The sequence below is a fragment of the Stenella coeruleoalba genome, assembly GCF_951394435.1.
Source record: "Stenella coeruleoalba genome assembly, chromosome: 6".
In the NCBI taxonomy this organism is placed as follows: Eukaryota; Metazoa; Chordata; class Mammalia; order Artiodactyla; family Delphinidae; genus Stenella; species Stenella coeruleoalba.
The window spans coordinates 48,752,983-48,874,878 of record NC_137151.1 but is presented as its reverse complement, the minus strand read 5'-3'; the positions used below and the strand labels follow the sequence as shown (position 1 = coordinate 48,874,878).

Below are 121,896 nucleotides of genomic sequence, written 5' to 3'. Positions count from 1 at the left end.
GAAAGAAGGAAGATAAAGGAAAATAAAGTAAGATAAAATATAATAAAGTTATTAAAATAAAAAAATAATTATTAAAAAAAAATTTAAACGGACGGATAGAACCCTAGGACAAATGGTGGAAGCAAAGCTATACAGACAAAATCTCACACAGAAGCATACACATACACACTCACAAAAAGAGGAAAGGGGGAAAAAATCATAAATCTTGCTCTCAAAGTCCACCTCCTCAATTTGGGATGATTGGTTGTCTATTCAGGTATTCCACAGTTGCAGGGTACATCAAGTTGATTGTGGAGCTTTAATCCGCTGCTTCTGAGGCTGCTGGGAGAGATTTCCCTTTCTCTTCTTTGTTCTCACAGCTCTCAGGGGCTCAGCTTTGGATTTGGCCCTGCCTCTGCGTGTAGGTCGCTGGAGGGTGTCTGTTTTTTGCTCAGACCGGACGGGGTTAAAGGAGCCGCTGATTCGGGGGCTCTGGCGCACTCAGGCCAGCGGGGAGGGAGGGGCACGGAGTGCGAGGCGGGCCTGCGGCAGTAGAGGCCGGTGTGACGTTGCACCAGCCTGAGGCGCGCCGTGCATTCTCCCGGGGGAGTTGTCCCTGGATTCCGGGACCCTGGCAGTGTCGGGCTGCACAGGCTCCCCGGAAGCGGGGTGTGGAGAGTGACCTGTGCTCACACACCGGCTTCTTGGTGGCGGCAGCAGCAGCCTTAGCGTCTCCTGCCCGTCTCTGGGGTCCGCGCTTTTAGCCGCGGCTCGCGCCTGTCTCTGGAGCTCCTTTAAGCAGCGCTCTTCATCCCCTCTCCTCGCGCACCAGGAAACAAAGAGGGAAGAAAAAGTCTCTTGCCTCTTCGGCAGGTACAAACTTTTCCCCGGACTCCCTCCCGGCCAGCAGTGTTGCACTAACCCCCTGCAGGCTGTGTTCACGCCGCCAACCCCAGTCCTCTCCCGGCGCTCCGACCGAAGCCCAAGCCTCAACTCCCTGCCGCGCCCGCCCCGGCGGGGGAGCAGACAAGCCTCTTGAGCTGGTGAGTGCCGGTCGGCCCTGATGCTCTTTGCGGGAATCTCTCCGCTGTGCCCTCCGCACCCCTGTTGCTGTGCTCTCCTCCGTGGCCCCGAAGCTTCCCCCCTCCGCCACCCGCAGTCTCCGCCCGCGAAGGGGCTCCTAGTGTGTGAAAACCTTTCCTCCTTCACAGCTCCCTCCCACTGGTGCAGGTCCCGTCCCTATTCTTTTGTCTCTGTTTATTCTTTTTTCTTTTTCCCTACCGAGGTACGTGGGGGGGTTCTTGCCTTTTGGGAGGTCTGAGGTCTTCCGCCAGCGTTCAGTAGGTGTTCTGTAGTTGTTCCACGTGTAGTTGTATTTCTGGTGTATCTGTGGGGAGCAGGGTGATGTCCGCATCTCACTCTTCCGCCATCTTCCCGGAAGCCTCCCATATAGAGGTTTTTGAAAGGAAATTCCTGGCTACTTTTTCAAACAAGTAGTGTGGAAATTCTCACTAGTGCAGAGTAAATTCTGTGTGCTGCTAGTGTTGGAGGGTCGCCTGCAGAAGAAGGGGGTGGCTGTGGCTCACCACAGGGACAAGGACACTGGCAGCAGAAGTTCTGGGAAGTATTCCTTGGCATGAGCCCTCCCAGAGCCCGCCATTAGGTTTACCAAAAAGGCTGCAGACACCAGTGCTCCCTTTTATCTATTTTCAATATTGCCCACTAGTTATGCCCATCGAGTAGCATGGAGCCCAGCAGCGAGCTCATGAGGGTCACCTGAGGCAAGGAAGTGGCAAGTTAAGAAGGCTGGCTGGAAAAATCTGATGGACTCATGAGAGGAGAGGCAGACAGTACCTTCAAACCTCCAATAAATAGCTGGGAAAAAAATTCAAAGGGAGCTAATTTCAGGCATAAATACAAGAAGACTTGAGGCCTATAATTTGGATTATACTTGCAAATACAAAAACTCAAGGACTACCAAAATGTACCACTGGCACTCAAAACACTATCACAGTGGATTCTGCCTTGTGAGTTGTTACTTGGATGGGTTGACTTAGGAGACGGGCCAGTCTGCATTTAACCCTTGCTGGTGTTTCACTTTTGCTGTCATTTTCCTTTTTCTAAAGTATTATAATTTTAAAAATATACGATTCATTGTTTGCTCTCTGTCCCTATTTATCAAATTAAGGAGTTTTAGAGAGAAAAGAAACACAAAATAATTTAATTGTTTCTAACCAGTTATTTCCTTTCCCTTCCTTTCTTCCTCCCTTCTTCCTCCCTTCCTTTTATCTCTTGTTCTCTCTCTCTCTTTCTTCCTCAGCAAAAACCTTACATTTATTAAACACCTACCACATGCCTAGCACTGTCACACACATTCAGTAAGTGCTGACAACAGGTTACTATAACATTGCATAGCGCTTAAGGGCCTGAACTAAACAGTCAGCTTGATTGGGTTGAAATCCAGGCGCCACCCATATTAACCAGTGTTAAGTACGGTACAGACAATACTACATGTAAGTTTCATTTTGGGCCAACAGAGAGACTGCATGACTCCTTACAAGTAGATGGTATCCTGTGAATAATTTTAGCCAATAGAATATTAGCAGGAATCATATGTATCACTTCTGAGTTGGGGTAGTTGTATATCTCCTGTGCCTTACCCATGTTCTATACCCCTCAACCATCTCTACCTGCTGGCTGGATGACACTAGTGTGAAATAGAAGGTACAGAAAAGCAGAGCCCCAGTAAGGTGGGAGCCTGGATCCCTGCAAACCACTTAGGAGAATGCTGCCCGGGAGAGCTGCTTTAACTTTGTATTAAAACTAGACTTTCTATTAGCACTAGACTTTGTATAAAGCCACTGAAGTTTTGAGATTATTTTTACATCAATTAATGCTGATTACCCTAATACATTACTTCTGGCAAATTCCCTAACATCTAGGCATCAATTTCCTCATCAGTAAAATGGAGATAAAATTAACACCTACTTCACAGAGAGGCATTACAGATACTAAATGGAGTCAAACAACAATTGTCAGAGTTAAAATAATTTTATAAAACAGTAACTTTTATGTTCAGTTTTACAAATTAGGGCACCAAGGCATAGAAATATTAGGTAGGTTGTGTTGGTCAGAATCCTTTCATTGCTTATTTAAGCAAACAGAATATTTTTATTTTATCGCTAGACATTTCAATGGGTGAATCTGGCTTTCAGGCATAGTTAGATTCAGAGACTTAAACAGTATTATAAGAGCTCTCTATATTTCTCTCAATATACACCCTCAGCTCTCCTTTCTTTTAGTGGCTTAATTCTCATTGCATTCTGGCTCAATAGCAAAAGATGGCCACCATTGACTTAGCAACTACATCAACCATGAAGAGTCCTTTTCTTGACCTTGCCTGGCTCACATTCCCATCCATGGATCTGTCACTACCTTGCAGAGGATGGCTTACAGGTACTGACTATTCTAGCTTTGAACCCAGTGTCTGGCAGAGAAGATTGGAATATGTATTTTACAGACCCACCAAGCTTGCATGCTATCAGGGTGAGAGGGCTTTTCAAAGGAAAATGAAGGCACTGTGACCCAGTAAAAGGTGGAGAGGCAAAAGCCACTGATGCCCACCATCAAAGCTGGCAAAGGTCTATGTATCATAGCAAGTATATCAAGCCAGGCTTATGTGATTTTGAGACCAAGCTGCCACAAATAGACATTTTGGTTGGTGACAGACTAACTTGTAAATATCCTGAGCTTGTCTCCAATACTCACCACAAAGTTACATTGAAAGGACAGTTAGTACAAGTCAGAGATTTGATTGGGTTTTAGGTACTCAAACTGATGTTCTTCCTGAAAGGATAGCTGCTTTGTCCTAACTGTGCTCTAAAACTATAATTATAATTAGTATTGATTTATTCATTGCCTCCTACCGTTTATGAAGTGAGGAATATAGCTTATACATGTTAGTTTCCTAAGATTTAGCCATCCTCTTTAAGTACATAAGAGTAGTTTAACACCTTTGGCATGTAATCCAAGTAATAGAATATACTCTAATTAGATCTGCAAAAGCTGTTACCTTGATTACGAGACATACTAGTTATCTTGTCAGTCATTGATCTCATAATTATAAGGGAGGATGCTATTATTTTCAAATGATCTGGGCTAAATTCTGCCTTTGAGTTCAGGGGCTCTAACTGAGTCCCAGCCCAGTAGATGTTTACGCTATTCTTGTGCACACAGCAATTAGCTGCATTTCTTTATCCTCAAGGCTTTACAATTAACATACTTTACAATCATACCAAATAGGCTCAAATCACCTAATCCTACCACCCTAAAGTAACAGTTTACATTTAAATCCATAAATGGTAAGAAAAAGAATTACATTCCGTCTCTAATTAAATTAGCTTAATTTTAATCAGTAGATATTATTTGTAGATTTTTCTTAATGTGTATCACAATTTGCACAAAGTGTTTTACCTTTTTGCTTGAGAAGATAATAATCTTTATTTTACCTTATGTGGGATTTCTAAAGAAGTATATTTAACTCTGTTATGTTGTGTATTTGCTTTTAGAACATATCACATATGTAATCCCTTCCTGTAGGAATAGACTAATATTTTACCATATGAATCTTCAGGTTAGCAGTTATATGTTTTTCTCTTTTTAACACTCACAAGCCTTAGGACTTACTTCACGTTATTAGATGCAACTCAGGTCTTTACAGAGCAGGAGTGATGACTGGACATTTAGAAGCCAGCAACTGCAATAGCACACTTTTCTTTAAATTCCTCAAACACCTCCTGTGCTCTGCTTTCCTGGCCTTTTGGCTTTTACCTGGACTCTAAAAACAAGGAACCCATTTTCAGGAAGGCCTCATTGTTCAAGTAGGTTTTTTTTTTATGTTGAACTAAAAATCTGATTTGCAGTAACTTTTACCTATTGGCCTAATGGACCTAATATGACCCCTTGGAATGACACAATACAAATCTAAGTCCTCTTTATGTTACATTGTTGATGAGAAAAAGTCATAAAACTGCTTGTGTTAGGTAAAAAAAAATTAATATCATGGACAAGCTTGAAATGCGGGTTCAGTGGATTCAAGCCCTGCCTTTGCCACTTTCCCCCTCGGTGGTTTTTAGCACACCATTTAAACGTTTTTAGCCTCGGTTTACTTATCTAGAAATTAAAGACAGTAGTAATATTAGCTCTGTCTTCTAAAAGTTTATTTTTATCTCAAGTTTATGGTTGTATAATTTTCATACCAAGAATTTCATCCTCCATAAGTATAGTTTATTGAGTTTTGAAAAATATAAAGCCATGTACTTAAGATATATCTCAAAAAATTCTCTTGTGCTTTGAAATCAGTTCCCTCTACCAACCTGCAGCCCCTGGCAACTACTTGTCTGATCTCTGTCTTTATAATTTTGTCTTCTTCAGATCGTCATATAAATGTCACCATAGAGCATGTAGCCTTTTGTATCTGGCTTCTGTCAGTGCAGTACTTTTGAGATTCTTCCTGCTGTTGCATGCATGTATACATTATTCCTTTTTATTACCAAGTAGTATTCCATTATATCTGTGTACTACAATTTGTGTACTGATTCACCAGCTGATGGACTTTTGGGGTTGTTTACAGTTTGGGGTGATAAACATTTGCATGCGGGTTTTTGTAGCTATATGTTATCATTTCTCTTGGGTAAATATCTAGGAGTGGAACGGCTGGGTTGTATGGCAAGTATAATAAAGTGTCTAACTCCATTTTTGATGTTTGACCACAGATGGGGCTTTGAAGCCCCATCCTTCTCCCTTTCTACCTTTTCCACATCTGGGCAAGCCATAAAAAAGCCTGTGTGCTTCCTCCCTTAGTGCCAATGGAGAAGTTCAAACTATTCTGTAACCCTCACCTTGGTCCTAACCACAATAAAAAACAAAGTCATCACTCCTTCCTTTGTTCAAGTCATTTTTGAACTGGCTTGGGTGCTTCCCTTGCTGTCCCCAGAAAGCCTCATTATGTGAGTAATAAACTTTTTCATATTCTCCTGATGCATATGTGGCATCAATTGTCTTGATATCTGAACCAGTTTTGGGAAGGGGGGATTGATCCTGCCTTCAGCAAGACTACCACAAAATAATGAGCATGGGTTTAACTTTATACGAAAATGTCAGCTCTCTTCTAAAATAGCTGTACCATTTGTATTTCTACCAGCAACATATGAGGGTTCTAGTTGCTCTGCAGCTCTGTATCGTCACTAACACTTAGCATTTTTAGCCTTTATCATTTTAATCATTCTAGTAGATACGGGTTTTTAATTTGCATTTTCCTAATAAATAATGATGTTGAATAATTACCCCCATGTACTTATTTGTAATCATTTGCAATTAGTATATCTTCTTTGGTGCAATGTCTATTCAAACCATTTGGCTATTTTCAACTGGATTGTTTCTTATCTTATTGAATTTTAAGAGATTTTGCATATATATTCTAAGTCCTTTATAAGATATATTTTGCAAATATTTATTCCCATCTGTGTTTTTTTCCATTTTCTTACTGTCTTGCAAAGAACAGAAATTGTTAATTTTGTCAGTTTACCAATATTTTGCTTTATAGTTTATGCTTTTAGTGTCATATCCAAGAAATATTTACCTAATCCAGACTTACAAAGATTTCTTCCTTTGATTTTTCACAGAACTTTTAGAATTTTTAGCTACTTTTATATGGTTCAAGATAATTGAATAAAGGTTCAGATTCTGTTTTGATATTGTTTCAGTTTTACATATGGATATCCAATTGTCCAGTATTTGTTGAAAAAAGTGTCCATTGCTTCTGAATTACCTTGACAACTTTGTTGAAAATCAACTGGGCACAAACGTGTGGGTCTATTTCTGGACTCTCTGTTCTTCTCCATTGATACTATCCTTATGTCAATACTGTACTGTCTTGATATTGCAGTTTTATATAAATCTTGAAATCAGACAGAATGAATTCTCTATATTTAGATTTCTTTTTTTTTTTTTTTTTGTGGTTCTCAGGCCTCTTACTGTTGTGGCCTCCCCCAGTTGCGGAGCACAGGCTCTGGACACGCAGGCTCAGCGGCCACGGCTCACAGGCCTAGCTGCTCCGCGGCATGTGGGATCTTCCCGGACTGGGGCACGAACCCCTCCAGGATACCTCATTCCGATGAATATTCCCTGGGGCCTGAGGTTCTCTGTTTGTCCAGTGGTTCGGACTTGGAGATCCCACTGCAGGAGCTCTGGCCCAACCCCCGGCTTGTGAACCAAGATCCTGCAAGCCATGTGGGGCAGCAAGAAAAAAGGAGCTGAACAATAACACAGAGTAAAAAATAAAATTAGATTAGAAAAGTAACAGATATGTTAGAAAGAATTAAAAAAATCAAAACATAGATGAAACAACAACTGGAAGGTAAAACAGAATCACAATAGTAAAATAGAGGAGAACAAGAAAAAAAAAAGCCAGAAAAGACCTTGGCTGTGGGAGGTGGGGGTTAGGCAGGGGTGGGGTTTAGGTGGTGGGTGGGGCCTATTCTTAGGACCCACAGTGTGGGAAAAGGTCCTGGGGGTGGTGGCGGGCCAGAGGGGGTCCTTAGGCTCAACGCAGCAGGAGGGGCCCAGGTGTGCCTCTGCTCTTGGAGGTTGGAGGATCAGGTCCAGGACCCCAGCAGACTCACTGGGCCCATGTGCGTGGGGGAAATGCTAAGCGTATTCCCCCCGATCCTCCAATCCCGGAGGGCCCCTCCCCTTTGGCCTCTCTTCTTCTTCTCTCCCTTCCCTCCCTCTTAAGCCCCTAGGACCCCTGCTGCTGGAGGGGGCCTCTGGAGGGCAGAGGACCAGGCCCAGGACCCCAGCAGGCTTCTTGGGGCCGAGTGGGTGGGGGAAATGCCCACCACGCTTCCCCTGATCCTCTGGTCCTGGAGGATTCCCCCGACCATCTGCCTCTCCTTGTCTTCCCCCCTTCTCCTTCCCTCCCAGCCCCTAAGATCCAGGATGGTGGTAGGGGCCCCAGAGAATGGAGGAACAGGCCTGGGAGCCCAGCAGGCTTCCTAGGCCCGACTGGGTAGGGGAGACACTAGGCACACTCCTGCATGATCCCCCGATCCCCCGAGGGTCCCTCCAGGTGTGGGGACCCCTCCCCACTCCCAGCCATCCCTCAGGTGTGCCGGTTATGTCCAGCCTCCACTTCTCCTCCCGCTTACTCCCTGCCTCGTCCTACCGGTCACTCGGGGATTCCTTCCATCTCCTTGGGAGTCGAGGTCCCCCACCAGCATCTGGCAGGCACCCTAGTTGTGGGGAGATGCGAACTCTGCATCCTCCTCCACTGCCATCTTCAATGTTAATTTCCTGGTATTAGTGACTGTACTGTGATTATGTATGACAACTGTTTTAAGATATGCACATTGAAATATTTAGACATGAATACAATACCATCTTCAGTTTACCCTTAAGTAGTTTTAATATATATATATATTAAGAGTTGGAGTGATAAAGCAAATATGGTAAAATATTACCATTTAGAAAATCTGGATGAAGGGTACATGAAAATTCTAATTCTAGGAACTATTCTTACAACCTTTCCGTAAGCTTGAATTTATATCAAAAATGAACAAACATAGAAATCTTGTTTTTCTGTCTAAAAGAATCTAGAAAATGCCTTTCTATGTGTGTAAGTAGATAACAAACAAAATACTCATGTTTTCTAATGCATACTTATAAAATGATAAAATTAATATATTGTCAATATCCAATTAATACAAAGTAGCAACTTAAAAAGTAAACTCATTATAAAAGAATATTCATGTTATGTCTTTGCCACTTTTAATGGCATCATTAAGGCAGGACTTTATTTATTGCTTAATATATTTTCTGTCCTCTTGACTCCACATTTATTGTTTCATTTTATTCCACACTTCTCAGTGATAGGTATTGACATTGGGTCAAAATCTATGGGTTTTTCTTTGAAAACGCTGGACTGTATTTTGAAAAATATATCAATTTTAGCACCAAGGAGGCAAATAGATTGCTTAGTTGTTAAATAATCTTAATGAGATGTCAACAGCAGAAAAATATTCTCAATCCTCAGCAAGGTCTTCAGGTAATGAAACATTGATTTTTCTTTAAACCTCTAAAGCCATTTTGCTTACTGTACAGGAAATAAATGAAAAATAGTTATTTGTTTCCACGGGCAAAATCCATTTTCAGATAATTTAATAATTAAAATTATTTATAATTTCTCTACCTTCATTAGCTATTTGTTTCATTTACACTGTTGCTTTTTTGAGTAAACATCCTGAATTCACTTTTGAAGCAAGTCTCAGGCCAAAACTGACCTGAATTAAATCATTAGAGCGATTATACTTGTGGGGAAGCATCCGTATTTTAGTTAGAAAATGCTTTATGAAATCAGTAAACATGATGTAAGAATCTATTGTCCTAACTTATTTATTTCTATTCTTTCATTTATTTAAATATTAGTACAATTGAAAGTACTTTGCCATTTGGGTCAAAGGTTTATAATATTCATGAGAATTATGCAGAATCCTAGTTCTCTGTATATCCAACTTGAATTCTTTAGTTCTAAGCATTAAAACAAAACACAAATTTAAAAATCTGTTATTTAATAAGTTGGAAAAAGAGTAGTTGTCCATTGACTACAAAATCATGTTAATTAAGAATTAAACACTCTATTCTGGGGAAGTAGCAATGTGATTCTAAGTGAGAGGTGCAGATTATCTAAAGTGGGGTATTTTCAGAATGGCAAGGAAGCTTTAGTTTCCAGATATGGAAACATTTCCAGAGTATCCGAACTTTGGAAACTACTTCTTCAGAAAAGTTGGGGAGCCATGTTTTTCTCAGCAAACACCACAACTGTGGACCATTTTCATCTATTATGGTTTCCAAATGGAAGCATTTTCCTCTGTGTTTGAGGATGATAAGCATGATAACTTAAGACAGAGTGCTTTTTGGCCTTGTTTTGGACTCCAGGAGAAGTCCAAATATGGTATTTTCAGCTAGTTTTGTTCCTGGTTTTGACACTGAAAACCCAACGGATCAGTTAACTATTGAATAAGAAGCTACTTCAAAATTCAGTGGCTTGTAAACAAGAATAATTTATTAGCAAGCCCTTTTCATAGGAATGGAAAAGGTACAAAAGCGCAACAGTAATTCTGCATTTCTACTCAGGTCATGTTGAGCAATATAAGTCACATGGCCAAGTCCAAGGCCAAGGGACAGAATTGCAAAATCACAAGACTGGAAGTATGAATACTGGGAGGGGTGAAGAATTGGGGCCAATAATGCAACCTATACTAACATGCAAAAATATCTGATATATTGTTTTAGAAACAGCTCCTATTCCACATATTATTTCATGTCAGTGTTTTTGGATGATGAAAATAGTGTAGGCTCACCAAGTTACAAACATATCACCTTAGGAGGAGGGCTAGCCTTTATAGCAATTACGAATGTCTTTTTTAGAACAATGGGGCATCAGACTATTAATATTTGGCCAAATTTTAGGAGAGATTCAGTTTTAATACTCTTCAGAAGAAAAAATCTTAAAATCCCTTTGGGGCAAAGAATATCTAGAAGTAATGAATCGGCAGGAAAACAATCAGTTCTGTATCACAGAAGTGGTAGGCAACATGAGCTTCTAAGGAAGAACTCACACAGCCTGGTTCTGATGATAAAAATTGTCCTCCCTCTGTTATGGTGAGAGAAAGGAACAGTCACTCCAAGTAAAACAGAAAGACAATGACAAAGTGACATAACTTCGGAGGGCAATAATTCTGATGGTTTGCTGTAAGTGGAGAAATAATAAAATGTGTCTTTCACGATTTAAAGATGATTTTCAGATTTAAACATATTGCAAAATATTTGTTTAAGAGTTGTGAGCATTCCCTTTTCTGTTTGATAAAATGTTGTAAGTGCCTGAGACGGTTTTGCATTTTTAACAAATACTTCTAAATTATTTTTATTGCAGATAGTTTTATGTTTCAGATGTCTGAATATGCACTGAATGCTTATGAGCTTGTTATAAACACCTGAAGAGAGGGTTTACAGTGACAACACATAAAGAATCTTAACCAAGGTGCTAATATAATGCAATGACAAACAGCATCCATTTCCAGCAGTTGTGCCATCGTGATAGTGTGAGTTCACAGCACCTGACTGGTAACCGCTAACACGTTGTCTGTCAAATCTGAGTCACGGTTACAATTATTCAGAAGACATTGATTTTTCTCATGCTGACAGAAGTATTTATCACTTTTCACTCAGGATAAGTCTGATTTAAGCACATATATTATACTCTGATGGTACTGGAAATCAAGATCCCCGGAATCTGGGATCTAGTCTTTACTCTTCCAACTTCTACATATGTGACCTGTGGCAAGTGCAGTTTTCAGTTCCTCATCCATTTAAGGAGAAGGTGGGAAAAGATAGATTCTTAGATTACTTCCAGCTTGAATATTCACTAACGCTCTGTGCTGGCTCAGTGTTCACGGGGCATTTCCCTCTGACCAACCCAGGAGGTCTTTCATAGATCCCACTGCTGCCTCAAGTAATAGGTAAACCATGATAAAACTATGATCCATAAATGGGTTATACTGTCATGGAAATCCCATAAAACCAATGCTTCAAATATTTGAAAGGCATGAAATATATTTCTGTTTATGAGAAAAATACAAGGGAATTTTCTTATGATCTTTGAACTAGAGTTTAATAAATGTGAAACACCCTCTTCAGTGACTGATCACAAAGGTAGAAGAGTAACTGAATTTGAAGATTAACTGCATCATTTCTCTTTTTATTTTGGTGGATGAGAAAGGTATCAGCTGCGTATTAGGACTCTGCTAAAACAGAGAAGAGTATCGTTTGTGTAACTGGTGTTTAGGGCAGGCGCATGTGAGTATGCACGTTGTATGCCAGACAATCCAGAGGATGCAGTTCCCTCAGCCCCTGACATGAATGCCCTTACAGAGTTGTGCAGTGCAGAGCCTGTTTGAACTGACTGTGGAGCCCTGCAGCATAATAGCTTAAAATGGCGTTTCTGTGTTTGTGACCTCACAAGCATCTATTGGGGTAGGACGGAAGCAGAGCTGGCTTCATGGGCCTGTGAAGTGCAGTTGCAGAGGGTCCCGGGCTTACAAAGGCCCATGTCTGGTCTACTGTTCTGCTATCACCATGTCATTATCTTGAAATTCTTAATAATTTTTAAACAAGAGGCCCCATTTTTCACTCGGTACCAAAAGTTATGTAGCTGGTCCTGGATGGATGGTCCTGGGAGTGGTTTAAGACCGTAATAGCAGGAATGTAAAGAGGAAGAAATAGTTGCTTGTCAACTTCTGACATCCAAAAGAGAATTTTTACAGCAAGGCAATTGGCTTGAAAGCCAGGATTTGTGAAGACAGTAAACCAATTTTCTACTTTCTTTATTATATCAAAGGATTCAGATTATACAGTTTCTCCATAAATATAGAGGAAATGATCTTTTCACATATGAGCAAATGTGTATTGTCAACATTTGCAACTATTTTATTTGGCAGTGTAATCAGTAAGCTACCTGGACTAGAGAATACCTTGTGTTTGCCTTTGGCATAAATCTACACAGACTGATGTTCTGCCACCTGGCTTAGTTAAATCAATCCATAGATGTCGAGCCAAGTAGAAAATTTTCCTGTATGATTATTCTTCATATTCAAAAAACATGAGTAACTGTGTGTGTTTTACATGAGTGTACAAAGAAACTAAAATCCATTTCCATGGTTGGCTTGAACATTTTCCTTGAATATTGTTATTTTTTTGACCTGAAATAACCTAAAAGTGAGGCCACTTAAGTTGATCATATTGAGTTGTATATTGTATATTAACATGGCCAGTTCAAATAGTCATAATCCAAAATGGATTTTAAAGCTGGAATTATTCACTTTACTTACATTAATCATTAAACTCACAAGAAATGTGAATACTAAGAAATTTAAGAAATGACCAATAGTAGTCTTATTTCTTAAAAGGATTTAGCTGTGATTACAACATTTGAATCTTTCTGGTTGGTAACTGAGTAGTCTGTCTCCCATATTTGGAGCTAGGGAGAGAGCAAAGGAGGAAGGGAGGGAGGGAGGGAAGGAGGGAGAGAGAGAGAGAATGGTGATTAAAAGCTCAAGCAAGTTATTGGCCCTAAACCTGTTGGTGACATGCCAGCCCTTGTGAGCTAGTTGAAAATTCTCAGCCTCTGCAGTATTGACATACTGACATTTGGACTGGATAGTTATTTGGTGGTGGGGGGGGGAAGTGTCCTCTGCATTGTAGGATGTTTGGCAGCATCCTTGTCTCTACCCACTAGATGCCAGTGGTGTACCTCCTCTTCAGTTGTGATAGCCAGAAATGTCTCCAGATATTGCCAAATCACCTTCAGTTAAGAACCACTGGCGTAGATTGAACTAAGGATATCCTGAGGCGGCCGCTTCTCCTTAACTTACATCCAAAAGCAGGACAAGTGGTCCTCTTGGTTCCTTTTTCATAGGCTGATACCTTGATATTGTATTTGAATGTTGAAGAGATAACCCAAAGAAAAGTGAATATATTCCCATACAACTTAGAACAGCTAAACTAGACTGCCTGTTCCCGGGCCTTCCCTGAATATGTGTGTGTGTGTGTGTGGTTGTTGCGGGGAGGGCGGGCAATAAGAAATTATTCCAAGCTGGAGGTAGCCCCAGTCCACCCATTCCTACCTTACTGACATGGGAACAAGTAATACAGTAAATGACCGTGATCTCAAAGAGGACTGGTCCACAGATGCACTGAGTTAACACCACAGCAACATGTTTTCAGCTCCCTTAGTGATTTTAAAAAAGGTCCATCCCCTAGTGTGTTGGTCCTGCCTACATACCGTCCTTTTTTTTTTTTTTAACATCTTTATTGGAGAATAATTGCTTTACAATGGTGTGTTAGTCTGTGCTTTATAACAAAGTGAATCAGTGATACATATACATATGTTCCCATGTCTCTTCCCTCTTGCGTCTCCCTCCCTCCCACCCTCCCTATCCCACCCCTCTAGGTGGTCACAAACCACTGAGCTGATCTCCCTGTGCTATGCGGCTGCTTCCCACTAGCTATCTACCTTACATTTGGTAGTGTATATATGTCCATGCCACTCTCTCGCTTTGTCACAGCTTACCCTTCCCCCTCCCCATATCCTCAAGTCCATTCTCTAGTAGGCCTGTGTCTTTATTCCTGTCTTACCCCTAGGTTCTTCATGACATTTTTTTTTCTTAAATTCCATATATATGTGTTAGCATATGGTATTTGTCTTTCTCTTTCTGACTTACTTCACTCTGTATGACAGTCTCGTCCTTTTTTTGTAGAGAGCTTGGTTCAGAATGTTTGGAAGGATTTGAGTACTCCCTAGACTTCAGGGTACCTGAGAACTTGAAGATACAGTCCCCCCAAAAGTGATTTTTTTTCCCCTAAGATTAAGAACAGCCACAATCAACACTAACTGTGCCTAGTTACCTGGAAATTTTGATTTACTTGCCCCACTTTCATTCATTCCAGGCCTTCAGTAATTAGTTCGCCTTTAGATGAGTAGCAGATCATCAAGTTTTAGGGCTTATCATTATTTACTGTTGGTTCTATGCTTCTCTGACATTTGGAAAATATACTGACCAGCTCATTTAAAAAAATCTTTCTGGCCCATAAAGAGAAGAAAGGAGGTGTAGTAGAGATCCTTTGAAGCTTTAGCATAAGGAGTTGTTCCATAAAAATAACATTTTTCTGTGATTTAATCTGTGAGTGGGAAACAGTTGTATACTATTTCTGTTATGGGGGCAGAGTATGTATCTTAAATTGCCTAAGTATTTGCTGTGAAGTATTTGAATAGCTGCTTCCATCCTACAGAGAAAAATACTTTCAAAATAGATAATGCAGGGGAATACAACACAATTACTCAAATACTCCAGAGTCAGACAAAGGCATGCTATATAATGTGTCTTGTTCCTAAGTTTTTGTTCCTTCTCATTTTACTTATTTTCTTTGTAGGATAGATTATATTAAAATAAGGTTTTACTACATATCTAGAGACTAGGCTAACATTTTTGTTTCAAAACATAGAATAAGTTTCCTTGTGTGTGAAAAGTACCTCTTTACATATAAGGAAAATGCAAACAGGGAAGTGGAAAGATTTGCCTAAGTTTGCAAAGTGAGCTTGGGCGCTCTATGGCAGGCTGACTCTGCACATTAATGCCCATTCTCTGTGTTCAGTGTCACCACTTTGGCCCATGCCTTTCTGGGAGCAGCGTGAGAGGAGGCTGTGTCACACTTCTGTCACTCCCTGATTGGTACATTGAAGTATCCCTTATATTTTACACTCTGTATTTGACCACTGCCTACAGTTAGGGTCACAGAACTGAAATATCAGGAAGCTGAGAGACTAAAAGTAACTAAACTTGATGGAAAGATAACAACATTTTCATTTTGATAAGAAATGAAAACTATCACCCATAAATGCTTTTACTTAGTATCTTTAGGCTATGTTCAAAAAAAGAAAGAAAGGATCATTGTAAATTAGAAGTCCACAGTTCCTTTCCCTATTCTGGCATTAGTAACCTATGTGGTCTTAGTAAATCATTTGTTCTGGACTTAATCTCCATTCTGCAGTCTTGTTTCCTCTGGAAAAAATCCTAAAACATCATGATCACCATCAGAATGCCCATGACTAATAATCTGTAGTGCTTGTGAGACTGTGGGAAAAGAGAGATTCTCATTCACTCTTGGTTGGACTATAAACAACCTTCTTAGAAAGTTATCTGGCAGAGCTAATTAAAATGTAAAATATATATGCCTCCCTAACCAGCAATTCCACTTCCATCTACTCATTTACTAGATATAAAAATATTTAAGTATTTAAAGACATATGCATGAGAAATTTATCACATGATTTTTGGCAACAAAGAACCGGAGACAATCTGAAGAGTCATCGGTAACAGGATAATTGAACAAATTGGGTAATTCATATTCTGATATACTACACACCTTTTAAAAAGGACAGAGACCTATATGAATTGACTTGGAAAGCTATCCGTGACGCATTTATAAAGTAAAAAAGCAATTTACAAAATGCAGTATACTGTTATCCCATTTGATATTAAATCCTTATATTTACATATGTATATTTTACGCTTGTGATAAGCAAAGGAAAATATGGATGAATACGTCCAAATTGGCAGTAGATAAATCAAAGAAAGATAGAGAACTACTGCCTTCCTCAAGATGTATCTCTGTCCTGTTTGCATATGTACAAGAAGCATATTACTTTTAGTGAACAATATTTTTCCAACATTTTATTGTGAAAAGTCTCAAACATACAGCAAAGCTGAAATAATTTTACAGTATGAAGCCATATATATGCCACTTGGATTCTACCCCATTAACATTTTACTTTACTTGCTTTATCATGTATCTATCCATCTGTCTATTTTTCTATCCATTCCTCATTCCACTGTATTCTTTTTGATGCATTTCAAAGTAAATTTCACACCTCAGTCCAGTTTCTCCTAAATACTCCACCTTTCATAATAAATGACATTTTGATTGAAATTTAAATATAATACATTTTAAAGAAAGAGCTCTGGTTGTGGCTTCACTCACTAGGCATCTTGTACTACTTCTCCCTGCCCCCAACATAACGGATCTTCCGAGGTCTATAAAATGTAGGGCAGTTGGGTATTAAGGTTTGAGGGTCGGATCTTAGAAATATTAGTGAAATTAATACTCTTTCCTACACTCTTTGGGGATCCATAGACTGACATATCTCTTAGTAAATGCTTTTTGGAATTCAGTGTAAATTGTCTGTACCTTCATGAAAATGTGAGCCAGAGATCTCTAAGGAGATTTCAGGCTTTTGGAGACATAAAAGGTATATTGCTCAGAGCTCAGTTGTCAAGAATAGAATCCACTCTACCTAAGCATGCAGGGAGTTATTACATGGTATTATGTGACTTACAGAATCACTGGGAGGGCTGAAGAAAAACCATGTTGAGATTCAGGAAACACTTCCAAATCCACACAGTGGAATTGGGCCAGGGGAGGTGCTGCCTCCACCATAATCAGAAGAATTATTACAGAATCAGAAATATGTCATCATGGCTGCCTGTTCCAGAATGATACCTCAGCCTTTGCCAAGAATCTGCCAAAGGAGGAAACTACCTGTAGAATCAGGAAGTGACTGCTGTAGTTGTCCATTCCAGAACCAGGGCGCCTTTGCCATGATCTACACAAGCAACACGGAAGCTCCTCACTTTGCTTCTCTCCTGAAACGAATCAGTATCCAAACTCTAAGATAATACCTGGAATCTCAGCATAAGGGAATCTAGGAAATGTTTCATGAAAAGCACTGTTAGTTGACTGAAATAATCAATTTTCTCCTTCTTGAGTACATGGCTACATTGTGTTTTCCAATCTCCCCTGAAGTTATATGTGGTTGTATGTCAAAGTTCTTGCCTAGAAGATGCAAGTAGAAGTAATATATGCCTTAAGACAATAGTCATACCTTATCCACATTTTTTTCTCCTTATTGTTGGCTGGAATCTGACCCAGGATCAACCATGTGGATAACAATAAAGCCAGAGGGTGTAGAGCTGTATTGCTACCCTGGATTTTGGGATGACTTTGTGGAGCAAAGTCCATTTAACCATTTTGGATGACTCCATGAGTGAGGGGGAAAAAAAGAAACTTGAATCTTCTTTAAGTTACTGGATTATTGCTTGATCTTTTGGTTATAACAGGCTCGCCCTACCCTAAGTAATGCATGTGGATTTTAGCTTTTCAGCCTCTGTACCTAGAAATGTTGTTTGGGTTTAGAAGAGCAAGCCAATCCATTGTACCCTCCGAAACAGGGGTCCTCTCCTCTCCCTTCAAAACACACTCTTTCTCTCCTTTTCTCTCCCTCATGTCTCTCATCTCACACAACCAAACACGCACACACACACAGAGTCTGTCTTATTCATTGTTGAATTGTCAGTGCCTAACATAAGACCTAGTGTGTCATAGACGTTTAACAAATATTTGGTTAATGAATAAATAAATGAAGACATCTTCACATTTGAGGAGTATTATGAGGACAGCTTATAATTTTGTCTTTGACATATTTCATTGGAAGGTGTGGTTTGAAACCTTGGAAAGGATTTCAACATCTTGTGATGGGGTTAAGGGCATTCTGTTAGCAGAGAAGTATGCTTAAAGTACGGCAGCATAATAGGGGTGAACATAGTGAGCTTACTGTTATATATGGTGAGAAGGCTGAAGAGAAGGGCTTTGGTTTGAGATTGGATTCAGATTGGGCAAATTCTTAAATGCTATACTAGGGCATTAGCAATTCTGTAAGCCAAGAAAACATCAAAGGTTTTTTTGTTTCTGGTTTTGATTTTTGCTCTCGCGTTGTACTGACATGCTTGGATCTGCCTTTTAGAGAATGAAGTGCTGGCAGTGTGGAGGAGAAGACTGGAGGTGAGAGAGCCTGGGAGCAGAGAGGTCAGGTAAGGGGCTATTTGAATTGCCCAGGAAAGAACCATGGATATTTAAATTTGGCAGAGCTAAGGGATACATTTGAGAGATATTTTGGAGATAAAATTAATAGAACTGGGTGACTTATTGGATGATAAGTAGAGAGAATTTCTAGTTTGTAGATTGAGTTGATAGTGCTATTAACTTAAGACAAGAAGTGCAAACAAGGAAGTAAATTGTGTTTGGGGGGGGATGAAGTAATAAAATTTGTCTTTCAGACTATTGCATTACCTTTTAGGAAATGGAAATATTAAGTAGCTAGATGGAAACATGGGTCTGGAATTCAAGAAACAGATTAAGACACTGGTGACTTGGAAGTCATGAGCAATCTATTAGTATGTCTCAGGAGGTGATCTATGAATATTTGCATCCAAGATACTTGCTTCGAGATGCTTGTAAAAATGAAGATTCTTGGGCCTCATCGCAGATATAGTCAATCAGATTGCCTGGAGGATGCGGCCCAGGAATCTGATTTTCTAAAAATTTTCTTGGGTTATTTTAATGCATTAAAATTTTTGAGAACCAAGGATAAAGGTGATAACCAAAGCCTAATGGTAGATAAGATTATCTGGGAGAAAGTATCAAGTAAGGAGAGATTATGGACAAATGCACAAGGATATGGACAAGAATGGTATTGGACTGCAGAAACTGCAGAGTTTAAAAACTGTTTAAAGAGGAGAAAAAAGAAGAGATTCTTAAGAGTAGAGAAGTAGCAGTAGGAAGAGAAAAGTTTTAGGGAGGCGATGTGGTGAGGGCTCCAGAGAGAGAAACATCATGTTCTGTAAAGCGATCACCTAGAATGAGACAGAGAAAAGGATACTGGCTTCCTCAGTTTGTTGGCCATCACTGACCCCTGAGGTAGCAGTTTCAGTGAACTGAAGGGAGTGAAATAACATGATGTCACTAAAGCATTAAAGGAACTCAGGATTCAGAGATAGACTATTTTGAGACTATTTTCCTTTTATAAGGGAACAATATATATTTGTTTATACCTCAATGTAATTTCTATTTCAAACTCTCATTCTTCTTTGGAAGAGAAAATATGGTGTTAGTTGGGGACTTTCCCCTGTACCTGTTTCTCGTAGAATGTGCAGCTTACCACTCTGTGCTCAGGTGGGTCCAGGCAGATCATTGCTGAGATGTCTCTTGGCCCATCTTCAAGGCTCCTTCCAACCTGACAGCTTTCTCTCTCCTCATGAGTCATATTCGACTGGGGGTGCCTGTGGGACAGGTGTGGCCTGGTGTGTAGAATTTCACCAAGCGGACACTTCGTCTTGGAGTACACCCTCTTTCCGGGGTTTACTGTTGAACATTACATACCCATCCTGGAGATCTGTTGTGCACCAAGGCTATCGTGTGACCCCTCTCAGACACCAGTCCCAGGGTGCCTGCTTCTCCCCTTGAAACCCTGTTCCTCCTCCCCAGATGCCATTCTTTTTTTAATTTATTTTTGGCTGGTTGGGTCTTTGTTACTGCACGTGGGCTTTCTCTAGTGGCGGCGAGCAGGGGCTACTCTTCATTGCGGTGTATGGGATTCTCATCGCGGTAGCTTCTCTCGTTGCAGAGCAGGGGCTCTAGACGCGCAGGCTTCAGTGGTTGTGGCTCGCAGGCTCTAGAGCGCAGACTCAGTAGTTGTGGCGCATGGGCTTAGTTGCATCACTGCATGTGGGATCTTCCTGGACCAGGTATTGAACCCGTGTCCCCTGCATTGGCAGGCGGATTCTTAACCACTGCGCCACCAGGGAAACCCCCAGATGCCATTCTAAATGTGTTGCACATACTATACACACACTCTTCACTTAATCCTCAAAGTAATATCACAAGATCGTTACTATTATTGGTAACTTACCTTTAGCAAGAGTCACAGCTTGAGCCTAACCTCGATTTGGGGATTGTGTGTGTGAGTGCACCTGGAAAATGAGGAGGTGAGAGAGGCCTACGTAGCTGGGGAAGGCCCAGTGTGAGGAGGGAAGCTCTTTCAAAGAGGAGAAAGTCCAAACATGATGTGTGGAGAGTATACAGGAATGATTCCAAGGGTGACTAGGTGTCTGTCAGATGCTCCTTGGCTTAACTCCCGTGCAGTCCTGCCAAGTCCTAGGGTGAGGGGTGTAACAACAGAGCTTATGTAAATTAAAAGAGTCATTTCTCTAAACTCCCCCATGGGACATTGACATGCAAACTGTCAATTACATTGGGAACTGCTGGTGCCTGTAGGAGAAGCAGTAGTACAGGCGGTAGCAGATTGTCTATGGTGATGGCAATGATGTTAAAGACAGAGGCATCTTTTTTGTTAGTATATTCTGTCTGGCTTTGATAATCAGCAACCTTGCTACAGATACGGATACTCTTAAGCCTTGGGCAATCGCAACCTTACAGCCTCTGGAAGGCAACAGTGGACAACATTGGCATAGATGCCACTTTCAGCATCCACAGAAGACATGGGTACCCCTCTAGTGGGCAAGAGGAGGAAGGGAGAAACGTGGTTGTATGCTATGTGACAGACAGGAGGACTAGGTCTTGGAGCACTGAGCAAATAGAAGGAGGATTTGGGAGGTATTCGACAGGGGGTAAATCTCCCACCAGGCAGGTCAGGATGTAGTCATAAGACTACTACTTCTATCAGTTATTAATTAGTCTTTTTTTTCTTTCTTTTTTTTTTTTTTTTTTTTACTTATCTGGGGTATAGTGAAGAAAATAGATGAAATTGATGAGAAAACCAAGGTTCAGCGAATTAAGAAAACGTGTGCAAAACTCTATACACAGCTAATGAGTTGTGGGATCATTTGTCCACTCATGCTGCCATCTTCCTATCTGGGGCAAAAGAGAAGATGCCAGGGGAGAAAAAAAAGATTGTAATTATCTAACAGTAATCGATGGCAGGGTCTTGGATAAATTGGGAGAGGATAAGATTAAGAGGGTAGCTGGAGGAATTAATTAAAGACATTTAGAAAATGGAATATAAGAAACTCAAGCAGAAGTATTTCAGACAAAAGATTATAAACATATGGAATTAGATAAGAAAGCTAGCTGAATTTTCAGCATACAAAGTAATTAAAGAAAGACATCTGGAACAGGAGAGAAATAAGAGAAGTATAGGAAATAAAAGGTAGGTTTGTGATAAACTAGAGTATGCTGGTAAGGCCAGATGTGGTTTTTTTTTCTCCTTTGCTTGACATATATTATGTCTTTCTTAACCACAGTCCCAAATATTGCACATTTCAACATGTTATATTTGTTTCTGGAAATATCTAGGAACTATATAAATATATCTGCCAAAGCAAATGATTCAAAGATCCACATGATCTGTTTCTCACGGCTAACTTAGCCTGTATCTAGCTTCCCACAAAAGTCTAGAACGTACGTTTGTGATTACATATTTTGGCCACAAAAATAACAAAAATGGCTATGTAATATGGTTTTCTATAGCAATAGGAAGCAATATCCACTAAAGTACCCCTACAAATGTCTTTCCTCATGGTCTTCTCCTCGTGTTAAGACATGAAGCAAGGCAATTTTGATGATGAGGGGTAGAGGTGCATTATCCTTTTATTTCTGAGTGCACTGGAGGTTAATCACATCTGTGTGAATGACGAGAATATCTCATTATACATGGATTCTTCTCATTTGTGTTTGAAGTGTAACTTCAGCTTATGGAATATCTTTGGTCATTGCCTAAACTATGTGGAGGTGTAGATGGCTGCTGATGTGATGTGACGGGGGGAGCCACCGAAGAAAGGCCTGCTCACCCCCAGATATTTTTTGCTCTGACTGGCTGGCTATGGGAATCACTGAGTGCTGTCATTTTCTGAAAGGACAAGAGACTCAGTGACTGAATAGACTTTATGATGAAATATATCCGTTTTGCCTTGTTTAAGAATGTATTGTTTACGCACAGGGAATTGGGGATACCAAATCCTTAGATGGGAACGTGGTGCAGCTAAATTGTCTCTGGCACAAAAAAGAGAGCAATGATGCAGAATCATTCTGGCCAGAGAAACAGCCTCACAACAAAAGGATCTGTGGGGCTGGGCTCTGTCATTTTCAAGGTTTACTGGTAAAGTATGTGTGGTACAGCTGCTATGACTCTGAGCAAGCTGTTGTCCTTGGATCGGTTTTTCAGGAAAAAAAGATTTACTCAAAGCATCCTTTAATGTGGAGAGATACATTGTTTACTCTTTAACCTCTGAAAGGTTAGATATCTTGACAGATCTGAGAGGATTTCGCATTCACATTATTATAGTCATTGATTTATTCAATAAGTATTTATTGAACAATTACTAAGTACCAGACTCTATACTAGGTAGTGGAAACGTAAGAACAAATAAGGGAACATTCCAGTCTTTGAACATCTCAGAGTTTAATGAGAAAAGGAGGACAGTGCAAAAACCCCAAAAATATTAAAAGAAAATGAAATAATAAAGTCTTATCAGCAATTGCATAGACCAGCTATACAAAGTATTGGGATAAAAGGTAACTAATCATTCCTAGAAGGAATCAGGAAAGATTCAAAGAAATTATATTTGAGTTGAGTGAGTTTAATTTTTCAAAGGAGCAGAGAAGTTAAGAGTATTCTAGCATAGGGAGAAATTGCTCATTAAGATAGTAGTACTGCTATGGAGTGAATGTTTGTATCACCCCCAAATTCATATGTTGAAACCTAATCCCCAGGGTGATGCTATTTGAAGGGAAAGTCTTTGGGAGGTAATTAGGCCATCAAGGTGGAGCCTTCATGTTGAGATTATTGCCTTTATGAGAAAAGATGCAAGGGAGCTTTCTCTCTCTCTCTTTCTCCCCTCTCTGCCATGTGAAGACACAACAAGATGACCAACTACAAAGCAGGAAGTGCCCTCACCATACACCAGATCTGCGAGGACCTTGATCTTACACTTCCTAGCCTCCAGAGCCATGAGAAATAAATGTCTGTTGTTTAAGCCACCTAGTCTATGATATCTTATTATAGCAACCCAAGCAGACTAAGTACTCACTAACTCATCAGAATAGATGTTGTAAATCATAGTGGTTAGTTGTCACTAAGCAAAGACTGAGAGATGGTAACACTCAACAGATAAATTTCACTGGGCTGGAACATGAAGAATTTTCTAGGGAAAATGGTCCAGAATTAATGGAAGTCCCACACTTTATGAAAGCACTGGGAAGCCTGATGGGTGAGCAGCTGTCATGGAAGAAAGGATGCCAATAGAAAGGCAAAGACCAATAAAAATAAATTTTGCCTACTTAATAATTTTTCTTAGGCTTAATCCTAATCAATTTCATCCCACCAGAGCCCACGTATCCAAATCAAGATGACATTAAAAATATGGAAAAATCAAAATCAATACCCATGGCTCTAATAAAGAGCTGAACTCAGCATGTACCATAGAGGCATCAAGATCTAACTCCAAGCCTTTTAAATTCTGTAAAGTGATGAGCTTTGAAAGCATGCTGTGCCTGCTCCAGAATGTCACTTAACTGTTGTGAAAGTCACAGCATATTCCTGTCACTCCCAGTTTGCATAGTTTAGGAAACCAAATACATACATATATATATATATTAACATCTTTATTGGAGTATAATTGCTTTACAATGTTGTATTAGTTTCTGCTGTATAACAAAGTGAATCAGCTATATGTATACATATATCCCCATATCCCCTCTGTCTTGCATCTCCCTCCCACCATCCCTATCCCACCCCTCTAGGTGGTCACAAAGCACCGAGCTGATCTCCCTCTGCTATGTGGCTTCTTCCCACTAGCTATCTATTTTACATTCGGTAGTGTATATATGTACATGTTACTCTCTCACTTCATCCCAGCTTACCCTTCTCCCTCCCCATGACCTGAAGTCCATTCTCTACCTCTGTGTCTTTATTCCTGTCCTGCCACTAGGTCCATCAGAACCTTTTTTTTTTTTTTTTTTTTTAGATTCCATATATATGTGTTAGCATACAGGATTTGTTTTTCTCTTTCTGACTTACTTCACTCTGTATGACAGACTCTAGGTCCATCCACCTCACTACAAATAACTCAATTTCGTTTCTTTTTATGGCTCAGTAGTATTCCTTGTATATATGTGCCACATCTTCTTTATCCATTCATCTGTTGATGGACACTTAGGTTGCTTCCTTGTCCTGGCTATTGTAAATAGAGCTACAATGTACATTGTGGTACATGACTCTTTCTGAATTATGGTTTTCTCAGTGTATATGCCCAGTAGTGGGATTGCTGGGTCATATTATTTTTAGTTTCTTAAGACCCTCCATATGGTTCTCCATAGCGGCTGTATCAGTTTACATTCCCACCAACAGTGCAAGAGGGTTCCCTTTTCTCCACACCCTCTCCAGCATTTACTGTTTGTAGATTTTTTGATGATGGCCAATCTGACCGGTGTGAGGTGATACCTCATTGTGGTTTTGATTTGCATTCCTCTAATGATTAGTGATGTTGAGCATCCTTTATGTGTTTGTTGGAAATCTGTATATCTTCTTTGGAGAAATGCCTATTTAGATCTTCTGCCCATTTTTGGATTGGGTTTTTTGCTTTTTTGTTATTGAGTTGCATTCACTGCTACTCTAATTTGGAGATTAATCCTTTGTCATTGCTTTGTTTGCAAATATTTTCTCCCATTCTGAGTGTTGTCTTTTCATCTTGTTTATGCTTTCCTTTGTTGTACAAAAGCTTTTAAGTTTCATTAGGTCCCATTTGTTTATTTTTATTTCCATTTCTCTAGGAGGTGGGTCAAAAAGGATCTTGCTGTGATTTATGTCATAGAGTATTCTGCCTGTGTTTTTCTCTAAGAGTTTACAGTGTCTGGCCATATATTTAGGTCTTTAATCTATTTTGAGTTTATTTTTGTGTATGGTGTTAGGGAGTGTTCTAATTTCATTCATTTACATGTAGCTGTCCAGTTTTTCCAGCACCACTTATTGAAGAGGCCGTCTTTTCTCCATTGTATATTCTTGCCTCCTTTATCAAAGATAAGGTGACCATATGTGTGTGGGTTTATCTCTGGGCTTTCTGTCCTGTTCCATTGATCCATATTTCTGTTTTTGTGCCAGTACCATACTGTCTTGATTGCTGTAGCTTTGTAGTATAGCCTGAAGTCAGGGAGGCTGATTTCTCCAGTTTCGTTTTTCTTCCTCAAGATTGCTTTGATATTCAGGGTCTTTTGTGTTTCCATACAGATTGTAAAATATTTTGTTCTAGTTCTGTAAAAAATACCATGGGTAGTTTGATAGGGATTGCATTGAATCTGTAGATTGCTTTGGGTAGTATAATCATTTTCACAATGTTGATTCTTCCAGTCCAAAAACATGGTATATCTCTCCATCTGTTTATATCATCTTTGATTTCTTTCATCAGTGCTTTATAGTTTTTTAAGTACAGGTTTTTTGCCAACTTAGGTACGTTTATTCCTAGGTATTTTATTCTTTTTCTTGCAGTGGTAAATGGGAGTTTTTCCTTAATTTCTCTTTCAGATATTTTTGTTATTAGTGTATAGGCAAGCAAGGGATATCTGTGCGTTAATTTTGTACCCTGCTACTTTACCAAATTCATTGATTAGCTCTAGTAGTTTTCTGGTAGCATCTTTAGGATTCTCTATGTATAGTATCATGTCATCTGCAAACAGTGACAAGTTTTACTTCTTTTCCAATTTGTGTTCCTTTTATTTCTTTTTCTTCTCTGATTGCTGTGGCTAAAACTTCCAAAACTATGTTGAATAATAGTGGTGAGAGTGAACAACCTTGTCTTGTTCCTGATCTTAGAGAAAATGTTTTCAGTTTTTCACCATTGAGAACAATGTTGGCTGTGGGTTTGTCATATATGGCCTTTATTATGTTGAGGTAGGTTCCCTCTATGCCTACTTTCTGGAGAGTTTTTATCATAAATGGGTGTTGAATTTTGTCAAAAGCTTTTTCTGCATCTATTGAGATGATCATATGGTTTTTTCCTTCAATTTGTTAATATGATGTATCACATTGATTGATTTGCATATTTTGAAGAATCCTTGAATTCCTGGGATAAACCCCACTTGATCATGGTGTATGATCCTTTTAATGTGCTGTTGGATTCTGTTTGCTAGTATTTTGTTGAGGATATTTCCATCTATGTTCATCAGTGATATTGGCTGGTGGTTTCCTTTTTTTTTTTTTTTTTTTTTTTTTTTTGCGGTACGTGGGCCTCTCACTGTTGTGGCCTCTCCCGTTGCGGAGCACAGCCTCCGGATGCACAGGCTCAGTGGCCATGGCTCATGAGCCCAGCCACTCCGCAGCACGTGTGATCTTCCCGGACTGGGGCATGAACCCGTGTCCCCTGCATCGGCAGGTGGACTCTTATCCACTGGGCCACCAGGGAAGCCCTAGTTTCCTTTTTTTGTGACTTCTTTGTCTGCTTTTGGTATCAGGGTGATGGTGGCCTCTTAAATTGAGTTTTGGAGTGTTCCTCCCTCTGCTGTATTTTGTAAGAGTTTTGATAGACTTTACCTGTGAAGTCATCTGGTCCTGGGCTTTTGTTTGTTGGAAGATTTTTAATCACAGTTTCAATTTCAGTGCTTGTGATTAGTCTGTTTATATTTTCTATTTCTTCCTGGATCAGTCTCAGAAGGTTGTGCTTTTCTAAGAATTTGTCAGTTTCTTCCAGGTTGTCCATTTTATTGGCATATAGTTGCTTGTAGTAATCTCTCATGATTCCTTGTATTTCTGCAGTGTCAGCTGTAATTTCTCCTTTTTCATTTCTAATTCTGTTGATTTAAGTCTTCTCCCTTTTTTTCTTGATGAGTCTGGCTAATGGTTTATCAATTTTGTTTATTTTCTCAAAGAACCAGCTTTTAGTTTTACTGATCTTTGCAATTGTTTCCTTCATTTCTTTTTCATTTATTTCTGATCTGATTTTTATGATTTCTTTCCTTCTGCTAACTTTGGGTTTTTTTTGTTTTCTTTCTCTAATTGCCTTAGGTGTAAGGTTAGGTTGTTTACTTGAGATTTTTCTTGTTTCTTGAGGTAGGATTGATTTTATTGCTATAAACTTCCCTCTTAGAACTGCTCTTGCTGCATCCCATAGGTTTTGGGTCATCGTGTTTTTATTGTCATTTGTTTCTAGGTATTTTTGATTTCTACAGTGATATCTTGGTTAGTTAATAGTGTATTGTTTAGCCTCCATGTGTTTGTATTTTTTACAGATTTTTTCCTGTAATTGATATCTAGTCTCATGGCGTTGTTGTTGGACAAGATACTTGATATGATTTCAATTTTCTTAAATATACCAAGACTTGATTTGTGACCCACGATATGATCTATCCTGGAGAGTGTTCCATGAGCACTTGAGAAGAAAGTGTTATCTATTGTTTTTGGATGGAATGTCCTATAAATATCAATTAAGTCCACCTTGTTTAATGTGTCATTTAAAGCTTGTGTTTCCTTATTTATTTTCATTTTGGATGATCTGTCCATTGGTGAAACTGGGGTATTAAAGTCCCCTACTATTTTTGTGTTACTGTCAAGTTCCCCTTTTATGGCTGTTAGTATTTGCCTTATGTATTGAGGTGCTCTTATACTGGGTTCACAAATATTTACAATTGTTATATCTTCTTCTTTGTTTGATCCCTTGATTATTATGTAGTGTCCTTCTTTGTCTCTTGTAATAGTCTTTATTTTAAAGTCTCTTTTGTCTGATATGAGAATTGCTACTCCAGCTTACTTTAGATTTCCATTTGCACGGAATATCTTTTTCCATCCCCTCATTTTCAGTCTCTATGTGTCCCTAGGTCTGAAGTGGGTTTCTTGTAGACAGCATATATACAGGTCTTGTTTTTGTATCCATTCTGCCAGTCTGTGCCTTTTGGTTGGAGCATTTAATCCATTTATATTTAAAGTAGTTATCGATATGTATATTCCTATTACTATTTTCTTAATTGTTATGGATATGTTATTGTAGGTTTTTTCCTTCTCTTGTGTTTCCTGCCTAGAGAAGTTCCTTTAGCATTTGTTGTAAACCTAGTTTGGTGGTGCTGAATTCTCTTAACTTTTGCTTGTCTGTAAAGGTTTTAATTTCTCCATCGAATGTGAATGAGATTCTTGATGGGTAGAGTAATCTTGGTTGTACTTTTTTCCCTTTCTTCACTTTCAATATGTCCTGCCACTCTCTTCTGGCTTGCAGTTTCTGCTGAAAGATCAGCTGTTAACCTTGTGGGGATTCCCTTATATGTTATTTGTTTTCTTTCGCTTGCTTCTTTTAATATTTTTTCTTTGTATTTAATTTTTGATAGTTTGATTAATATGTGTCTTTGCATGTTTCTCTTTGGATTTATCCTGCATTGGACTCTCTGTGTTTCCCGGACTTGACTGACTCTTTCCTATCCCATGTTAGGGAAGTTTCCAACTATAATCTCTTCAAATATTTTCTCAGACCCTTTCTTTTTCTCTTCTTCTTCTCTTGGGATGCCTATAATTTGAATGTTGGTGTGTTTAATGTTGTCCCTGTGGTCTCTGAGGCTGTCCTCAATTCATTTCATTCTTTTTCCTTTATTCTGCTCTGTGGTAGTTATTTCCACTATTTTATCTCCCAGGTCACTTATCCGTTCTTCTGCCTCTGTTATTCTGCTATTGATTCCTTCTAGAGAATTTTTAATTTCATTTATTGTGTTGTTCATCATTGTTTGTTTGCTCTTTAGTTCTTGTTAACGTTCCTTGTATTTTCTCCATTCTATTTCCAAGATTTTGGATCATCTTTATTATCATTACTCTGAATTCTTTTTCAGGTAGAGTGCCTGTTTACTCTTCATTTGTTTGGTCTGGTGGGTTTTTGCCTTGCTCCTTCATTTGCTGCATATTTCTCTGTCTTTTCATTTTGTTTAACTTACTGTGTTTGGGGTCTCCTTTTCACAGGCTGTAGGTTCATAGTTCTTGTTGTTTTTGGTGTCTGCCCCCAGTGGGTGAGGTTGGTTCAGTGACTTGTGTAGGCTTCCTGGCGGAGGGGATTGGTGCCTGTATTCTGGTGAGTGGGTCTGGATGTTGTCTTTTGTTGGGCAGGGCCGCATTGTGTGGTGTGTTTTGGCGTGTCTGTGAGCTTAGTATGTTTCTAGGCAACCTCTCTGCTAATGGGTGAGGTTTTGTTCCTGTCTTGCTAGTGTTTGGCATGGGGTGTACAGCACTGGAGTTTGCTGGACATTGGGTGGAGCTGGGTTGTAGCATTGAGACAGAGGTCTCTGGGAGAGGTCTCACTGATTGATGTTACATTGGGGCCGGGAGGTCTCTGGTGGTCCAGTGTCCTGAACTCGGCTCTCCCACCTCATAGGCTCAGGCGTGACACCAGGCTGGAGCACCAAGACCCTGTCAGCCACATGGCTTCTATGCTGACAGAGTCCTCTGGGAGCCTGGCACTGTTCTAGCTGGTGAGACCTGAGTAAACTCAGTAAGGTCGCCACCCACAGCCGTTCCGTGGTAACATTTCCTCTGTCTATATATATTTTTAAATTTTTCGTTTCCTTGTATCTGCTTTCTAGATGTAAAAGGTCCCGATTAGGTCCTAGAGGTCTTGTTTTAGAAAAGCAGCCACTGACTATGAACAGGCTCTCAGAGAAAGTCTAAACAGTAACACATTGTTAGGATGTTGTGAGGCATCATAAAAATATGCCTCCAAATCTCTCCATTTCGAAAGTGATAATTAGATGCCAAAAGCAATATTGCATTTCTCAGAATCAACAGAATTGCTAGGAGCTTCTCTAAGATAATAGATAGGTATAAATATTTTTTAATTAAAAAATTTTTAACATGAGAATTTGGCCAGGTATATGGAAAGTAAATGAAAGTATAAAACAATTAGTAGTTTCACTAGAGGTAAAGATACTCCTCTGGTAGACATCAAGCCTTCTTGTTTGACGAGAGAGACAATGAATCTATATCACTGAGTGTCTTGCTTTCTGAACAATAGAATATCTACATACCTTGGTATAAAGGGAACCTTTTACCAAGTTATCATGGAATCAATCTTAGTTTCTGGTAAAGGGATATCTCACTTTATTGAGGACTCTGAGGAGGAAAGGGTTTTCCCTGGGGCCTGGAGGTTATACCATAAAAGCCAGGCCCCATTCTCTAATCCTTGCAACAATTCCGTTCTGCAAGAGAGGACACTGAGGTTCTGAGAGCTGGAATAACTTGGTAGAGGTAGATTTGAATCCACCTCTGTCTGCCTCTGATGCTTTGTTTCCTTACCCCATCTTGTGACTTCCCTGTGATGACTCCCCCTTCTCTTTAGCACCTGATCTTGCCAGATGTGTTCCATGCAGAGCCCTGATGATCACCCAAGCCTGATTTGGGGGAGTTGGGAGAGAGAACTTGAGAAGTGACAACCAAACTTCTCCCATGTGATTGAGGACTGACAGGTTCTTGAGGCATATGGCAACGTACACTATGTTTCAAATGCTTTACATATTTTAGCTTGATTAATCTTCACCCAATCCTGTGTGGTAGGTGCTATGAGTATCATTCCCATTTTAAAGATTATTTGCCTAAGGTCACACAACTAGTAATTGGTGGAGGTTGCATTTGAAAACAGGTAGTCTGATTCCAAAGCATGTGCTTTTCACTATTATGCAATACATACATACATATAGATAGTTGTTTTTATTTCCTTCTCCTATAGATGCCTAATCAGTTTTCAATAGTCTAGAGACTGGTTGTCTATTTTACAGATTGTAGCATCATCTCATTTTTTCTATAGTATTTTTTGTTTACCTCATGAAAATTTCATCAGAGCGTATATTATTTAGACACATGTTTGGGAAATTTAAGACCATTCATTTAGTAAATATATAGTTAATGAGCACCTACTCTGTCCAAAGCATTGTTCCAGGAAATGACCAAAAAAATACAAAGATTTGATATCAGAGTCTCTAACCTTGAGTTGATTATTATCTAAAGGGAAGATTAGATAAGAGGTAGAGCAAGAGAAAGGGCATAAAAATGATATACACAAATTCTAGGGTGAATCAACTAAGTGATCACAACTTACTGCTGAATTGAACAGAAGGGCTTCTAGGAGGCTCAGTGTATCAGAAGGATTTGGGCAGCAAATGAGTGTGTGCTCTGTGCTGTAGTCACACTGCCACACTCTCAGTTTCTCTTTCCTGAACATTTCCGCGAGGTTCGCTTCTTAAATGTTTTGGTAATTCTGGGTGTTCTGAGTGTCTTTTTCTTTTCTTTGCACTTATCAGAGTTGCAATTTTACATGAATCTGTGGTATTTGATTAATATCTGTCTTCCCACTGGTTTAAAAACTCCATGAGAGCAGGGGCTGTGCTGCTTTTGCTCATGTTTGAATCCCCACTGTCTAGCAAAGTGCCTGGTACGTAATAAGTGCTGAATAAACACTGGGTGAGCCAGTGGAGCCAGGGATTTAAGTAGGGGGAGAAACCATATGAACAAAAGAAAAGTGGCAATATAATAAGGGGTTCACTAAAGGAAGAGCCAATTTACAGGGAGCTGCAGCTGGGAAATATATTGAGATCATGCGAAGGAGGGCCTGGAATGCCAGAGCGAAATGACTATATTAAGTTGGGAAAGGTCTTGGGGAAAAACCACCAGAGTAGCAGTATGAACATAGCTGAAGGCTTATCAGGGGGTGGTGTAGAAGACAGATTAACAAGGAAAATCAGTAAGGCTCCTAGAGGGACTCTATCCAAAAGCCTGATCCTTCCTCCCACTATATCTGTATTAGACCGGCTTCTCCAGAGAAACAGAACAAGTAAGATGGGGATATACACATACATATATATAATATATATAATATATATTATATGTATAAAATTTGTTATGCAACATATAAAAATATAGATAGATTGATAATGTATTATGATGAATTGGCTAACATGTTTATATAGGCTGAGAAGTTCCACAATCTGTGGTCTGGAAGCTGGAGACCCAGGAAAGCTGGTGGTGTAATTCAGTCCAAGTCTAAAGATCTGAGAACTAGGGAAGTCATCAATGGTATAAATCCCAGTTTGAGAGCTGGAGAAGATGAGATGAGACATACAGGAAGCACCTTCCTCCACCTTTTGTTCTATTCAAGCCGGAAGTGGATTGGCTGATACCTATCTACACTGGGGAGGGCAGTCTGCTTTACTGAGTCCACTGGATACAAATGCTAAACTCATCCAGAAACACTCTTATAGACATATCCAGAAATAATGTTTAATCTAGGCACTCTGTGGCAGGTCAAGTTGACAAAATTAACCATCACTACATTCTAAGCTGCCAAAGTTCTGAAGGCCAGGTCAGTGCATTCCCCATTTCCTTCCCTCTGGGTCATGTGCATTGATACTTCTGTATAACTTTGCCAAAGACAAAAACTAGTAATCCCAACTACATGTCACATAATCATGTAGTGATTTACCTTTTGCGACTAAGAGACTTGTTACAACAGAACACAGACTATATCAAGGGGAGATAAGGAGCCAGTTATGTCTTCAGCAGACCATGTAGGTTACTCAGGGCATACCCTCTTTTCTGTCACTGCTGCATTTTCACTGCCGCTCTGACATATGAATTGCGGCCCCAAAAGGGGTGTCACTGGCAGAGGCTTTGCTGGTGAAAACTCAAATCCCAGAGACTCCAACTCATTTCTTTCTTCCGTTCATGGTTCCAGTATCTTCAGAATTGATGGACTATCACTCAAAATGACCTCTGGTTTCTTTTTTTAATTTATTTATTAATTAATTTTATTTTTGGCTGCATTGGGTCTTTGTTGCTGCGTGCGGGCTTTCTCTAGTTGCGGCGAGCGGGGATTACTCTTCATTGCGGTGTGCGGGCTTCTCATTGCAGTGGCTTCTCTTGTTGCAGAGCATGGGCTCTAGGCACGCGGGTCTCAGTAGTTGTGGCTCGTGGGCTCTAGAGCACAGGCTCAGTAGTTGTGGTGCATGGGCTTAGTTGCTCCGCGGCATGTGGGATCTTCCCGAACCAGGGCTCGAACCCATGTCCCCTGCATTGGCAGGCGGGATCTTAACCACTGTGCCACCAGGGAAGCCCAGACCTCTGGTTTCTTATTTATTGGTCAGCTCAAGCCTGGGATAATATGCACTGTTCTATCAGTGTGACTCTGGGCTGGAGAAAGAGTTCTCTCTGTGAGGAGAGTAGAAAGCTTTATGGAAGCCATGGAAGGAGACTGGAAGTGACCTAACAGTTTTATCTAGATCATTTGATGCCACGTATTTAAGAGGAATGGACAATTTAATCAAGAGGACAATAGCCTCAAATTCTGCAGGTAAATAAGGAGATTGGAGGGCTTAGAAAATATTGCTAAATTTGATCACAATAAAAGTGTGGAGCAGAAGCCAGTCTATAAGGGATTAAGAAGTGAAAGCAAGGCCTGGGAAGCCATAGATGCAGACTAATTTTCAAGAATTTTGACAGTGAAGAAAAGAGAATGCTATGGTAATTGCTTGATGTGTCAACCCTATACAGGGAAAGATTTTAGAACAGAGACGATCTGAACACATTGCAAGTAGAGGAGATGAAAAAAACAAGAAAATTCAAAGTATACACTAAGAGAGACAATTATTCATGAAAAATTGCTTTACAATTGGTATTAAAGCAGTAAGATGAAGACCAATATTCATAATTAGGGTAGAGATGATTCCTTCTCTGAGTCAGAAGACATGAGATAAAATTGATGGAAGATAACAGAGTTTCCAGAGGAGAAAAGCAATATGAAAATGTTGCCACTGAACAATCTCAGTCTTATCAGTAATAATACAAACCAAAGCCATTTTTCATAATAAAAAGAAACACATTTAACACTATACAATACAGATGGCTGAATGCTTATATTAACCATGTCTTATTTTCTGTGTTCTGATGCTTTACCATTATGACCCTTGCTGACCCTGGAGGAACTGCTTTTCCCAGGGTTAGCTAATTCTTTGATAAACAACTTGCCAGTGTGTGAGCTTTTCAAATGTAACTCAACCAAATCAGAGCCCACATTCCCAGCCACCTCCTTTACTTTGGGTTCTAATACTCCGGGTCGTTATCCACCTGTCCTAATTACCCGAGGAGCAGATACCAGACAACTAGGAACAGCCGCTATGCCCCAGAGCCCACTGAAATTATTCAAACTAGCCAGTCCCAAATCTGCCTCACCCGTTGCTTACTGTGGAAGCCATAGAGAAAGCTCTTGCTCACATTTTGCCCCCTCCCTCTGCCTCCTGACTGACCCTGGTGTTTCCTCACGTGGCCCCTCCATGGTGTTATGTGCCCCCTCCACTTGGGAGCTGTGATCAACAAGCTGTCTTTTCAACAGCGATTGTCTCTTTGTTTGTTGTTTTTGTGTGTGGTACGCGGGCCTCTCACCGCTGTGGCCTCTCCCGTCGCGGAGCACAGGCTCTGGACGCGCAGGCTCATTGGCCATGGCTCACGGGCCCAGCCGCTCCGCGGCACACGGGATCCTCCGGGACCGGGGCACGAACCCGTGTCCCCTGCATTGGCAGGCGGACTCTCAACCACTGCGCCACCAAGGAAGCCCTGTCTCTTGATCTGTTAGGCTTACCATACCTAAATAACCACAAAACCAAGGAAAACAATACCTTATAATTATAGACCTTACACTAATACTTCACATACTTAATTCATAAAGCAGATAGGCTTAGAAGGCAGTTTGCAAAAGGATAAGGAATAATTGTTTTCCAAGTTAAGTTTGAAGACTTATTGGGTTGGCCAAAATGTTGTTCAATTTTTCCATAAGATTTTATGGAAAAACCCGAACAAACCTTTTGGCCAACCCAGTATATCATTGTGGACATCTCCTATGTTGGAACCATCATAAATGATATCAATTTGTGATGAAATTTAAACATGCATTTTTAAATACAGAAGTCGAGGCATGTGCCAAATTTGAAAATAGCTGTAATTCATGCATCACAATTCTAAGGTTTGTAAAGAGCGTAGCTGGACTAGTAGTAACAAGGAAGCTGGATGTGACTTTCTACATTAAATAGGACACCATCTCCGCCAAATGCCCTGTGTACAGAGTCAACTGAGTGAGGAGGCTATCAGTGGGCCTCTCAAATGACAGCTACATCCTTTCTGTCCACTTTCATTTGCTCTTAATTCATGGCACCAATCCTGTTTTGGAAGCAATCCTCTTTTTGATGGGTTGAAACACAAACTTGCTTTACACTGATTCTGAGTAAGGGTCTAGAGATGTCACTTTTCTGTTGCATCTGATATCATCAACTAGTGCTCTTAAAAAGAAAGACCTGAACCAGCAGTGTACGATGTAAGCACACAGTAAGTGATGAGCTTTAGACTGCACTGAAGCATTACTTACTGTTCTGCAAATAATAATAATAGTGATGTGGCCAAACCATTTATACAATCAACCTGTTATATTAAATTACATGTATTCCCTATCTCCCATGAGTAGCTTTGTCATAACAAGTGGCAACTTTTATAAATTATATAATTACTGGTAACTTTTAAATATTGTACCAATTACAAAAGTTTACCCGCAAAGCTCTAATTGGAAGGTTGATGGTTAATGGGGTGACAGCTTCTAGCAGGATTACAGGTTGAAGCTATATGGGTGAAACACAGTATCTGAACCTGCCACTTTAGCTTTACTGATGATTTTTATAATTCTGATTATTTTGATATTGCTTAATAGATCCACTATTTCACTTACCTAAATGTTCTAAAGGATGGATACCATGAACCAATTAATCTAGAAAACAAGTGCATTGAGAGAAAAATTATCTTTGGCTTTTATTTTTTTAGTATCAACATCATGCTTTGATTTTGATTGTTTATAAAAACAGTTGTCTCATCTACATCAAACCCAATAGATTTGAATAAAAGGGAAGTTTTACAAAGCCAGCTGTGAAAGTATTTAATGCTGTAGTTGTAGTGCTGAATTTTTACCATTTAAAAAAAAGAAACATCACTTACACATTTCTCTAGTTGAACTTATGTGCGAGTTAATAAGATGTCCTTTGTAACTCATAGAGTGAGTTTTAGTGAAGTGTTTGGTTAGGCTTCTGAAAAGGCTGTCATCTTAAGGGTGTATTATTTCTATGATATTTGAAATCTCCTTCTTACACTTGTGAACTCTATGAAGACTACACAATTAAACTATATTTTTTCAAAGTTATGTATCTTCTGTTTTTAAAAATTCTGCAAAAGCTCTCTGTGATGAAATTGTAGCTGATTTACCTGCTAAAGCCTTCTGCTATGCTGAGCATGAAGACCCCGTGGTCCTTGAGAGCTCTGTCATGGTTTTTCACTTAGCATAATGTTTTACTTAATATTCAGAAAGGACCTTAGACAATCTAGATCATGAGCTGAATAATTAAGACAATTTTATTATTGCCTGGGGGTTTATCTGAAGAAGATGGTTTTTCCTTTGGTTTGTTGATGTATCATCCTCCAGAAATACAACGGTAAACATGCAAAACAAGAATGGGATGTACTTGGCATTTAAACTCATTCATTATTCAATCATTTGTTTACCAAATTAATTTTACCAAAGAGTGACAATAACACCAGAATAAGAATCTGGGTGCTGTGGTTTATGCGCAAAAACAAAGAACAAAAACCTTTAACAAGCAAACAGACTAGCACACTCATAGATTTCTTTTTCTGAGATAGCACTATGTTGGAGAAGACAGAGTAGGGAGTCTAAAAGGGGGGCGGCGGTCACTGAAAGAGTGACATTCTGACCCTTTGGAAGTACCTCATTTCTCTCAAACTATGAGAATTAATATAGGAAAATGTACTTTTCCCTTTCAATAAACAACACCCTAAGTCAGCAGTCCACACTTTTCTGTAATGGGCCAGATAGCAAATATGTTGTCAGTATACAACTCTGCCACTGCAGAGTGAAAGCAACCGGAGACAATATATAAATGAATAGTGTGACTCTCTTCCAATAAAACTTTATTTTTGAACTCTTAAATTTGAATTTTGTATTACTTTCATGTGCCACAAAGTATAATTCTTCTTTTGATTTTTCTTTCAACCATTTAAAAACATGAAACTATTCTCAGCTCACTGGCTGTACAAAAACAGAGCATCCTGGATTTGACCCTTGGGCAGTAGTTTGTTGACCCCTGCCCTAAATAATAATCTTATAAAGAATCCCATACACACACACATATATATATATTTATACATTCTAACATTTTTTGCCAGAAAATCAAACTTAAATTACACTTGTTTTCACGAAACACAATGCTTGTAAATATGTCCAACTCACAGCCCAAATAAAGACTATAATCTTTTCACATCTGTGGCAGAACCCCAGACAAAGAGTTCTCCAAGTTCTATCTGAGTTTCTCTGCATTATGCATAAGCCTTCTTTAGTCTCATTTGCATTTTTTTAATTCACTGGAGACATGTGGTACATGGCCATAACCTCTTTCCTCCTACTTTCTCTCTTTCTATATCCTCTCTCTTTCCCTACTTACATCAATTTTAGGCTTCACAGGACAAAGGGATTTTAATTTGATACAACACAGCAAGGGAGAAAATGACAGAGGGAAGGGAGCTATGGGGCTAGGAAGGTGAGAGAGGAAAGGAAAAGATGAAAAAGAGAAGCACAAAAAGGAGGTGGTTTTTCATTCAAGTCAGAAAAGGATGTGCTCGGAGACGTGGAATACTGTTTCCTGCACTTTTCATTGCCACTTCTCCTTCTCCTTTCCCCATTTCTCCTGCCTCACCCCCAACTTGCTCATTTGCCCTCATCTGCTAGCTTAGCCCTATTTCTCATCTGCACAAAACTTCCTACTTCTCTCTGAACGTCTTACCTGATTCTCTCTTTCAATCCTATTTTTTCCTTTATTCTTTGCTTCTCAGCACTGACCTTGGGCTCATCATCTTGAATGTGTCACTACAACTTGCCTTTCACCTCTCTCTGCTTCCAAACTCTCCAGATAACTACCCCAAAGGCCGCACACCCAGCCTCTGTGGACATGACCGGGCCTCTCAGAGCAGCGTCAGGTGCTCCTAAGTCCAGGCCTCCACCTCTGTGAAGCATCATGGCGGCAGTATGAATTTTCCCCCATGTGTTTATAGAAACAAATGGTACAACTGAGCTTGTACATTTACATGGCAGGTGACTATTCTGGCTCCATTAATTTTCTTTTTAAATACAGAAGTTAGCTTTTATCACTCTTTCCCATATATTTGTTGACTTGTCTGAGTATTGGGGAACTTGCATGCACTGGTGATACCACTGTAGAATTCAAATGAATGGGTTCAGTTCCACTATTTTTTTTCTAATAAATGGACTCATTAATGAAAAGCATTAAAAATTACTTCATTGTAAAAATTTTAGGTGTCAAGTAACACATTCACTGTTAAGAATTCAGAGTATACATATGAGCAAGCACAAGTCAGAAATCACCACAAATTCTCTTTCCCGTATGTAATCATTGTAAACATTTTGGTGTAAAATCTTCCAGAGTTTTATATAAACCTAAATATGGATTGATGTATACATGTGTATTAGTCATAATTTGATCAAAGAAGCAGAACCATTTGGAGATATACATAAAATAAGGGATTTGACCTTTCCCAATTATGGGAGCTGGTTAAATACTCTGTGCTTTTGTTTTTGTGTCTGGTGCTGGAGAGTGAAGACCTATCAGGCTAGATACAATCTCTGACCCTCAATTTTCTCATTTGTAAAATGGGAATAGTACTTACTTAATAAGGTTGTTATAAGTATTAATATCAGTGTTAAATGAAATAATGTAGTAATGTGCTTTATCTTAGTTCCTAGTTTGCAGGAAGAGCTCAATATATTTCACCAATAATTATTATTAATAATTATGGTTACAAGATTTTCTAGCACCGACATTTACTAGCTATGGACAAGTTATGTAGCTTTTCTGAGGCTCAGTTTCTTACCTGTAAAACAGAGCTGTTAATACTTATTTCAGAGTGCTGTTATGAGAGTTAAATAAAGTACATCCAGAAACAAAGTCTTGCATAAAAAGAGCACTCAGTGAAAGTCTACAGTTCTCCTAATGCTAAGGTTGCTTTACCTTCATTAGCAGCCCTGCCGTGTCATTATTTCATACTGAGCTTGTCATCATTTAAATCCTTGGGGTTTCTTTAACCTGATGGTGAAATATCTCTGCCATCCTACACTTGAAAAACTTTGTTTATCCAGCTCAACACAGGATTTTACATTTGTCTTTGTTCTCTTTCATTGTAGTAAATTTCTATCCCATATCTCAGAAGGCCCAGATTTTTTTTCAGATGTGATACTGGGTCCAATATATGATTCTTCCTTAGTTTTCATGTTTCCTACCAATTCATCTAAGCTATTAGGCTGAGCCTTGTAAAACTGCTGTTTTTGTAGGTCAAAAATGGTCACACATGGGCAGTAGTATATGGTTCAACCTAATATTTATTACAAGGTTGAATAGAATAGAACCAAGGACATGATTGTGAACTAACTTTTTATTTTATTTTATTTTATTTTGCGGTACTTGGGCCTCTCACTGTTGTGGCCTCTCCCACAGCACGCGCAGGCTCAGCGGCCATGGCTCACAGGCCCAGCCGCTCCGCGGCATGTGGGATCCTCCCAGACCAGGGCACAAACCCGTGTCCCCTGCATCGGCAGGCGGACTCTCAACCACTGCCACCAGGGAAGCCCGTGAACTAACTTTTTATTAGTAGTCTTGACCTTTTATGGGTCATGAATCTGTTTGAGAATCTGATGGAAGCTATTAAATTTTTTACTGGGAACACACATACACACACACACACACTTCTTAATATCATCTTTTTATTGCACTGGATATTCATTTCCTTCATGGAGATATAATATAAAACACATTTTAAAAAGGCCTCTCTTATTCTCAACTTTAATGTAAAAAATGTTTATTGCTTTAAAAATTATAGTAATATAAATTATGTATAAAACCCAAAATGTAAACCTTAATTGTGTTCAACTTTAAATTTCAATGAGAAAGCAGATATTTTTGGCTTGGATAAGAAGTAAACACTGTGGAGTGAACTTACATGGCTCTGTGAAAATCATCTTTTGACAATCAATTCTGAGTTTTCATTTCTGTCTACAAATGCTGAAACTTTGTAATGACAAATGTCTGTAATAGCAAAAAAAAAAAAAAGGAATCATAACTCCCATTACTGGTTTTGCTAGATGAGAATAGGCTCGTTTCAAGGAGCAATGGAATTTCCGAGGTCTTACGGTAGAATTTATGTCATACCACATCCTTTACTGTCAAGTCAGGGAGGTGAATTTTCATAAGTCCTGCCAATCAGCACAGTAAGCATTATGACTGCACAGCTCACTTTCAGGTCATCTGAGGAGAAGTAACCTTCCAAAAACACCTGGCATTTCCAGGTGTTGGTAGATTCTGGTTTTCTTAAAAAATGAGCTTTGGGGCTTCCCTGGTGGCACAGTGGTTGAGAATCTGCCTGCCAATGCAAGGGACACGGGTTTGAGCCCTGGTCTGGGAGGATCCCACATGCCGCGGAGCAACTAGGCCCGTGCGCCACAACTACTGAGGCTGCGCGTCTGGAGCCTGTGCTCCGCAACAAGAGAGGCCACAACAGTGAGAGGCCCATGCACCGCAATGAAGAGTGGCCCCCGTTTCCTGCAACTAGAGAAAGCCCTCGCCCAGAAACGAAGACCCAACACAGCCAAAAATAAATAAATAAATAAAGTAATTAAAAAAAAAAAGTAGATAATGTTAAAAAAAAAATGAGCTTTGTTACTTTTGATTTCAGCTTATAGAACCACTTTCTCCAGCAAAGGAGAGTTTTCAGTTTGTCTCTGATCTTTCATTACAGAATCTCTGTTTGGTTGAAAGGCCTCATATGTTTAAAACAGTATCTATCGCTGCTTTGTGACCACCTAGAGGGGTGGGATAGGGAGAGTGGGAGGGAGGTGCAAGAGGGAGTGGATATGGGGATATATGTATACGTATAGCTGATTCACTTTGTTATATGGCAGAAACTAAACACCATTGTAAAGCAATTATACTCCAATAAAGACGCTTTAAGAAAAAAAGCAGGGCAGGAATACCTTGGAGATATTGTGTGTTCAGTTCCCAACCACCGCAACAGAGCAAATATTATAATAAAGTGCACCTAAAGTGAGTCTCACACACACACACACACAAAACAAACAAAAACCAAAAACCGTATCTATAATGCTGACTCTAGGGCCTTAATGGAAAGGTTTATATTATTCCTGTGGCCGAAAATATTTGTCAGGTGAGCCATTTCAGAATGACATCCTCCATAACAAATGGTTCTGTGAGTGAATTTCTTCTGTCAGATAAGAATGGTGATGGGTGGGGATGGCTCTATCCAAAGTTAATCTGTCTTGTATTGAAGACCCTTTCTTCTATATATCAAATGAAAGAACTCCATATTCTGCTCCTCTATCTTGGCAAAACTTCTTGGCAAGGTGATTTAGGTCCTCAGTCATGATGAGGATGTCTTTCACAGCAGTAGCCAAATGTTTCAGGCTGTTGATAGTCTCTCACATGAATGCATTCTCATATGCAACACTACGTTTGTAATTATGGGTGGAATTGATCTCATCATTCCCCTTTTTATCAACCCACATGATAAGTGTTGCCTAAAAATCCTCAAGGACAGGTATCCTGCAGAAGTACCCTTATTTGTTACCTCTCATAGAGAAAAGACGAGCGTTACTTACCTTCTCAAGCCACAAGAATGACATAATTATTACGTGGTTTATTACAGTTCTTTTTTTTTGGGGGGGGGGTGGTACGCAGGCCTCTCACTGTTGTGGCCTCTCCCGTTGCGGAGCACAGGCTCCGGACGCGCAGGCTCAGGGGCCATGGCTCACAGGCCTAGCTGCTCTGCGGCATGTGGGATCTTCCCGGACCGAGGCACGAACCCGTGGCCCCTGCATCGGCAGGCGGACTCTCAATCACTGCACCACCAGGGAAGCCCTATTATAGTTCCTGAAAGATGAACAGTCGTAAGCATGTTCCAAGTAAAACTCTCTAGTTGATAAGACATAATCATATTTCATTATTAATAACAAGTTAATCTGCAAATGTTTGCATTAACTGTCTTATCATTATTATAAATCATCTTGGTTATTGATAACTGCAGCAACTTTGTTCAAAATTTGTCTTTCAAATCCCCCTTATAAATAAATGGCACTTAGCCAGTCCCCCAGTTGGCTAAGCCTTCACCAAGATAGTTCGTCCATTCTACATTCATTTTTATTTATGATCCCAACTTACATTGTGGTTATGTGTTTTGTTCCAAATTTTTTTCCCATAGGCCAAGCTAATCTTAATATGGTTATTATTTCCATCTTGTTTTTGCCTTTATTGAACATCGTCCACTGTAGAATTTATTCTCTTCCCTGACTTCTTCCTCCTACAGGCTAAAATGTATTGTTACTTCCCTCCCAACAATCCCGAAAAGAGCAGTGGTCAAAGTTTCTACCTGGCCAGCTGCCTATACTACACTTTTTATAAGATGATCTGTATATGGACCTCCATTCTTAAGTTCAGAGATTTTCTTGGGAATAACATTTGATGTATAGCACTATTAATTATTCCCTCATGAGTAGATATGTTTCTGTCTGAAAATGATTCTCTCCCATTTTGCATTTCTATGCATGAATGCCTACTGCAAAGTGTCAGTATTCATAGGTGGTATTTACTTATTGTATCTAGAATTTAATTTTAACTGTTTAAAACATTTACTCAGTGAGTAGCTTATGAAAATTACAGAAAATGAGTATTTCTTATTTTCTGTTACTTCAAACCTCCTATACAATCATCTTTATATATTATTCTTATTGCTCATCATAATTCTTTTTTCTCTCTTTCCTGAAAATATTACTTTAAAGCCTTTGTAATCAAGTTAGTGATCTCCTGGAATCACAATTTCCTTAGACTTTTAAAAATGATCTTTGACCCTTTTCAGGCACCCAATTCAATTATTGCAAGAATATAATTTTCAAGAGTTTTAAGCCATGGAATCCTTATTTCCCTTAAAGAAAATCTTGTTCAGCGCCCTTTTATATAAAATATATAAAAGTGAAGGTTTTCTAGTTGAAGGGTGTTGCAGGTCGGGGTGCCAGATGGGAAGGCTTTTTCTAAGTGATGCTCCGTGGCTTCAGATCACCTGCAGAATGCAGCTTGAGAACCAGTTTTGCAAGCCATGTTCAAATTAAGCAAAATCTTTTCTTTTTATGGCAGTTTCTTTCTTTCTTCTCTGAATATTTATTGAACACTCACCATTTACAGAACATTGTGCTATGCACTCCTTATATCCTACTCTCATTTCCAAAGTGGTATCTTTCTATCAAAACAGTAAATGAAAACACAAACATCCTCAAAACTCACTAGGAATCTATTCTGGGCAGCTTCTGGTGGTTACAGTCTTTCCAATATAAATAAGCACACACAAAAATCAGTTTTTCTTTTTTAAAGGTTATGTATCTGCACCACTGAGCTGGGGGCTTGGCACATAATGTAGTGAATGTGATTGCCACAGACGAAAGCTCAGGTTCTCTAGTTGTATTTCCTTCAGTGACCCAGACCCCAAACAAGAGGACTTGGTGTGCCATGCACACACTGCATCTCCCTGCCTCTGCCCCTGTATGCGTGCTGCCCATTCTGTCCTCTCTAAATGGGCTGCTGTAACTTCTGTCTTTTAAATCTTTAAAGCCCAGTCAGCCAAAAATAATTGTTTCCTCTTCTGTGCCCCAAACTGCACATCTCTTCTAAAACCACATATTAGTCCTTTTATTACAATTATTTTTATATATTTTACACCTGTCTTCCTATAAGATGTAAATGCCCCCAGGACAGAAGAATTTGCAGGAGATTTAAGGTCCTGGTTAGCAGATGGGGACAAGACATGTGGAAGTTGTACTATAGTTGTTAATGGAACTTGCCCTTATATCCAAAAGCTGCTGAGGTCCAGAGGTATTTGGATTACATTTATTTTACAAAGAATGCAAAACTTTTAAACTTATAAGTATTTAAAAAAACAGTATTAAATGAAAATATCCAGTAAGGCTAGGGTACGCATGACTGATGTAATTGAATATATATGCTGTGTATATATTACATGTGTGTATGTCTGTGTTTCTCCCCTTCTTGAGGAATAAAGAAGAGATTTTGCCAAAAGGGTAAAACTAGCTAACCAAAAATGAAAAAATCATAGAGAAGAGAAACAGAATAGATTTTCTGGGTACTCTGAAGAAAGCAGATGATTCCCGTTTTCCAGTTTTGACTAAGATTGCCTACCTTGGTGAGATCTATTTCATATTAGCACTTTGCCCAACTCTCTAGAAAGTACAGATTGGCAGGAAGGAAGAAAACATGCTTTGGCCGCAAAATTGAAAATAGTTGCACTGAAACTATGAGAATAGTGATACCATAAGGATGACTATAAGCAGATGTCTCTGAAAAAAGTGTAAAACCCACAAAAATTCTAATTTCCTGCTATCACGAACACTCCCCGTTGGTTTTTTTAGACTGTTTGCTTTAGATGGCCAGGTGGACTTGGGGAAATGGCTAACATATATAGATTTTCCATTTCTCTAAGTGCAAGTATTTGGAAGCTAGTGAATGTCTGGATCATCTCTAAACCATCTTTCACCCAATAATTTTTTGGATCAAGTTAAGCCAGTGTCTGCAATCCACTGCCGTGTAAGTTATTTCTGGCCCTGAAATTTTATTGAACTATGTGGATCATTTCACATTTCATAATGGGACATCAACTTATTATTGCATTATTCTTCTCTTTGATTCAATCATTTTAGAAACATTTGGAAGGGATGAACTCAAATCAGTGTTAGTCATGCTCTTAGGTGACTGGTCTGACAAAATACAATCATAGAAAGATGTCTGAGCCAGTAAAACCATCTGGGCTTTCATGTTTTTAAGACTCGAATGTTTTAGATTTGTGAACCATGCCAGTAAATTTCAAGCCAGTTGGATGGAACCGGGGGAAAAATGGCCTGTGTCTGGGTCACTTTTTTCTTCTTTTTTAAATACATACTTTAAACTACACATAACTTAGGTTGGAATATTCTTCCCTAAAGTAACTCTTATTTATAGCTACACTGTATTTGGTACGTGCACAATTAAGGCTGATGTTATTTAAACCTTGAAGGAATAAATGACCATATAAGTATGCACTAGTAATTTTCAGTAGTATTCTAATTCTAACGGTCAGCAGCTTTTCTTGGAGTTTATCTTGCTACTTGGGCCCTACAGGATTAAGATGGCGACTCTGATACCCAAGTACTCAGAATGAATTCACGGTGGTGCTCAGAAGTATAGGTGAGAGGGTATGGCCTTGCATCTTCAAGGAACCAACCCACTTTAAGTACTTAATACTCAGTAATAAGATACTTACAGCAAGTATTATTAGATGCCTTCCAAGCAGCCACCCCTCATTTCTTTCTGATATCATCCCAGTTCTGCTTGTGTTCCACCATTTACTCAGAAAAGGCAAGGAGGGCTGACTTTATTCCCAGCTCTTTGGGCAATATTAAGCCCATCTATGAGGTCATTCCCCTTGACAATGATTGGATCGCCCTGGTATGCAGTCAGCCAATGTTGTGGAACATTAGACCGCAAACTAAGAATTTAGAATTAGACCTTATTGTTTATTAAGAATTCATTGTGGGAAGGAGGAAAGGAAGTGTTAAACCAGCCAGTAACTGGATGTCCAAGAAGCCATACTTTAAGATATCAAAATTATAGGCTTTCTTTTATGCGCTGGCATAAGCTAAGACCTCCTCTAAGAATTACCTTGTGGCCAATGTGCAGAAAGGGCTTTGTGGTCCTCAGGAAGGCGAAAGCAGAAATTCATTGCGGGAGAGATGAGGGCAAAACTTGTAGTAATAATTAAGAAAACTTTAAAAATAGTGTTTGAATAATGTGATTATAAATGTGAAAGAGGTACAGTTTGTCCAGTAAGATGTTAAGGATCAATTCTTTTGTTGAGATTTTAACTTTGTTTCTCCAACTATCAGCTTATAGTAATAGCTGATTATGGGGAGTCTGATTTTTTTTCATAATAGGAGCTTCTAGAAAAAAACTCCACTTTTGAAAAGAAGCCAGGGAAGACTTATTCCTTTTCTCTTTTTTTGCCATATGTTGTCATATCTGCATGGCATCTTGAGGTTGGCTGGTCTTTGACAAAATGAGAATGCTGAAGATGAGAGAACAGAAAGATAGAAGGATTTCAGGTTGTTGTTGATGTCACTGAGCAATGAATTAATCAGCCCTAGAGTCATTCTGCCTCAAGATTTCCTGCTCTATTGGATAGTAAAAATTCCTTAATTGCTTAGGCCACTGTGAATAGAGATTTCTCTTATTTACAGTCAAAAACTCCCCAACCAATACATTGTTTAATCTAACTTTTGTCTCTTTAACGAAAATAACAATACTTAGCATAACTCCTGGTATGTAGAGAATATGGATCAATTAACACTTTAACTATTCACTTTAATTATAACTATACACTTTAGTTATAACTAAACTTTTCAAGTTGTTAAATTATTTTCTGAAGGAGCAGGTAAGGTATGTGGAGTTGTAATAAAGGAACATTTACAGTGAGTCAGTGCTGCCTTTACACCAGAAAAACGGTTCAAAGAATGTATGGTTTAGGATGTTAACATGCATACACATTCTAGATTCCAGCGATTCCACTGGTAAATAATGGTTTAAACAAAGTTAAACAAGTTTTTTTGTGGCAGAACTGCTCAGAGTGTAGATTATACTTATATATCTTTTGAATTTCCAAGAGGAATTGTAATATGCTGCATTTCCTCCATTTTAAAGTCAGAATATTTCATAAAAGTGCTATTGTAGAAAGAAAAGACTAGCAGTTTCCTTTAGTGAGGAGAATAAAAAATATCTAAAGGCATAGCATCTGTACCCACCGAGGTTATTGAAATGAATGTTAATAAGAGCACCTTGTTTTTCTGCCCCAATTTCTTCTTTGATGTTATCTATTGGGACAGGAGGCTTCTGGAAAAAGGAGTACAGATGCCTGTTCGTAATGTAGAGAGTGGGAAAAATCATCATGGCTTTTAGGAAACTCCAGTCTCAGGATGAAGGAGAAGAACTAGAAACTAACTGACTTTGACTTAATTGTAAATAAGACTTGGGAGAATTGTGTACGGTCTGGTTCTGGAATGTAATACTTCCTCATGTTCGTCCTCTTTGTTTTCTTACACTGAACAGGATTTATTTGCCTGGGTTCAAAGTCAGTGATGATGTGCAGGATGCTGAAACACTGTGCTGGAGTCTGCAACCCGTTTTGAGAAAGGCAGAAATCAAGGGATAGAGAGTGTGGGAGCAGCTTCTAGGAGGGCGGAAGAACAGGAGAAAAGCAGGAAAAGAGACGGGGGTTGCCCAAGGTGCTTCTTAGTAGAACAGCTATGTGGTTCCTAGAAGAAAAGGCGTGATGATATTTCTGGGCATATCAGTTATGATACAAATGAGGATGCAAAGGAGAAAGCTAGCTGCCCGCGAACACAATAGGGACTTAGAAGCTCTGTGCCCAGAGTGTTCATCAAGAATTATCATGAAGTGCTGTAGAAGGCTGCGTCAGCAAGCAAAGGGCCAGTTAAGCCAGAGTCAGCCAAAACAAGTGGTGTGCCTAGGTGGAGGACATTCTGAGACGTTGGTGTCTCAAAGCAGTTATGCTGCTAATAATTGTGTAACTATGTTATGGTAAATCTTTATCCTTCCTTGGTCTTAGATTCCTCCTTTGTGAATGAGAATATCTCTAGGACCCTTTCCAATACCTAATAGTCTATGATACCCCAACTTGCCTTAAAACAGCAGTTGGCAAGGAGCTTATAAGGAGAAAACAAAGACAAATGGCTGTGGGAACACAATTACAGAAATTATCCTGGAGACAGAAAGATTTATTTGTTCTTGTTCAGACTAAGATTGCATTTTGATGATGGAAGCAAGAAATAATTTTGAGGCTGTTTTATGCTTGATGAAGCAATTTGGGGCTGCACCAAGACACTTTGCTCTAGGGTAGAATTAAAGTTTCTACTTAGGGGTTTTTTTTGGTTTGTTTGTTTGGACAAAGCAACCTTGGAATTTTAAGATATCACCTCATTCACCTTCTCCTGGTTCTTATCATAGAGATAAAAAATGGAGATATTGGGCAATGCTGGGGGAAAGGAAGAAAATCAATATAGGTGACTATCTTTGACATACCATACAGCTGTAGATGTTGGTGTGTGACAACCAGGAGTTGAGAGGGTGGATGGAAGAAAGATTACTCCATTTGTCTGAGAGAAGAAGGAAATACGGGTGTAGAACAAAGTTCTCTGCTGGTGGCCTTCCCTGGGATCTCCTCGGAAACTCCTCATTGAGGTTTCCATAGAGATTTGTTTTCTCTATTGTTTTTTAAAATTGAAGTAAGAACATTTAACATGAAATCTACCCTCATAACCAATTTTTGAGTGAACAATACAGTATTGTTAACTGTTGGCACAGTGTTGTACAGCACGCCCCCAGGACTTAGCTTGTGTAACTGGAACTTTACACCCATTGATTAGCAATTCCCAGCCTCCGCCTCCCATTAGCCCCTGGCTACCACCCTTCTTCTTTCTGGTTCTATATGGGTTTTTTTTTTTTTCAGAGGGGTGGGGGGAGAGTATTAAACTTTTAATTTATTCTTTGCTCTAATTCTTTCTTTCATGACATTTTCAGTTATGGGAGCCAGTGGACTCAGTTGGGGCCAGGTTTAAGGCCACTTGCTGCTAGAAGATTCCTGACTGAGACAGTTTCCTTAAAGCCTCTTCAAGTCCTCTAGGACCATCCGCTCATCAGCAGCTCTTAGAGTCATTTGTCCAACTTCCCTGCCCTGGCCCCTTTCCCACATTCTACCCTGGACACCAGGAAGCCCCCTAGGGACCTTTGCAACCAGCTGATTATCATTTCTGTGCCTTTTCTTTCTCCAGGCCAAGAGTGCCTTACCTCTCATCACCACTTTACTTCTTATGCCATCTTCAAGTTCCAGGTGGTACATTGTCTCACAGGACAAAAGCTGACTGGATGCTGTCCACTGAGCTCAGAATAGATTATGTGAACCTTCACTGACTGTATCCTGTTTATCTGTTGTGCTGTGGTGATCTGGCCTGAAAATGTGTCCCTTGGAGAACGAGGTCCTGGCCTTTCCCCAGACCCCAGCACAGGTCCAGATGCTGGGCAGGTGTACAGTAGGGAATGCTCGATTAAAGGCTGAGTGCTGTTTTTTACTGCCTTATCCTTATGCCACTTACCATTCTGGGTCAAACACTGTATCCCACATTTAGCCTGATAACCTTTATCGACAGAGGCCAGGACTCATAGTCTGTAAATGGACAGCACTTGATTCATAACTTTCATAACGGATAGTTAGCAAATATTAGTTCTCTTTGAAAACCATCCCTCCCACTATTCTTATTTTTTTCAGCTTTATTGAAATGTAATTGACAAATAAAATTGTTAGATCTAAAGTATAAAATGTGATGAATTTATACATATAGATTGTGAAAGGATTGCCCACCCCCCATCAAGTTAATTAACACATCCATCACCTCACAAATATACCTTTCTACATTTACCTTTTTTTTTTTTTTGGTGGGAACGTTTAAGTTCTACTCTCTTAGCAAATTTCAGTTATCAAGTATAGTCACCATGTTATACATTAGATCCTCAGTCCTTATTCATATTATAGCTAAAAGTTAGTACCCTTTTACCAGCCTCTCCCTATTTCATCTACCCTGCATCCCCTGGCAACCACTTCTCTACTCTGTTTCTATGAGTTCAATTTTTTAAGATTCCACATATAAGTGATACCATGCAGTGTCTGTGTTTCTTGATCTGGCTTATTTCACTAAGCATAAGGCCCTTTAGGTTTATCCATGTTGTTGCAAAGGGCAGGATTTTCTTCTTTTTTAAGGATGAATGATAAATATCCCATTGTCTATATATGCCACATTTTCTTTATTCATTTATCCTTCAGTGGACACTAGGTTGTTTCCATACCTTCACTATTGTGAATAATGCTGCTGTGAACATGGGAGTGCAGGTATCTTTTTGAGATCATGGTTTGTTTCCTTTGGGTATATACCCAGGAGTGGGATTACTGGAGCATATGATAGCTCTACTTTTAATTCTTTGAAGAACCTCATACTGTTTTCCACAGTGGCCGCTCCAGTTTACATTCCCACCAACAGGGCACAAGGGTTTCCATTTTTTGTTACCTTCATTGACACATATTGTTGCTTATTTTTTTTGATAATAACCATCCCAACAGTCTCATTGCGGTTTTGATTTGTATTTTCCCTGATAATTAATGATATTGAGCACATTTTCATGTACATGTTGGCCATTTCTGTATCTACTTTGGAAAAATGTCTGTTCAGGTCTTTTGCCCTTTTTTTTTTTCGAGTAGCTGAAAGTTTTATTATTTATTTATTTATTTAACATCTCTATTGGAGTATAATTGCTTTACGATGGTGTGTTACTTTCTCCTTTATAACAAAGTGAATCAGCTATACATATACATATATCCCCATATCTCCTCCGTCTTGCGTCTCCCTCCCACCCTCCCTATCCCACCCCTCTAGGTGGTCACAAAACACTGAGCTGATTTCCTTGTGCTATGCGGCTGCTTCCCACTAGCTATTTTGTTTGGTAGTATGTATTAGTCCATGCCGCTCTCTCACTTCATCCCAGGTTATCCTTACCCTTCCCTGTGTCCTCAAGTCCATTCTCTACATCTGCGTCATTATTCCTGTCCTGCCCCTAGGTTCTTCATAACCACGTTTTTTTTTTTTTAGATTCCATGTATATGTGTTAGCATACGGGATTTGTTCTTCTTTTTCTGACTTACTTCACTCTTTATGACAGACTCGAGGTCCATCCACCTCACTACAAATAACTCAATTTCCTTTCTTTTTATGGCTGAGTAATATTCCACTGTATATACGTGCCACATCTTCTTTATCCATTCATCTGTTGATGGACATTTAGGTTGCTTCCATGTCCTGGCTATTGTAAATAGTGCTGCAATGAACATTGTGGTACATGACTCTTCCAAAACTATGTTGAATAATAGTGGTGAGAGTGGGCAACCTTGTCTTGTTCCTGATCTTAGTGGACACGGTTTCAGTTTTTCAGCATTGAGAACGATGTTGGCTGCGGTTTTGTCATATATGGCCTTTATTATGTTGAGGTAGGTTCCCTCTATGCCTATTTTCTGGAGGATTTTTATCATAAATGGGTGTTGAATTTTGTTGAAAGCTTTTTCTGAGTCTATTGAGATGATCGTATGATTTTTCTCCTTCATTTTGTTAATATGGTTTATCACATTGATTGTGTATATTGAAGAATCCTTGCATTCCTGGGATAAACCCCGCTTGATCATGGTGTATGAGCCTTTTAATGTGTTGCTGGATTCTGTGTGCTAGTATTTTGTTGAGGATTTTTGCATCTATGCTCATCAGTGATAATGGCCTGTAGTTTACTTTTTTTGTGACATCTTTGTCTGGTTTTGGTATCAGGGTGATGGTGGTCTCGTAGAATGAGTTTGGGAGTATTCCTCCCTCTGCTATATTTTGGAAGAGTTTGAGGATAGGTGTTAGCTCTTCTCTAAATATTTGGTAGAATTCGCCTGTGAAGCCATCTGGTCCTGGGCTTTAATTTGCTGGAAGATTTCTAATCACAGTTTAATTTTCAGTGCCTATGATTGGTCAGTTTATATTTTCTATTTCTTCCTGGTTCAGCCTCGGAAGGTTGTGCTTTTCTAAGAATTTGTCCGTTTCTTCCAGGTTGTCTATTTTATTGGCAAATTGTTGCTTGTAGTAATCTCTCGTGATCCTTTGTATTTCTGTGGTGTCAGTTGTTACTTCTTTTGCATTTCTATTTCTGTTGATTTGACTCTTCTCCTTTTTTATTCTTCATGAGTCTGGCTAATGCTTTATCAATTTTGTTTATCTTCTCAAAGAACTGGTTTTTAGTTTTATTTATCTTTGCTATCATTTTCTTCATTTCTTTTTCATTTATTTCTGATCTGATATTTATGATTTCTTTCCTTCTGCTATCTTTGGAGTTGTTTTGTTCTTCTTTCTCTAATTGCTTTAGGTGAAAGGTTAGGTTGTTTATTGGGGATTTTACTTGTTTCTTGGGGTAGGATTGTATTGCTATAAACTTCCCTCTTAGAACTGCTTTTGCTGCATCCCATAGATTTGGGTTCGTCGTGTTTTCATTGTTATTTGTTTCTAGGGTTTTTTTTATTTCCTCTTTGACTTCTTCAGTGATGTCTTGCTTATTTAGTAGTGTATTGTTTAGCCTCCATTTGTTTGTAGTTTTTACAGTTTTTCTTCCTGTAATTGAAATTTAGTCTCATAGCTTTGCGGTCAGAAAAGGTACTTGATATGATTTCAATTTTCTTAAATTTACCAAGGCTTGATTTGTGACCCAAGATATGATCTATCCTGGAGAATGTTCCATGAGCACTTGAGAAGAACGTGTATTCTGTTCTTTTTGGATAGAATGTCCTATAAATATCAATTAAGTCCATCTTGTTTAATGTATCATTTAAAGCTTGTGTTTCCTTATTTATTTTCATTTTGGATGATCTGTCCATTGGTTAAAGTGGGGTGTTAAAGTCCCCTACTATGATTGTGTTACTCTTGATTTCCCCATTTATGGCTGTTAGTATTTGCCTTATGTATTGAGGTGCTCCTATGTTGGGTGCATAAATATTTACAATTGTTATATCTTCTTCTTGGTTTGATCCCTTGAGCATTATGTAGTGTTTTTTGTCTCTATAGTCCTTATTTTAAAGTCTATTTTGTCTGTTATGAGAATTGCTACTCCAGCTTTCTTTTGATTTCCATGTGCGTGGAATATCTTTTTCCATCCCCTCACTTTCAGTCTGTATGTGTTGCTAGGTCTGAAGTGGGTCTCTTGTAGACAACATATATATGGGTCTTGGTTTTGTATCCATTCAGCCAGTCTGTGTCTTTTCTTGGAGCATTTAATCCATTTACATTTAAGGTAATGATTGATATGTGTGTTCCTATTACCATTTTCTTAATTGTTTTGGGTTTGTTATTGCAGGTTTTTTCCTTCTCTTGTGTTTCCTGCCTAGAGAAGTTCCTTTAGCATTTGTTGTAAACCTAGTTTGGTGGTGCTGAATTCTCTTAACTTTTGTTTATCTGTAAAGGTTTTAATTTCTCATTGAATCTGAATCACATCCTTGCTGGGTAGAGTAATCTTGGTTGTACTTTTTTCCCTTTCTTCACTTTCAATATGTTCTGCCACTCCCTTCTGGCTTGCAGAGTTTCTGCTGAAAGATCAGCTGTTAACCTTATGGGGATTCCCTTGTATGTTGTTCGTATTTTTCCCTTGCTGCTTTTAATATTTTTTCTTTGTATTTAATCTTTGATAGTTTGATTAATATGTCTTGGCGTGTTTCTCCTTGGATTTATCCTGTATAAGACTCTCTGCTCTTCCTGGTCTTGATTGACTATTTCTTTTCCCATGTTAGGGAAGTTTTCAACTATAATCTCTTCAAATATTTTCTCAGCCCCTTTCTTTTTCTCCTCTTCTTCTGGGACCCCTATAAATCGAATGTTGGTGCGTTTAATGTTGTCTCCGAGGTCTCTGAAACTGTCCTCAATTCTTTTCATCCTTTTTTCTTTATTCTGCTCTGTGGTAGTTATTTCCATTATTTTATCTTCCAGGTCACTTATCCGTTCTTCTGCCTCAGTTATTCTGCTATTGATCCCTTCTAGAGAATTTTTAATATCATTTATTGTGTTGTTCATCATTGTTTGTTTGCTCTTTAGTTCTTCTAGGTCCTTGTTAAATATTTCTTGTATTTTCTCCGTTCTATTTACAAGATTTTGGGTTGTCTTTATTATGAGTACTCTGAATTCTTTTTCAGGTAGAGTGCCGATTTCCTCTTCGTTTGTTAGGTCTGGTTGGTTTTTACCTTGCTCCTTCATCTGCTGTGTATTTCTCTGTCTTCTCAATTTGCTTAACTTTCTGTGTTTGGGGTCTCCTTTTCCAGGCTTTAGGTTCCCGTTGTTTTTGGTGGCTGTGTCCAGTGGATGAGGTTGGTTCAGTGGGTTGTGTATACTTCCTGGTAGAGGGGACTGGTGCCAGTGTTCTGGTGGATGAGGCTGGATCTTTTCTTTCTGGTGGGCAGGACCATATCCGGTGGTGTGTTTTGTGGTGCCTGTGAACTTATTATGATTTTAGGCAGCCTCTCTGCTAATGGGTGTGGCTGTATTTCTTCTTGCTTGTTGTTTGGCATGGTGTCTCCAGCACTGGAGCTTGCTGGTCATTGAGTAGAGCTGGTTCTTAGCGTTGAGGCGGAGATGTCTGGGAGAGCTGTTGCTGATTGATATTATGTGGTTGTCTCTGGTTGACCAATGTCCTGAACTTGGCTCTCCCATCCCAGAGGCTCAGGCCTGACACCCAGCCATAGCACCAAGACTCTGTCAGCCACACGGGTCAGAAGAAGAGGGAGAAAACAAAAAGGAAGAAAGAAAAAAATTAAAATAATAAATAAAAAATATTAAAATAATAAAATTAAGAAGTAATAAAAAAAAGAAAGAAGAGAACAACCAAACCAATAAACAAATCCAGCAATGATAACAAGTGCTAAAAGCTATACTAAAAAAAGGACAGACGGAACCCTAGGACAAATTGTAAAAGCAAACCTATACAGACAAAATCACACAAAGAAGCATACACATACTCACTCACAAAAAGGAAAATAATATATAGATATATGTAAAAGGAGAAAATATATATATATACGTAAAAAGGAAGAGAGCAACCAAATCAATAAACAAATCTAACAATGTTAATAAGCTGTAAATACTAAACTAAGATAAACATAAAACCAGAAACAAATTAGATGTAGAAAGCAAACCCCAAGTCTACAGTTGCTCCCAAAGTCCACTGCCTCAATTTTGCAATGATTTGTTGTCTGTTCAGGTATTCCACAGATGCCGGGTACATCAAGTTGATTGTGGAGATTTATTCTGCTGCTCCTGAGGCTGCTGGGAGAGATTTCCCTTTCTCTTCTTTGTTCGCACAGCTCCTGGGGTTCAGCTTTGGATTTGGCCCTGCCTCTGCATGTAGGTCGCCTGAGTGCATCTGTTCCCCGCCTAGACAGGATGGGGTTAAAGTAGCAGCTGATTAGGGGGCTCTGGCTCACTCAAGCCAGGGGGAGGGAGGGGTACAGAATGCGGTGGCAGAGGCTGGCATGACATTGCAGCAGCCTGAGGTGCACCGTGTGTTCTCCTGGGGAAGTTGTCTCTGGATCACGGGGCCCTGGCAGTGGCAGGGTGCACAGCCTCCCGAGAGGGGAGGTATGGATAGTGACCTGTGCTTGCACACAGGTTTCTTGGTGGCTGGAGCAACAGCCTTAGCGATTCATGCCCATCTCTGGCGTCTGCTCTGATAGCTGTGGCTTGCGCCCGTCTCTGGAGCTCGTTTAGGCGGTGCTCTAACTCCCCTCACACACCTGGAAACAATGGTCTCTTGCCTCTTAAGCAGGTCCAGACTTTTTCCTGGACTCCCTCCCAGCTAGCTGTGGCACACTAACCCCCTTCAGGCTGTGTTCATGTGGCCAACCCCAGTCCTCTCCCTGGGATCTGACTTTCGAAGCCTGAGCCTCAGCTCCCAGCCCCCGCCCACCCCGGCAGGTGAGCAGACAAGCCTCTCGGGCTGTGAGTGCTGGTCAGCACCAATCCTCTGTGCGGGAATCTCTCCACTTTGCCCTCCGCACCCCTGTTGCTGCGCTCTCCTCTGTGGCTCTGAAGCTTCCCCCCTGCCCACCCCCAATCTCCACCAGTGAAGGGGCTTCCTAGTGTGTGGAAACCTTTCCTCCTTCATAGCTCCCTCCCAGAGATGCAGGTCCCGTCCCTATTCTTTTGTCTCTGTTTTTTCTTTTTTCTTTTGCCCTACCTAGGTACGTGGGGAGTTTCTTGCCTTTTGGGAAGTCTGAGGTCTTCTGCCAGCGTTCAGTAGGCATTCTGTAGGAGTTGTTCCACATGTAGATGTATTTTTGATGTATTTGTGGGGAGGAAGATGATCTCCGTGTCTTACTCCTCCTCCATCTTGAAGGTCCCCCTTTTGCCCATTCCTAAATCCTGTTACTTGGAGTTTTTGCTATTGAGTTCTTTGAATTCCTTGTATATTTTGGATATTAACCTTATCAGATATGTGGTTTGCAAATATCTTCTTCCATTTCATAGGCTGCCTTTTCATATTATTGATGTTTTCCTTTGTTATGCAGAAGCTTTTTATTTTGATATAATTATACTTATTATTTTGTTTTTTGCTTTTGTTGCCTTTGTCTGCTTCTATGTATTTGTTTATTTTAGATACCTCATATCAGTGGAATCAGTGTTGTTGCATACTGCAGGATTTCCTTCCTTTTTAAGGCTGAATAAATACATTATATATATATATATATATTATATATATATAAAACACATTTTCTTTATCCATTTTTCTCTTGATGGACATTAGCTTGTTTCCACATATCGATTATAATGAATAATGCTGCATTGAGCATGGGTCTTCTGGATGACAGGGATGAACCAGAGAGCATACCTTCACTCTCCCTTTCTGTCACACCATTGCTCAAAGCCATTAACACACAGGGCATCTTCTTTTCATAGAGCTGCCAGTACAATCCAAATAGAGACCCTGAACTTGCTCCCTGTGTAATGTTTTGTTTTAAGCCCTTAATGCAATTGAGAGTAAAAAAAAACATGACTTACTTCATGCTTCATACTCTAAGCAAAAACCTTCCTCACAAGTTAAACAATTTTTTAAAAAGAACTATGTGATTGTCCAACCCAAACCTCAAGTCAACCCAGTTAATGAAATCCAGACTCTGTTTTGAACACCAACAAATGAGGTCTGGGATCAACCAGCCAGAAGCTATAGAGCAGACTCAAGAGACTGGTTTTGAAGGGAACCTAACAGTTTGGACTTCTCTGTGAATACTTTGCCTTCCTTTGCATCGAAGCCTTGCTACAGTCAAGGCACAGGAAATATTCCACCTAATGTGTTGCTGAACCCATGAGCATTTAGTCTCTGGTAGTATGGCTTTAATTTAAGGGAAAGTTTGTAGTTCTGTTGGCCAACTGAATTAACCGAAGTACACTTCAAGTTCATATTGCTCCAGGAGCAAAGAGGGTTGAAATTAGATGAGTGGAAATTTCAATTTAATTTAAGAGAGTACATTCTAACACTAGAAATTTGTAGAGGTGGAATGGTCTTTGCTGTCATCTTCTCAAAGTCATAAGATTAAACTAGGCTTCCATTTGTACTTATGCAAAAGAGATTGAATGAAAGGGTGAGTCTGAAAGCATTCATGCTGACATTGTACAACCACTTCTCCTTCATGTATGGAGAGTATTTGTGTATCTAATGAAAGGACAGGGAAATGACAGCTATTATGCACTTCCGGTTTGCTAGGTATTTCATGTACTATTGCATTTAATCACCACAGAAATTCAGTCATCCTATTATCTGCACTTTAATGAGAAGAACTCACCTGCCCAAGGACAAAGAGAATTAGGCAGAGGTCTTTCCAACTCCTGAAACCATGCTCTTAATAAAAATGAACATTTAAGGAGCACCTACTCTATGCTATCACCGAGTCTAAGCACTCTACACATATGATCTCCTTTAATTTCCAACAGCCTGATAAAGCAAGTTCGAATCTTATTCCTCTTTAATTCTTAATTCCTACTCCTGAGGGTATTTAGGTGTAAAAAATTAATCAAGTTATCCAATGAAAATGATTTTTTGCTAACAAAACTAGGATTTGACCCTAGACAATGTAACTGCACACGTCTAATCATTAGTGTACACTGCCTTACATCTATACTAGGCTGTTTGCTGGATTCTTCTGTAGTACTGATTTTGGCATATTTTTCTAGCAAGAAGTACACCTTCCTATATGCCTTAGAAATAAACTGAAATTTATTCACAGATAAATTTTTTTAAATCCAAGATAATTATAAAACCACAACCCATAAGCTCTAAATCATTTCTAATTGTCACAACTATCATCAGAACCATAGTAGTTGTATCTTAGGGTGAATTGCAGCAGAAATAAGGTGTTCCTGAGGTACTTGCCATCTTGAGTCCCAGTCATACCTCCAATTCTTTCTGTCCCAGTAAAGGAAGAATAACATGGGATTGCTAGTAAGAGTGACATTATTATGGGGATAACATTGCATTCATAACAAAGCAAATTATTTGGAAAAAATCAATAAACTGTTGTACGTCATTACTGATAACATCGTGTGTGCGCATGTGTGCTTGCATGTGTGGCATAACTTACAACTAATCAAGGTGTGCCCTGGTCTTGCATCCTCCAAGAACAATTCTACTCTAACCTTCTGTGAATGTTGTAGCAGATAATGCTGATTCTCTGTCCAGATCTTCTTGGAACTCATTTTCACAATTTCCTTTTCCCCACTGTAGGAATTCCCATGGGCTCCTGGATGACTGAGAGCCAGAAGTTCTGGTTATTTATATTCCCTAAAGGTGGACTTAACCAGTGACTCCCAGATGTGGGAGTATGACAGCCCCTTTGACTTGGGTGAAGACTATTAGAGGCAGAATTCACAGTCCATAGTTTTCTGCAGGATCAGGATGAAGGTAGCCTCTGGGGGACTTTGCCTGAGATCACTTCCTTGCTTGGCTTCCTCCTCTTTCCTATCCTGCTTTCCCCACTCCTTTTCCTGCTCCCAGACTGGCTTCCCCTGGAAGCACTTTGTTAATAAATCACTTAAACTGGAATCATACTCTCAGGTTTGCTTCTGGGGAGCCAACGTGAGACAATCTATCTCCTGGTTCCTCTAACAGACTTCAGGTCCTAGCAGGGACAAATAAATTTCATGAAAAAACTTGAAGCTGAATGTTTATGGACACATCTATCAGAAAATAAGAAGAAAAAAAAGAAAGGAAGGAAGGAAGGAAAGAAAGAAAGAAGGAAGAAAAAGAAAGAAAATGTGTATGGTTCTACTCAGTGGGGTACAGACAAGAAACATTTTTTTTCCAATCACTGCTTTCAACTGTGCTCTGTCAAATCCCTTTTCTTTGCCCTTAATAACATCTTGGACAGTTATCAATGCTCAGTCTAGTTGAAAAATGAATCTCAAGCTTGATTTAAAATGCATCTCTTCCCTAACTCTAGGACAGGCATTCAGCTGGGCTCGTTACTGCTTAGGGAGTATGTGTGCCAGTGGATGCTTCAAATACATCTTCCACACTTTTCTACAAAATGTAGATCTTTCTGTGTGTTGATGCTACTGGGGAGGAGAGTAAGAGAAAATAGTGAGCATTTCCAGACTTACCTAACTCCTGTTGTGGTCCTCATTCTACTGGTAGACACCTCTTCTCCAACTAGCCCTGACCAGGGTTAGGGCTGTGGCACCAGCCGGGTCATGCTGGCTCTCGTGGGCACAAGGGTGAGTCCCTTGGAGGTCATTGCAAGGCTTCCAACTGCATAGCTCTCCATGGGAAAGCTGGCTTTAATGCTGTCTGTTTTTCTACTTCATTTCCTGCCCCCAGAAGTATACTCTACAAATTCCTATTCCTACATCCCAGGTGGAGTGTCAACATGCTGGCTCAAACCCTACCCATGAGAATTTTATCCTTTTTTTTTTTTTTTTCCTAATTCTCCTCTCCTGTTCATATAGGCTCAGGGTAGATCAGCAAGTTCACATAAGCAGACACCTAAATGTAAAATAAGATGCAGCATCCCTTTTTGAAGGCATCTTACAGTCTCTATGAGAGATTCTCTCGGAGTCTCCATGCCCAGGCACCTCTCACGCTTTAGAGAAAGTGTAAAATAATATCTGAAGGCTAATACAGCATTCCCCTTGAGGCCAAGGCCAAAGATGCTGAGGACTCCCCCTCCACTCTCCATACCTGAGTCTTTAGTTAGATAGATGATAGATAAATAAATGATAAATGATAGATAACTGAGTTTTGCTCTATTATAGATGATTAATGATAGATAATTACTATATAGATAGGTGGTTGGTTTATAGACAGTAGATAAATAGATGGACAGATGATTGATAGATGATAGATAGATAGATAGATAAATAGATAGATAGATAGACAATAGCTAGTGAGTTAGATAAGTAATTGTGTAGATTTTGCTCCCTTTAGTTGAGCCCTGAAGAAATTAGTCTGGCCCTTACTGTTGGTGGCTCTTTTGACTGAGGGTACTGAACACATGTTGTTTTTTGTCTGTGTGCTGTAGAGCACAATGGACAATCTATGGCCCATGATACAAATATGGTTTGTGGCCTGTTTTTGTATGGCTTGTGAGCTATGAACAATTTTTAAAGTGTTGTAAAAAAAATATAAATGATAAAGCCTAAAATAATAACTAGCCGGCCATTTATAGAAAAGAATTATTAATCCCTACTCTAGAGATAATTTCAAGGCAATAGGAAAGGTTCCCCTCAACATCCCCCTACACATTTTTTCTGTTATTCCAAGTGAAGAGAAGTGAGGATTTAGCATTTGTTTTTTTGCCCATCCCAAAAGATTAATTTTAATAGCTATTTACTAAGCACATATTGTGAAATTAGGATTGTGTTTGGTGACAAACTGGTACAAAAAAAATATGTCATAGGAGCTGACCTCAACTCAGGAATTTGAAATCTCAGGAGGACTTAAATCACACATGTAAAGTGTTAATAGAAAGCAGCCCATGATTAAGTTATATAAATAAATGGCACTAATAGTAATTGCTGTGGGATTAGGATGATTACAAAGTCCATGCAGGTTGAAATAACCAGTAAAGAATAAGCCTTTATGTAGACTTTAAGGCATGCTTAGAGAGCTACAAATCCCAAAGAACTGGATTCAGTTGGAGCCAAGATTCAAATGCTTGTGATTTCCTGGCTCTTGGGAGTATCAGATATCCAATGACTTTTCAAATAGGATATCATTTATTTAGGAGTCTCAACTCCAGAACAACTAAACAGTGAAAATTATTCATATAGAATTTTGTAAATGATTACCAGAAATATTGCTTGAACCATGATTTGCTATGGTTCATGGTGTGATAATCTGAACTGTATGTACCTCTTGGTGATCTCTCAGGAGCCCAATCCCAAGGCTACAGACAGGATTCTGAGGACCATAAAGGATGATCACAGAGCTCTCAAGTCTTCATATAATTTGGAAAATGTTTAACACTGGCAATCTATTAATCTACATAATGAGAAAAATTGACAATGATACAATGCATCTACAAGATGCTAGGGCTGGGTGAAGTCTGTTTTCATCCTATGCTGGATGAAGTCATATGGTCAACAAATCATCTTTGGTTCTTCTTAACTGGTGACCAGCTTCCATAGCTATTTATATAAAATTTTTTCAGAGTTAAATGCCTACTATTATATGTTTATCTAGCAAGGTGCTGGGAATGACCAGCATTTGCAGTCTGCCAATTGTGGGAACATGAAGATTGATTTCTTTTTTTTTAAATAAATTTATCTGTTTATTTAATTTATTTTATTTTTGGCTGTGTTAGGTCTTTGTTGCTGCACAGGGCCTTTCTCTAGTTGCGGCGAGCAGGGGCTACTCTTCGTTGCAGTGCATGGGCTTCTCATTGCGGTGGCTTCTCTTGTTGCGGAGCACAGGCTCTAGGCACACGGGCTTCAGTAGTTGTGGATGTGGGCTCAGTAGTTGTGGCTCACGGGCTCTAGAGTGCAGGCTCAGTAGTTGTGGCACACGGACTTAGTTGCTCCGCGGCATGTGGGATCTTCCTGGACGAGGGCTCAAACCCGTGTCCCCTGCACTGCACCACCAGGAAATCCCAAAGATTGATTTCTGAAGGGTTGGATGAAAAATAATTGTTAAATACTTCCCTGTACCCTTTTATCACTATATTTGTCAACAAAGCTATTGGCATATGGGTAACATTTGATGAACTTATTATCTCACTGAGGTTCTAGGATCCTTATGCTAGGATTATTTCATCCCATACATGATCCAGAGGTCATTTTTATAGACCCTTATAGAATCATCCTTTATCATCTTAAAGCAGGTGCATGACTTGTCTAGTTTAGACATGCCAGCACTGTTGTCTTTGAAAGCAACAGATGAGTTCCAGATTATTGGACCCATTCATGTGTGTGATTGTGTGTGTGTGTATGTGTGGGTGAGTGTGATATCTGTATCTCTAACTCTACATCTGCATCTGTATCTTTATCTCTACCTCTATCTGCATTATATCTATAACTATATAGATATCATTTCAATACTGATCCAGCAGTTTTTCAGATTTTTAAAAAGCTGCTATAATGTATAACCACTTAAGATAACTTGAGGGAATTTTTTGTTTGACCAAATATGCATTTTCCTGAGACCTCTCTGGAGGGGAGTAGAGCATTTCAACCAGAACCAGGCTTTGGGAAACATGACCACATCTGTATTTCATAATGATTTTGAGCCTAGATTCCAGCTGTCGGGATTTTGTATATTCTGCCAGGGGTATTACCATATTAACTTCTTGTAAAAAAACAAAAACTAAGAAAAAGGAAAAGAAAAACACCAGGCAAAGCTAAGAGATTAGCTTCCTTTATTTGCATGGCTTTTAAAATACTCTTCTGAAACCCTGAATTGAACATCGTCTTACTTGGTTTGCAATCAAACACAAATGGTTGAACCATCATGTCCTGCTAGCACAACTTCAAAAAAGCAAAACAGAAAAGCCAGTGGAGTGGATCAGGGCGTGCCACCCCAAAATATGCCACTTTAACATATTGATTATTTTGAGCTGAACACACCTAAGAAACAATAGTTGCAGGAAGGGTTTTCAGACCTCCCCCTTTTTATCTAAAAGCAGGTTGGTTATAAAATTTCTGACCTCCACCTTTCTACCTAAAAGCACATTGGTCATAAAATTTTCCATGAGAAAAATGTCCTCCCTGTACCAGAAAGAAAGAACATTTTTATCACCAAAGACTGGGAGTTGACACTGAAATGGACCTGTACAGACAAACCTACTAAAATAATCCTTATCTTCTATTAGTGCCTTCATACATTTCCTAGTCACTGTCCCACAGTTTACTGCCCCTAGTCCAAGTCCCTTTGTCTTGTCACATCTCCACAGTTTATCATCACTTGTGTGAAAAGATATATAAGCTTTTGGGCATAATGATTTCTTCAGTTTTTCATTTTCCTTCTGAGTTCTCTTGTATACATATAAATATATTAAATAAATGGGTATGCCTCTTTTCTGTTAATCTGTTTTATGTCGGTTTAATTCTTAGGCCCAGGCACATAACCTACAAGGATAGAAGGAAGTTTTTCCTCCCCTGCAGCAAGAGCACTTTGAGAATATTCATTTGCTTAAAGCAGTGGATGAGGTAGGCATCCAGTTTTTATTGGCTATTCACCAGATCATAGCACTTAAGGAAAAACAACTCAGCATGTTATACTTTCCAAAATATTGACATGATACATGTAGCTCTGAACAAAGGACTTACTTTCTTAATTTAGAACAGGTTTTCAATAGATTGTAGTCAAGAAAGCCTAAGAGAATGAAACATGTATGGATTTTAAAATCAGATACACCTGGGATTAAATCCTGTTTATACCGTATATTTGCTGTTTGTTTGGGGTAAGTTATTTCACTTCCCTGATCTTATTTCTCCTTTGAAAAATTAAGGTAATGATCCTACCAAGTGGGACTGTTTTACATATTAAAGGAAATAATATATGTAAAGATCTTAGGACACAGCAGATATTCAATAAGAATTAGCTCCCCTCCACCCCCATCCCCAATTATTTGCCATGAATAGTAACTTAATCTGGAAACAATGCTCAGAATACATCCTAGATTTTATCCAGTTAATTCAAATACCACATGTGAAAACATATATTTCAAAACAATTTATGCATCTAACCTTGCCATCCCTATACAAATGAATTTTTCTTCAAACTAATGTTGTGAATAACAGAAGATTGGCATGTCATTTGGCATTTGTTTTAGAGAATCCTTCCTTTGTTGATAAAAAGGGGGAATTTTAATGCTTGAAGCAAGTGAAGCAAAGAGTTAGGAGCTTACTTTTTTGAGCTTCCTTTGACTCTTATGTCCATTGGACCACCAATTTTGCTTCTTTCACTTAGAAAGAATAAGCAAGGAAACTCACAAAAATATTAAAGCAAGCCAGTTTCCCCTCCCCCACCACATGAACCATGTGGTATTTGATGCAAATGTGGATTATAAGACTCCAGAGAAAGTTTGTGGAAAAACAGAGATCTGAAACCATAGCATTATGGAATATCTTCTAGGGAACTTTTCAATCATGAAGGCTTCCTTGATAAATTTCTGGTGAATCCTGATGGGAGAATACAGAAAGCAGATAATTGGAGGCTCTTCTATCTTCTACCTGGAGAGAGATTTACTGTAACACCCCTAGGTTTCTGGGGTGGGGGGAGGGTGATAATCCTTTTGTTTACATAATTCTGAAAAGGGGCGTTTAATTTTAAACATTGGTTTGAAAATAATTTTAATTATGTAAATAATATAACTAATGGAAAATTTAAAAGAAGGGAAAAAAAGTGACCGTTAATCCCAGTACCTTAAAACAATTATGATAACAATGAGCTGATGTTTTATACAGCTTACACAGTTATAATCATAATATAAATAATCTACTTCTTTTAACACTCTTCATACTTTCCACCTTGAATATAGATTTTATAATGATTGATTTAACACTAGCCTCATATTTCACTTGATGTTTGTAACAATTTACTTAACTACTTTCCTACTTTTAGACATTTAAATTGTTTCTAAAGGAGTTGTTTTAAGGATTGTGACAAATATTTCTAAATGCCCGAGTATTTAAAACAAAAAATGAAAACAATAATGAAAAAACAGACAGTCATTTAATGACAAAGGTGGAAGGGCAGCCACTTACCTAGAACCACCTCTATGGCCCTCTGGTCTAGGGGTCATCCCACCTCTGATTAAACACTTCTGTTACCATACTCGGGTTTGGCTGGTCACTGCCGAAAAGCCAAGAGGCAAGTGTTGGTAGAAAGAAAAGTTGCTTTAATCAGAAAAACTGGCAATCTGGGAGAAGGCAGACCTGTGTCCCGAAAACCAACTCTGAAGATGCTGCTCAGCCACAAAAGTTTTTAAAGGGAAAGTTTTAAAGGGGAGGTAATTTCAGTTAATCATGGAGATAGGGGATCAGACTCATCACCATCTCCCACTGCATGCAGGCTTGTCAACGCCTCGCGATCTTTCTTCAGATGCTGTCTTGTTCCATGGTTTGTTTGTGAGATTACTGAAGGGGAAGCTAGGGAAGAGATCTGGTCATCTGTTAATTACTTATTCTTCATTTCTACTTCTTCGATCTGTCAACTACAAATTGGCACTTGCCATTGGCACTTTCCATCTGCCTCTACAAGGATTAAATCATGTGCTGCTGCAACTGCTGACTTTCAACACCCTCTGAAAGGAATACAGGGTGGAGAGTAGAAATGAGGCACTTTGTGCTCTGGGAAAAACTGGCAGAACCGGTCTTCAGACCGTTATTTTCAGGAGCCGATTTTATGAGCCCAATTTTTGTATCTCCTCATATCTAGAAAAGCACAAAAATCCTTCATGGTGATGTCTGCTCCTCGTGACTAGCAGTAACCTTCATGAGACTAGCAGAAACCTTCTGCAAAAAAAATGTGCTTCATTGCATGTACATCAAAATCACATATATACTGACCTTTCCCCTTAGCTCTTTGGAGCAGTTTCTCAGAGCTCTCTGATGCTGTGTCCCAGGCTATAGTCCTCATTTTGTCCCAAATAAAACTTAACTCTCAACTCTCACATTGTGCACTTTTAAAAATTGACAATCTATGGAAAGAACCAACAGATTAGGCAAGGTATTGTGTGATCAAAAGATTTGAAAGGTGTGCTTTGGGCTGGAGATGAGTAGAGCATGGGGGTGCCTGGTTTAAGGTTAGTTACAATATAGCTTTGCTCAAGTGACAAGACGAAAAGGACCTCCTTCAGAGAGCTCGTTCCTGCAGAGAGCTCTTTCTTGCCAAAAGTTGCTTACACTTCCAGAGGGTGACAAGGATCAAGCCCAAGACACAGTTCTGAAGCAGAGGATCTGGTGGCTTCCTGGAGCTATCTTCCAAATGGCGTCTGTAAATACATGTGTACTTCTAAGGAACTGTTGAGTTCTCCCTACTGTTTTAGGAAAACAAACTATTTTGGTTGTTGAAGGGTTTTTTTTTTGGCTGTTGTTTTACATCCCAAGGATAAGTTGCTTTCTCTTCATCAGCAGTTTCCATAGTGTATGGAGCAGAAGTCTCCAACTGGCAACCCAGGGGCTAATCATGGCTGCAGATCTGTTTGGTTTAGCCCAAACAGGGTTAAAATTATATGTTAAATTAGTTGCCAACGTTTAAAATTCAAGAGATTTAACATACAGACCTAGATTTTTTTGTATCTTTTGAACAACTGGAGGATCTGGTAATATAGAACCTGTATTTTTACTTCCCGAAAATAGCCTGGACCTCACTAGTATCTGTGCCTAAAAGAAAGGATATTTTTTTCCTTTACCTCTGGCCAGCATGATTTATTTAAATTATTTTCCTCGCCTCTGTGACATCTGAATTTACAACTCTCATGTGCTGGATAACTTTTGTCTTTGTGCCTTTGTATCTGCACAAAGATAGAAATACAAGTGAGGAACAAGCAACAGGGGCACAGATTGACTTTTATTTAGGATAGAAAGCTGTTAAACAATTATAACGATACTTAGTAAATGCAATAGTTGTGTGTGATCTTTACAAGCACAGAGCATAAAAGAAATATGCTGAAGGTAAAAGAAGATGATATGGAGCCACTACTAAAACACTGACTCAGCCCTGAACCAGAGAAGGTTTCGCATTCTACAGAGAAACAAGTAAACACATACCCGTGGTCAAGATGGGTACGTGTTTATTTGTTTGCATGTCTAAATTAGCATAGGGAGATTTGCCAAAGGATGCTCACCCTACAAAGGACTTAGTTCTTCTCAATTATTCCTTTTATTTGATTTCATTTTATTTTATTTTTGGCATTTGGATTAATCTCCACTCAGGCATTCATCTATAGGAAAAGAAAAAGTAAACCATTAACTGGTATCAAGTCACATACGGTGACAGAATTGTCATCTTAATGGAAATATGGAAACTGATGTGACATTTTTACTTGGCTTTATTAAACTACTTCGAACACAAGTGTAATCAAACACTGGATTTAACAGATTTTTATGATTCATTTTATATTATGTACACAAAAAAATTACTAACAATAATCTGATGAACTCCAATATACCCAACCCTCTGCTTATGAAATAATCCATTTAAAGAAAAGTTAATTCCCTCTGCACCCTTGCTCTATCACATGTTCTTCCCTACCCCCAACCCTAAGGTAATCCTTATTCTATATTTAATGTTCATTACTTTTAAGGATGACATTTTATTAGAGAGATTCACTGATCAATTATATTTCTTCTTATACTTCAAATTTATATAAATGGCATTATACTTACACATTGTTCTATACCTTGCTTTTTTTTGTTCAACTTTTGAGATTCAACCATGTTAATATTCAGAGTTCTAGCTCATTCATTTTGGCTGCTGTGTGGCATTTTTTGTAAATATACATCTGAAGAATATAATATTTTCCAATTTTTTACTAGTAAAAATATTTCTGCCTTGAATATACTGACCTTATTTTTAATGCACCCCTTAAACCTATGAGGGCAATTGCAGCTGGCTCATAGGATTTATATCTTTTCCACATCACTAGATTTTGCCAAATTCTTTCCGGTGAGTTATACCTATTAACACTCATACTAGCATTGTAAGAGAGTTGTTTTGCTATAACATTGTCAATACCTAAAAAAAAAAATTACTTAACAAAAACCAAGAGGTATAAAGTGGTATTTCAAAGAAGAACTACAATCCTGCAGCCTGTGGAACAAAAACCACATTCACAGAAAGATAGACAAGATGAAAAGGCAAAGGGCTATGTACCAGATGAAGGAACAAGATAAAACCCCAGAAAAACAACTAAATGAAATGGAGATAGGAAACCTTCCAGAAAAAGAATTCAGAATAATGACAGTGAAGGTGATGCAGGGCCTTGAGAAAAAAATGGAGGCAAAGATCAAGAAGAGGCAAGAAATGTTTAACAGAGACCTAGAAGAATTAAAAAACAAACACCTAGAAGAATTAAAGGACAAACAAACACAGATGAACAATACAATAACTGAAATGAAAAATACACTAGAAGGAATCAATAGCAGAATAACTGAGGCAAAAGAACGGGTAAGTGACCTGGAAGACAGAATGGTGGAATTCTCTGCCACAGAACAGAATAAAGAAAAAAAGAATGAAAAGAAATGAAGACAGCCTAAGAGACCTCTGGAACAACATTAAATGCAACAACATTCACATTATAGAGGTCCCAGAAGGAGAAGAGAGAGAGAAAGGACACAACAAAATATTTGAAGAGATTATAGTTGAAAACTTCCCTAACATGGGAAAGGAAATAGCCACCCAAGTCCAGGAAACGCAGAGAGTCCCAGGCAGGATAAACCCAAGGAGAAACATGCCGAGACACATAGTAATCAAACTGACAAAAATTAAAGACAAAGAAAAATTATTGAAAACAACAAAGGAAAAATGACAAATAACATACAAGGGAACTCCCATAAGGTTAACAGCTGATTTCTCAGCAAAAACTCTACAAGCTCCAAGGGAGTGGCATGATATATTTAAAGTGATGAAAGGGAAGAAACTACAACCAAGATTACTCTACCTAGCAAGGACCTCATTCAGATTTGACGGAGAAATCAAAAGCTTTACAGACAAGCAAAAGCTAAGAGAATTCAGCACCACCAAACCAGCTCTACAACAAATGCTAAAGGGACTTCTGTAAGTGGGAAACACAAGAGAAGAGAAGGACCTACAAAAACAAACCCATAACAATTAAGAAAATGGTAATAGGAACATACATATCAATAACGGCCTTGAATGTGAATGGGTTAAATGCTCCAACCAAAAGACACAGGCTTGCTGAATGGATACAAAAACAAGACCTGTATATATGCTGTCTACAAGAGACCCACTTCAGGCCTAAGGACACATACAGACTGAAAGTGAGGGGATGGGAAAAGATATTCCATGCAAATGGAAATCAAAAAAAAGCTGGAGTAGCAATACTCATATCAGATAAAATAGACTTTAAAATAAAGAATGTTATGAGAGACAAGGAAGGACACTACATAATGATCAAGGAATCAATCCAAGAAGAATATATAACAATTATAAATATATATGCATCCAACATAGGAGCACCTCAATACATAATGCAACTGCTAACAGCTATAAAAGAGGAAATCAACAGTAACACAATAGTAGTGGGGGACTTTAACACCTCACTTACAGCAATGGACAGATCATCCAAAATGAAAATAAATAAGGAAACACAGCTGTAAATGACACAATAGACCAGATAGATTTAATTGATATTTATAGGACATTCCATCCAAAAACTTTCTTCTCAAGTGCGCATGGAACATTCTCCAGGGTTGATCACATCTTGTGTCACAAATCAAGCCTCAGTAAATTTAAGAAAATTGAAATCATATCAAGCATCTTTTCTGACCACAGCGCTATGAGATTAGAAATCAATTACAGGGAAAAAAACAATCAAAAAACACAGACACATGGAGGCTAAAAAATATGTTACTAAATAACCAAGAGATCACTGAAAAAATCAAAGAGGAAATCAAAAATACCTAGAGACAAATGACAACGAAAACATGACAATCCAAAGCCTATGGGATGCAGCAAAAGCAGTTCTAAGAGGGAAGCCTTAGAGCAATACAAGCCTACCTCAAGAAACAAGAAAAATCTCAAATCAACAATCTAACGTTACACCTAGAGGAACTAGAGAAAGAAGAACAAACAAAACCCAAAGTTAATAGAAGGGAGGAAACCATAAAGATCAGAGCAGAAATAAATGAAATAGAAACAAAGTAAACAATAGTAAAGATCAATAAAGCTAAAATCTGGTTCTCTGAGAAAATAAAATTGATAAACCATTAGCCAGACTCATCAAGAAAAAGAGGGAGAGGACTCAAATCAGTAAAATTAGAAATGAAAAGGAGAAGTTACAACAGACACCTCAGAAATACAAAGCATCATAAGACACTGCTACAAGCAACTCTATGCCAATAAAATGCACAAGCTGAAAGAAATGGACAAATTCTTAGAAAGGTATAACCTTACAAGACTGAACCAGGAAGAAATAGAAAATATGAACAGACCAATCACAAGTACTGAAATGGAAACTGTGATTAAAAATCTTCCAGCAAACAAAAGTCCAGGACCAGATGGCTTCACAGGTGAATTCTATCAAACATTTAAAGAAGAGCTAACACCAATCCTTCTCAAACTCTTCCAAAAAATTGCAGAGAAAGGAATACTCCCAAACTCATTCTATGAGGCCACCATCACCCTGATACCAAAACCAGACAAAGATACTACAAAAAAAGAAAATTACAGACCAATATCACTGACAAATATAGATGCAATAATCCTCAACAAAATACTAGCAAACAGAATCCAACAACACATTAAAAGAATCATACACCATTATCAAGTGGGATTTATCTCGCAGATGCAAGGATTATCAATATATGCAAGTCAATGTGATACACTATATTAATAAATTGAAGAAGAAAAACCATATGATCATCTCAGTAGATGCAGAAAAAGCTTTTGAAAAAATTCAACACCATTTATGATAAAAAGTCTCCAGAAAGTGGGCATAGAGGGAACCTACTTCAACCCATATATGACAAACCCACAGCAAACATCATTCTCAATGGTGAAAAACTGAAAGCATTTCCTCTAAGATCAGGAACAAGATAAGGATGTCCACTCTCACCACTATTATTCACCATAGTTTTGGAAGTCCTAGCCATGGCAATCAGAGAAGAAAAAGAAATAAAAGGAATAAAAATTGGAAAAGAAGAAGTAAAACTGTCACTGTTTGCAGATGACATGATACTATACATAGAGAATCCGCCACCAGAAAATTACTAGAGCTAATCAATGAATTTGCTAAAGTTGCAGGATACTAATTAATGCACAGAAATCTCTTGCATTTCTATACACTAATGATGAAAAATCTGAAAGAGAATTTAAAGAAACACTCCCATTTACCATTGCAACAAAAAGAATAAAATACCTAGGAATAAACCTACCTAGTGAGGCAAAAGACCTGTATGTGGAAAACTATAAGACACTGATGAAAGAAATTAAAGATGATACAAACAGATAGAGAGGTGTACCATGTTGTTGGAAGAACCAACATTGTGAAAATGGCTATACTACCTACAGCAATCTACAGATGCAATGCAATCCCTATCAAATTACCAATGGCATTTTTTTTTTTTTTTTTTTTTTTTTTTTGCGGTACCCGGGCCTCTCACTGTTGTGGCCTCTCCTGTTGCAGAGCACAGGCTCCGGACGCTCAGGCTCAGCGGCCATGGCTCACGGGCCCAGCCGCTCTGCGGCATGTGGGATCCCCCCGGACCAGGGCACGAACCCACGTCCCCTGTATCAGCAGGTGGACTCTCAACCACTGTGCCACCAGGGAAGCCCTATTGTCTGTTTACGGCTGCATTTGTATGGTTCCTACATATGGTCTAATTCTCTTTGCTGTGCTTTTAAGAGAAAGCAATGGAAACAATCTCCATATGAGTTCATAATAGTCATCCTTGAACTTGGACTTACATTTCTCTGTATGAATCTGTGAATAGGTTTAAGTGTCTTCTGCATTTTCTCTCTGGTAACTGGTAGCACTTAGTATTTAGTGGGAAAACCCAGAGTTAAATAGATCCTTGGGGAAGGTGAGAGAGTGGTGCCTGAGGAAACCATCTTAGCCTCAACATTTACGTGAACTTTGCTTTCTTTTTCTGCAATAGACCAAAGTTGGCTTTAACATTACGACATGTTGTTTTTTTTAAATTTTACTGGAGTATGGTTGATTTACAATGTTGTGTTAGTTTCAGGTGTACAGCAAAGTGATTCAGTTATACATATATTCATTCTTTTTTAGATTCTTTCCTCATATAGGTTATTACAGAATATTGAGTAGAGTTCCCTATGCTATACAGTAGGTCCTTGTTGGTTATCTATCTTATATATAGTAATGTGTGTGTGTTCATCCTAAGCTCCTGATTTATCCCTCCCCCCATGACATGTTTTAAATGACTTATAATCAAGTCAAATTTGTGCTTTAAAGAGGTGCACATGCTTATCCCATGTCTTCTTGCAAGCACAAGCACATGGGGCAAACACCAGTGTGCTGCCTGCCCCAAGTTGAGACGCACAAGGGTAAAGGACCTGGTTCTGCTCTACAAGATCATTCATTTCATAAATCCTTAATGAGGACTGACTACATGCCTGCCACTAGGTGAGGTTGGGAATACAGCAGTGAACAACACTTAAGACTTAGAGTTTAGTACTAATCAGTCTATACCTATAGATATTTCTTCCCTGTGTATAGATAACACTAATGCAAACAAGCCAATGAAAGTACTGAGTACTGGAAGGGATGAAGGATGAAGGTTGGTCCAGGTGGTGGAGGAGATCTGCAAGTAGGAATAGAAACTTGGTGGCATATTAACTGAGAAGCTGCATATGGGTGTCAGTTATTAACAGGGTTGACACTGCAAGGCACCTCCTTTTAGAACTTAAAGTTTCTCCAAGCACTAGCTTCTCCTCTTGGACAGTGTTAGAGATTAAATTGGGTGCCCTTCAAATTCATGCTGCAGTCCTTTAGGGAAGTAATTAAGTTTAAATAAAGTCATAAAGGTGGGGCCCTAATCTGATAGGATTGATATCCTTATCAGAAGAGGAAGAGATAGCAGAGATCTCTCCCTTTCCATGTAATCACAGAGGAAAAGCCTTGTAAGCACACAGTGAGAAGGCAGTTGTCTACAAGCCAGGAAGAAAGACCTCACCAGAAACCAACCCTGGCACCATAATCTTGGACTTCCAGTCTCCAGAACTGTGAGAAAATAAAATTCTGTTGTTTAAGTAACACATTCTGTGATATTTTGTTATGGCAGTTTGAGCTAACTAATATAGACAGCCATCATGATATGATTCATTCATTCAAAAGAGGTTGACCGAGCATCACCTACTATGTGTCTAGTGCTGTGACCAAAACAGGCAAAATCTCTGCATTTGGGGAGCTTACACTCTACTGGAGAGAGACAGACAATATACAGAATGCATAAGTAAAATATGTAATATGTATAGTGAATGGTGATAAATGATATGGAGAAAAATAAAGCAGAGAAAGGGGGACAAGGAGTACCAGGGGGCAGGAATAAGATACAAGAGGGGTTTGAAAATATAATGAATAAACATAATTTCTATTTAAAAAATACATTTTATTTCCCTATGCTGAGAATAGAGTAAAGAGGGAGAGCAGTGGGAGTTCCCTGGTGGCCTAATGGTTAGGATTTGGTGCTTTCACTGCAGAGGCCAGGGTTCGATCCCTGATCGGGGAAGCATCCCACATGCCACTCGGTGTGGCCAAAATACGCGCGCACACACACACACACACACACACACACATATACACACACACAAGAGGGAGGGCAGTTAGGGGTCAATTGTAATCATCAAAACAAAATATGATCACCTTGAACCAGGATGATAGTGCTGGGAATGATAAGAAAATGTCAGATTTTGGATTTTGAAGGCAGAGCCATCCAGATTAAATTTAGATAGAAAAAGAAAAGAGTGAAGGATGACTTCAAGGTTATTGGCCTAAGTAGCTGGAACGATAAGAGTTGTCATTAATTGAGATGGGGAAGACAATGGAAAGGAGATGGTACATGAAGATCAAGAGTTTAGTTGTGGGCATGAGTTCCACAAGACTGTCATCCAAGTGGAGATGCTAAGTAGACATTAGATACATGAGTCTGGGGTTCAGAGGAGCTGCCTGGATTGTACTGTACATGGTAGGTAAAAATTTGGGGGAGCCTTCAATGCATATATGGTATTAAAGGCACTAAAGTCTGGAGAAAATTAAGGATACAAGATTGAGTTCTGAGATTCCAATAATAAGAGATTGGGGAAATGAAGAATGAGCAAAGAAGGCAGAGAAGCAATTCAAGTCAGTTCTCTCAAGTCAGAACATGCAGTCTTGAAGCCAAAAGGAGATACGTATCAAGCAGAAGTGGTGAGGTCCTATGAAAAGGAGTTAGAATCAGTGGACTGGAGGTTCTAGCAGGGCTGAAGAATTACTGGAGTCAGGGCATTATAGCAAGGTAGAAGGAATTTAGGTAGATGCAGTAAGAATTTGGGGAGCTTGAAACTGAGTTGATGGAGGGTTGTAGTTAGTTCTTGATTATGACAAAGTGTAGGTGTGAGCATGGGAATGACTGGCTGAAGTGTGGAGGACAAGGTATAACCTCCAGGACATTACAGATGAGGGGTAAATTATCTGAGAGTCCAGAGTCTTGGAATGTGGGTATTCAAAGCACCAAAATGTGGCTAGTATTTGAAGAGTGTGATAGCAATCCAGTAGTTAAAGTCATCCAGAATGAGGGGTATAAACTGTGAAGTGGTGGGTGGTATAGTTTGATGACACTACATAAAAAGCTGGGGTTCTAAAGAAAGATTGGAAAGAGAGTGGTCTGGAAGCAGCATGAGGAGCAAAGATGACTCAGCCCATTTCCAGGGCCCATGGTAGAAGGGGGTGGGAAAGGAAACAGCTGTCACTTTAGAGGGACCAAAGAGAGAGTCTTCAGTGGGGGGTCAGATTTCCATTAGAGCAAAAAGGTGAACCTTCTGAAGAAAATCTTCAGAAGAATTTGAGTGTTTTATTGATGACTGATACTAAAGTTCCAGAAGGCATTGGAAGGGTGTCAAGGGTCCAAAAATTGGAGAGTGTACAGAGCCATATGTGGATTTGATTCTAGGGGTTGAAGGGTGACTTGGGAATCCTAGATATTCTCAAGTGTCTAACATTACAGGAATGGAGGGCATAAAAAGAATCATCCAGATGGTGGGAGACTGGGAAGGACAAGTGGTTGGGAGGAGGCATAGTCTTTATAGAAGCCTGTGGAAGAATTCTTTGTCCCTCCCTTTCACTCCTCCCAGGGGAGGCCTGAAGGCTGGGGAGGCTTAGTCTTACGTGGAATGTGTGCAGTGGAAATATATCCTGTAATTTTGGAGATTTTAAAATATTGAAGTATAGTTGATTTACAATGTTGTGTTAGTTTCTGGTGTACAGCATAGTGATTCAGTTTATATGTATTCTTTTTCATATTCTTTTCCATTGGGGTTTATTATAGGATATTGAATCTAGTTCCCTGTGATATACAGTAGGACTTTGTTGTTTATGTGTTTTATATATAGTAACTTGTATCTGCTAAACCCAAACTCCTAATTTATCCCTCCCCCACCCCCTATCCCCTTTGGTAATCATAAATTTGTTTTCTATATCTGTGAGTCTGTTTCTCTTTTGTAAATAGGTTCATTTTGTGCCATATTTGAGATTCCACATATAAGTAATATCATATGGTATTCATCCTTCTCTTTCTGACTTACTTCACTTCGTATGATAATGTCTAGGTCAGTCCATGTTGCTGCAAATGGCATTATTTCATTCTTTTTAATGACTGAGTAATATTCCATTGTGTATACATACCATACCTTCTTTATCCATTCATCTGTCAATGGACACTTAGGTTGCTTCCACATCTTGGCTATTGTAAATAGTGCTGCTGTAAACATTGGGGTGCATGTATCTTTTTGAATTATAGTTTTGTCTGGATATATGCCCAGGAGTGGGATTGCTGGATCATATAGCAACTCCATTCTTAGTTTTTTAAGGAACCTCCATACTGTTTTCCATAGTGGCTGCACCAATTTACATTCCCACCAATAGTGTTAGGAGGGTTCCCTTTTGTCCACACCCTCTCCAGCATTTGTTATTTGTAGACTTTCTAATGATGACCATTCTGACCTGTGTGAGGTGGTACCTCATTGTAGTTTTGATTTTCATTTCTCTAATAATTAGTGATGTTGAACATCTTTTCATGTGCCTCTTGGCCATCTATATGCCTTCTTTGGAGAAATGTCTATTTAGGTCTTCTGCTCATTTTTTTATTGGCTTGTTTGATTTTTTGTCATTGAGTTGTATGAGCTGTTTGCATATTTTGGAAATTAATTTTTGAGATTTAAATGTCAAATTTTACTCAGCTTACTGATATTTAGAATACAAACTTTATTTCTCTCTCACACATATTTCTGATACTTATTCTAAGCATTACATGCCCACAAGCAGCTCTTTAGTGTTTCCTGGCAAAGGTTTTTCTTCCATGCATAGAGAGTAGCCATGGCCTTGCTACATTTCTAAACATGTTCATACTAAAGGAAGATGTCCTTTCCCAAGGTGGGAGTAATTCCCTTGGATAATTGTTTGAAGAGAGCAAACATTTCTCTCTGCTAAATGCTCTGAGTCCCCCACTTAGCCACCAAAGCAAATAAGCACAGGTTAGGAAATATAAACAGGCATCTTTACAGACAGTATGAACAGATCATAATTTATCATTTATTAATTATAGCTAGCAAATCTGTTTCCAGATAGCAGCTTATGATAATAAAATATACAATAAAGTTGTTAAAATTAACAGAAAATTCAAAATATTGATAGAAAAATAAACCACCATATACTAATCATTCAGGTTAATGACTTACTATAACAAACATTAAATTTTTTTCTGAGCCTCCTAGAGGTCAAAGCAAAAAGGGATGAATTATAAGGTTCTTATGCACTTTATGATAGGACTAATGATATTTTTGGGTGCCTGTTATGTGTCACTTTTGTTATAATATAAACCTTACAACCACCCCATGAGATTAATTCACCATCCCCATTTTAATATGAGGAAATGGAGATTCATAAAAGGAAAGTGCCTTTGCCAAGATCAAATGACTGGAAATCATAAAAGTATTTTGTCTACAGCTGAACCCTGTCTTTGTTCTTTCTAAAATCCAGGAACATGGTAATAAATTTTAACTTAGTAAAGGTGTTTCTGCAAATCTTCCTTTGATATCATTGCCTGGGAGCAAAAGGAAAGGAAAAATTTGATATTCAATCATTGTAGTCTGTAGGCAGTTATTTTCCTTGCCATGACCAGCAACAGGTTGTAAACTTTTTATCAGTTTCTACTTGCCAGAATATCAGGAAGGATAGTTTGTTAGAGTGAAGAACAGTGTTTTAAATAATGGTTTCTTCTTCTTAAGTGCTTTCTACATTCTAATAATAAAATTAATTAAATCCACACTCTTTGTTATTTACTCTATGTTAGTTTCCTGGGGCTGCTGTAAGAAATTTCCACTAACTGGATGGCTTAAAACAATGAGAATTTATTTCTCTCATAGTTCTGGAGGCCAGAAGTCCAAAAATTAAGATATCAGCAGGAGCACATTTCCTATTGAGGCTCAAGGTGAGAATCCCTTATTTGTCTCTTCCAGATTCTGGTGATTGTTGTCATTCTTTTACTTGTAGCTACATCACTCCAGTCTCTGCCTCTGTGATCATATTGCGTCCTCTCCTGTGTGTCTGTGACTGATAATCTCTCCTTATAAGGACACCACTTGTAATTAGAGCACACCTGGATAATCCAAGATAATCTCTGTCTCTAAAGACCCTTAACTTCATCATATTTTTGCCATAAAATATAATATTCACTTTTTTGCCATATAAGGTAATATTCATATATTCAAAGATCAGAAAGTGAATATATCTTTGGGGTTTCATTTTTTCAGTTTGCCACAATTTTCTTTCTGGCTGCCAAAGTTTCATCTCTGTCCCACATGCAAAATACGGCCAGCCCATTCCAACATCTTCAAAAGTCTTAACTCATTTTAGTAACCACTCAAGTCCAAAATTTCATCTAAAGAACATTAGCTCAAAAGCCCCAGATCTCATCCTGTAAATAATCTAAATCAAGTATAGGTGACAGTCGGGCATGATTCCTCCTGGGGCAAAATTTATCTCCATCTATCTATGTGTGAGACCAGAAAACAAGCTATCTACTTCCAAAATTCAATTTGAAGACAGGTATACTATAACAGTTATAGACATGCTCATTCCAAAAGAATGAAAGTGGAAGGAATAAAGGGGTTACCAGTTCTAAGCAAGTTCCAAATCCTGCAAGACAAATATCAGGTTTCTAGTCCTAGGAATAATCCTCTGTCACTCAGCTCTGTACCCCTTTGCATCCATGTCTCCACCCTTCAAAGTCATTCTTCCTTTTCCTTGAAGGTTAGCACACTTTTGTAGCTGAGTAGATTTATAAGCATGTTTCCTGTTTGCAGAATTTAGGAAGTCCAGCAGACTTTTTTCATGTTGTTTTATCTCTCTTTCTGTCCAAACTGACAGTGTTTCTCCTGAGGTAACATTCTTAAAAACTTTGTGGGTCTCCTGTGTGTTATAGGTATTCACATCATTAAATAAGAGGGCCCTCCACAGATCTTTCTCGGATAATCCCATCTTAATTCCTGGCTTCCTTGAGATGATTGAGTAGATCCATGAGTCACACACCTGATCTCTTTAGCTAGAGGTTGTCCAACTGTATCTTTAGACTTCTCTCCAGGGCATGCTCTCCTAACAGTGAATCTCCTAATTTTGGCATCATTTGCAATTTGGATAGGCTGAGAATTTCTCAAATCATCAAGTTCTGGTTTCTTTTTGTTTAACAGTTATTTCTTCTTTCCTCTTTCATTTAATCATGAGCAGCAAGAAGAAACTAGGTCACACCTTCAACATTTTGTTTAGATGTCCAAGATTTTTGTTTACAAATTCTGCTTTCTATACAACTGTAGGATGCTGTTCTCCCTTATAAGGACATTGTGATGGTATTCAGGGCCCACCTGGCTATAATCCAGGATAAGGTTCACCTTTCAATATCCTTAACTTAATCATATCTTTTGCCCTTATTTTTTAATATAAAGTAATATTCACAGGTTAGGGATTAGGAAGTGGATATATCTTGAGGGAGGAGGGCATATTTTCAGCCTACCACAAGCTGCAAAATCATTACCCTTCAGGGGAAAAGCGTTTTTTGTAAGATTGTACCACCAGAGGTAGATTCAATCCACCTGATCAGTTAGCTCTTGTTTAGAGGAGAGGTTTTGATTTTAAATCTGAAAGATACTCTACACATATATCAGTAGAATGGGAGAGAAAGTAAAGCATGGTTATTATTTCACGATGAGGCTCATGCCTGTTTATACCAGGGACATATGAAGATTTGAAAGTTGAGGGCTAGTGTAAGAAAATGAAGAGGCAGAGGCAGAATTAGGCAGACTGTTGCCATGGTGATACAATTAGTATCTCACACACACACACACACACACACACCAAAAAAATACAAATCAGAGCATGTATTTGCAGTGCTCTGAATTTTGGTTTTTAAATTAAAAACATACCTTAGGGATCTCCCCAAATCATCATCTATAGAGTGATTCTTCATTCTTCTAATGGCTGCCTCTTATACTATTCTGTATATGTACCAAGAGTAATGTAATTCCTTACTGGATGACATTTTTCCTCCAGTTTTCTGGTTATTCTATGAACATCCTTGCATATATGTCTTTGCACACATGTGTGAGAAGCTATCCAAGTCAGGGCCCACTTGTTTACCTAACTCCTTTGGGGGTGTCATTCACACCGTAATCTATGGGAATGGAACTGCCTGAAGTTGGGCCGTGTGTTAGCCTGCAAGGCTGTTCTCAGTGGCTGTGAGTGAGATACTTTCCCAGAGATGAAATGCTAGTTCTAAAGTTAGAGTATGTAAAACATGAGTCTGTATTCATTTACAGTGTCATTAACAGTGAGTGCTTGTGATGACCTGTTTTCTGCATGGCTTCTAAAATGTGCAACACACAATCCTACAGAAACAGTTGCTCCTGGAGTTGTGCAACACGTGAAATAGGGTGGCCCTGATTTCTCAAAACTCTATAATCAGACTGATTTAAGTAGACTATTAAGTAAAAAATAGTATCCTCTTAAAATTTGCACTTATGTAATTACAAAGGTGAGCATGTTTTATATATTTATAATCTATTTATAGGTATGTGTGTGTCTGTGTGTAACCTCTTTGTTCATACTATTTGCCTATTTTTTTTTTTATCAGGGGAGGGCACAAACGCAGTCCCCCACTACCACAAATTATGCAGTCGAGTTTCCCCCATTTGGGGAAATCGCAGGGGTCAGCACATCCGGAGTGCAATGGATAAGCCTCGCCCTGAGAAAACCACCTTCGTGATCATGGTATCTCCCCCGCCAGGTAAGTATTATTTGCCTATTTCTTTTCTTGAGGGATTATAGATCAAGACTTTTATTAAAGACTTAAAGATGAAAAATAATTTATTTCAAATGTGCTGGATATAATTTTTCAGTGTCATTCTATTGACCACTAAAAATTTAATACAGTTTGAGTTGCATGTCTTTTGTATAAATACCATTTCCATTATATGGTAATAGAAATATCCCGTGTTTCCTTTTTAATCCTTTTTAGCCTTTAGTAATTTAAGGAGTGTGTTCAATATTGATATCCAATTTTGTTTTCATTTTTCTCCAAATGGTTTATTATTTTCTGACGCCATTCACTTAATAACACACATTTTCTTACTGACTGGAAGTGTACATTTATTGTATGCTGAATTCCCATGTATATTTTAGTTGGTAACACCTTTATAACTGAGCCAAAAGAAGAGCAGAGTTATACAAAATATGATGGAGGAAAAATAGTGGATTCCATTTGGGATATGTTCATATGAGTTATATTTCGGACAAACAGGTGAAGAGGTCCATTCAGTACTCAGGATTTCTGTGTTTAGCCTCATTTTAAAACAGGTCCTCATAGATATTTAGTTGCCATTACATAATCTTGGCCAAGCCAGATTTCCCCAAATATTTTGTCTTCAGTTTCATCATGGTCTGTCTCTTATGGCAGGGGCTTTAAGTCTTGGCACTATCACAATTAAAAAAATTAAAAGAGTTCTAATTCCAACTGAGGTGACAGGTAATTCATCCCTAACTTTTTGTACTTTGATTTTGTGTAAAGAGAAGGTGTAAAGGAATGTGCCTTTTATGAATGGACAGTTCTGGTACCTTGGTTATTAATAATATAGCTTTATTTAATGGTAAAATAGTTTCATTATATGTGAAGTCTTAACTTGTTCCATGTAAATAACAGTTCTAGGAGGAAGCTCCCTGTGGAGAATCTATGTAAGCAGTCATCTTTTTTATAAAACCGTATTAATTTTCAGAGTTCAAAGACTTGGTTTTAACAAATTTGTTTTTATAAAGTTAGCAATGAGAGTGACCTTAGGAAAAAACATTAGGAATGTCACTTCAGCCAAGAATCCTATTGGAGAAAATATTCCCTGAAGAAACCAAAGCAGTTATTAACTGTCTACTTCTAATTTAACTTTGGACTGAGTGAGAACATCGGATGATTGCCATCCTCTGAAGCCTTATCATTTTTAGTTAACATTTAGCTAAATCTTTCTTTTGTGTTTCCCTTGTCCATTATGAAGTAAAATCTAATATCCAGCCAGTTCGTTTCTAAATTCTAATTAGGTTACCACCTGTCCTTATTACGTTTACATGAGACATTTTGGAATGGGTGTTACATATTGGGCCAATTTGTGTGAGGTATGATAGTATGCGACAATCAAGATGTATAGTGTTGCTAGGTTATAATTCTTACTTCTCAATTTTTCTAGGCATCTAGATTTTATGGGTGAATTTTAGATTCAGCCAAGAGGGATCCTAATGCTTAAAAATTATTTGGACCTAAGTATAATAGAATGGTATGGTATGAATTACGGACAAAACTCTCATTCAATGTCCAAAGGCTGGTCCCTTGGCAAAATATTAGAAAGTTAAGAATAAACTCAGAATGAAACATGCTTAGGCCATTTTTTCAAGGCATTGACAAAAGAAAATATTTTAAGCAGGAAAATGGTTTTAGAGACTCAGACACAAAATTCTAAAATTAAGTGTAAAGTATTAATTGTGAAATTGGCATACACAGCCTTGGTCATAATTGGATTTATAGATTTGTAACTTACACTGGGTGTTCCTTCTTGGATATATTTTATACAGCCCCACACAATGCTAACTGAACACCTCCCCATTGACACATCAGGCCAGGGAGAGCCTCTGTGAAAATCTTTAAGAACAGTGTTAAATAATGCGGCCTTGACTTGTAATGCTAGAATTTAGCAGCTGCTGCCAACAGAGTGAATGGACCAGTAGTCCATTCACTACATCCAGTAGTGTACCTTTAGGTAGTTTCCAATCATGAGGTTTTATCATCTCAGGAAATGAGATGGCTCCCTGAGCAAACTGTCCACGGACCAAATGGATGAAACGCCAAACTTTCGAACAATAGCAATGTCTGAAAATTGTGTTAGCTGAGATTCAAAACCCTCAAATTCTTCATGAGACCTACCACTGCTGCAGGTTCACGAGGAAGGTTCTCAGAGAGGACACGGATCAATGCAATGTACACTCTCATTATTGAGCTTTGACCCTTGGTGAGCTGGACTAAGATATGGGAACTCCTTTTGACCCTCTGGCTGTAGGCCTTGGCTACAGCAGAGCTGGTATCACCTTAGAGCTTTTTGCCATCTTGGAACTTTCTCCTAAGCCCATGTGGTCAAGCTTTTTACCACTCTCATAGTGAGGAAAATCCTAGAAAATCTAACCCAGGGGTTGTAACCCAAGGAAACAAGCCATTTTTTTATCTAATTGTGTATCCACTCTTTAAAAATACCAGTCCATCCCTAGGGCTTCTTGGAAGGTTTTTTTATTTTGTTTTGATTTTTTCTGACAAGTAAATGTCAACTCTAAGGTTGGTTGTGATTACAGTTAGACTAGGGAATCTGCAGGAGGCTCTGCAAGCCATTCTTCACCGTTCTTCGTGAGTCATTTGCTACCTGTATGGTCAGAATTCTCCCCTTTCCCTTAACTCCTTCCCATTTTTGGTGGACTGGGCGGGGCGGCGGGGGGGGAGGGTGTGGGAGTGGGTTGTTGGTAATGGTAGACTGTCCTGGCTGAGTTCTGGGGAACCACTGTTAAGAATTCTACTTGAGGTAACAGGCCTGGAGAGCCAGAGGGCAAGCCACAGCAGAGTCTGTGAGCAATTTTTAATTAGATTTTTAAGAAGACACAATACAAACACAACCCCAAGGGCCAGTGGCTAGATCCAGCTCTGGTTGAAGAACCGCAAGTTCGAGGCCAGACAGAGCTCAGCTCAGAGGAGCAGCTTCTTGAGAACAAGACACAGGATTCTGAGCAATTGTTGCATGTGACTTTGTGCATCTCTGGCGGATCTTTGTTACTTTCAGTGTGAGGGGAGGTTGGACTTGTTTCCGGGCTCCATGACAATGCAGAGCAGGGCTGCTATTGTCCAATTTGTGTGAAGGTAAGGAGGAATAGGGGAAGTTTTTTAAAAAAGATAATAATAGTAACTACACTTATTTAGAGCTTTTTATGTGACAAATATTCTAAGCAATTATTACATGTACACACTTGCTTTAATCTTCACAACAACCCTCTGAGGCTGGTACTATCAGTGTTCCTAATTTACAGATTCATCCAGAGGCATAAAGAGTATGTAACAGAGTCAGGATTCAGTCTAAGGTCCCCGAGTGTGTACCCTTAACCACACTCAGCTATGCTGCTTCTGATCACACAGAGAATGCGTATTTATGAGTTGATTTTGTGGTCAGCTGCAGGTGATGATCAGATGACTCTGGACAGACTGAGTGGATAATATCCCTCAAAACCTTCACTGCAAAGATATGACTGCTAAGAAGTTAAAATGGGTCTACCAGCCATTTGTAAAATGCTCTTTCAAGGTTAGTTAGGTTGCTGAGCAAAACACAAGAGTACTGGCCCAACTAGACCACTGGAAACGTTGCCTTTTGTATCCTTAGAGTCCTGAAGAGTCTGAACAGTTTCTACTTGCTGAACTGTTCACTTGAGGAGAACATCTATGTCTCATTCATTCATTCCTTCATTCGACAACATGCATTGACCTTCACTTTATGCCAGACTCTATCCAGGATGCTGGCGATGAAAAATGGAAAGATGTGGTCCCTGCCCTCATGTAATTTAAATACAGGCAAGAGATGTGCCATCAAACAATAGGATGACTCCTTTAAAGATATGTGCGCAAACCTGAAGGAGATCACCAGAGAAATGGCACAGCCAGCTTTTGGGGAGTCAAGGAAACCTTCTCAGAAGAGGTAGCATTTGAACTGAGGCTTGAAGAATGAATGAATTTGTCAGGCACACAGGCAGGGAGGACTCTTCCAGGGACAGCATGTGTAAAGGCAGGGCACCAGACCAGAGCCTGGTCCACTAGAGAACTATAAGTAGTTCAATATTTCTGGCTTGCAAAGAGCAAGGCAGGAAATGACAGATGAGACTTGACATTTCGGCAGTGGCCAGATCTTGAAGTTCTTTGTATGCTAAGCAAAGGAGTTTACAGTTTACTCTGTAGATACCAGGGAAGCATTTTAAGGGCTTTAAGCCAAGGTTTCACAGTTAGATCTTTTATATTGGAACTATCATTTGGGCAGCAAGCATAGAAGATGGATTGGAGGAAGCTGATAGTAGAGGCCAGGGGCCGGTAGGAGTATGAGGCTGCCCTCCTTTGGGGAGTTTCTTGGCATTGGAAATAGTAATAGTCTTGAGCTTTCCCAAAGGGTCTAGGTAAGACCTCATGGAATTGCAGAGTTCAGTGTTGGGTGAGATCAGCAAGGAGGTACAAGGAAAGAATGGTGACTCAGTCTGAAGGGTGTACAGTTTAATAGGTATAGTTTGGAATTTGAGCCAAATGTGTTTGTAGTGTGGAAAGTCTTCTCAGATGTCCGCAGACATTCAGATAACAGCCATGTCATCCTCAAATGCAAAATTTCACTTTAGTAGCACTGCCATTTTCATCACGATGCCATAGACTCTACTTAGAGGTCAAACCAATTCATAGTTCAGTTATTTTTTTAACTTCAACAAGTTGCCTTTGGATTGTGTGCAAGTGAAATTTATAAATAAGATCTACATTGCAGTGTTTGTATATTAGTGTGAAATGTATTCTCACTTATTTCAGAGAATTATTGATCAGATTACCTGTAGTTTTGTAATATTTCTGCCATAGCTTCCCTGAGTTGGTCTACAGGAGGTTTATTCCTCTCCTCTCACAGAGCATTTTTCATACACAGCCACACACAATATACCCACACACATCTCAAAAGTACATTCATACATATAAAAGATGAAATGTTGTCTATGCATTTTTCTACATTCTCTGAAAGGCAAAAACTTGACTTGCTGAACTTCAGTCATAACTTAAAGTTCATCTTCTTCAATACATTTTCCAAAATATTTAAAACATAAGGCTTATTTTCATGCTGATTCCATTCCACTTGCATTTGTGTTGTATTTTTTACTTGTCATCTTAAAGCAGTACTTCTACCAGAAGAGTCAGTATTAAAATAAGCACTATTAATAAATGCACTTGAAAGGTATTGGACCCTGGCTGATTTTTTTTTACATGAGTCATTCCATCAGCATTCTAACCTGATGCAACTAAATTTAAATTGGCCCCCAACTCACAGGCACTTTAGAGGTGATACTATTAATTGGCAGATTTCTTCTAAGCAGTATGCACTGTTGCCATTGGATTCTGTGTGTCTGTGGGCGCATGCATGGGCCACGTAAGAACGTCTGTAATCTAGACAGCTGCCAGGCTCTATTTTCGTGTTATTGATTACACACTCAGGCATCTCCCTTAATAAAACAAGCCCATCTGCAACAAGGTGAGAAAAATGGAAAACATATAAGATGGCTGGGTGCCAGGAAGCTGCTATGTACATTCCAGTAAGCTAATGCCTCACATACGGTATTGTGTTGACTGTCATGACTCATGAACCTCAATTGATAGCACCTGGTACTGGGTTTTCCTGAATGTTCTACATCATTCATTGTCTTCAAAGCTAATTTGAACTTGTGGTAATTTTGCAATGTTATTATTCCAGAACACTGAGACATGCACGTACACCAATATAGGATGGGAGGAATTATCCCTTTATTATGTATTTGAAATAAAGTTATTCTGATGTATAGTGACCATTAGAGAATTTTAAGTAGAGATTTTGGAGTTTGACTGCCTGGATGGTTCAGATTCCAACTTGAGCTTGAGCTATGTGACCTTGAGTAAGTTGTTTAAGTTTTCTGTCCCTCAGTTGGCTCATCCATTAAAAAAAGAAGTAGAATAAATCCTTTCTAGTAGGTTGCTCTGAGGGCCAAGTAAGAAAATACATACAAAGTGTTTAGCACATTGTTTAAGTATTTAATAGATATTTTCTCTCATTACTCAACTGTTGACGTTTTGATTATCCTTTGCACCGCCAGTGAACACTGATGCTATTTAGTTCACACAGGCTAATTGTCTGGGTTATCATAGATTATGAAGGTGAAAAAGCTCTCTTCCAAAGAGGGTTACTTGAACTCTGACTGAGAGAACATCTTCCCCACCCAAACAAGCCCCAAAACCCTACTCAAAGCAAATTTACTCATTTGTGCTTGTAACAGCCAGCAGGTGCTAATGGAAAACATGTAAAATATAAGGACTACACAAAAAACAGCTATTCTTACAGCTACTAGAAGTCTAGGGTGATTGTGATGGAGAAGGGTAGAGCAGGGAAGGGAATTCAGGTCCTCTCTTGAAGCACCTTGTAAATATGCAGTGAACTGTTTTTTATCTTATAAAGTCATCGTAGAGTACATTTTTAAAATGTGACAAAAAGAATATATAAACACTAAATAATTATTCCCAGGACAGAGATATTTTTTTTTTTCAGAGCTGCAGGCAGATCTTGAGGAATTTATCTGTTCACTAAAGAATGCTTTTACGTATGAACTAATTTTAGACAGACATAACTCAATTTAGATGACTGAAACAAAGTAAAAGTTTTCCTGGGACATATAAGTAAAGAGGATTTAATTTTGTTTTCAGATGTTGTGAACTGTGTTGCAGTTATTTTTGTATTCCTCATTTCATTTATGGTGTTTTTCAGAGTTTGAATAGCTGTCCTAGAAGAAGGTTAAAACTCAAATTTTATATGACAGTGCTGCACAAACTCTTTATATGTGCTTTAAAGATTAAAACTGGTGTCTGAATATGTGCCCCCAATTAGAAGACTTATACAAGAGTAAACTAGTGCTAATGATTACACAGCAAAATGTGCTAGATCTCCTTGGACCCCCTCAGTCACTCCTACTCCCCTGGCCAGAGGTAGCAACTGTTAGCAATGGGGCCTATTCCATCTTATATTTCTTTTCTCCTTTCTCTGCTACTTGAATTTGGTAATTTGTATCTAGCTGTAATGTGTTCAGGTTTATTTTCTTTAATGGAGTATGTACGAATGAACAACAGTCAGTTCAACTTTCTTATTATCTCTGACGTTCTGTGATTTTACTATCTTTTCACTCCTAATGTTTTTGTGTTTCCTCTGTTTTGTTTTGTGTTTCTCCTTGGTCAAACATGTTAGAAATGTATTTACTTTAGTGTCCTTTCCAAAGAACATAATCTAGTTATGATCAATCTACTTTTGGAGATATTTTCTATTAGTAATGATAATAACAGTGGTGTTATGGGCACATCTGAAGACTAAATTGTATTAATTATATTATACTGTATATAATGACTTGCATGAAGTGAGCACTTCACGAAGGTTAGCTCCTTTTATTATTAGTATTATATGTCTGACTTTATTCATTCCTTATGATTTCAACACTTTCAGTTAATATAGTACTTCAGAGTTTATAAAGCCCATTCACATATTTATTGCACAGTAGCCTTCCACTGTGAGCTGAATGTTTGTGTCCCCCACCCCTAGATTCGTGTGTTGAAACTCTAATCCCCACTGTGCCAATGCGATGGTATTTGGAGATGGGGCCTTTGGGTAGTAATTTAGTCATGAGGGTGGAGCCCTCATGATGGGATTAGTGCCCTTATTAGAAGAGACACCAGAGAGCTTGCTTCCTCTCTCTCTTTCTCTCCTATGTGAGGATATGAGAAAGTACAATATTCCTATAAAACATCATTCTTTGCCTTTGACGTTTTCTAGGTAATCCTCAGGAAGACATAGCACAGAGAGTGCCTGAGGTAGTAAAACCAGGTTCCATCAGAACCTCAGGTGAATGAAGCGAAGAGACTCATCATGGGGTTAGGCTGGGTTAGGTGTCAAGGATCTGGGGACATAGCAGCGGAATGATTTCTTTAGGAACAACTCCTTCTGTGTTTGTTCTTCTATTCTGCCTACCCCCACACACTCACTGGAACTCCCCTTTCCTGAGCCAGGAGGTAGTGACTGTTTCCCATAATGAACCCCTTGCTGCCCTCAGAGATATTGGTCTCAAGGTGAATGAAGGAGCAAGTGAGAAATCAAGCAAGGAGAAGGAGGAAGAAGAGGAGGAAAGTGAATAAAGCAAGGAGGGTCTCTCAGAAAGAATCTCACAGCCTATGAGAAAGGGATTAAGATTCCCATTTTATAGTTGGAGAAACTGAAGAGGGCAGGAAATGGATCATCCACTCAGATCCACTAACTCAAAATTTCTTGCCCATTGTACTAAGTCCTGCTGTTCTCCCCACAAAGTATCTAAAATGCCAGGTGGATCAGAGATCTCTTTCAACTACCAGCTGTTACTATTGCACAAAGAGAAAAAGGCTGTGTGGTTGATCCATGGTGGTTGTTTACATAACTAAAGGCTTTACTTGGAAAAAAAAATATTTTCATGTATTATCATCTTACAAGTAAAACTAGTCTATTGAACAACAAAACTGTATAGCTAAATATGTTTGAGAGATTATCTACAAAATGAAAAGATGAGCTTCATGGCTTATCTATTTCCCTTTGCATATATGTGAATATAATTTTTCCACATTTAAGCTATAACATTGTTCTTAACTGTGAATCAGGGAAATTGCAAACTCTGATATTTCATCCTGTGTGTAATTGAGATCAGCCTCTGCAGAAAACTGGGACATCTTCAGTTATATAATCCCAGTTCAGTCCACACCAGCCTTATTATTTACAGCTTCAGTCTTATTTTATATCACCCATTTCTAAAATAACAAATATCATATATACTTGTCTTATATGAACTTTGATGATTTGTTATTTTAATTAAAATAATTGTAAAGTGTTGATACAACATTGATGATTTCAAATAAAATGTAATTCCTAAATAAAGCAAGCCATAAATCTTACATGAGACTATCTTTAGAAAACAACTATTTTGATCATATATCCTCTAGTAAGATGTTCACTTTTAATTCAGATGGTCGAGAAGTCTATCTTTTATTTCCTGGAGGGATGTAGACATTTGAAATCTGGCACAACCCCCTGAATGTCAGTGCATTAGATATAGGGAGAAGAACAATGAAGAAAAAGAAAATACATGAAAGTAGACAGATGAATTTGGGAAGCTTCCTTGCCTTAGGGGGAAAGAGCCATGAAATAGCTGCTAGCACCCTTGAAACTACTGCGTATGCGCCTCATTATACCACCTAGATTTCCAACCTGTCACATTCAATGATGTCTTTGCAAGCAATGATGCTAGGGCTGTCAGCATGATATTCTATAATTTGGGATGGCTCCCAGCCCCGCCATTTTGTAACACTTCCTGGAAAGCAGTGGAGGGAGCCTTGCCAGATATTCTTTCTAACTCCATTTAATAAGAGTATTTTCAGATTTCAGTAAGAACAGCTCTAAGCTATTGATGTGCTGGGGCATCAGTCATTCCCGGCACCATTTTTTAAAAATAACTGAGGCCTCAGCAGGAAAATTGCATTTGATTCAACTCGGAGACACTAGTGTTATATATAGTGCCTTCAAGTTCACCACCCTAGTTGCAACTTCTGCATTCAGCCTGATCCATTTTCCCAGTTCTGTCTCTCTGGTGAGATTCTGATTGCCCATGCTGTGCCAGTTTTTGAGAGCTGGGAGAGCCTTGTTAGAGAAAGTATGCATTGTCTAGAAGTGGGGCAGCAGCTGCCTTGGAACATCTTGTAGTTCTTTGTGAAATGCTGGGAATTCTCTGTGGTCCCAGAGGGAACAGTGAGCTCCTCTTTCTTCTCAGCGAGTGCTCATCGATGCAGGAGTGCATGGAGCTGGTTTCCCTTGAGCCCCTCAGAGATTCTGTCCCAGCCTTGGCTTGACTGTAAAATCACTGACAAGGAGACCCAGACTATTCAGTAACATGTCCACTGAAGCCTCCAGAAGCCTGGTGGGAAAATGAGATCATTAGGGAAATAAAGTGCTGTAATTCAGCTGCTAAAGGAATTACTAGGTGACATTGATGGAACCCTAAACTGTGGCAATCAGGGAGACAAAGATAATTTATAGAACTACTCTCCTAAAGAGAAAGAGGGTGAATCACCTTCCTTCCTTCTTCTAACATCCTCCCCTAACTTCTCACATCCTTGGAAGGACAGCCACCTGCCACCTATGACCCACTTCCCCTCAAGGACCCTAGAATTGGATTGTCTATTTTTAACGGAGTTAGAGGAACTATTTTGAACATAGAGCTCATTTTCTCACCTCTTCTTTTGGCAGGGGTGATATATGTTTGGCATAGGGATAAATTGAGATTTGCATCTTTGAAGTGATGCTGATGGGATCACAGAAAAATGATGACAGAGGAAGGAGAGGGAAGACAAGAGAACCTCAATACAGCACTCAAGTCATGGCACCAAATATTCTAGGAACAATATCTTCCTCTACCTGCCTCTTCTCTCACTCAATGTGTGTCCTTGTTTTCTTGCATCACACAAATATTCAGATGCTGTCAGTGCCCTCGGCTCATGTATTTTCCTAGCAATCCAAGAATAATTATTTCTGTTTACATTTTCCTCTCACCATTTCTTCTCTCACATCATTAGGTTATATTATTACATTCTGAGGGCTGTGCACTCGGTGTAGGATATTTTCTGGGAGTGTTGTTCTCCCTGCTTGATCTCAGAGAAGACTCTCATTTGCTCTCCTACTCTCTCTCTCTCCCTCTCTCCTTCCAGTTTTGTACAAAGACTCTGCAGTCGGCTCTAAGTCCTCACTGTTGACACATCAAAGAAATATGACTTCAATTTTTCAAAGAAAATATGAGTCATGTAGTGTTCCCCGCACGGACAGTACCCTCCTCTGTTAGCTAGATTGTACACAATCTAAAATTCTGAGCTTCATTTTATACACAAGCAATGGTCAGATTTTGGGCCCTGTACAGGGCAGAGCACCACACCACCAGGATATGAGCTCATCTTCCCTGAGAGACTAAGTGGGGTTGAGCTGGGTCAGTGTTCGGAGGAACACATTTCCGATGAAAACCGAGAGAATCCCAGGAAGGAACAACAATTGCTCATTCTGAACAAGGGCCTCCTGTGATGAGAACACTTCAGTTGAAAATTAAAGAGCAACGATAGGCTTATTATCATCATATAAAAACCACTTAATTGAAAATAAATTCCCATTTTACGTGATTATCAAAGAAACATCAACTAAATTGCATAGAAAAAAGGTTCATTCGTAGTTCACTTTGGTGTGAGTGACACAGACAAAGTAAACACATGGAAATAAGATTTTTCTTCCAAATTAACAATTTCTCTGGTATGTGGTATGGTCAGAACTGTTTCAGCTTGTTTTCTGTATGTATAATACTTTGAATGGGGATTTGGTTTTCCTAATGATGCTCCTGTCATTGCAAGACCTTGAACATCTTTGTGATTCACCCAGGTACCTATTTCCAAATACCTACGTACCTATTTACAGTAGAATTCAGAATACTTGTGAATCAAAATGAACTATTCAGGGGACTTCTGTGGCAGTCCAGTGGTTAAGACTCCTTGCTTCCAATGCAGGGAGCGCAGGTTCCATCCCTGGTCAGGGAACTAAGATCCCACATGCAGTGTGGCATGGCCAAAAAAAAAAAAATAAAAGAAAGAAAGAAAACAGAAATAAAAGATCATATTGATTGTTTGATTAAAAAAAAAAGAACTATTCAACTATTGTGACAGGACCCAGGAATCAGAATATTTGATGAACCAAAGCATCCCATTATGTAGTTACTCAAATAAAAGGGAATTTCTTGTCTGGTGATGATGAGACAAAGGAAGGAGATAGATAGGAAGTGGCGAAAAATGAATAATCAAGAGCAACACATGAGCCTGAACCCTGTAATTACACGCTGCCCACTAAAGGCTCCTGTAAATATCATTTGGATTCTGTTCTCTCAGTCTCTCATTACTCATCACTGTGTCCCTTTAAGGCTTGTTATCTGACCCACTGTGGGAGGGATGTATTCCAAAGCTGAGGGAATTATTTCCCTTGAGCTGTGCAGGTGGGTGGGTGAATTTACAGTTGCAGCATCCAAGAATGAATGTATCTGTGACAGCAAGATTCCTGCAGGTTCATTTCAGCTGCCAAAGAAATGACTCTGCTGAACATTGATTCTGTTCTGCTCTAGGTGCTGCCCTTGAAGGCAGTCACCATCAACAGACACATGCAGACTCATCCTCACTCATCCCCTACAGCAACTGCACGTCGTCGCTCTCAAATAAGGGCAGGCAGCTACATTTTCTAGAATCAACTCTGGGCAGAGAACTATTCTAGACTGTGTGTGTGTCCCAGTGCTGGAGGATGGTGAATGATTACACCAAAAACCGAGAACGTGTTTTATTAACCTAGAGATATTAATAATTTAGTAAGAAACAAAATAAAAACCACTAGTAAATACAATAAAATGGGCAACAAAATATGTGCATACACAACTGGATTGGTACAGTGAAGGCATAAATCCTAGTATTTTCATATAAAGAGAAGGATAAAGGAGGAGAAATTAAAGGGTGACATGGAGCAGACAGTAGGTAGCATGGCAGACCTGGGAAGAATCTCAAAAGAGATGATGGAAAAGCTAATTTTTTCATAGTCTTACAGGAGAGATATGAAATCAGTGTATTTAAGGCAAACAGATGCCCTAGGTCAGCATGTCCAAATTATTCATAAAATCCATGCAATGTTTGAAGGTATTGCTTGTATTCCTTGAAAAATGAGTTCTGTTTTCACAAAGGAAAAAACAATATCCCTGCTTAGAGTCTTAGAAATTAACAAAGGGCATCAGCATCTTAAGGGTCCTGAAAGTTGTTTTCGTAATATGTCTCTCTGTTTTTAGTTTTATTCCTGTATTTTTCAAACTTATTTCACTAGGAGGCTGTGTGTGTGTCCTAGGAATATTGCTCTAGAAATTTTCTGTGACACAGTTGGGGAAGCAAATAGAATAGAATCATCAAAGAGGAAGAGGTCAGCACTTTTATCTTTCTTGCTTGCTTGCTAGTAGAATCATAGAAACGCTTTTTCCTGTGGCCTCAAGAGAGTTTGCAAGTTTCTACCTAATCACACTATCTTAAAAAATACATATATATATATTAATATATACACGTATATATGTATATATCCTTTAATGAGTCAAGTGGATAGCATTGTTTGCTTTCAAAAATACTTAGGACTTGGGCTTCCCCGGTGGCGCAGTGGTTGAGAGTCCGCCTGCCGATGCAGGGGACACGGGTTCGTGCCCTGGTCCGGGAAGATCTCACATGCCGCGGAGCGGCTGGGCCCGTGAGCCATGGCCGCTGAGCCTGCGCGTCCGGAGCCTGTGCTCCGCAACGGGAGAGGCCACAACAGTGAGAGGCCTGCGAACCGCAAAAAAAAAAAAAAAAAAAAAAAAAAACTTAGGACGTGATTACATTTATCAAATAGGCTCCCATAATCTTTTAAATATATTTGCCACTCTTTGCACTGAATCATCACAGGGAAGGCAGTGGTAAAAGATACAGTATGTTGCCTAGAAACATTTTGCATTGAGGAGCATGAAATCCGGAACAAGGGGGATCATGTTTTGAAGAACTCCTACAATGCAATTATAGCAAAAGGCCTGATACTTTTAGTGCATTCACTTTGGCACATCAAGAGAACAGTAGTGGAAATTATTTCTGTTTATTTTGGATTAACATCAAATTAAGTTACTTCCTTGTTTGTCACAGATTTAATAGTATGTGTTCAGTTGTCTCTAGTCTAAATATATCGAGGGAGATCCTGATATGAGCTAGTTTAGAAATTGGAGACTGGAGACAAAAGTCACAAGTGACATTTATCCCTAGATTGTATGAGGGACTTTAGTCTGTGTCATCAGGCATTTCTACAGTCCAAAATACATAACATCCCATCTAAGCAGAAGCAATTTTTCTCATTAATCAAGAGTAGGTTCTCTTAAGACTTTCAAGTAACAATAACTTGAACTTTGTGGTTAGGTCTTTGATAGAATTCAGTGAAAATGTGTCTATAAATAGAAAATTATATCAGTGAGAGAGAACTAGTTCCATGTCCATGATAATTAATAATTATGGAGAATTGGAATGACCAGACTCAGTGTTCTCATGCTTGAAATTCTTTTTCAGAAGTACTAAGCCAACTGCTTTTAGGACAGTCAACACACTATGCATGTTTTTCCTTGTTTTGGAGTATTTAATAATTGTTAGGTAGGGGAGATTTTGTCATGAAATCTCAAAGTCAAAAGATGTACAAAGGGAACAAAATTTGACTCCCTAAATGTGAAATGGAAACTTCTGTACTACAAAAATAGCCCATAAGAGACAAAAGCCCATGAAAAGACAAAAGAGCATCAAAAAATATGTGCATTGAATATCATAGTCAAAGGGCTAATACCCTAAATATATGAATAGCTCCCCCAAAATAATAAAAAAGACAAAAAATACAATTAGAAAGGGGGAGTAGGATATAATAAAAAGTTCAGATAAAGAAACGGAAGTAGTTTATCAACATATAGAAAAATGTTCCACCATTCTATGGTCAGAGAAATGTAAACTAAATCAACAATGAGTTATCATTTTTACTTTATGAGGTAAAAGTCCATAGTGTTTTTGAAGGTATAGTAAAATCAACAGGAATATAAATCAAAACAAACAGTTTGGAGGGCACTAGTAGTTATAAATTTATATAATGTATAAATCTTTTGACTTAGCAATTCTATTCCTAGTAGTGAATTTTATAGAAACTTTCCTAAAAGTTTGTTTAAATGTATGCAGAAATGCATAAAGATGTTCCCTGCAGCACTATTTGTAATAATGAAAAATTGGAAACAATCTAAATGCTTATCAATTAAAAATGAATTGTGGTTCATTCATACAGTAAGAAAGCCAATAAGCCATTAGAAGAATGAAGATCTGCAGATTTTGACAAGGGAACGTGTTTATGACATGTTGCTAAATGTAAAACGCAAGTGAAAAACAGTCCATAAAATGTGATTTCACATTTTAGATAAATACCTGTGTATGTGTGGGTATACATCTAAATGATGTAGTTTTTTTTTTCTTTTTCTATGAACATTTGTATTTTTAAACTTTTTATAGAAAGCTTTTTAAAAATTAAAACAAAATAAAATATTTAAACAAAACCACCTCAGATGAAATATTGACTGAAGGAATGCCGTATAACTATCCTATGCCTTTTTTAAGTATGTAGTTTCTCAAGTCAAGAAGTAGGCGACTCCAGCAGATCTAAAGTAGATTAACCCCAAAACTCAGGTATCATTTTGCAATCACTGTGCTCCATTGATAGTTCTCAACTTTCCCCTGGATTTACTGCCCTGACGTTCAACCTGGCCTCCCTGCTTCTACTGGTGACCCGTTGAACCACCCATTCTCAACACAGTAGTCTGAGTAGTCTTTACAACATTTAAATGATATTCATATCACCACCACCCCCTTCAGTGGCTTCCTGTTGCATTTAAGATGAAACCCCAAATCCCTGGCCTAGCCTGTAAGGACCTATGTTGTCCTGTCCTCCTCAATTTTCCAGCCCCTTCTAATGGCATGCCATCCCTGCCTCACTATGGGCCAACTACCCTGAACTCTTTCATTTGTTCAAAGGCACTAAGTGCTTTCCTTCCATGAGACCTTTGCACATGCTTTCCACTTTCTCTGGAATGCCCTTTCTCTGCCTTCCAACCCACCCCACTCCTCCCCTTTTCTTGGCTTAAGGCACCATCAGTCTTCCAGATTCAAATAAGTCTTCCTCAGAGAGGATTTCCCTAATCATCTTTACTAATTAAATTAAATCTCTATCAGTATCTCATATCATAAAAAGCACATACCGTGTGCTTTTCCTTCAGTTTACTTGTCACAATTTATAATCATATTTTATATGGTTCTTTGTTTACTGTTTACCTCTGCAAGATTCATGCAAGCAGGAACTGCATCCTTAAAACAAACAACCTGTAAAATCCCTTTCTAGCACGATACCTGGCTGCATAATAAATATTTTTGAATACATGAACAAATGAATGAATACTCCTAGCCCCCCTCTTATTGATTCTTATTTTTTAAAAAGCTTCTTTAGCCTCCTTCTATGAGCATATCAAAATATTCTGAAGTAAAATAGAACACAAAACCAATCAACCACAACACAAATGTATTTTAGTTAATGAACTGAAATACTCTTCTGGGTGTGTAGAAACCTTCTCGGATGCCACTTTCAAAAATAGACTGTGCTCTTTTCATATGCTTTCAACCTGTAGGAGAGTGGGTGTTGTAACCTTGCAAAGCATTTGTGTTCCCAATTACCAGGGGAACCCAGCAATACCCTTGGTTAAACTGTTCTGTTCTCAACTCACATATTATTTCTGGTAATATAACCTCGCCTGTAAGGCCCTATGCCATCTTGTTCTCCCCAGTTTCTCAGCTTCCTTTAATGGCTTGCCACCCTTCCACATTTTTAAATAGGACTGCTGCTGATCTGTTCTACACTCTCCAAGTTTATGTTTCCTTTTGAGGAAGGAGATGATAAGATGGAGAAATGTTAAAAAAAATATCTCCTACCAAAAATATCACTCATCTGGGAGGAGAAAGACAAACAGAAACCTAATTCTGTGTTCATGAGTCAAGTGTTTCTTGTCTCTCTTAGATGAATTTTGTGAAGTGTCTTATTAGTGTGCAAGCTTTCTTTCCAAACTCCCAAGTTACATTTGTCTTGCTCGCATTTACCATTTCCACTAGAAACATCTGCATCTACATTTGATACCAGTTCTGAAAGTATTTTACTCTAAATATTGATTAAGTTTCTCTGAGTTGTATGCAATAAAAAACCAGAAGATGATTTTTTAAAAAGATAAGAAAATGCAAAAGAAATGTGCTGGAGAGATTCTAAGACATCAGAGAAAATTTGAACAATGAAGCATCAGAAAAGATGGAGACAAAGCTATTCCAAATTCACAGGTTTTTTCTCTAGAATTCCAGAATGGACATGTGTCAGTTCCTTTCTCCTTATTGTCTGTTGGTTAAAAGTCTCAAGGCACAATTCTGATTGCACCAGTTTGAGTTATATGTCCACTTCAGTGTCCAATCAGGTATTACCAGCCAGTTCCTCTTCTGTGAATGGAGCAGGCAGAGGAGAGGTACTTGGAAGATACCTTAATGGATGCTCATCACACACAGCCTATGAATTCCTGCTGAAACACTTTATATGTTGATTGATAATAAGAAAATCTATAAATATAGATGGATAACTCACTGCAAGACTTTGAAAGAGCCATATTCTAATAACAGGGTTCTAGAGAGACATACTCTAACTTTGTCCAAATACAGAGAAGGATGTAGGAAACCAAGTCACACAGGAAGCCCTTATGTTTGGGGGTAAAATGGTGACCAACCATTAAGCAATATGGCTTCGCATTTCTCCAGTTTCCTGTTGGATAGAAGAAAAGACATTTTCTAGCTCCCGTGGTGTCTTCTTAGCTTTGACTGCCTTTCTCCCTTCTCACTCACACAAATGCTCACCATCAGTTCTTTCTTTCCTTGTTGGTTTGTCTTTTTCTCCCCTATTATCTTATATGGCCCTTACTTTATTACCTTACTCCCAAATTGGCCAGCAAGTTTTCTTACCTAGAGTTATTTACCTCCTTTACTTCACCGTTCATCTGCTACAAGAGGGATCTTCCTAAAATACCCCTTTTGTCATGATGGCTATCTCCTCAAAAACATTTAATCCCCTCTTTTTTCCTCCTTCATCAGTTCTAATCTTCTCTGCTAATCTGTTCAGGTCCTTTGATTGGCCGTTCTTAACCACAATTTGGTCTCTACTCTTCCTTAGTCTGAATGCCTGGAACTATCACTTTGGCCCCCTTATTGTCCTTCTTCAGCCCTATCCACCACTTGCTCACACTCCTGGCTCACTCTTGATCTTTTACTGACCAAGAATGCTATACTTTATCCATCATGTTCACCTATTGAAATTCAAATTATTATTCTAAGCCCATCTCTAGTCTTAACCTTCTGTGAGGTCTACCTCATGCCTACTGTCCACCTCATTTTAAAAAGTTATTTTCTTTTTGAATTTGTTATGCATATAGCCTTATCCTGTTCTTCATTGCCTGCACACAGTTTGCAAATTTAACATATCACAATATAGAAAGGATATAATACTCTTCTAGTCATTCATTAGTGTCCACAAATATTTATTATATGCCTCCTACATGCTTTACGTTATTATGGACAACACAGGTACAAAGAGCAAGACAAGTGAGGACACATACTCTTATGGGGCTTAATTCTTAGTCTGTACCCTGGACAAGGTAAGAAGTGCTAGGAGTTGAGGTAAGAGAAATAGGCAGGGAAAGACTGGGTAGAAATTTGAAAACAATGAAGCTAGGAAAAATAGCATGATGATTTCTCTTCTTTCTCCTCGTCGTCGTCCTCCTCTCCTCTCTCTCCTTCACTAAGCTAAAGAGTATAGATTTTATCTTAAGTGCAATGGATGATTACTGACTTCTGTGTGGAACAAGGATTGTAGGAGGGCAAAAGGAGGAGCAAAAGGACATCTAGAAATCTAGGTATGAGTTGATGGTGTCTTGGGCTCGGGTGATAGTAATGAAGTTGTAGGGATTGTTTCACGTGTTAATGCGTGACCTCTCCTACCATATTAAAAACAAACCGCCACAGACAGATGCCATATCTTAATCCAGGAGGTACTGCATAGGTAAAGAATGTAACAGATGTTCCATATACATCTGCTGGCAAAGTGGTTGGATTTAATTTTATCTCTGCTTATTTGAAAAAAAATAGTTTGTGAGGTAGAAGACTGCATTGACCATGCTTTTTGTTAAATATTTCCCTTCATTATTGTGATGGATACCTGACAATTTACTTGTTAGATTTTGCAGGCACAATGATACTCAGTCAAGACAGACCCAAGCTACTAAATTGAAACTTCCCTAAGTTTTTCAAATTTTAGATGTGTCCTAAATATGTCACAATAATTTAAGGAGTTTTCATAAGAAAATCTCAAGACAATGTAGGATAGCTCGACATTTTTGTCTTCCCACAGTATATTTCTTTTTAGCCCAATCTGTTTGCTTATATACATATAAATACCATGGTAATATTTCAAATAATTATATAGTCCCCAATGTATAGTTTTTGAGTAGGATGTGCCAGTGATTAAAAATCTATGTATGGAAACAAAACTGCTGCTTATGAAGGCTGCTAAGTCTCAAGACTGTGCTTGGGTGTGTAATTCATATTTCCTTTTACAACTGCAACTTGACTATTTGAAAACTAACTTTTCCCAAGTAATTTAAAAGAAAATTAATGCCCACAAGAGAAAGGCATTCACATAAGTAAGTTGATCCAAAGATCTAAGTGATCTGCTGCTCAGGGATCAATGATATAATTGATGGAAAACCTGAGATATCAGGTTTCCTTGTGCAGAATTTTTCTGAAAAAGTTACAGTCAAGGTAGAGAAAATGAAATAATAGATACAAAAGCACTTTGAAGAATTCAAAGAAATGCATACACATTTGGCACTCTTTATCAAAATAGCTTCTCAGTTCTTCATTCAGAACAGTTCTAAGCCCCTGGATTCTAAAGAAAAAGTTTATTTGGAATGATCAATTACATGTCAAAATTCATTTCATCAGCCTGAATCTTCTACTACCTTGTTTTAATTTATAGAAGAAATTCTCAGTGGGAGGAGCAACAATGTCCACAACAATGTCCTTCAACAATGTCTACAAATACCACTTGAAAAGAAATACATTTCTAACCAAATGGTTCATTAACAAAATATTTCCCGTGCCTGAACTGTGGTTCCATTGGAATCACAGTTTCACAGAATTTTAGAGGTGGACAGGGTGCTAGAGAGCGTGTAGTCCAATTCCCTTATTTGTCACACGAATAGTGGAAAGCAGGCTGAGTTCTTGCGACAAGAATGGATGATTGAAAGGGGATCCTGGTACTACATTTTCCCAATTCAAATAAGTACTGTTTACTGACTGAACCCTTCTGAAGCAGTGCTAGGATTCAACCTCTCTTCTCCTGAAGCTGAGGCCAGTACTCCTCACCCACAGCCTGCTTGTTTGCTCACCCTTGTATTAGTATAGTGAGTCCCCTACGTACGAACCTTCAAGTTGGGAACTTTCAAAGAGGCGAACGTGGGTGAGGTTACGGCCATCACCATGAATGGGGTTTGGAAGAACCTTTGCCCACAGTTTGTTTAGTTTTCATGGATTTGAGAAGGTGGATGAGGAGTCCAAAGAGATCTTCAGCAGCTTAGTGACCCTCAGCGAGAAGCTGGAGCTAGATCTGCAAGAGGACGACTTCATTGAAATTCTTGCTGTGCACCATGAGGAGCTTACTAATGAAGACCTGATGGAGTTGGAGGGCAAGAGACAAGAGAAAGAAGAAGTAACTGAAGAACCGAAGAGATTCATGATGCAGGAAATGGCAAGGGGGTTTTCTTTATTTGAGGAGGCACTGTTAGTTTTGAGTCACAGGACCCGAACGTAGAATGAGACACGGAGGTTGCAGCAGCCATTCAGAATGCAATGCAGTGCTACTGTGTCATCTGTGACGAGAAAAAAAAGAGCTTCTACCCAGACATCACTGGATCGTTTTTTCAAGAGAGTAGATAGAACTGAATACAGCAAGGAACCAGAACCTGTGCCATCAGCGTCAGGCGTGAGCGAAATTGCAGCTTGCCCTCCGTCTCCTATCGCTGACGATCCTTCAGCTCTACCATCTCCCACCTCCTCTCTCTCCTCCAGTCAGTAACTCTTCTTGCCTGTTCACCCGATGCCAGCCCTGTACGCCAGCTGTTGTACTGGACTACTGTACTTTTCAAGGTACTGTATCGTAAGATTAAAAACGTTTTCTTTATTTTTTGTGTTTGTTTTCTATGTATTATTTGTGTGAAAAGTATTATAAACCTGTTACAGTATAGCCCATTGTGTTAGTTGGGCACCTAGGCTAACTTTGTTGGACTTACGAACAAATTGGACTTATGAATGTGCTCTCGGAACAGAACTTGTTCGTATGTAGGGGACTTACTGTATTGTTGAAGCCATGTCATTAACTCAACTGTAGGGAATCAAATACACATGTTTCTTTGAATTTACCATGTTCCAGGAACTATTCCAAGCACTCTATGTCTATTAAATTGTTTAATCATTACCAGAACTCTCTGAGGTACAGACCATTATCATTTCCACTTTACAGATGAGAATACTGAGGTACAGGGCTGTTTAGTTATTCATCAAAAGCTACTGAGTGGTAGAGTATAGATATGAGTCCACACAATAGGGAGACTACATACTTGCTCATTACTTTGTGGTTATCCAAAGTAGTTAACCAAAAGTTATAATAACACTTAAGAAATCAAACAAATTATGTTCTTAAACTGTATATAAAATTCTAATGACTGGTTCTTGATTTAGGATAATAATAATTTATCTTTCATCATTAGGAGTTCAAATATGTCATCAAAGGGGAAGTCTGAGAGATCCTTTGCTAACGTGGGGAACATATTTCTTAATTCAAATATTCATGTGAATGACTGCATCTGTTCCAGTCTTGTCTCTATCCCTAGTTATCAACACAGTACCTGGAACATGGCAGGAGATCAACAGTAGCTGTTGAATAAATGAAGGATTGTAATGTGGGATGAACTATTAAATTATAAATAAGTTTTATGCCTAAAAAAATACTAAAAGTTGTTTTATTAAGCACATCTGGTGACCTGGAATGATTCATGTAGTTTCTCCCAATATTGCCTAATTCCTGAAATATACTTTACATAACAAGCTTGAGCATTATAGATACTGTTAGATAAGTTAATAACTAATTTTATTGTCTTTCTGTAATTATTACATGAGTTGAACTGAACTATTTAATTTGAAACACCAGAAACACTTACTACAAGGAAACGGAATTTTAAAAATCAAATTTGTACTATCAGTGTATTCTTTTTTAATAGAACAGTTTCCTACTCTTGAAAAGCAAGCCAACTTAATAATGGCAGATCAAGTTAATCCACCGATTGAGACACTTTTGCCAAGGAAAATGTGAACAAGATAATACTTTTATGTAGTGTTATTGAAATCCACAGTGGTAACATAGTGTTCAAATAAATATTTGCAGTTTCAGTGTTTGTTCTCTGTTCTTTCCAGAATATTTAAAATTTAGTTACTGACTAAAATTGATTCACCAGGAATCAATTCAGAACCCTTGCAAATGCTCTGGACTAAAGGTACTGTTAACCCTCCCTTGCTCCTTTGGGTCAGAATTTCCTTCTCCTGTTTTTAGAAGATGCTTTTATAGTTTCAAAGAAGTACATGGTGTGGAACTTTTTAAAAAAATGAATTTCATAACCATTTCTCTTCTTCCTCCACCATGCAAGAAAGGCTTCCCGTTTTTCAGGGAGAGATCTGCCAGACAATGGCATAAATGTCAACCTAATCTGTCTGGTGACCCTTCTAAGGGGACCTTGGTGCTGTTGACAAGTACATGCTTCACAGACAGCACCATTTTACCCAGAAACTCCTGACCTGAGTATCACTGAGTTGTAACCTTACAGAAATAGAAAGAGTGTGAACATCTTTCCTCTGATCAGCAACAGGGCACTTTGCACAGAACTTCAGAGCTGGTAAAAGATGTCCTCCGGTCAGTTCATCACAGTGTCTGTGTGCACTCCATTAGCTATGCCGTAAGGAATGCCGCTTGCTCTTTGTGTTCTGTGAAGTAGAACAATAGGTCACTCTCCTCCGGAATAGCTGCTGATTCCTTAAAAGTTCAGTCAAAGCCTACATTTTCCCCCTCTGAATAATGTATGAGCTTGGTTCACCCATGTGCTGCTAATCTAGTATGGAGGGAACTTTCAGCCTTCTTGTCTGATGTCCCTGAGAAAACCTACTGGTTCAAACAGGAAGACCTTGTCATCCAGTTTTGTTTGGCAGAGGGTTGTGATAAAAAGGTAGGAGTGAGAGAGCTCCAGAGGCCTCTGCGTAGGTGTGCAACAGCCACGAATGCTGACCTTTGAGACATCCAATTTAATACCACTCACCTCGCGGGCACATTCTAGATGGAAAGGTAAGCCCTGCCCCCATGCACAGTGCTGACCAGACATTCTGTTGAGGGAGCATCTCCTCCATTTCCTCTTCTGAAATTGACAGCCCAATCAGTGGTCAGCTCTCAAACCTTATCATTCCATACAGTCGGTGGCCCCCATGAGGGGGCCTGTATATTGGTTTCCTAGGGCCGCCATAATAAATTTCCACAAACCGGGTGGGTCAACACAATAGAAATGTATTCTCTTGTGGTTCTGGAGGCTAGAAGTCCAAAATCAAGGTGTTGGCAAGGCCATACACCCTCTGAATCCTCTAGGGAAGACTCCTTCCTTGCCTCTTCCAGGTTCTGGTGGGTCCTGGAGCTCCTTGGTTTGGGCAGCCTCACTCCAATCTCCGCCTCTGTCTTCACGTTGCCATCCTCCCTGTGTGTCTTCACAGACCTTCTCGTAAGGACATCAGTTACTGGATTTAGGGCCTACCTGAATCCAGAATGACCTCATCTTAACTTCTTATACTTAGTTCTAAATAAGGTCACATTCTGAGTTCTAGGAAGACATATATTTGGGGGCAAATGCTATTCCACCCAGTATAACCTGTAAGAGTAGAAAAGTGATACAAAATTTATAGACCCCTGCTATTGTCTCCAGAAATGTCTGAGAAGCATGGTTAGTACCTAACCATTCCTGAGGATGATGGTGAGAAGCTTCTAAGTGTTATATCCCACTTTCTGAGGCAGAGGGAAACATCTGCATGCCAGCTGGTCTCCTAGGTGGAATGGCTTTCCCTCCAGATAAGTTATAAAACCTACATCCTTCAAGGCCCTCCTCTCATATTACCTTTTCCTTGAAGCTATTTTTCTCAGAAGATGTTATTTATTCTTTTAACCCCATAATTCGAGGAAGAGTTTTATGGATTTGGAACTTCTCAAGGTTTCCAAAGGTCTACTGTCCCAGGATCTCTATGTGGGAGGGACACAGAACAGTTAGTGAAGAATCATAAAATCTCAAAGTTTCTAGGAACTTTAAGGGCTAGACAATCAAACCTTTATGCAAAATTGTACCTTAAATTTACTAGTTAGCACCTTAAGCAGGAATGACCTAGAACCCAAGATATCTACCCAAGAGAGGGACTCTGAAGGATGGAAAAGTCTATTACAAATAGGTGAGCCCCATGCAAACTTCATTTGTTTTATAATTTTGCCTCAGACTATCCCTGCAGCTCACAGTGACCTCGTTCTATCATCTCAATTCTCGTGTACTTAAAAATCAACGTGGGTGTTGTATTTATTCACTGTGTCATAGTTTGCCAATATCTGCCCTACTTGAACTTGTTAAGCCTTCTAAAAGTGGAGAAATGTGAGGGGGTGGAGTGTAGGTGAGGTCATCATTGTCTGTGCTCAGGTTCCAAAGAACACACCAGCTCTCTCATACCCTGCAGAGTGGTTGGGGAAAAGCATGAACAGTGTTCTTTAGGGGAGTGGCTCTAGATTTAATGTCAGAACAAAACTCCTCTAGCTTAACCTCCTCTTTCTAGTCCCTTTGTAGACTTTTTCTTCAACATGTGATCTTTCCTATCAGATAGAATACTGTCAACTGTGACTAGTGAAAGGCCCAAGTAAAAGTGGCCTATAAAACTAGGGGTTTATTATCTCCTATAACAAGAATTATTGAGTATAACCAACGTGGTTATTGACTACAACCAACCTTGTAGTCTCCAAGGTTGGTTAATTTAGAAGCTTAATAATGTCAAGGACCCAGGTGCTTTTGTCTTTCTTCTCTAACTTGGCCATGTTTCCCTGTGGTCTCAAGATGGCTGAGGCAGATTCAGGTGGTACCTGCAGACATGAAGACCAGCTTCATGTGCATGCAGTCAATACGCCTGCATGGGGCGTAGGTTCAGAAGAATCCCATGCGAGGGGGCTAATGCTCTGTCGTCTCCGTCTTGAAATTCTTCATGATTTTACTTTGAATTTGCGTTTTGTAAGTGAAGTTCAGTAGGACGAAGGAGTGTGCACCAAGGGCTTGGAGCCTTAACTCATGCCTGGTCCTGCCTCCCCACTTGGGCCGGATGGGTTCTAGACCACCTGCTCCCTGACCTCTACCCAGCAACTACTGCCACCCTTTGCCTCCAGCAGGGGCCTAGAGGTAGGTGTGGGGAGGGTCGGGGTAATGTATGCTCTGCATGCTGAGTTGCAGGGCGAATCACCAGGTGCCTGTGAGGGTCCCCAAGCCTAAATAGCAAATAAAACCCACCATGACAGGTGAGGAGAGAGACAGTTGAAGAAAGGAACAAGGGTCTTCACATTTTAAGTTTTCAGTGGGCCCCACAAATTATATAGCTGTCCCTAATGCAGAGTTCTAGCATAGGAAACAAACTTTTCTGTGCATCTCTTTTCTCTAGCAAGGAGTCTTTTGCAGACACTCCCAACAGATTCTAGTTCTACATAGCCCAAATTTAGAGCACGTGTCCATGCTTAAGGCAATGACTAGCCAGAGATTGAGACTACCCTGATTAGCAGAGACTAATAGAGATTCACCTTTGGGCTAGAGATGGTTTCTATCCCTGAACCCATAGCTGCTCCAGATATCAGAACAAAGTCAGAGATCTGCCAGCATGGAAAGATGAGAGTGAGGTGAAGAGGCGGGTAGGATCTAGGTAAAAAACCAATAGTGTCTGTCACACTAGTCTCTCCCTGATTCATTTCCTTTTTCATTCCATCGTATCAGCTAGAGAGGCCATAGGATCCTCAGAAATAAATGAGTCCAATGCTTTTCTAGTTCTTTTAGCAGTGGAAACTTTTCTTCAAATGGAATCACAATATCAGAGGGCAAGAAGAATAAAAGGGAGCTTCTTTGGTTGAAACAGATGAATGTTGCTTGGGTCCCAACCAATTAGGAAACCTAATTATCCCTAATGAAAGTCAATCAAACCAATCCAAGGGTGTCTGCTTAAGTGTTGTGGTCTGAAAAATCTTTCTGTGCTACTTAAGTTCATCTTTTTAAAGATCTCAAAAATATCCTCAAAGTTGATGGTTGGTAAGACACACGTGCACTGTAGCTCACTTTGTTTTCTAACTGAAGTGCAACATTTTTCTCCTTCAAGGCATATAAAACAAATTAACCCATCAAGAAGTGATATGACAGTTAATGTTTTTCCAATTTAATTCTTATTTTTATCTAGGGCTTAGCATCTTACAAAGCCTTCTGATGTTTGACTCTTATACTTAATTTCTAAAACATCAGAATCACATTAAAGTCCCTAAGTGTTTGGGATTAGATGACCGATTGACTAGCAGAATGTTACTGGGCAAGAAACCGAGTAAGAAATTAATTTGTTTTCTTTCCACATCGAACTCTCAGCTGCTGGGCAGGGAGATTTTATGTCTTCCTTTAATCACTGTCCCAGAGGATTTTTATGCCAACCCTTCAGTACCAACTGCTCAGGTACACTCCCACAGAGATACAAATACAGCTAGCTGAGAATATGGGGACAGGAGATCCAAGTCTGGCTGTACACTTGGGCTTTAGAGAAACATTTGGCAACTTGGAAGGGCCTCAGCAGAGTCTGTCCTAACCCCTCCACATTCCATCCACCACTCCAACATGGAACAAATTCATACACCACAAGCCTCACCCCAAAAATACACACTGGAATCCATAAACCACATTCCTGTGTCCATACAGTTAGAGACTCAGTAGATTTCTTCTTCACAGGAATCCTGAAAACAAAGACCAGAGTCTGAGGTTTTCACCACAATGTCTCCACCAGGATTAACACAGCTGCCTGGGAAAGAGAGGAGCTAAGGAGGGTCAAATGCTTCCTACACGTTTGACTGAGTGGAGGGGAGGAAAGCACCTACAAGTCACGCAGGCTGCAGCATCTTCCTGGCCATTTTGTGATTCTCAGAATCAAGCTTTAGTTCAGCTAGGCCTGGGACACTGAGTCTGCAGGTATTTTTACAATGTCTGCCAGGATTTCTTAGCTTTGCTGTACTCTTAGGCCAACGGCAGCAACTAACCGAGGCCAGTTACCTAGAAGGAGTGTACCAAGAGGACAAGGCAAGTAGTGGGCATAGCTTAGTAATAAAAAAAAAAAAAAGAAAATACACACCCTTAAAATACTCTAATGCTTGAGCAATACCTTTGTTATAAGAAGAACAAGATGGAAAACAAGAATTGCACTTCGACCTGCAATATTTCTGCACTATTGCAGGGCTGCCAAGTTGGTTCCATCATTTTGAATGGCATTTAAGGATGGCGGAGATACATGATTTGTCTAAAATCATAAAACAACAACACAGGAGAACATTTGTTAAAGTGCTGAGTAGACTAGGAAGAGGATTTTCTTGTTATTCGGTCCAAATTCCTCATTTCCAGAGTCAAACTGAAACTCAAAGAGGTTGAGTGACTTGCCCTGAGTCACCTGACTTCAGTCTCCTGCTCTCAGTCCATTCACCACAAAGCAGATGACCCAGAGCAGATTCTTCTTGGGTTAGTAACTTTGCCAAATACATTATTATGCATTTAATATCGGTAGTTGCAATCTGTCTATAAACCAACGGCATTAACTACAGTAAGTCATGGATGGGAGTTGTTTGAAATAGTCATTTTCCTGTAGCTTGGATCATTCAGGTAGTTTTGGAACTCATAGACTTGCATAAACACACAAAACATGTATTATTCGCCTTCTATGTCCAGTCAGTATCAGCCTGCGTTTTCTTCTAAGACAGAAGGGACAGTAGTAATCACAAACTGGTGACGAATAGATGACCCAGAGCTTGGGGAAGCTTGTTCATGTTGCCCATGAAAGGGCATTTAACTAGCCGTGTGTCCTCAGCCTGCCCAGGCACTCTGGGCTATGCCAGTGTCATGGTCATCTTGGCCCCCAGCCATCAGGTGTGGTGTGACAAGTCTGGGAAGCAACCACAGCTTGAGCAGAGAGAATGAGTCACAGAGAAGCTCAAGTCCGGTGCTACTTCGTTGTTAATGTTGAGGAAAATAATAATAGGGCAGCAGGGAACAATTTCTAGTCAAGGAAGGGACTGTGCAAAGGAGGAGTACTTCTTTGATTCTTGTAATATTTAAAAAATAAATAAATGAGGTGCATATTTGGCCCCTGGTTTTGCTGCTCACCTGGTATAAACCTGGTATAAATTGAATATAAGCATCTTTTTGACCTGCTGTTTCTTGGCCGTGACATGCAGTCTAGTCAGTCCTCCTAACCACGGGATTTTACTACCAAGGGGTCAGCACACTTTTCAATGAAGGACCAGATAATGCCTATTTTAGGCTTTGCAGCCGTATGGCTTCAGCACTGCTAAACCTTGCCATTGTAGTAGGAAAACAGTGATGGTTAATCTGTAAAGAAATGGACGTTGCTGTGTTCTTTGGGGCCATAGTTTATCAGTCTCTGCTCTGATAGCTCTGAAATTTCTGGAGTTACTATAGAGAGTGAGAGGGCAGGTCTTAAAGGGTTCTGCGAAGTTTTTAACCCGAAGAGAGCCACATAAGGGTGGAAGAAGAGGGCTGAGTTTTATGCTCACCCTAGCCATCTTTAGATGTCTGGGGCAGAGGAGATTTGGAAAGTTCTGGTCGCATTAATGGTCCACTGAGGGTCCGGTAGAAAGGTTCCAAATCCTCTGTGTGTGGGAGAATTGGTTGAATGGATCCTCTCACCATAATTTGCAAGTTCTTTTCACTAAAGATAGTAGACATCATTTGAAGGGAGTTTCATCTACTATCTCCGTCCTACTGCCATCTTGAAAAACATTGAACCTCATGTGACATGGTTTTACAGATGCCAATGAACATATATTTTGAGCATATACCTCAGAGTGTGGTTAAATATAATTTGGGCCAGTGCAGTGTAACTTGCAGGCGTAGAGACATATGGCTTGAATGACTTGAGCTCATGCTCTGTGTGTGTGTGTGTGTGTGTGTGTGTGTGTGTGTGTGTAAAACAGAAAACAATACCATCTGACTAAATGGCAGGCTCGGTGCCAGATGCCAGTCTGGCTGAGACAGGCACACAAGCGAACAAGCTAACCTCAGCCTTCACTTCCTCCTCCCCCAAGAATCTATTAAAAGACAGAAAGGGCTGTTTAGCATCAGAGAGTGGGACATGATGCTGAAGTGCACATTCCCCAGTGTCGGGATCACAGCAGCTGCAGCCCAGTTTCAGTGACAATCCCTGCTACCGCCATGCCCTGGTGAATCCCAGAAGTCAGAGGAGGAAGCTCTGTGGGACTTCCAGGATGTGGAGACTGGGGCAGGAAGTGGAACAAAGCATGCATTACAGAGCCCTATAAGACATCTTCAGGAGGCAGAAACTTTCTGAGCCGCTCCAGTGGCAGAAGGAGAGCCCACGTCGATCGGCGGTAAACTTCTCCAGTTGGCCTCTCAACTAAGGCTTAGGAAAAATAAATGAGGTGATGGAGAAGAAGACTGATCCATGCTGCAGAAGAATCAAAAATCCCAGGGACTCCAGTTTGCCACTTCTTCCAAATGTTTGCCTATACAACACAAAGTGAATTATCTATCAAGTGATAGTATTTTTACATTAAGTATACATTATAGGATTTTTCAAACATACAAGAATATACTAAGATATGTAAAAAAAAAAAACCCTGTATTTCCACTATGCAAATATATTGAGTACTAACACATCTGCCATACTTGTGTCATTTTTTAAAAGAAATAAAATATTACAGACACAGTTGGAGCCCCGTGTATCACTTTCTTGTCTCTTTTCCCCTGCTGTGTTCCCAGTGGTAACTCCAGTAATTCCTGAATTTGGTGTGTATTCTTTTATACTATTATACATACATAGTATACATTAGTAATCCTTAGGCATATTTGGCATGTTTTCACTTTTTATAAAAATTGTATCATTATATATATTTTCAACCTGCTTTTTTGCACAACATTATGTTTTTAAGAAAATTTCTATGTTGGTTCACAGAACCCTAATTCATACATTTTAATTGTATAGTATTCTGTTTTATAAATATACACAATTAAACTGGAAAATGGACATTCATTCAGTATTGAAAAAAATTGAGCGTCTCCTGTCCTTCACATTATTTTATGTTCTATGGATATAGAAGTGAATAAAATAGACACAGTTTCCTACCCTCGCGAAATTGACATCTAGTGGTGGAGAGAAACAAGAAACAAATAAATATATAATAGAATGCCACTTTTAAAGATATCTATGAAGTGGGGCTTCCCTGGTGGCGCAGTGGTTGAGAGTCTGCCTGCCAATGCAGGGGACACGGGTTCGTGCCCCGGTCCGGGAAGATCCCACATGCCGCGGAGCAACTAGGCCCGTGAGCCATGGCCGCTGAGCCTGCGCATCTGGAGCCTGTGCTCTGCAACAAGAGAGGCCGCGATAGTGAGAGGCCCGCGCACCGCGATGAAGAGTAGCCCCCGCTTGCTGCAACTAGAGAAAACCCTCACACAGAAACGAAGACCCAACACAGCCAAAATAAATAAATAAAGATATCTATGAAGTGAATAAAAAGGAAAGTAAAGGGATAGAGAGTAATAGGAGAGGAGATGCAACTTTAGAAAGTTTCTTGAAGGAAGGCTTTTCTGGTTAGAAAGTTTTGAATGGGACATTTGTGTGGTTTCCAAGTCTTTGTTATTATCTGTAATGCTGTAGTCATGTTTTTTGATACAGCGTAAACGATGCTGTAGTCACGTGTGTATGACCCCTATGAATGAATATCTCCTTGTGAAAGTGAAACCACATATTTCGGGGCAGTGTTGCTTCATTTTTTTCCTTGATTAGAAAATGAAAATATGTGTTTGGCATACTTATGGAAACAGAGGAAGCACCTTGTAGAGTGTCCAGAGGAATCCAACCCGGGGCTTCAGGCCACTGCAGGTCCTTCCCTCCCCACCTGTCCGCAAGCCTCCAGGATCAATATCTCAGCACCCATGTGACCCATGCCGAGCACACTGGCTGCCATCTGCAGGAAGCTATTCATTGACTGAATTTATTTTTTGAAGCTGAATAATATATATATTTTTATTTTATATTGGAGTATAGTTGATTAACAATGTTAGTTCTATCTGTAGGAAGCCCTTTTCCTGAATAGAACTGCTGTGTGAAGGAGGCATATATTCAGCCTTAGGAGATAATGCCAAATATTTCTTCCCCAAAGTGCCTCTACCAACTGGCACTTCCCTTGAGTAGCATATGAAACTTCCCATTTCACCAGATCCATCCCTGCATTTGTTGAATTTTTAAAATTTCACCAAATCTGTTTACATTTGCATTTCCCTAGTTATTGGTCACATTGAACGTCTTTTCATGTATTTATTGGCCAGTAAGTTTTCCTCTTCTGTGATTCATATCCTTTCCTCATTTTTCTACTAGGCTATTCATTTTTCTTATTTATCTATAGAACTACTTTATTTAATCTAGGTGCTAATCTTTTGGCAGTTGTATGCAGATATCATATCCCAGTCTGTGGCTTGTCTTCTAACTTTATTGGCACTTTTTGTTCTACAGACATTTTAAACTTTAATGTCGTAAAATTTGGCAATATCTTCCTTTATGGTTTGTGCATTTTTGTGTCAAGACTCCTTCCCTATCCTGAGGTCATATAGTAGTTTCCCACATCTTTTAATAAAAATTTTCCTGTTCACATGGCAGTCTTAACTTTGCCTGACACTGAGTTTCTTGGAATCACATTAGTGAGGTTTATTTTATTTTATCCTTATTTAAATTTTATTATGACTATCTGTCCATTTATTGAATTGTCCTTCAGGCCACTGACCTACAGGCACCTTGATAAACACACGAGCCTGCCTTTTGCAACTCATGCTCATGTACTTGAGAAGATGGGGCTGAGAGCAACATTCACACATCCCTGTGAGGTTCCCTGATGGCCTGTTGGTGGGCTCTAGAGCTGCCCAGCACAGCATAGTGGGAGATTCGAGCACCAGGGGGAATCTCTCCTCATGCGTTTATGACTTGTGGTAATTAAACTTCAGAGAGAAATTTTTGAGTCAAGACCTATATAAAATTATAAGTGAATTAGTCATGCCAAAGCTCATGTGCTATTATCATGAGCTCCAGCCTTCAGAACTTCAGAATAAATCACAGCCAAGGTACAGGCGAGAGCCAGCCATCAAATTTCAAATATTCCAGGATTGAGAAATGTAATTAGTTGACCTACAATAAACACGCTTTATCACTTAGGGGTGTTTTGCTCTGTTTCCTGCAAACTGTGAGACACGTGCATTATAAACCTCATACATTATTAAAACAGTTTGTTTTCTAAAAAAAAAAATAACTTGGCAGAATAATATTGGAATTAAACCAAAAATTCAACTTTCTGGACTTTAGAATGGCATAGATCCAGACCAAGATTCAAGAAAAAAAAATAACAACCTTCAGCTATTTTAATTAACGACCACAACAAAAACAATCAGCAATTTGAAGAAAAACTGCACAAATAGCCTTATGGTAGAGATTTCTGATAATGGAAATACCATGGAAATGCTAACAAAGGAAAAGAGAATGAAATCTACCCTTTACTGGACATTTAGTATCAACTAGTCACCGCATAAAGCATTTCTACATATGCTGTGCCGTTTAGAACTTACCGTGGCCCTCAGAAACACTAACATTCCCATTTTAAGGGTGAGAAGCTGAGATTTAAAAACCTTAATAAACTAGTCAAAGATGCAGAGCTGGTGAATATTAGGTCAAGTATTCCGACTGACATCTATGTTGACCAATGTCTTTGCTCATCCATTTTCCACCATGACTTCTGGTTCTAGCACTTGGATGTGTTGCTATAAGAATCTTTCAAAAAGCCATATTAATTTCAGGACCAGGGATCAAGGTGTAGCTTGGGACTGAATGAGTGTGACACTGCCAAGATTGTCCTAAGTCTGCTCTGGAGGAGACCCAACCCGTGGTGACCCCAGCACCACCCAGCCTCTGACACCCACACGATCATTACCCCGAATTACGGCATCCTGTTATTGGGTGGTCTCCTGAGTCAGTAGCATTCCACTCCATACTACAAACCCCATGATTCCTCCAAAATCTCAACGGGATGTAGGGCGTATGGATTTTAGAGAGATAATACACTATGTTAGCAATCATTGCAGAACACCTAGGGGTATGAGGCAGCAACTCATAACGTTGTATTGATAATTATATTGATATTTCTGCTGTTAAATAATGGATATTCACACTAAATAAGGGAAAACAAGGTAATAAGTGGACCTGTCCGTTCAGGCAAGACTTCACTGCTAAATGAGTTAGAAATACTTTTGGGTTTAGAGCTTTGGGGATTTTGTAATTGCAGATAATATTTTGTGTACCCGTTTTTTAAAAACTGAATGCTTCTGGAAATCTGTAGTTACTATTTGCAGGGGAGTAAAAGAGTAAGTATGACTTGAACTTTGAATAGTACTTTGCTGCTGACAGAACTGTTTTCACACATTATGTTACACTCAGAGCAACAATGTGAGAGATTTTTATTCTATGTTATTGACAAGGCTGCTCAAACTTAGAGAGCTTGAGAAACTTGCAGAAGGTCACTTAGCCAGGAAAGAGTAACACTGGAAACACATATTCTCAGACCTCTACAGGAGATTTGATAGAATCTACAGGTTCTATTTCCAGTTTTACCCTTTTCTACTATGGGACCTTGCAAGCCACTTGAGTAGGAAAAACTCAGTCCTCTTCCTGTGTTTCTCTTTTACGCTGACACACCTACCATACTCACAACACCTTTGATACCAGATGTGTGTGGGCTTTTTCCCACACCAAGCAATCCTGTGACACCAGCTGGGTGTCCCACAATTTAACTCAATTTGGACACTGTCTACCTGGAGATAGCATCAGATCCCACATGTTAAATGCTCAGTCCCACAAGACTACACCCCATCCTCCCACTTCAGATGCCAGTCCCAAGTCCAGGTTGTTACCTGTGCTTCTGACCAGTTGGCTATAAATCTGAGGTTCCCACAATCCCCTCCATGGGTTCATTTAAATTGCTAAAGCAGCTCATAGAACTCAGGAAAAGAGTTTACTTACTGTTCACCAGTTTATTATAAAAAGATATAATAAAGGATACAGCTGAACATCCAGATGGAAGAGATGCATAAGGCAAAGTATATGGGAAGGATCACGAAACTTCCGTGCCCTCGCTGGAGGTACCACTCTTCCACACCTCCGCTTGTTAACCAACCCCAAAGCTCTCCAAGCCCCAGGCTTTAGGGATTTTTAAGGAGGCTCATCACGTAGGCATGATCAATCATTAACTCCATTTCCAGCCCCTCTCCCACAGAGACTGGGAGATGGGACTGAAAATTCCAAGCTTCTAATTACGGCTCTGTAATTAGCCCCCATCCAGAAGCCATCCAGGAGCCTACCCAGAGTTACCTCATGACAACAAAAGACACTTCTATCACCCCGGAAATTCCAAGGGATTTAGGAGCTCAGAGTCAGGAACCAGGACAGAGACCAAATATTAGAACAAAAGATGCTCCTTGTGCTCTTATCACTTTGGAAATTACAAGGGTTTTAGGAGCTCTGTGCCAGGAATGGGGGCAGAGACAAATATAAATATATTTTTTCTGTCATCTCATACCACCAAACCTTGCCAAAGTTTGGTTTCCTTGTCTATAACCTGGGGACAATTATCTTTTCTGCCTAATTCAAAAGACTGTAGTGAGAAGGAGATTATAGTGTGCTATGCAAATGTAAGACCTTATTATTACCATACACCTGCATCCGTTTGGCTCAAAGCCTACGTGGGGCTTTGTCAGGATGGGTAGTATTGTCTGCGACTCCCCGGGGGGCTCATCGGAACTTGCAGATGGCCAGAAGGGGACCTGTCCTCTCCTGCTGAGCCTAAGCCCGTAGGTACAGCTGCAAAGCTTTCATTTTTTAAACTTTCAGCTGATTTTCGAGCACATTCCATTCTCATGATGTGCACATTTTAAAGGACGTTTGCCTTCAAGCATGCTGGAAAAAATAAATTGGAACCTCTTTTTCAGTCTTTGGACCTCACAATATATAATTCAGGTAATAAAAAATATATATATTACATGTTTTACTCTACATTTCTGTGTAAAACAGAGATACATATATGGATGGAAATTACCTTTCTTTTCATTACAGTCTTTTCAGGACCTCACTAAAAAATCAGCAATGCCAAAGTCTGCCTCATGGTTAAAATCTTTAAAAGTGTGTCCAGAAAAATGTAATAAAGAACATTATTATGCCAGGGATTCAGTTGAAATGTAGACCAAACCAATTCCCTCTTACATATTTTGTAGTTCATGACTTGCACTGTAACATCACAGGATAAACTGGGTAAGACCCTGTTTTCTCAATATTGGCAAGATGGAAATGTTATACCACATTTGTCATTTACTTCCTTCTAATCTTACACACATACCAAATTCTACATAAATAAATATCAATCAATTAATTGAATAATGTATCTTTATGTACTGTTGCACATACACATGTATGTATACATATATGTATGTTGTATATGACATATGCACATATTCTATGAATGGATTCAATAAAAATATATTACCTCATGTGAATTAGCTACTTATATGAGGCACTGGGTATAGAAAAAAAATAAATAACCTAGTCCCTAACCTCTAGCAGATGGACATTCATGGAAATGAATAATTTGATTAGTGTAGTATAAGAACATTATATTTTATTTTGCAGTTTTATTGAGGGTCCATTGAAATTGCATAGGATAGTAAATCTATCTCCTCAATTAGATGTAAATCTCCTAGAATCTAGGACTATAGAGATATATACACTTTATATATATATATATAGAATATTGAACACAGAATATTGCTTTGTACAAAATATATGCTTAATTTATATTTTATTGACCAATATTGTTTGATTTTAAAAATCTGAAAGGAGAAGTAACCAAACTTTGTATTTGAAGGTAATGCTTGCTACAATGATTTCTGTACAGGACCAATCCAAGTTAATGCTTTTAAAATCCAGATGGTGCAGACATTGTGTTGTCTTTTCATTTGTTAATAACTTCTTAAATTCCAAAAATAACAGTAGCATTGGATCACTTATATAAAAGTTTAAATAAAAAGAAAGAAAAGAAAAGAAATGAATTAAAAATACATTGGTGGTTTCAAAATGATTTGGTCATTTCTTTGCTAGCACTCTCACATTTCAAGCCATCTTTTTGTCTTTAGGGCTGGATATAATGAGTCATATTTCTGATGCTTCTTGGAAATTCTGATAGGAGATAAGATGGGAGCAGAGTTTAAAATTCTTTTAAAAATGTGAATGAAGAATTACCTGTGGATTTTAGCAAACCTTGGGTAACTGAAGTTGGCTGTGATGGCTGAGACAAAAGAGGCCAGAAATGTATCCTGGATGGGATAATAGGAAGAGAAATTCTTCTCGAAAGTACTGTTAGTGGCCTTGGCTTTTCTTAGTATCGTGTATTGGTAGGGTTGTGTTTAAGTACAGAGACAGAGTTGTCACTATTAATTTCTGTTTACGAGGCATTCTGAAGATATTGTAGTATAAAAATAATAAACCAACATTGTTATTTTCAGGTATGTGAGCTGTAAAGCTGACACTTTAGCCCTCTGGCCATTTTTCAAGACATTACCTAATACATTACTTCATAATGATGACTAGAGGGAAACATTTTCAAAAGCACAGTCATAAAGTGCTTCGATAAAGCCCACTCTTCGGTCTTGTAGCAAAATCTAGACATGAATTCCTCCTAAAAGAAGTCAGGAGGCACCAAATGTGTCTGCCCATGCATAGCAGCATCATTCATGTCCTTCAAGACTCTCAAGTTCATTTTGGGACAGAAATTCTAGCAGGTAGACTATGTGACCAAATTCTGCCCCAGGAAGGAAAGAGCCTACTGAGAAGCTGTGGTAGATAAAACACTGTCACCCTCATTATCTTTATGCAGTGGGGAAGATGATCAGCTAGTAAAGCCTGGCTCTTGCAATCATGTCTCTGAGGGGTTGAGTCCCCTAGGAAGGGGCAGGTTTGGCACAGAATGGAAACAGTGGCCTTCGAAGACACCCTGGGAACCCACAATAAGGCTGCATTGCTGACACCTCTGCCAGAAACAGATATAAAAGACTGTAACTGCCAAGGGCTGCCAAGGGTCTCATTTTCTATGTGTTGTCAGAGAGGAAAGACTCTATCTTGCTCATACCAGGGCGTCTGTGAGCAACATCACAGTTGGCTCAGTTCTCTCCTTTGGTTGTACAATGTCTTGTTATTCATTTCTCATCATATATCCCACATCTCTGCCATTTTCTATCCAGAGTTTATGAAAGATCATCCAAGATGGGGGTTTTCAAAGCTGGTTGTACATTAGAGTCACCTGAGGAGCCTTAAAAGAATACCTCTACCTGGGTCTGACTGCCTAGCACTTCTAATGCAGAAGATCCAGGCATCAGCACATTTAAAAAATTTACCAGGTGATACTAATGTGCAGCTGAGGTTAACAGCCGTTGACCTAAGGAGGTAGGGCTTTTGCTGGTAAGTAATGAGTAGCTAGTAATGTTTCTGGCTAGGGGAGTGTGTGAGAAAGATAAATCTGGTGACGTTATGCAGAGTATATTAGAGAAGGGAGAAACTAGAGGTGGAAATCATGGGTTTATCAATTCTATCAACATTTGAAGGAGGATCACATGGTAGCTGGAATGTCATTGTAGGTGAAATGATGCCACTCAATATCTTTGTTCAAACCACATTAAATATTCTGTATAAGTGTCATTTTAAAATGTCATCTTCTGTGGTAAAAGGTAACATACTCCCGGAATGCATTTCTATTGAGGAGGATTTGTAATTGATAGTAATTTGCACTGGTAGGTAAGAAAAAATACCTGGCCTATGAATTCTTGGATTAACTTTCTTTCAAACTAAGGAGAAATGCAGATACCTTCAAACCTATTCTTCTGTTTTTATGTTAGATGGTGAAATTCTCACTCAGAGAGTCTTGACAGGAGGCCAGTGAGTCTTGATTCAATCAGTGTGGAGATGTGGGATGTGGAGAATAATGCCATCCATTCACTGTGCTCATCAAAACCACCATTCTGCAAAGATAATCTGACTAGAAGAGAGAGAAATTAAGGGAAGGTGGTCTTAGAGCACATTCATGCTGCTGATATGGAAATGCAATTACATGTTCATGTTACTCTCTTCTGCATAATGGAAGAAGTCAAAGATAACTGATTCCAGTCTGGCAGCTAAATGCTAAAAACGTATAATAATTCGTTCAGTCATTAATTCATTTAAAAAAAATTTTTTTTTAAATTATTTATTTTTGGCTGTGTTGGGTCTTCGTTTCTGTGTGAGGCCTTTCTCTAGTTGCAAAGAGTGGGGGCTACTCTTCATTGCGGTGCGCGGGCCTCTCACTGTCACGGCCTCTCTCGTTGTGAAGCGCAGGCTCCAGACGCACAAGCTCAGTAGTTGTGGCTCACAGGCCCAGCCACTCCGCGGCATGTGGGATCATCCCGGACCAGGGCTCGAACCCGTGTCCCCTGCATTGGCAGGCAGATTCTCAACCACTGCACCACCAGGGAAGCCCTAAAAAAATTTTATTGAGGTGAAATTCAAGTACCATAAAACTAAACACTTAAAAGGAAACAATTAAATGTCATTTAGTGCTTTCACAATATTGTGCAATGACTACCTCTATCTAATTCTAAAAACTTTTTATCACCTTAAACATGAATACATTCTTAAATTATTTACTTATTGCTCTATATACAAATGCTGTTGTACCACGTACAATAAACTGTATAAAGAAAAATAAAACATGGTTTATGCCCCTAAGAAGCAAATGTTTAGTAGGGATTTTGGCCATTTTCCTCTTAAAATACAAGAAAATATATAATAAGTTCTATAAAAAAAATGACACCACCCAAGGGAGAGCTAACTTCTGACTTGTGGATGTCGGTGGGTTGGGTATGAAAAGCTTCACCACGGAGGTGGTATTTGAGACAGGCTTCAAACGATGGGCAGAAAAACAGGCAGAAGGAGGCAGCATACTGCCGGTAGCAGCAATATCATGCGCCAAGGGAAGAAAGAAGGGGCATAAGAAATACTCAGCGAGGGTGGTGTGACTTCCCTGGGCAGGACCGGTGGAGTAGAAGTTCAGACTGGAAAAGCAGGTTGAGCCAAAGTTGTTTGTAGAGATCTCTTAATAACTGACTGAGGAATTTGGATTCTATTTGCTAAGCAATGAACAGCTAGTGAATATTTTTTAAGCAGGAAGAAATGCAGACAATGAAAATTTTAGGAAGATAAATCTGATGACTGGGTACAGGATAGATTCGAGAGAGGGAAATTGTCCCTTTAGGTGTTTTTAGCAATGCAAGGGATCTGGTCTGTCAGTGTGTACGTTCGAGAAGAGTCTTGAGAGATGTTTTCCAAGCCCCCAAAAGCAAGCTGGTGGGGGTCATAAAGGAGGAGGACTTAGGGTACCTCAACCACCCCCTCTGCTTCTGCTGTAAGAACCGACCTTGATTGCTTTGTCTTAGAGACCCTGTCGAAATACTAGGCCAGTCTCATTGGTAAATCACAGGGCCCGCCTTATAGGTAAATCATAGCTGGGAGTTAATAGTCATTCTTCGATGATAACCCCTCTGGAGAGTCTGGTCCAGGGGAACATGGGTTCCACTGACCAGGGCCTGCTTCATCTTTAGGCATTTCATACTATTGGTAGTGATGATTATTCTTATATCCAAGTGATACTGAAGGCAGTTTCCCTCCTTAGCAGAAGCTTGTAGTCAGATGTGCAAAGAATCCTTTAGAACATGAACTATGTAGATTCTCTCCCCTGCTCACATTATTCACATTTAACAAGAATTTACTGAGTGCCTACTGTGTGTTAGGTCCTATTTCAGACTCCCTCAAAGGGCTCTCATGATTTTGAGAGAGAATATCAAGTCCCTAACCTACTGCACCATTTTCCTAACCTACAGATGACAGGTACACGGCATGTTTACCTCTACACCCTGCTCCCGTCCCGAATTCACATGGTCATGGCACATCCATCTTCCCACTCAGCCTGGTCACAGCTCAGTCCTCAGCCCAGAGCTGTAAGCAGCCTCCACAAACACTGCCTAGGCAGGACCTATAGGATGTTGCCTATTGTCACTTATTCATGTGCCTGCCTTGAAACAAGTAGTCTCTTCTTTCTTCCAGTGTTAAAATGCCTAATTCGGAGCGATATCATTGTATACCCTCATTCACTTTTAAATTTCTCCCTGGTTTGGGACTCCTTTAAGCTAGGAAACTTGTGGTACAAAAGAAAGATGTATTCAGTCTTCTCTTTTGATAACCCTACTACATACTGAATGTTTATCTCCTAATTTGTAGAGTCACTTAAAATGTGTAAGATCAGTTTTTATGTGACTGGAAAATTTCACTGGAGACGTCTGGATGCAATGATATCCGAAGACACCCCCAAAAATACCTGGGTATTTTTATGACTCTTCCTCCCACCTGCTGGCAGCCCTCAAGCTTCAAGTAGTCTGTCTGTTACCTTAGTAGGTCTCCTCACCCCTCCCTGCAGAGTGCCTCTCAAGGACACCCTTCCAAAGGGTGGCATTTGGACCACAAGCACAATTTTTTTGGCCCTTCAAAATTGTGGAAGTATATAGGC

General features: G+C 39.2%; 1 long non-coding RNA gene across 1 annotated transcript; it reads left to right on the top strand.

The window, feature by feature from the left end:
• Positions 1-530: 530 nt before the first annotated feature.
• LOC307187724 lies at positions 531-78,155 on the top strand. Its single transcript, XR_013828692.1, has 3 exons — positions 531-1,022; positions 18,452-18,518; positions 78,036-78,155. It is a non-coding gene; the product is annotated as an uncharacterized lncRNA (long non-coding RNA).
• Positions 78,156-121,896: the final 43,741 nt, after the last annotated feature.